Below are 129740 nucleotides of genomic sequence, written 5' to 3' on the forward strand. Positions count from 1 at the left end.
TTTAGTTTACTAACATATCCACACTTGTTGTAGAAAGTAATTCAATGCACAAAAGGTAATTGCTACTACATTTTTGTACACATGAGGTGAATTATCCATCCGTCTATTTCTGCTGTTTCTGCTGTTTATCCATGTTTGTGTCTCGGGTGCACCAGTCTAAGCAGAAGCGCCCAGACCTCCCTCTCTTGGGCCACCTCCTCCAGTTCATCTGTTCATCCCAAGCCAGCTGAGTTAAATCAACTTAAACTTTATAAAACCACATATCACCCATACAGACCCTGTAGTTAAAATGAGATCCTACGCAAGATCTGCTCTTGTAGTATTGAAGTATTCCCACACAGCTGCTAGAAGCCAGCCCAAAGAGCACTTTATAGAAAAATGTGGCTACTGATTCTACCAAATCTACTGGTGATAATGGCAACATTTCTCTTTACTCTATGTGATGGTTTGAACACCACTCTGAGTCTGGTCTTTCTAGCTAGCTTTGTGTTTGGCATGCTTCATTTGGAGGAGCTTGGGGAGATGTGATGTTGTGTTTGCAGCAGTGGATAGCTGTTCCTGTCCTGGCCACACTTTGTGCATTACATTCACATTCTTATGCTTCCATGCAAATAAGGTCAAAGTAATGTAGAATTATCCACTTCTTAGATACTGTAGATGGTGGCACAAGCATGCATGGAAAGGGATGTTTGTCAGTTTTTGTTTCTATCCTTCAGTTATGCAGATGATTGAAGTTGTATAATATTAGTGACAAAATTGTTTGAGTGACCCCAGTCATTACTGAATTTAAAACAGTAATATGTTACAGATGCATGCGTTATGATAGCATTACATTTGCCAAACAATCTGATATTTCTAAAACTAAGTGAAACATGTAATTTGAAAATGCACACTACCTTATATTTTCCTTATCATATTTGTAATACAGTCACAAGTCAACCCAGTTTCAGTGGTCTTTTTGTTTCTCAGTGGGATGTTCATGTGTTTTAGTGAGATGCAATCTATTATTTAGTGCATATTTCAAACTCTGACAACATTTCAAAATGAGTCAGCTTGAAACTCTAGAAAGTGAACAAACTTTCACTAGCAAATTATGGCTTCTAACAACCACAAATTTTGTGTTGTTAAGACACTAATGAGGCTTGTAAGGATTTTCCACTGAAATTGCCGTATTCTGTTTCAAGATTTTGCATTTAGGTGATACAAGACAATGCGATAGTATGACATAACATGACATTCCACACACACTTTGACTCGTTGAAATATCATCTCATTCCTAAATCCCCCTTAATTCAATGGCTTACACACTTCAACCACTGCCATGGTTTGATAATGCTTTAATGCTCTAGAATACGAGACTGTGAGAAGCCCAGTCAGCACTTTGACGGTAGTTTCTTCTGAAATCCAAGTGAAGGGGGGTAAACTGCACATTATTATAATACACAAACAAATATTGCTCATGTGCATCTAATTTTCTGTTATCCAAATGTGTTCTACTTCAAGGCGACTGTCCATTTCCAGAAATTACCAACTTAGGACTTGAACTAGGGATGAGCACGTTGAAGGTCTGTCTTGGCTTCGGTGTAACCAAGTAAAATGTCTGGTCTAGATTGTGAGGTAATCTATGTTTGCATGACACATGCAGACATTTTTCTAAGAAGTTGAGCTGCTCAGTCATGGCAGGTTCAGACATATACAGCCAAATGCTTTTTATCAAGGGGGGGGGGGGGGGGGGGGGGAGGTTTAGGGTGTGGTAGTGAGACAGTGACACACAGGGATGTCTGTGAAATCCTGTCTCTCTTTTCAGTGCCTCTTTTGTTTTATCCTGTCTTTGCTAATTAGCTGTCTGGCTTCTATCCCCCCCCCCCCCCCCCCCCCCCCCCCCCCCAAAACCTTTTTCTACATCTAAGATATTCATTTGGTGGACTGACCTAACTCATCATATACAAGGTTGCATTGGCGGCAGCACCTTTCTAGGTGTGGCTGCCAAACCCCAGAGATGTCATTTTAAACAGTAACAACAACAAAACCTTTGATATTGCCATCTCATGACTGGATGGCTATGCAAGCTCATCAACTTGTAGTTTACGTCCATTTATTCTTCTGTACAAAGTAAATAGGGTGGCAATTATATCATGCTCTACTGCTCTACCTGAGCACTCAGAGCACTTTTTATTGTAAGCTATACATACAATTCTTTTATCATTATTATTCTATGTCTTTTAAGCTCTTTCTGTCACACGCAATCACACCCCAATTGATCCATTTACTAAAAACAAAAACAAACAAACAAAAAAGATTAGCTTCCCTCATAAACATGAAGCAATAATTTTACTAAATATTATAAATACAATTTTTTTAAGTGTTGGGGGAAATGTGTGTCCCTGGGTAAAGATACTGAACCCCTTCCTGCAGACTCAGGAGGCCAGGAATCAAACCGCCAGCTCTATGATTAGCAGAGCTGCAGTGACTCTTAAACAGTACTTAAAATTTTTGAATTGTCATCAATTTATGCTGTATTTTTTGGACGATAAGGCGCACCGGATTATAAGGCACACTGTCGATGAACGGGTATGTTTTCATACATAAGGCGCATTAAGGATTAATGTTGAATTCTTTCGCAGCTGCTCTATTCCCACATTATTGCAGTATATCAATAACAAACCTCGTATTGTGGATGAATTATCTCAGTTGTTCTCCTGACTGAAGTTTTGTCCGTTTACAGCATCTTTCCATGCGATAGCATTTGTCCCTAACCATCGGGAACCCTCACATTAACTTTTATTGAGTGGAAAAAAGTTAGCATTCATCCTCCAGCTTCACTGTTTTTATATTATGCTAACATAAGATAAGATAAGATAACCTTTATTAGTCCCACACGTGGGAAATTTGTTTTGTCACAGCAGGAAGTGGACAGTGCAAAAGTTATGAGGCAAAAATTAGAATACAATAAGAATAAATACAGTACACAACTGTACAGAATAGAATAAAATAAAATACTATATACAGTAGAATAAAATAAAATAAATATACAATAAGATAAAAATAGAATACAAATACAAATACTATATACAACTGAGTAAAAATACAACGATGACAGAAAGGATTATTGCACTTAGTATTATTGCATATGTATGGATGTGTGTGCTTGATCAGTTAAAGTCTTTATTATGGAGTCTAACAGCAGTGGGGAGGAAAGACCTGCGAAATCTCTCCGTCCCACACCGTGGGTGCCGCAGTCTCCCACTGAAGGAGCTGCTCAGTGCTGTCACAGTCTGCTGCATGGGGTGGGAGATGTTGTCCATCAGGGATGACAGCTTAGCCGCCGTTCTCCTGTCACTCACCACCTCCACTGGGTCCAGAGGGCATCCTAGAACAGAGCTGGCCCTTCGGATCACCCTGTTCAGTCTCTTCCTGTCCCCAGCAGAGATGCTGCCGCCCCAGCAGACCACGCCATAAAAGATAGCAGAAGCCACAACAGAGTCATAGAATTTCTTCAGGAGTGGGCCCTCCACTCCAAACGACCTGAGTCTCCGCAGCAGGTACAGCCTGCTCTGCCCTTTCCTGTAGAGGGCGTCTGAGTTATGAGTCCAGTCCAGTCTATTGTTCAGATGAACACCAAGGTACCTGTAGCTGTCCGCAGCCTCAATGTCCATCCCTTGGATGTTCAGTGGTTGCAGTGGAGAATGCTTGTGCCTGCGGAAGTCTACCACCAGTTCCTTGGTTTTACTGGCGTTGATCTGGAGGTAGTTCAGCTGGCACCAGTCCACAAAGTCTTGGGTCAGACCTCTGTACTCCTTGTCGTCCCCATCAGTGATGAGGCCGACTATTGCAGAGTCATCAGAGAACTTCTGCAGGAAGCACTGGGTGGAATTGTGGGAGAAGTCTGCAGTGTAGATGGTGAAGAGGAACGGAGCCAGAACCGTTCCCTGTGGGGCCCCCGTACTGCAGACGACCCTGTCCGACACACAGCCCTGAGTCCTCACATACTGTGGTCGGTCGGTGAGGTAGTCCAGGATCCAGGTAGTGAGGTGATGGTCCACTCCAGAGTTCACCAGCTTGTCCTTTAGAACCGAGGGAAGAATGGTGTTGAAGGCACTGGAGAAATCAAAGAACATGATTCTCACAGTGCTTCCAGCGGTCTCCAGGTGAGCGAGGGAACGATGTAGGAGGTGAATGACGGCATCATCCGCTCCAATGCCAGGCTGGTAGGCAAACTGAAGTGGGTCCAGTGATGAGCTTATTAGGCGCCGAAGCTGAGCCAGGACCAACCGCTCCAGGGTCTTCATCAGGTGGGATGTCAGAGCCACCGGCCTGTAGCTGTTGAGGTCCTTGGGGCGTGAAGTCTTTGGCACTGGTACAACACAGGAGGTTTTCCAGAGCTGTGGGACTCTTCCCAACCTCAGGCTCAGGTTGAAGAGGTGCTCCATCACCCCACACAGTTGGTCCGCGCAGGACCTGACGACCCTCGAGCTGATGCCATCTGGACCCGCTGCCTTCTTGCCATTAATCCTCCTCAGTTCCCTCCTAACCTGGGTGGTTGAGAGAGACAGGCTGGAGCCTTGTGTTGAGTGTGTATTGGATGCTGCAGTTGGGGGTGGGGGGGAGTGAGCAGGGTGAATAGAGGAGGTGTGAAGTGTCTGAGGTGGAACAGCAGCAGTGGGGGTGGGTGAGTCTGCAGCCGATGTTGCAGACTGCCTCATGGCTGAGTCAAATCTGTTGAAGAAATGATTCAGTTCATTTGCCCATCTCACATCCCTCCCAGGCAGAGAGTTCTGCTGTTTGTGGCCCGAGATGGTTCTGAGGCCTCTCCAGACTTCACCAACGTTGTTTTGTTGAAGCTGGTTCTCCATCTTCTGCCTGTAGCTCTCCTTCCCATTCCTTATCAGTCCCCTCAGCTCTCTCTGCACCCTTTTCAACTCCTCTTTGTCTCTGGATTTGAAGGCCCTCCTCTTCTGCTTGAGGACGGTTTTAATTTCTGGGGTAATCCAAGGTTTGTTGTTGGAGAAACACCGTACAGTCCTGGTAGGTACAGTGTTATCCACAACATAGCTGTGTCGCTAGCGATAACGTAGCACATCATTATATACCAGCTGGTCCAACTTCAGTAACCCTACAAAAGTCAATGCTGCTTAGTTTTCTGTCTTCATTTATGTTGGAACTGATATCAGAGCTGTACGTTTAAATTTTTTCAGAAATCTCTGTCAGAACATGGTATCTCGTGTTTAGGTGGAAAGCGAGCTAACTTCCTGCTAACTTATAACTCTGTTAAATTTAATAAATTCTCTTTTCATGGCTGTCTGGATGTTAAACTTACTTGTTAAACCTGGTAAAGCAGCAACACTGATCATTTTATTAAAGATGAAAGAATTTAGACCATTTGTAATTATCGGTGATGCTGCAATGTTCATGTGACTTTGGGACCTGAAGCAGGCAGAGTTTTGGACCCAGATTACTCCGCAAGGCTCCTGACTACGGTAGGCGTAATGCTCCGACAATCCATCAAGCGGTGCGGCTTCGTAGTTACTTCATAGTTACTTTGTAGCGTACTAAAACATTTTTTGACAGATTTTAGATAAAAATGGTTCGAGGTCAGTAAGCACAACCAGAATTCATACATAAGGTGGATTGTAAGGCGCACTGTCAAATTTTGAGAAAATTAAAGGCTTTTAAGTGTATTCTAAAAATTAATCCTTTAGATTTTTTCAGAAATTTGTCCCAGACCAGATAAAAATCCCTCCATGTATGACTGAGCTTCACAAGAATTAGGCCAACATGACTTTGACTACCAAAATCAAATTAGTACATTTGTGAGTCTGGTTGAACTTTTGTGCCAAAGTATTTCTGAGATAATACCTTCACAAGACAAATATAAACTATAAGCCCACAGCTGTCACAGTGTGGAAACATGAAAGCCAATTCTCTTCAGTCTCACTACTATACAGTAACTGGTCAAGGATGATGGCTGTTGCAGATAATTAAAAAAAAAAGAATAGAAAAAAATTGGAACTAACTACCAACACTGAAGTGTGCATACAGTTATGGAAAAAGAAAGTATACTTTCTTTCAATTTTAAGGCTTTACACATCAGGACATAATAAAATGTGTCACAACACAATAAAGGTTTGTGTAGGTTTTCAAAATATTCTAATTCAACCAAAGATGAATAACATAACATGATATGCTACACCATGTCTCTATGTATTTAACAAAAACTAAGCCAAAATGCAGGTAGCAGTGTGTGAAAAACTAAGTGCATCTTTATTGCTTTACAACTTCCACCAGGACCTATGAGGGTAAGTGGTGGGCAAGCACCAAGGTGCCAGTATTGGCAAATTGCTGATCTGGAATATTGAGCCATGTGCAAACATAATGGCAAGGAGAAAAGACATCAGCAGAGATTTTAGAGTTGAAAATGTTGCTGGTTGTCAGTCTGTGAAGGGTTAAAAAGTCTAAGTATACCAGTTTTCCCAAGAGTGGACTTCCCGCCAAGTTCAACCCAAGGTGGGCAGGTGGGCTGGAATCTAGGGATGGTGAAGGAGCCCTTGTTTCCTGAGAAACAAACAGTCAACTCCAGGCAGACCAATGGGGAACAAATGAGGAAAGAGGATTAAAGAAAAAAGTCAAGGAGTATGAGGATAGCAACTAAACCTGGTGAGCTAATTTACCACCATGGTGGAAGCAACAATCTGGTGAAGAATAACAGCCACAGTCGGTTTTCAGATACTTATCTTTATCACTCATCTTACTGTTGCCATCTTGGTATTTTGAAACCAAACATTACGACTGGGGGCCAAATGTGCAAGATTCGCTGAGGGACACTGCATGTTCATGGACTAGTGAATTGTGTGTATTTATTGAAACCATCAGGAAAGAGTCATATGGTACAAAAGCCCTTTATACCATCAGATAGATGAGAACAGGTGCTATGTCCATCATTTATAAACAGTCTAGGGTAAGTACGCAGCTATGTTGGTTGCGGTGACCTTGATCGAACTGTTCTTTTTTCTTTTGTAGGACCAGGCTGTTTACACTTTCCATTGCTCTTGAGTCAGAGATGACTTCAAAATTGAGTCAGTTTCCACCTTACAGCCTCAAGCGGCCACTCCAGCCAGGAACTTCACTCTGCCCCATGAAATCATTTTGCAGGCTTCTTGATCAGATTTGGAAATAGACAACTTTAGTTGTCAGGTAGAAAATAGAGCTCTGCTTTCTCATGTTGCTTTGAGAGCTTTGAGAACTCTTTTAAAACAGACAAAAAAGATTTGTTGTTTTTTCCATGAGGTGTTTCAAGCTTCTGTCATATGCTGAAGCATTGTGTTATTTCATCACGCTGCCAGTACACAGGGGTCTCATTTCAAAAGCTGATATCCATTTAAAAACTGCACAAGCTCCTAGTGAATGGTTTTATGTGATATTTATGTTGTTTATGAGGGATCAAACTTTATCTTCACTTATCTTCACTGTAAAAGGATATTGTCTTCTTCACTTGGAAGTGTTCAATATGTGGGGACGAAGTGGTTGCAAAACAGATGTACAGTGTGTTGCAGTGAAACTGTCCTCCAGCCAAGCAGGCACTCACTCAGTGTTCTCCAACTCACAGTTCTCACCCCTCAGGGACAACAACTGGCAGGATGCCCTGTGTTTTTGTCTTAGACACGCTATGCCTGCAGTGCTCGACCTCCAGCCAATCACAGTATGGCTCAGGCCGCCACAGAGGCCAGACAGGGCGGTGTCCTTTCTGAGCGGATGGAAAAAAAGAGCTCACGTGAGACCTGTTTAGTAGTCAGAGAAGAGATAAAGAACGTGGAAAAAAGAGAAAGAAAACAAGATGGGAGAGAGAGAAAGAGAGCAAAAGACAAACAGAGAGAGGGAGCGAGAGAGAAAGAGAGTGTTTCAGTTGGCGGGAAAGCAGGCGAGGAGGAGGGCAGAGGAGAGTAAAGGGAGGAGGAGGAGGGAGGCAGCACACAGTACTGACTGGACCCTGGATTTATGCTATAGATATTTCCACTCATCAGCTAATAGTCATTGCTTTGGCTCATAAACTGCACACATACTTTACACAGACAGAGGCTTAATTTGATTATAATGGTCGGCCTGCTTCACCTTTAAGGAAAATCTAGGGCTACAGAAGCATTAGTGAGTTTTCCAAAGTAAAGCAGTTGTTGCACCTTTCGGGGGAGCAGAGGGATACAGAGATGTAATCCAGAGTGACACCCAGCAGAAACGAATGCGATGGTGTCTATTTTGAGTGCTTCAAAGGGATTTTAGGATTCCTGTATACAGATTCCAGTGTACATCATTTTCTTCTTTAGTTTGTAACATAAAGCTCAGCTCAAGGTAAGAGGCTCAAATGCAAACGCCTGGCAGGTAGAATGCAACAAAAGCCACCCTGACATTGTTCATTAGTTAGTGGATTCCCGTCTCACTCTTCCCTTTGAAACTAGGAGTCACAAGCAGAGTGAATCTGAGTGAGAAGCCGTGAGGTAGGCACGGCTTTCCTTTAGGGTTTATTTTACCCCAACAAGACTATAATTTACAGAATGAAGATCATTTTGTGTTGAGAAGACTTTAAACTAGAGCTTCAGTGCATGAATTCAATAGTCCCCAGTCATAGCAACCCCACAGCAACCAGTCTGGTTGCTAGGGAAAAATGTGTATTCCCAGACCGGTTGTAAGTGGTTGTTCAAGGTTACTGATTGTTGCTGGGTGACATCAGTCACAAAGGATGTTGCATCAAAAACCTACTTGCAAGCAGATTCTGTGGTTGCTTGTAGTTTGTGGGGAAGACACAGACTTGTCTGCAAACGTTTGAGGCAGTCAAATGTGGAAAAATAGTCATATAAGCTGTAAATTGAGAACAAAGTATAAGTATTTAAATCTTTTTAAATACAATCTTTTTAGCACTCAGTTTTGTAGGAACTAGCGGCAACAACTCAACCAGCCTGGGAATGCTAATTTTCCCCAGCAACTGCTGGTTGTCAGGCAGTTGCCAAGTTTCTGGATTTGTGTAACTGGAGCCTTAGGGAAGTGGTTAAGAGTCCATAAATCAAGCAGGAAGTAGGATCATTATCTTATAGACTTACATAACATCTGACCTGTCTTTACAACTGGAGTAGTCGCCCCCTGGTGGCCAGTTGAAATAAAGTGAGTTTAAGAGGCTACAGTGATCTTAAACCCACTTTATCTACAGTTAGAAGTAAATTAGAAAAAAGGAGACACCATTAGTACACCATTAGAGGCAATTAGGAACAGGTAGGACTAATCAAAGAGTCAAAATGTTGAGATTAGGATAAAGGCATGAACAAAGCAAACATATAACAAACATAAACATATAACCTTTATAGTATGAGTAAAAAATCTTCAATCTGGCGAATGGACTGGCACATGACTGTACTCTATGATGCATAATATTACCACATACAGATAATTCAGATAACACATGTTATATGTTGTGCTCCACCAGAAGAGCAGAGCAGAGCATAATCTATTGTTTTCATTTCCTGCAGAATGGAAAGAGACATCACAAGAAAAAAGAAAAGTAAAAAAGAACTGTGCGTAAAGACTCACACCCAGAAAAAGCTTAGCGCAATCCATATGAACAACTCTGAGGTAGAATACACATTTTTGTTGAGAAATGAAGCTTGATAAACTGCAGGTTGCTGTTATAAATCAGCTGGAGTGTGCATGTTCTGAGTGGATAATATCCCAACTGTCTTTGCAGCAGCTCCCCTGCGCTTGTTTTCTTTGCTCCGTGTCTTGGCCAGCCTCCAACAAAAGCACAGGCCTTCTTCTTGCTGGTTCCTTTTATTTTTCACTATCGCTTCACCATTCAGATCTGACCTGACCCTCATTTCTCTCTGTCCCGTTCAAAAAGGCAAGCTGAGGTTAAAGTCCAAAAATGGGGGAAGAAATTAAGGAAAATCATGTAAATAATGTGAGCGGGAAAGAGAATATGCGGTCGCTGTTGATAGGCTTTTAATAAAGCAGTCAAACTCTTTGGGTTTATTGCACCAGATTCATTGTGCTGTAATTGGTATGACATCACTCATTTTGTAGGCTTTCATAAGCCAACATAGAATCGCACAGGAAAGGGGAAAAAAGACAGCTTTTCTTCACCCATAGGTGACCCAGATCGGATGGTTTTTCCATGTTTAGCCTGTAATGTAAAGATCACATACAGCTCATTATTGCTTCTGTAGAAATCCAGACATCAAGAGCTTAGAACAGTTGTTTCCACTGTTTTTCACTGATTTAATCTTCTAGGTAAAGCCTTGCCGTGACATTATTTTGAGTGCTTTTGGAGTGTAATGTAGTGTTCAGTCTTTAACACTTAACTATTGACTTACCACTAACGTATCTAATCTTTCCATTGTTTTCTTTCATTCTTATTTTCTTTTGAATGAAAGAAACTTGGTGCCTTTTTACTGCAATCACAGGAAAAAGTGCAGTTAGTCTGTCATCTTATGTTAAACCACATAAAGGACCAGAACACACGTAGAGAGTTTGCAGCTTTGTTTAAGCAGCTCCAGGATCTCAGGTAACATATCTAAAGGTGCAGTTTTGAAGTTTTTTTGCTAACCACTGCCACCCACCTATGTTCTGGGACCCGACAAACGGCCGATGCAAAAGATAGCTTGTCTCAATCTTAAGCTTGAATTAAATCAACAAAAAGGAAGTATTTCCTTTTCTTTTGTCAGCACTGAAGTTACGGGTTACGGGTTCTTGTTTTTCTAATTTCTTTCTACTTCTTCTGCACATTACTTACTTAAATATAAGAATGCATGTGCATAATTTTATATTGTGTTCTTTTTTTTTAAGTTGCTTTCTGTGGTTTTGTCATCTAGTATTCATACAACATTTAACACACCACCAACATCACCACCTGATCCAAAAACGGGACCATCCATATCCCTTATATATTCCAAAAATATCACTTAGATCCACAAATGATCACAAATATAAAGTCAAATTCCCCCAAAAAAGGTAATGAAGAAACTGCAACATTACACTGAGTACAAGTTCATCATTCAGTCTGCAATAATAGACTGAATAGAATTATGATTTTGAATGATACGTTTTCACCTATTGGAGGTGCTGGAACATGTTCAGTGTCAAAAACAATTGTAAAGATGCTACATCATGTGCCATGTTAGTAAAGTGCGCTGCCACTGGCTAATCTATCAAATGTATCAAATTGGCGAATCAAACTTTTATGTTTATGCTGGACACAAGCATAAATGGCCCACTTTAAATTCATTCATCAATGTGCTGCTAAACTGTTACTTGACACCTTGGTATATCTGTGTTGAATACTGTGTGCGCTCATTTTAAATTTCTCATTCAGAGAAAGAGGAAATATAGATACTCATAAACTCTGCGACCTTGAACTTCTGATAAAACAGTTCAGGTCCTATTATGTTACCTTATTTATCATAACAGTGGCAGTGCCAAAACACCAAGGCTTGTGCAGACACATGAGCTGGCATTAAGCCTGCAGTGTCAGCTTGCCACCATGACGAAAGCATAAACAAACAAGCCCCATCTACAGGTACCACATGAAATACTGGAAGAGAGCGACCTCTGAATGACAAAAAAGCACATATAAGCCCTTCACTGTGTCTTCATCCATGGCTCTGAATTATGTATTGCACGAGAGATGACAGTAATTCCACAGCAAGTTGTTATCTTGTCAAACAAGACTCTGTTGTACTTGCTTAACAAGGACAGGCTGTCATGCTAGTGTGACATTCCCTCCGTGCGTGCACAAACACACCCATGTCTTCCTGTCACCAGGCGTGCGTTTGCTAAAACTGCAAAAATCAGAGGAGCAAACAGCTTCTATATCTTTAATCCCATAATGGCCTTGTATAAATACTAAGGACACTTACTCACGCAATCTTTCTGCTTGGCAAAACAGAGCGTGCAGCCAGCATTGGAAAAGCCGTCAAACTGAACTATATTAACCACCTGTTCCTGATCCAACAGCATTAATGGACAAGTGGAAGTCGCGTGTGCTGCCTGTGGTGCAGACATGGTAAAGAAATAGACAGAGGGGGACCCCCCCTCCCTTCTCGGGTGCATAAAACAGAGTGTCTTGGCACGAGAGAGAGAGCGTGCTTGGGAGGATTGAGAGAGGGTTGAGGTAAAAGCAGGCGTACAGAGAAAGCACAGATGATGAAAGGTGACGTGAAGGATGAAGCTGCACGCTGAATAAAATTGTTTACCAGACTGGACCTTATTCACACACGTTTAGCTGAGAAGTGAGCTTGGTAAAACACTTAAGCACAGTATCAGCGTTAATGTGAATCAAATCCAATATCCCTGTCCTTCCCTTTCTCCTGTTAGTCAAAACCATCAAAGAAGAAACCCTAAAAATGTTAGTGCAACATGTAATTAGAGCAGAAACAGGTAATAAGAGCTAGAAAGCGACAGATGATGACTGATGAGGCAGTGACTCAGATGTAAGAGCTCAAAATTACTGCTGCAGTAAACGTAACCACCTTAATATATCATTTATACTTTTCACTCTCTGTTTCCTCCCTTCCTTCTTTCATTATACCCAAACCACAGACGGTGAAGACCAGCTGGCTGGCAGGATCAGTTACACAGCTCATTTGGAAAGAGATGACATCAGGTAAATGCATTCTGCAAATATCCATTACTTTCGCCTACTCTTACCTCCCTTATTCTCTGTTCTTGTAGGTGCTTAAAGAGCCAAGAAATTGATTCTTTAATAACACATCTTGATGTGGAAATATGTAGACTTGTAAGCACATTCATATTTAGTATTAAAGCATCATATATGACTTAATCCTCTTGAGGATATTCAAGGCGTGTGGGAGTTTGCCCAAACAGTTACGACTGTGACCGTAATTGTGTGTGGATTTGAGTATCTAGGTGCTCCTCCGGGATTGGTGCATCCAGGGTGGATGGCTCACACCGATTGGCTGAGGACTGGGAGACAGCGGATAAGAAGAGCCCGCCAGGGACTGCCCAGTCATTCATCCTCGGCCCAACCCAGCCGGCAGACCGGTCACTGTATCGACGTATTATGTAATGTAAGAGCATGTAGGGGTGGACCGCCTTTTTGGTTAATCAGTTTTCTCCTGTTTTTGTTAGGTAGGGAGGAAAGTGATTGTCGTTTTGTTTAGTTCCTTTGAGTAGGTAAGTTTCGTTTATTTTTGAGATAGGCTGCTTATGTTTGTTGTTTTGGCCTTGGGTTCACCCTGAAGCTATGATATGCTCCCTTCCTTTGTTTAACCGCACCTATGGTAAATAAATCACTGTCACAAAATAGTAAGTGTGTGACGTGCTGCTTGGGGTTGGACGGGGATGGATCACCCTTTATGTTGTGGTCTGGCCGCGCCTAGACGGGCCATAACATAATTGGGGGCTCGTTCCGTTTCTTTTCTCGCTTGTTGGTTTGTGGGGTTGGCGTGTTTTTTTTTCTGGTTGGCGGTTTTGTTTTTGTGTGGGGGTGTGTGTATGTGAGTATGGAGTTTTCGCTGGACGGTTTTGTGGGGGCACCTTCATGGGAAAAAATTGACAAGTGTAAGAAAGCGGACCTGCTCATTGTGGCTAACTCTTACGATGTGGAAGTGTCTTACAGTGCTCGCAAGGCAGAGTTGAAGGATGCCCTGGCTGAAAGGCTAGTGGAAAAAGGTGTGCTTCTACCACGGGGAGGTGATGCGGAAAACATGCCAGTGACGGGCACAGATGACACTGCGTTTGAAGCGGCTGCTGACGCAGGTGATGCGTCTGCTGCTGGCACGGAGGCTGATCGGATTTTTGAATCCGGTGAAGGTTCGTCCACTGAGGATCTGCGCCTCACGCTCCGCATAAAGGAGGTGGAGACCCGCAACAGGCAGCTGGAAGTGCAGGCTATGCATCTTCGTATCAGGGCTCTTGAGCTCGAACGGGGCTCAGCGGGTGTTTCCCCAACGTTGTCAAGCACAAGTGCTTCTTCTGCTGGGTTTGACATAAGTAAACACATCAAGTTGGTTCCCCCGTTTCGCGAGTCTGAGGTGGACTCCTATTTTAGTGCATTTGAGCGCATAGCTGCTGCTTTGAAGTGGCCGAAGGAGTTTTGGTCCCTCCTACTCCAATGTAAGCTTGTGGGGAAAGCCCAAGAGGTGTGTTCAAGCCTGTCTATGGAGCAGAGTTTAGACTATGAAACTCTTAAGAAAACTGTGCTGCAGGCGTATGAACTTGTCCCTGAAGCATATCGCCAGAAATTTAGGATTCTTAATAAAGCTGCTAACCAGACTTTTGTTGAGTTTGCGCGAGAAAAGAATGTGTTGTTTGAGAAATGGTGTTGTTCATGTAAAGTTAAAACCGTGGAAGAGTTAAAAACTCTTATTTTGCTGGAGGAGTTTAAAAAGTGTCTGCCGGAACGCATCGTGACTTATTTAAATGAACAAAAGGTGTCGTCTCTCACTGACGCGGCTCTCCTGGCTGACGAGTTTGTTTTAACACACAAAAGTGTGTTCTGTGCACAGAATTCGTTTCAGGAAAATTTATCTGAACGAAAATGGTCACCAAGTGCGGTGCGTAAAAACGTACCACAGTTTAGTGCTAAATCAAACGGTCGGGAATGTTTTTATTGTCACGATTCAGGGCATCTGATTGCTGCGTGTCCAGTATTAAAAAGAAAAGAAGCGAGGGGCACTAAATTTCCCGCAGGCGTGGGTTTGATTAAAACCGCTTGCTCGCCAAAAGTGCACGTGGAGGCTGAACAAAACCCGAAAACTGACGTTGATCCGCAGTTTCTACCATTTGTGTCATGTGGCTTTGTTTCGTTGACAGGTGAAGAACATGATAAAGTGCCAGTCACGATTCTTAGAGATACGGGTGCGTACCACTCGTTTCTACTAGAGTCTGTGCTGCCTTTGTCTGAAAAAACATCCTGTGGTTCCGACATACTAGTATGGGGAATAAAAATGAGCGTCACCAAAGCCCCTCTGCATATGGTGCACCTGCACTCGCCGTTAGTGTCGGGCTACGTTAAAGTCGCCGTGCGCCAGCGATTACCAATCGAAGGAGTTTCCTTCATTCTTGGTAATGATCTAGCTGGTGGGCATGTTTTTCCCCCGCCAGAAGTTGTTGATATTCCTGCCCTTGCTGCTGACTCAAGCTCCACTGCTTCAGAGGTGTTTCCTGCGTGTGCAATTACTCGTGCTCAGGCTCGTAAAATGGGTGAGATTGTGGATTTGTCGGGGTCGTTTATGGCTACGCTTGATGAAGACGACTCTTTCGTGTCACCCATTGATTCTGTGAAACTCTCCACATGTGACGTCCCTGAAATGATACCTGAGGACATTAATCAGAGCTTGAATATTACCAGAGAGCTGTTGATCAAGGCACAGCAGGGTGATCCTTCACTGGTGCCTTGTTTTTCCTCTGTTGTGGACAGAGAGGGATCTAAAGCTCCCGTAAAATATTTCATTGAGAATGGTGTACTGTTGCGATCTTGGTCTCCTGATTCAACTGATTTGCATCGGGTAAACCAGGTTTTGGTGCCAAAGGAATATAGACCCCAGATTCTCAGTCTCGCGCATGATGCCTGCTTAGCTGGACATCTTGGGGTCAAAAAGATGTATCATCGTGTATTACGTAACTTCTTTTGGCCTGGTTTAAAATCAGATGTGGTGAAATATTGTCGTTCGTGTCATACATGCCAAGTGGTGGGAAAGCCAAATAAACCGATTCCGCCAGCGCCTCTTCACCCGATTCCAGCGCTGGGTGAGCCGTTTGAGAGAGTTCTATTGGACTGTGTGGGCCCGTTGCCAAGAACAAAATCAGGCCACCAGTACATGTTAACGGTAATGTGCGCTGCCACTCGTTTTCCGGAGGCAATTCCATTACGTACCTTAAAGGCAAAGAACGTTGTGAAAGCCCTCACGAAGTTCTTTTCGACTTTTGGGTTACCCAGGGTTGTTCAAACTGATCAGGGAACAAACTTTATGTCAAAAGTGTTTGCCCAGGTTTTAAAGGAGTTAAAAGTTAAACATCAAACGTCCAGCCCTTATCACCCAGAGAGTCAAGGTGCACTGGAACGATTTCATCAAACCCTAAAGACCATGTTGCGCAAATACTGCCTTGAATCAGGTAAAGACTGGGATGAGGGACTTCCGCTTTTGCTTTTTGCTGTTAGAGAAACCACCCAGGAATCCCTTGGATTTAGTCCGGCTGACCTGGTTTTTGGACACACTGTACGCGGTCCCCTGCGACTGCTTAAAGAAAAGTGGTTATCTGAGTCGCAGCGAGCCGAGCATAACGTGTTAGATTATGTTTGCAGTTTTAGAGAGCGTCTTTTCCGGGCATGTCAGTTGGCCCGTGACAATTTGGAGCAAACACAAGGCAACATGAAAGCCCGGTATGACAAAAAGACAGTGGTCCGACATTTCGCTCCTGGTGAAAAGGTTCTAGTGTTGCTTCCTTTAGTTGGGTCTAGCCTCCATGCGCGGTTTTCTGGTCCCTATGAGGTGGACAAAAGGATAAGTGACACTAGCTATGCAGTAAAAACCCCTGATCGAAAGAGAAAACTGAGGGTTTGCCACGTTAACATGCTTAAACGCTATGTTTCTAGAGAGGACGTGGCAGTTGACAAAACCACACCCATAACGCCTGTCTCTGTGTGTTCGGCACCCCCATTGTATGTTTTGCAAGATGATGACTTGACTGACAAGAGCAGTTGTATGCCGTTGGCCCGTTTGCGAAACTCAGAAGCGTTAGAAAACTTAGACTCTTTCCTGTCGCATCTGTCAGATTCCGCCCGCAAAGATATCCTTGATCTGATTGAAGCTAATTTGCTGCTTTTCTCTGACCATCCGCGGCAGACGTCTGTGCTCTCTCATGATATCGTTGTGGAAGTTGATAAGCCAATAAAGCAACATGCTTATCGAGTAAATCCAACCAAGCGGAATTTAATGCAACAGGAAGTCGAATACCTGGTTAAACATGGGTTAGCTGAGCCCAGTAACAGTGCGTGGAGTTCACCCTGTATTTTGGTGCCTAAACTAGATGACACCCCACGTTTCTGTACCGATTTCAGAAAGGTTAATGCTGTCACAAAACCGGATTCTTTCCCTCTCCCCAGAATGGAGGACTGCATTGATCGTGTCGGCTCAGCTACATACGTCACTAAATTAGACCTGTTAAAAGGATATTGGCAAGTCCCGTTAACCCCCAGAGCTTCTGAAGTCTCCGCGTTTGTAACTCCAGATCATTTCCTCCAATACACGGTAATGCCCTTTGGGTTGCGAAACGCACCCGCAACATTTCAACGTCTAATGCAGAAGGTATTGTTTGGAGTGAGAAACTGTGAGGCATACTTGGATGACATTGTCATTTATTCTCCAACATGGTCAGAACATCTGGAAACGCTCTCTGAGGTGTTCAGACGTTTTTGTGAATCTTCTCTCACACTAAACCTCTCTAAGTGTGAGTTTGGTAAAGCCACCATTACTTATCTAGGGAAACAGGTCGGACAGGGGCAAGTGCGCCCTGTTGCTGCGAAAGTACAGGCCATTGTTGATTTTTCCTGTCCCGCAGACAAAAAGAGCACTGCGTCGTTTTTTAGGAATGGCCGGGTTTTATCGAGGGTTTTGCAGAAATTTTTCTGATGTGGTTAGTCCCCTAACTGATCTTGTTAGCCCCTTAAAACCTTTTATTTGGTCTCCAGCATGTCAGGTGGCATTCGAATCTGCCAAAGCATTGTTGTGCAGTGCACCAGTGCTAGCTGCGCCGAATTTTGAGCGCCCTTTTAAACTAGACGTTGACGCCAGCTCGTGTGGCGCAGGCGCTGTTCTGTTACAGGAAGATGATCACGGCGTAGATCATCCCGTCTGCTACTTTTCAAGAAAGTTTAACAGACACCAGACCCATTATAGCACCATTGAAAAAGAGGCCCTTGCTTTACTCCTTGCGTTACAGCATTTTGAGGTCTATGCTGGGTCAAGTGTGCTGCCTGTGCAGGTGTTTACCGATCACAACCCACTGGTGTTCCTTTCCCAAATGTGCAACTCCAATCAAAGACTTATGCGCTGGTCCTTGTTGTTGCAAGATTTTAACTTGGAGATCAGTTACAAGAAAGGGAAGGATAACGTATTGGCTGACACCCTGTCTAGAGCACTGTCTCCTTGAATTAAACATTTTGGGGTTAATGTTAATTCTTGGGTAAGGGGGTGTTACGACTGTGACCGTAATTGTGTGTGGATTTGAGTATCTAGGTGCTCCTCCGGGATTGGTGCATCCAGGGTGGATGGCTCACACCGATTGGCTGAGGACTGGGAGACAGCGGATAAGAAGAGCCCGCCAGGGACTGCCCAGTCATTCATCCTCGGCCCAACCCAGCCGGCAGACCGGTCACTGTATCGACGTATTATGTAATGTAAGAGCATGTAGGGGTGGACCGCCTTTTTGGTTAATCAGTTTTCTCCTGTTTTTGTTAGGTAGGGAGGAAAGTGATTGTCGTTTTGTTTAGTTCCTTTGAGTAGGTAAGTTTCGTTTATTTTTGAGATAGGCTGCTTATGTTTGTTGTTTTGGCCTTGGGTTCACCCTGAAGCTATGATATGCTCCCTTCCTTTGTTTAACCGCACCTATGGTAAATAAATCACTGTCACAAAATAGTAAGTGTGTGACGTGCTGCTTGGGGTTGGACGGGGATGGATCACCCTTTATGTTGTGGTCTGGCCGCGCCTAGACGGGCCATAACAGTCAACATGAGTCTTTGGACTTGGAGAGGGCATTCGACTGTGCTGCAGGATGTCATGCAGGTCATGTGGGGAGTGCTCATGAGTATAGGTACATCTGGTCTGTTGTTAAGGAGCTTGCTGGCAGTGAGTCAAACCTGTTCCTGGTGGGAGTTTGACTCCACTCGGGCTATTCTTTGTCTCTTTATCTGTTTGTAAAGTTTCTGGACCTCCAGGTGCAGCCAGGCAGCAGAGAGTTTCTGATTTGCTTTCTGTGGATGATGTGGTTCTCATAGCTTTGTCGGCTGATGGTTTCTAGGTTATACTGGGCCAAGCATAAGATCGCTTTGGCCAAGGTTGCAGGTTGACTTTTAAGTCTCTGGGATGAGAATTAGTTCCTCCAAGTCTGAGGCCACGCTTCAGTCGTTAAAGGATGGGGTATCCTCTCTGAGTTCGTGAGGACTTGCTGTCCCACATAGATGAGTTTAATTATCTCGGGGTCTTGATTATGAGTGAGGGAAGGAGGGAATCGACAACTGACAGATGGATTGGTGCGTCACGGGTGGTGATGCGGATGCTGTACCAGTCTGTTGTGGTAAAGACAAAGCTGGGTGTGAAAGCAAAGGGCTCAGTTTACCAGCTGATCTACATTCCTACTCTCATCTATGGCCACGAGTTTTGGGTAACTACTGAAAGAATGAAATCACATATACAAGTAATGAAAAGAGACGGAACATTTGGGAGGGGCTCAGAGTTGAGCCGCTACACGACTGTATTGAATGGAGCCAGATGACATGCTTCGGGCATCTGACTAGGACATCCCTGGGATGCCTCGTAAATGAGGTGTTTCAGGTATGCACTACATACCTGAAACACCTCATCTCGGGAGGAGACTACAGGCCAGACCTACAAAAGCGAAATTAGATCTCTCAGCTGGCTTGGGAAGACTTCAGTGTCTCCCTGGAAGAGTTAAAGGAGATGGCTGTAGAGAAAGTCCCTTTGCTTAGACTGCTGCCCCCAAAACCCAGACCTGGATAAGAAGCAAAAAATTTTAATGGATGATATTCTATTATATGATAATTATATAATATCTTTAAGATATTAGATAGGAGTAGACTGAAACGTAATAGGACAAATGTCATCTCTTTTATTTTAATTCTTTTGTGCACCATGCATTATCTAGATTAAGTAAAAAGGTGAATTCACAGCCCAGAATGTCCGAACAACGTCCAAGTCTTGGTGGATTTAGAGACAAGAGGAAATGGTAAGAAGACGGCTAACCCAGCTGGTCTGATAATCAAGACGAGCCCAACCAGTTCGTTCACACTTTTGTTTTTATCTTTCTTACAGTAAATTAGCGCTCAGATTACAACTGAAAGAACATTTTTCTGTTTCTGCTTTTTCATCATAAGCCAAGTCAGCCCATTTCAACACAGGTTTTGCTGCCAGCTGGACTTCGCCATGGAAACTGAAAATACTTTTTCAGCAAAATAAAGGAAAACCCTAAATCTCTACCCCCACTTCAGTGAGGGCTACCATTTGTCATCTAGAATCCTGCATCTACCACATATGGCCACCATAGGCACTAATGCCACCACTTAGCAAAAATTAGAGTGTTGCATGAAGATTGAAAAGAAATGTATGATTATTGGACAGCTTGATCTATGATCTTGGTCACTCTTTAGATCAGGCGGTGGGGGGTGGGGTGGGGGGGGTCACTCCAGGCCTCAAGGGCCACTGTCCTGCAGGAGATCACCCTGGATCAGCACATGTGAATCAAATGATTAGTTCATTACCAGGGCTCTGGAGAACTTTAAAAGGCAGGTTTTCTTAATGTCAGAAACCACAAAAGTCCAAAACTAACAATGCATTAACCCGTCCCTTAGAAAGTGCAGACTTAAACTTTCCTTTACCACTCCAAGGTTGTTCCTGAAAAAAATGTCCAGTCTTTCCTTAGAAAGGGTAAACTAGTTTTCAAAAACAGCTGGTAGTAATTCTCAACAATGGTGACTCCAGCAATACCTGGACAATTTTTCAGCTGCTAGTTAATACTCATTTGGTGCCTTAGTATTTATGACAGCAGAACAATAGCTGTGGGAATGAATCAAAAATAAACTAGAGGCCCCATGTTTGTTGCAAGAAAAAACTGACCATGTTAAAATGATCAGCGGTGTGGCTTGAGGTATTCGGATTTGTTTTGGGCAACAATCGAGCTCTATGACACAGAGAAATAAGCTTTAGTGGGCTGTGGTTGTGCAGAAAGTAGGCCACGTGTTCCTCTTCAAATTAGTCAAGAGTACAGATTATCATTAGATTTATCTGTGTATATAATGAATTTGAGATTGAATTCATTAGAAGTGACATTTTAATTTCATTTTACATTTTTATTCAATAAACAAATGGTACTGAGGCTCTTTTTGTGTATTACCAGTGTACATAACAGGGAATTTGTGTGGACAGAAACCGAAATGACCAAAAGATTTAATTCAAAATTTTCAACAGTGTTTTCCTATGGAAGCAAAAATGTGCAATTATTTTTAATTGCATATTGATTGCACAAGATTTCTGTGTGGCTCTATTGTATTTTTGACTTTTATGGCTATAACTGATTGGGCTAACTACCCACTGCATCCTTGTTTCGTGACAGACAAACCCCTCTTTTGACCCGAGAGCCTGTGGTTTACTGTGTGTGTGTGTGTGTGTGTGTGTGTGTGTGTGTGTGTGCTTATGACTCCGCACATCGGTGTTTGCTCCCAAGTTTTTGCCCTATCCAAGTTTCGGTGACATCATTTGTCAAATAAGAGTCCTGCTTGCTCAGACTCCAGGAGTCAGACACAGTAGGTCATATGTTTGCTTTCTTTTTCATCCATGCTAGATAATAGATTCCCAGTTGTGAGCTGAATTCTGCAGACAACAAGACGTTTGACTTTGAGAGACTCTGTGAGACAATGTGATTTATACACCTCTGAGCTACATTATGATCACACAATTCTACCAACAGGTGTATTAAGAATCCAATAATCCATAGACTGTATATCAAAGATGGTGATAGCTAGTATAACAGTATCTAGTTGTCTATGAAATGTCATTTTAAACCAGAGTGTTAAAAACATGAGGTTTGTTTTTGCTGTGTTTGTTTGTATTTTTTTGGAGCCATAGCCAATCACATTTGGCTGAGAGGGTGGAGTACAAGATGTTCTGCTATCCCTAGCTAACTTGGTGAGCAAGGTTTACTCACAAGCTGCATCACGCAAACATGGAAGTCTATTGGGAATGATTCATTTTTGCAACCAGCCTCATGTTGCAGTTTGCATAAACTGTAGTTTTGATGTTCCACTGTTGGCATTATTTTTTAACGTGGGAGTTGCCACTTGAAGATAAATCAGCTTGAGCAACTGAACAGAGGTTTTTGGTGCAGCATTGTATTTCTGTTTGCAAACAGTTTCATGCTAGCAAGTACTGAGTGTTTGACGGAGGGATGCTCATATTCTCCTAGCAACCAGTAGTTACCATTTGGTTGCCAACCAGTCTCTATGCCTGTATAAGTGAAGCCTAAAGTAGCACACAATTGCTCTAGGAAAAACTTACACTTACACTTATTGTGTCAATTGAACTGATAGGTGGAATTTGTAGCAAAAACAAAAATCTTTTAAAAAAGTTTATATGCTTAGATTGGTGTATAATCGCTGATTGATGATTAAGCAGGAGATTTGATCTCCTACTTAACTGGTCCAAAAGTAAATACATCATTAAATGCTAGCACATATTTAAATTAAATGATCTCTTTAAGACTCATTCCTGTAATTATACTTTTCACAAGCCTCTAATATTTTCTAATAACAAGCCAAAACAAGCCAACACAGTTATCCTCCCACTGTAGTGCTTATTGACTCACCGCACTACCAAAGAGGCAGAGGTGAGCAAAAAAATACACAGTGCAGAAAACGGCTGCATGCTCTAAACTGCATGCCTACATGAAAATAAACCCCAAAAGATTAGTTTTGAAATGTATGTGTGGATAAGCATCAGTGCTTATCATCAAGCTTCCCTGGGGTAACGTGATAAAAGCAACACTGTGGTGGACTTCTCACTGCACTTCTCTCAACTTTCTTAGCTCGGCTTTGATTGCAGTGTAAACACAAATTACACCATTTACGCGTATCTCGCAACACGAGCCAGCTCTTCTAAAGACCTGTGTTGCAAATAGGTTGGTAAGAAAATTCATATGCTGCATTTGCCAAACTATTTTTAGTGTTCCAAACAAAAGGGAGCAGAGCAGTAAAAAGGTAAAGCCCGTATAGAATTTTATAGAATTTCCTCTTTTTGTTTCCCTACATGCCACACAGTGTGTGTGTGTGTGTGTGTGTGTGTGTGTGTGTGTGTGTGTGTGTGTGTGTGTGTGTGTGTGTGTGCGCAAGCGTGCATGTGTGCAACCTGTCATAAACGCTGATGAGTGATTGAGTGCATAATCCTGTTCGCACGCCACATCCCAAACAACCCCACATGCAAGAGTGAGTGCGTGTGTAAGACGCCATTCATCTTAACTGAGTAATTCTGGTAGACAGCAAACAATGTAGTCCTGCTCACACCCTATTAAGCTGTCACGGTGCAACAATTGGTCTTAACTTATAATGTGTATTATAATCGTAGACCATTTTTATTCTTTGTTTTTTTCTTTTTTTGCAGGTGCATTGCTAACACTCTGGCCCACGCACACAAAGTAAGCAAACAGTTTAAAGCATTTACATACCAGCACATAACGTAAATACACTCACACACGTGCAGATCCTTTGCATACAAACTCCACAATGCCATCCACCAAATGTTCTGTTCTTTCCTGTGACCTTAGCTGTGAGTTCATTCCACCCTCGCACATATGGAGCCCTGGCACGGACTCAGCTCTCGGCTGCTACCCTGCTACTATCAGCACATTTTTAATTGCCTGGCTTTAGAATATAACAGCCTCTGTGATGACAGCACGCTTGTTTATTTTTATAGGAAACCATAAAGGGCCCCAATAGCCCAGACCTTATAAGGCATATGTATGATGTTTTGCTCCCCGAGTCTTTTATTTTTAGCCGAGTGCAAAATAAGTGTAGATGGTGGCAACTAATTTGCTTCTTGCCTCAGGATATGCCATTGTTATTAAGTTTGTCAGTCAAACGCAAGGAAAATCTTTGTACAGCAGCAAATGTGACCTCTGATCACAGAAGCAATATCAGCAGACCGTCGTAGCTAAATAAAGGTTAATGTCTCACTGTGTGCCATGACTTGGGTTTGAGGTCACATTTGTCATAAACAAGCAGAATAAAGTGCATTATTGTTCATATCTCCATGGTAGCAAAGCCTAGTGAGACAAATGGGATGAAATTAATCAACGTCTCAGTCTCACAATGTTATCACTGTTAAAAGCCATCTGGTCAGGATCTCTCCTGAGTTTTAAGCAAAAAATTCTTATTGAAATAGTTCGAGAACCTCACCCAGTTTTTTTCAAACTGCATTGCTTCTTACCGCCCAATCTAGCACATCCGGATAATCCTGCATCTCTTTACAGTAAAACTGTACTGTTCTGAGTAATGTCACAAACCACGCAAGCACAGTTGATGACTAGATATCTAAAAGCACACCCGTATCGTTTACAGCAGTTTTACTTCTTTGTCTGTTCTGTTGAAAAAAGAACACAAACTCTGAAAATCAAACAAAGACAAGCTGGAAAATTGCATTTTTCTAAAAATAAAAACTTATTTTGAATTTAATGCCAGTTGTGACATGAATGTGAACAGAACATGAGCAACCAAACTTAGCACATTGGTACATTTTAGGCTGCTTGAGGTTCTTACCTATATCAGATATTATGACATTATCACGTTGCCTAGCAAGTACCTAGCAAAAGGTTAAATGTTCTTTTCCACCAATATATTCGACATAGTTCTATCACTCTATCACTAGTCATACTGAAAGAAAGAACAATTGATGAGATCAGTTAAGATCAATGCAGACATGAACTCTGTTTCTTATATTCATGAAAACAGTTACCGAAAATAAAAAAGTAGCTTTCAACTCATTGTTTCAGCATCACAACAGCTAACTTTAAAGTTTGTGTTCATTTAAGACTCAGTGCATCCTTGCAGATGATGTGGACGTGAAAATGGAACCAACAAGCCTGAATATTAATCCATTCCACAGATATGAACATGACTTCAAATAACAGGTATTGTTCACAATTACATTTAATACACCTTTCTTAGTAAAACGACTAAAACTTTGGAAGCAATTTGCTTGTGATTCAAGAGACATTCCCCCCTGTCAGTGATAGGATAGATCAGAGACTAACATTTTGCTTAGTAAACACTCGTAGAATTTTTTTTTAAAAAGGAACTGCTGCAGCTTGTGCTTTTGTTACTGTGGTATTGCTATCGTAAAATGGTTTACCAATGGGTACAACATGAGGTTTTGTGCTTTCAAACAATGATTCAGAATTTTAAATACGGGCAGAGTGAAATTTCTGCCCCACCTGGTGTGTGCTGAGAAGTTTTGTGTTGCAATTCAAGCCCATTTCCACTGCCCAGACTGGGTAGTAACTCACCAGAGTTCATGAAGATTAAAGTTCAGTAATCAACTCTGAACTGGACATTGGCCAAGCTGGAAGTGCATTCACCTCTCTTACTTTAATAGAATAGAATAAAATAGAATAGAATTCAACTTCATTGTCATTGCACATGTTACAAGTACAAGGCAACGAAATGCAGTTTGCATCCATCCAGAAAGCGCTTTAGCCATAATATAGTTTATATAGTTATATATTACAAAATGTATATTAGCAATAATATAGATATATAGATATATTACAGAAATAGGTGTGTTATAGGTATGAGGGTACAAAATATGGGTCTATTATGTGTATGTTACAATGTACACGGTATGAAGGTATGTATTAATTTAATATATTAGTTTTAGCAGCTCTCCATGCTGTAAAGTAATGTTGCTTTGGTATGCTTGTATGTAGTCACAATTTACAGCATCATTTATATATTTTGAATATGAATTGAGCTTCAAAGCACTTGCTGACGTCATGTTGATCAGAAGGAAAGTTTCCATGGTGAAAAATCACAAATATCGAGTTTGTCCACTCTTGCCTCACATAACAAAGTCATACTTTATAAATGAAACCTTTAACAGCTCCCAGAGGTGTGGACCAAAGAGGGTGTGACATCACATGTTGTTCATCAAGGGACAAAGCTTATGGAGAAAAAAAAAGAAAAAGAAAAGGAAGATTATGCTTGGCATGCAGTCGATTCTAGTCTGTCTCGTTTTCTTTCTTTCTTTCTTCTTTTTTTTTTTTTTTTTTCGTACGAGATGACACAATCATGTAGGAAATTCCCTGGGAACAGCCCTGAAAAATATCGCTTACTCCTCTACTGTTGATCTTTAAGAAATACTAAATAAATGATGTGTCATCTGTTGCCGTGGAGGAATGCTCATCAAGACCAACCCAGTTATATATATTTTTTAAACTCAGTTTCATAATAAAACCGAGTATCTTTCCAAAAAGATGGAACACTCACACACTAAAGCATCCATGCCACAATTTAAGAGAATGTTCCTTGTACCTTTGAGCAGGAAAGTCCCTTGGCAGCAGCATTTGAATTATGAAATACATATCATATGCTCTAAAAGAAGTGCAACAGTTCACAAGGCTGTGAGTCATGCATGTGTCAGAATATCAAAGTGGAAGTTCAGTGTCATGTTCTTAGATGTGTTCAGGGATATGACCTTGAAGGGAAAACCACCCCCCTATATTTTTTTGGGGGGGCCAACTCAAAGAACTTTTTGATCAGACTTGGTGTGCCTGTTCCAGACTAACCCGGCAAATCGCTGGAGCCAAGGGAAAATGTGAGCAAAGTTCACTCAGCTCTTATCTATAGATGGTTGTGACGCGTTTTCCTCATTATCTCATCATGCGTGTGTTTACAAGTACAGACTGCCGATACTGTGTAACCAGGTCAGCTATTCACGTTGCCAGAGTTGTTCAGCAATCAGGTAGTAGTAAAGGCTAGTATGAACAGTTGAAAAGATCTGCATCCATTTCCTTATAGAAAAATTAAAACTGGTAGGGTGAGATAGTCCAGTGATACTGGTTCAAACTGCTTTCGAGGGGAGTGTCAGAGAGTGTGATAATATATTGGCACAGAAAACAGGTCAAAAATTCATTTCTTGTAAGTTTTCCTTTCACTTCCTTTGGTTTCAGTCATTTCCCAGTAAACCTGCCAGTCGTGTGTATGTGTGTGTTCCTTTTAAAATGATGAAATCTGCTATGCAACAAGAAATAACACAAGATTATTGGATAGAAGATGCAGCTTTATTGTAGCAGTCATGCTCTTTATATACACTTTTCTTTAAACTACATTTAGCAGTTATTGTGTGTGGAAGTATTTCACGATGCGCTGCCATCAATCATACAGGATATTTCTCTGTGAAATAAAAGGGCATGAATGTAAACGCACGTGTTCTGTTCTCAGGTGAGCCCAGGTACAGGCACAGACAGAGGGACAAAGAAACTGGTTAAACTCTTTTTACTATGAATAACAGTTGAAGGGAGAGGGCCAGTGGTTACCAACTGGCAACGGAAGCGATGGCAGGTGGCCGGGCTGGTGGCTGAGTCAAGAGGGCAGGGTGCAGTGGTGAGCATGAGCTTGAGACTATGCTGGAGGCAGAGCAAGCGAAACTGAAGGAAAAAAAATGAAGACAAGACAGGCCAGGGCAAGAGGCACTATTCAGGTGTTTTGCTAAGAAGTAAATGACTAGATCAGTGCGTGAGCAGACTATGAGCTGTAAGGGTGGAGGTATCTCGAGCCAGCCCTCTTTTCTTTCTGTACTTCACAAGAAAAAATTGGAAATATTTGCAGAGGTTTAATAATAATAATAATGGATTACATTTATATAGCGCTTTTCGGGGCCCTCAATGCGTTTTACAATTCTACTATTCATTTACTCTCACATTCACACACTGGTGGAGGCAAGCTACAGTTGTAGCCACAGCTGCCCTGGGGCAGACTGACAGAAGCGAGGCTGCCATATCGAACCATCGGCCCCTCTGGCCAACACCAGTAGGCAGTAGTGAAATGACTAATATGCAAACAGTCCAGTACATAAAATTAAATATGTAAAATTAAAATAAGCTGAAAAGTCAATATTTGGTTTGACAACCTTTATTCTTCAACACAACCTGAACTCTCTTAGGAAAGCTTTCTTGTCATTTGTTTTTAAGTATTGTTGTGGAAGTTTTCCATTTAAATAAAGCCTGCAGACGAGCGGTGAGCGGTAGCTAACATTCTTTAATCCAAACACACAAAGAACAGAAAACCAAGCTTGTGGAGAACCTACATGACCGCGGGGCAGGTCAGCAGAGTCTCACTGAGCCTAGCATGTCTCTCAGTTAAATACCTTCTCCAGGAACAAAAGGCAGTACACAGCTGTTTCACACCTTAAGGTTCACACTCCCTTGTGGAGTGGTCTGCTTCTCCCAACTTCCTTACTACACCCCCACCATTTGTCTTGGGTGTCAGACATGTTAAAATCCAGTGGCACCAAGGCATTATACAATAAAATAATGTGATTAATACATAAATAAAAGAAATTCCTATACAGTATTTTCAGGAATAGTTCTCAAAGTTTCTTGAAGCACATTCAAACCTCTTCTTTGGATGTTGGCTGCCTTTTGTTCTGCTCTCGGTCAAGATGATCCCACGGTCCTTCAAAAAGGTTGAGGTCCAGGCTCCGGGGAGGCTAATTCATTACTGATCTTTTCTTCCGTCCCTAGCTGGCGGTCCACGAAGCCAGGGTTTCCATCTTGGTCAACAATATACTTTGACCTTTGCTTGCTCGATGGTTAGACGTCATTGTTTAAGATCGTCTTCAATTTGCTCGATCCAAGTCTTCTTGGGTGCATCACACTTGATTCTCCAGTGGGCAGGCCGCTCCTTCAGCAGAAGGCGGTATGGCAGGCGATGGTTGCTCATGGTGCAGACATGGCCAGACCATCGCAGTCCTTGCTTCTGGATCAGCCTTTCCATCAAGGGCTGCTGCTGACATTGACTATGTATCGCACTACTGCTGAGAGAGTCATGGAGGGACTGTGTGAGAATCTGACCCAAACAATGCCAACAACAGTACCATGACTGATAATATTCCACTGAGTGTTTTTCTTTCCAGGTATGCTTTTACTGCATTAGCAGTGTGTCTGGGATCACTGTCGTGCTGAAAAATGAAGCTGAAATTTCTGTGTTCACAATTCCATCAGTTTTGAAAAGATTCCCAACATCACTGGCTGAAATGCAGTCCCAAACCATGACAGAGCCTCCACCGTGTTTCACAGATGGTTGTAGACTCTCACTGTTACTGTTACCTTACTCCTGTGTCATCCTCTGTACAATTTGAACTAAAAGTTTCAAATTTAGATTCTCCCTCACTGGTTTTGTTTAATTTTGCATAACTGAGCCTTTTCTTCCTGTTTTCTTTCTTTAAGAAAAGCTTCTTGGCAGCTCCCGTAGATAATTTCTTGGATCTGACACATCTCGGTACTTTTTTAATGCTTGAATTTGCTCAACAAACAAAGTACATTACTCTGATACAAGGGACTGAAAATGTGACGTTTTTAAAGAAAGATCTTGAGAAAGCTCGAAGAACTATTACTCAACACCACTTTATTAAAAATGACAAGCATGTCCGTCTCCTTGAAAGCAATACGTAAAGAAATAAGTAAACCAATTAAAATTGTTCTCATTTTTCTCTGCTGCAGTCACTACGCATAACAGAAAAGACCAGCTCCAGATCAGCACGCATCATCATAACCGTTACGATCTCAATATCAGTGTTGACATTTTGAAAACAAGTCTTGTGAAGTGAGCGTTACCAAAATTGGCCTTTAACATCCCGTAACCCTGACAGTGTAAATATCACCGTGACTTTCATAGTAAATAAAAGTGTAGATTTCATGCTCAGATAGGCTGCTGTTTGTGGCTAAGCTCTGATTTTAAACATGTAACACTGAAATAAAAACTGGTGGTAAGACTGGTGCTTTAAAATGTGCAGTGCACCATAGCTGGGTCAGGACATCCCGCTCCCTAGTGTGGGGAAAACTGCCAACTTTTTCCTCGGCACTGGCTGAAGGTGTTTACCTTTGCTTTGACACTGGATTTTAATCTGTAAGTTAATTAAGAAATGTAATATCATGGGGGTTCAGCTAAGCACAACCTGAGTACTACAGCCCTGTATTTTAGATCGCTCCACTAAATTTTAGGCTTCCTGCTAACTTGACAAATGAACCTGGACTTCATAACCACCACACACTCATAATCACACATTAAGAGCGAAAAGGAGAGAGGGGAACGGCATGCGACCTGAGGATCGCTCCCTATACTTAGTGAACTTCTGGTGTTTTAATGGGCCTGACGTAGTTCCATGCTGCGGTCTGAGGTCTCTCTAACCAGCATCTATTTTCCCTCTGAAACTGAGTTGGAAAAAGCACAGAGCATTTAAACAGGCTAAAAATGTATCTGATGGCAACCACTGCTGGCTGAAAATAGCCTTAAAAGGGTATTATTATCATTAATGAGGGATAAATTTGTCGGCTGACTTGCAGTGGAGTCAGGAGCGCTTAAAATTATTCTGGAATTTGCCCACTTCTTTTTTTTTCTTTTCGTTTTTAGATGTTTTGGCAAAACTGAGGCATCAGTTCTGTCTGAGGAATGGATGGTGTCCCGCTGATTTATTCTCATAAAGTCAGCTTCTCCTGCAGAGCAGAACACATCATACTGTGTAAAGGTAAACTATCAAAATCTTTTTTCAATTTCAGCGCTCGTGCTTTAATAACCGCGCTGACTGCATGCTTTAGCTGACTGACTTAAATAACCTACTCTTCAAATTACATCTGACCTTCTCCCAGTGCAAGCAATATGTTTCACTTTGATTTCCCAGCGTCCAGGCTGCTGTTGATTTAAGCTAATAGGATTACCCCATCGAGGACACCATCACATCTGGTTATGATGCACAGTCATAAACTCTTTTTCTTGGTTTGTTTGGAGGAAATGTCATTTCAGACAGCTGCTCTGCCCTTGCCAACGCTATTGTGACCCTATTTTCTTTCTGGTCATAAACAGCATGTGTCTTTTGAGGAAACTTTAGACTTACATTTAAAAAAAAAAATTCAGGTACATCCCCATCTCGGCTAAATTTGTTGGCCAGTTGTCCAGTAGGTGAAAGGACTGACCCATATTTCAATAATGGTATCCATGGAGATTCTCCGCCACTCTGGCAAGAAAGGATGAGAAAGAAGATTGCCTGAGCCTTAATTTTTCTCCAGATTGGGCATGTTGTAATAAAAAACATACAGAGGAATCAGTGTTTGCTTTTCACTAAGTATATTTTGTTATCTCATTTAATATATTTATATTGAGACAGATTATAGAGTATTTAACTTTTACCTAACATTTCAAGCAAACCTGTTCTTCATAACAAAGCGCTGCATTGTGCATTAGCTAGCTGATAATAACTTAGATTGATGTCACCCATGTTTAGAAGATTACGGTTTGGAGTCCTGCAGTGTGCAACCCTCTTTCATGTACAGTGTTGACTGAATTTCAACAAGATTTTTGCCTAAAATCTTCCTAGATGAATCCACAGCTGCCTGTTTAAGACCATTTAGATTAGAAAACAACACAAAATGCATCTCATTAATTTACACTCACTGGCCACCATAGTCTAAACTACCCGTTAACATAACTTCCTAACCAACCAATCCAATTGTAGCAATTTATTTAGGCTTCTAGACGGATGAGAGGAGACGAGACTGGCCACACAGCTTCAAACTGATACGAAGCCAACAGTAGCTCAAATAACCATTCATTACAACCAAGGTATGCAGAAGAGCATCTCTGAGAACACAACATCTTGAACTTTGAAACAGATGGGCAACAGCGGCAGAAGACCACACCGTGGTCACAAAGATCCAATCATCTGATATCCTGTACAAACAGCCTCCACAGTCATCAGATCTCTGTCCAGCAGAAATGTAACTAAGCAACATCTGAAAAAATTGGAATGTTCCATGTAACAGCAATATCCTGCAAAGTATAAAATGATTTAATAATAAAGGATTGCATTTATATAGCGCTTTTTGAGACCCTCAAAGCGCTTTACGATTCATTCACACACTGGTGGAGGCAAGCTACAGTTGTAGCCACAGCTGCCCTGGGGCACACTGACAGAAGCGAGGCTGCCATATCGCGCCCCTCCGGCCAACACCTGTAGGCAGTGGGTGAAGTGTCTTGCCCAAGGACACAACGACCGAAACTGTCCGAGCCGGGGCTCAAACCGGCAACCTTCCGATCACAAGACGAACTGCCAACTCCTGAGCCACGATCGTCCCGATCGACTTGTGGCAACGACACCTCTTAAATTAACAAATGTGTTATGTAATGAGCTATTTAAGTCCATGTATGCATTTAGTTTGTGGTTCTCCTTAAATGTGGCATATATATTTATTGTAATTCATTTTCGTATAAAAAGCTTTTTCCGGTAATTTGGAGCACTTTGCTTTGACCTTTTACTGAGTTAGAGCAATTTACGATCCTTTACTGTAAAGTAAATGTAAAGGTCTGTCTTTTAACATAAAATCTGGATCGTGAGAAGACAAGCAGATTTCAGATTTGTTGTTTTGGCATTTACAGACCTACTTTTGCCTCCATTTTTTTCCACCTTCCCATTCACTGATTTATTGGCTGACAAAACCAAAACATTTTCACAGACCAAAAGAGACAATGACATCTTGCTGTCAACATTTCCTGTTTGGGATTATTGTTGTTGAACAGTTGTGCGAGCACCTGGTTTGAGGTTGGATAAGACGAGATAGGGAAGCTGTGTCATGTGTGTTCACCAAACAATTTCCTCTAGACATATGTGGCTACAAGCAGCAACACCCAAGGTTTCCATGGCACCCTGACAGATGGTCAACAAACACTCTTCCCTTATTACTCTGTCTTAATTTAAGAAGTTTTCAAACACAGTGATTCCTCGTGCCGCTCAAAAGCCTCTCATAAGACCAGGGGAGGTCAAATCAGTAACCACAGTAAGGCTCTTATTTGTTAATTTCACACATTTTACACATTTGTTGTAGATTCTGCTGCAGACTCTTAGATCTTGAATATACTATAAATGCACACATTGATTATCTGTTAAGAGTTACATAAGTTACTCTTTCTTCTTTTGAGTCTATTAGAAACAGTGATAAACATGTCATGTTCTTTTAATGCTTCATTGTGCTGACACAGTTCTTAGCACACCTTTAAGTCTCTTTTGACAACCAAATTAGGTTAAACATGACATCATTTTACCCAGGATGTCTTTGCTGTTTCAGCCAGTGCCTTACACAGGGATGGTGGGCTCATGATGATGCATTACAGTGTTTGAATCACGCTCTGAAGCAGAGATAAAAGAGGTGTGCAGAACCAAGAGAAAGAGATAAAGAAATACACTCTCAGGCTAATTTATTAGGTACATTTGTTCATCCGCTTATCAAATATCGGTGTATTTAGGCATGTAGAGATCGTCAAAAAAAACCAAAAACTGCTGAAGTTCAAACTGAGCATGAGAATGGTGGGAGAGTTTGACTTAAGCGACTGAACGTGGCATGGTTCTTGCTGCCAGATGGGTTGCTCTGAGTATTTTAGAAAGTGCTGACCTGCTGGGGTTTTCCACACAAACATCTCTAGGGTTTACAGAGAATGGCCTAAAAAAGAGGAAATTGTTGATGTCAGACGTCAGAGAACAATGGCCAAAACTGCTTTGAGCTGATAGAAAGGCATCTTTAATTCAAATAACCTCTCATTACAGCCAATGTGTGCAGAAGAGCATCTCCAAACCTTGAAACAGATGGGCAACAGCGGCAGAAGACCGCTACTGTCTGCTAACAACAAGAAACTGAGGCTACAATTCGCTCACCAAATGTTGCCTGGTTTGATGAGTGTCAAAGTCTCAGCATTTGGCATAAACAACATGGAAATATGGATTTATCTTGCTTTGTATCAACAGCTCAGGCTGCTGCTGGTGGAGTAATGCGTGGGGGATATTTTTCTTGGTCCAACCTAATACTAGGACAGTGTGACTAATGAAGTGCTCAGGCACAAGCTAAAGCTCAAGATAAGACAAGGCAGGCAGGGAGTACTGGAGTATTTGGTAGTTCATTCACATGCAGTGTGTATGATTGCGTGCGTGTAGGAAGAGTTACAGCACACTGAGACAGTTACAGATGAGGTAATAGTCAAGCTAAAGCCTTTACTGTATAATGAATAAGTGAAGAGATATTTATTTAATACTTAATACATTCAGCTATATTTCACCTGTCAGGCCCAAACCTCCAGCAGCTTTGGGTGAACTCTGACCTTGCCATCTATCAGGTGACTATATGTAGGTGTTATATATCAATTACAACAACCAGAACAAGTTGTAAAAGGACATTAAAATATCTCTCAGAGTGCACACTTTCTTATTCTGAGCAGGTTGCAAAATCACACTGCTGGTGTGTGACACAGACTTTCATTCTCGCACTCTCTAGTAGTAGCTGGTACTTTTTTAGTACCTACTTCACCGTGGTTCCAAGTGAATCAAGTCGAAAATGTGACATCAGTAGACTGCGTGCCACTGATTGGTCAGTCAGTGGTGTCACTCGATGAATCATAAGAGCAACCCCTTCTCAAAAATCAAAGCTGCCATTTTTGAAACTCGACAACAAGAGAACTGAACCCCGCAGAAACCAACACCACGGTCCGGCGACGAGGTGGAGACGCTTACCATTGGTTTTGCAGCAGGTATACCATCACCTCCATTTCCTCCATTGTTGCGTTGTGTCACATACAAATGATGTCACGGGACCTTCGGCCACATTGCTGTAACGACCCCAAGCACATAGCGGTGGTACTCGACTGTAATGGAAAACGCTCAAAAGTGAGTAGAGTCGAGTTGAACCAAGTAGGTACTGGTGGAAAAGAGGCATAAGTTATTAATCAGAAGTTATTAAAGAGTTGTGCTCATTTATGTATGTGACTCTAATTAATTGATTTAATGATTTAATAATGATTTCTGATGTAATTAAAATTCAGGATTGGCTTTTTGTTGTTGTCTACACATTAACCTTAAGAACCTCTTAAGTCTGTATACTTTAAATCCAGTGGCCTTTACTGCTAAACCCAGATGCAGAACACAGACCAGGACAGGACTGCAGTTGTTTAAACTGTTTATTAATAAAGACTAATGTTATGCTGCTTTTAATCTGTGCAGTTAAGAGGGATAGATATATATACCAGGTTGAGCTGAGAGGGGAAGTGAGGAGCCAGAGGCAAGTGATCCAGAGTGGTTTGTGGGTCAGAGTGGTTTCCAGAAGAATACTGACTAATGGTCAGCTGAGGCTGGAGTGGTTCAGGGGCAGAGGTCAGGGGGGGTTTGAGAAATTAAAAAAATTATATATATATATATATATATATATAATTTGACCAAATTAGCTACAGTAGCAATATTTAAAAGCTGAAGTTAGACTGAGATCGTTATTGACATGAAATTAACGACCGAGTGAATGAGTTATACGTTTTGGTTGGTTAAATATGTAGTGCACAGTGTCCGTGAATACCTTGAGCACCGTAGCCGCGACAAACTGTAATAAAACCTACGGAACCAGTTACTGTAAGCCACAATAAAAGGAAGTGAATCTGCATTTAAATGCTCATCAAGAGGGAAGTCATGCTTATTAACACCAAGGTAAAAAAAAAAAAAAAAACCAAAGGTGAAGTAATCTGTGCATATTCCTCAGTTGTTATCTGCTGGCATCAGGGTGGAATTATCACTGCAGATTTATCGTGGAACAATAATTTTATTACATATATAAACACTCAAGTACCTGCTGATAATATACAGCACACACCCGGAGTTTTATGGCCTGTAATGCAAATTTAATCGCCACCTGCATGACATGATTTTTGGCCGTGACTGTAAATGTTTTACCCGGGTCTGCACGCACACAAGAGTACATACTGAGCTGCACCTACAAGGTCATAGTGTTCTAACAATTATAAGCACAGACCTGAGTGCAAAGGTAGACAAGTGCACGTGTTTACCAACACATGTACTGCACACACAATTCCTGGAGAGCCCACTTCGAACTCTTCGAAACTAAAACTAGTATTTTATTTCCGCCTCTGTGTCATACCTTTACATTCTCTATACCATATGCTGTGTACTAAAAACATGAGGAAAAATACTGGCACTGATTCCTGTGGTGCTTTACAGATGGAAAACTACCTCTATCTGTTTGGAAATGCCTGCAGAGCAGCAAGGTCAACGTGCCGTTACCCATGCACATGTCTCCACCCAACAGTTTTAAAGGAGGCTGGCTTGCCTGACCGGTTTGGTTAACACAGCTAGTAGTAAAAGCAGTTCTACTATCATGACAGAGTATATCTGTTTGATCTGTTTGTCTTTTGTGTGCAGATTTTAAGTTGCAAAAGGTTGTGATGCCTGAGTACACACAGGAAAATTCTACACTAAAAGACAGAATGTACACTTACTGGTCACTCTATTAACACCTTGCCTTCAGAACTGACTTAAGTCTTCATGGCATAGATTCAACATGTTGCAGGACACATTCCTCAGAGATTTTGATCCATATTGACATGATGGCATCACAAATTTGTCCATTGCGCATCCATGACACAATTCTTTAAACAACCTTCAAGAAAGCATTATCCTGCTGCAAGCACTGTGACCATAAAGCGATGCACATGGTCAGCACCAATGCTCAGGTAGTCTGTGGTGTTCTTAAATGATGCTCAGTTGTTACTAAGTGTGCCAAGAAAATGTCCCCCACATTATTACATTACTACACCACCACCTTCAGCCTGAACCACTGTTACAAGGCAGGATGGATTCAAGCTTTTCTGCATGCCAACAAACACTTATTTCTGAATGTTTAGATTAGAATACTTAAATAAATCTAGACAGAGAAATAAGTTTAAATAATGATCTACATCTTACTGTGAATTTCACCCCTTATTGCCGGCTGCTACACATAGACAAAGAGGAACAAGAGTGAGGATTCTCAGATTTATGACTACACTGGCTCTTTAATGCTGAAAGACAGTTTGTGTGTGTGTGTGTGTGTGTGTGTGTGTGTGTGTGTGTGTGTGTGTGTGTGTGTGTGTGTGTGTGTGTGTGTGTGTGTGTGTGTGTGTGTGTGTGTGTGTGTGTGGTAAAGTTGAGAGCAGCCACACCCTTGTTGTAGTAAAATCACACTCACCATTACGCCGCAAGCCAAACAAAACCCAACCGCTGGTTCAAAACTACAGTGTCAACATGGCGATGTGTGCGACATTATCTGCTTTCCCATCTTAATGCATATTTACTGTCATTTCAGACTTTGAGTTCAATTGTAATATAATAGCTAACATCATGATGACTTGGCATGTTTTGGATATATCACAGTGTAATGTTTTTGTCAGAGTGAGTGGATGTTAAACACATTGTTTACATGTGGGCTGCCAGCTCCATCTCCATTATTAATCAGCTGTATGTGGCTGCTCAGTATGGATCTACTCTGGGGTTTAAATATTAGATTGAAAACAGCAATTAATCTACCAGTATTAATAATCCATTTCATTTTAATCCCTGCTTTAATCTAGAGTTGCTTCTTATCTTTCACTTGTTCCGTGTCCCTAGAGTCAACCTGAGCGTCTGTCTTATACACGCATGCGATTGCCTTGAATGCAGCACTTTTTGGATACAAGAGATAAGCTCTTGTCCTTAAAGGAGCAAACCTGAAAGCAGCAAAGAGATGAGACGTGAAGCAGTGATGATAAGCAAAATCCCTGCTCCTCCCTCAAAACTGGAGATTTTCCAAGCCACAGTTAAAAAAAAAAGCCGTTTTTTCTCGAACTCAGTCCAGATGAGGCTCCACTTTGTCTCTTTAAGCAAACCCTAATTAGATTAGTGGACTTTTAGTGGTTGTCCAAAAAAGAGAGGAGCCAGGTAGAGAGAGATGTCAAACAAAGTGAGACAAAGGGATCCACCAAGCTGTCACTCTTTGATCTGGTCATCTGCGAAATGTGTTCCTTGTCCTGTGTCCCCTCATCATCATCTAATAATCCTTCATTTACCCACACACACACACACACACACACACACACACACACACACACACACACACACACACACACACACACACGCATGCATCTGCCCTGAGCATGCAAACAAGAGCCTGTCTTTCATTTTGCTTTTCCAAAAGGCCGAGGCCAAGAGAGACACAGAGAGAGAAATTATGAGACGCGCTCCCTACATTCCTTTCAATTTAATGGCCACTGTAGTATGTCCTGTTTTGACAAGGAATGAATTTGAGCCTCAGTGTTCTCCATGATTTCCTACCAGGGCATAACTTATGGCTCGGTGGTTGGAGCATACAGTATGTTCGCTTCCAAAAAATTTTTAGGCTGTCAGTTTTGAGGTTGAAACATGATCTGAAACTCCATCAGTCAGCCAAGATTTTTGACTTTCCAATCAGCAGCGTATTCATTTCATCCACCACTCATCAGCATGTGGTAAAGTAGTTTCTGTGTCTTCAAACTATAATTTTGAAAGATGTGTGAAAGACGTTTTTGAAAATAAAGAATGGCAAACCGATGAAAAACGAGTTCTAGTTTGAGTTCTAAAAAGAGGAAACAAAGTGTATCCATGTTTATTCACTGTTTGCTCATGTAGTACACAGGAGGTTCCATCTGTTATTGTTTTTTTTCCTTGTTTGACCTTGAATAAATATTATTGTCAGCTCATGATGAACTGCATCTCATCCCACTTGTTTACCTTGCCTACCCCGCTTACCTTCGCAGAATCACCTAAGAGATGTTGCAAAACAAAAAAGAAAAAAAAAAAAGAAAAAAAAAAAACCTGGACCTATTAAGTACGTAAAATTACATTTATGGACTAACTGTAAGAGGTTACAAGCGTTGACAGACCTAAAGAACAGGGTCAATACATTCAGTTCTCCTAAGGTCTGCACAGCTTTGTAACATCTATTCCGTTTCAGTTCAGTTCAGGATTATTTATATAGCTCCAAATCACAGCAACAGTCAACTCAAGGTGCTTTAGATTATAAGATAAAGAGCCTACAATAATACAGAGAAAAGCCCAACAATCAAACAAACCCCTATTAGTAAGCACTTGGTGACAGTGGTGAAGGAAAAACTCCCTTTTAATGTGTGTATGCACTGCAACTAACAGGAGGCTTTTGGGGCTGTTCAATCAGATATCATCAAGTCAGTGTTGTTTCTGGATTAATATAACTACGGTTCAGGCCCAGGTTTTAACGCTAATAGCTCTTTGGAATCACCTTGCTGGTACAAAAAGGCTCTTGAACTTTGTTATTTGGTATTTGAAATACCTTTTTTTTTTATCCAGACCACGTAAAAACATTAGTCATATTACTGACTTTACTTAACCCTACCCACACCCTTTCATTAATTTGCCCGTACAGATCTGCTTCAAGTGTTTGTCACTGTTATGCAGATAATCAACTTTTCTTGACAGGCAGTTGAAAAGGAGTTTCCTCTTTAACAGAGCGTGCGCAGCCCAGATAAGATCTCCACTTACCTCTTCCCTTCTCCTCGGTCCATTGACTCTACCCCCAGAAAACAAGCTGTTTTACAACCACTGACCTTGTCCTACTCTAATAGCTTTGAAGTTGACCAGCAATTCAGCCAAGGACAGTGGATATTAGAAAGTGCCCTCTGCTTCCTTTCAGAGAAAATGACCCTTAGGTTTAATAACATGATGAAAAGTCAGCATTACAAAAAACACCACAAATGACTGATCATGTTATTCAGCAAAATCCCCATGTTGATATTTCTACCTATTTCTATTTACTTTCACCTTTCAGTTAGTAACTAGATTTCCTTCAACTGTGTGTATGTTTATTAGCTAGCTGCCTTTTAATCCTAGCCTTTAGTGGGCACATTGCCTCATTTCTGTTCTTCAAGCAGGGTAGTGTTGTGAAATGGGCATCACCAGTCTGTAGACAACTGCCAGTTAATTATTTACCCTGACTTGTGTAGTTAACACCCAGGCCTTCCTTGGTTGCACCTGACTAGATGTCCTTACATTACCTTTCCTTGATGGCGTTGTGTGCATTACCACATTTTGTGCTCAACCCCCTCTACAGTTGCCAGCGTGTATGCCTATGTAGGTGTCAGAATATCACAGCGAATTATGTCTACATGTTGATCTGTCCATGGCATTTAAAAACAATTAAAATGGTCCATGCTTTGTTTGCATTTCTAATCCATGCCATTTTGATATTGTACTTTTTGTTGGCACTTCTTTCTGTTTGTACTGAGCTGTGGATCTCTTTGTTGTTCAAGACAGTTTATTGAAAGGGATTTTAACTGTGCATAACATCTGCGTTGCACTGGTTGAGACCTCATAATCCTTTTTTCTGCGTACCCAAAGACCTGTGCAAACTGGCTTATGAGACAAACACATTTGACACCAGCTTACCAAAACGCCTTATAATGCTAACAGTAATTCGTTACACAAATATTAACTGATCTTTTTCCCTATTCAGGAGCAGAGCAAGCTGCATGAAAAAAGAAGACACTATATTACCTTAAAGATATTTCTAATGTCGTAGTTAATAATTACCTGCTTGTAAATCCAGCAGATGCAGAAAATGAACTTTTATTTGAAGGTTTTTTTTTCTCACTACATGACATGCAGCAGTTGCATTGTAAGACCAATGGTGCAGCTGACTAGTCTCTCTGTTGTATTATCACTGAGGCTGGGAAAACCACTTAAGTGTGGATGAAAAGTAATAAAGAGTGAAAATATCTATGTATGGGCAGGGTCTGGGTCATGGTGGATCAAAAGGTCAAAGTCTTTCACCCCTGAACAATGTGACGCATGTGCCATGTTAAACTAAAAGAACAGAGGTTACATATGCAGGATGAGAAGGCACGTTGAAAAAATAAACAAGTGAGCTTGTAATTTAGCTGCTGAAATCCAGAATACACAAAGTCTAAGAGTGAAACAAAAACAGGAATCCAAAACTGTAAGATACATGAGGACACTGCAAGATAAAATCCAACACTGACGTTAAAAACAGAGACAGGGGAAGACAGAAAAAATGTGTAATGAAAGAAGCTAAAAATATAAAGTGGCACTACCCACTCTGATTCCCGTTCCCTGTACTACGAAGCAGGATTTGGTCTTAACCAGGTAACTTTAAGGTTAACCCTGGGATTTCGGTATTGCACAGGCAGTTCGCTTCTTACCAGGCTACACTGCCATTGTAACCTGACCTGCAGACCTGCTCTTCAGCTGCTCCAAATTACAGATCAGCGGGTAAAACTCACCGGCAAATCAGTTCCCTGGAAAACAGCATTTAGCTGTGTGTCTGGGGTAAAATAGTATTATTATACTATTTATGGATCATTGTATTCATAAATAGTGGATTTATTATCCACCGTTAATATGGATCATTAACGGTGCATATTTTGAGTTACAAGCGCAATGTTGCCAAATGCAGTGATTTCATTGGTCAGATCTGTTTATTTGCAGAAATTGGAAAAATCAATCTTGGTTGGATAAAATAAATGAAGCAAATCTGTCCAGCAAAATTACACATTCGGTGTGAACAGCTACATTAAGAATAGGCAGGTCTGAAAAATGCTTTTAAAGCATGAAATATGTGCAGAGCCCCTCTGCGAATCACTACCTAATTGTGGTGGAGGGACTATATTGTCCAGGGGGGTTCTGCCCCCTGGTAGGGTCTCCAATGGCAAATTAGTCCTGGGTGCAGGACCAGACAAAGAGCGATTCAGAAGACCCTTATGAGAAAACCATCAAGGGAACAGTTCACCCTGCCCGGGATAGGGTTACCGGGGCCCCGCCCTAGAACCAGGCCTGGGGAGGGTGCCTGAGGGCGAGCATCTGATGGCATTAGCCCATGGGGCCCGGCCGAGCACAGCCCAAAAAGGGGACATGGGCCCATCGTCCCGCAGGCCCACCACCTGCAGGAGTCGGGTGCATTGTGGGTCGGGCGGTGGTCAGGAACGGAGGCCCTGGCGGACTGATCCCCGGCTTCCAAGACTGGCAATTAGGACATGGAATGCCACCTCTCTGGTGGGGAAGGAGCCTGAGTTAGCGCGTGAGGTTGAGAGGTACTGGCTAGATATAGTCAGGCACACCTCAATGCATGACTTGGGCTCTGGAACCAGTCTCCTGGAGAGGGGCTGGACTCTGTCAGTCTGGAATTGCCCCCGGTGAGAGACAGCAGGCTGGGGTGGGTATTCTAGTATCTCCTTCGCTTGCTGCCGGTAAATTGGGGTTCTCCCCAGAGAATAAGAGAGTCTGTTCCCTGCACCTTTGGGTCGGGGAATGGGTCCTGACTGTCATCTGCGCAGCTCAAACTACCCAACCTTCTTGGAGTCCCTGGGTGGGGTGCTGGAGGGTGCTCTGCCTGGAGACTCTGTTGTCCTACTGGGAGACTTCAATGCTCATGTGTCATGGTGGTAACCCCCGAACCAAATGGTGGACACCAGAGGTGAAGGGAGCCACCAGGCTGAAGAAGGAGTCCTATTGTAACTTTTTGGTTACTTCATTGTAACAAGCAATAATGTTCACTTGACACCAATTTTATTTTATCCTAAAAGTGCAAAAGTCAAATTCTTAAAGACACAGAGGTTTTAATTAAGCCCAAAAACAGCATGATTACAACACCTCATCCTATTTGTGCTAATTTTGGTTTTAATTCCTGCATGAATGTGGTTGAGACTTCAAAGTGTGCCAGCGCAGCTGATAGTTTATTGAAGAGAGGTGCGGCTGCTGCTAAAGCTGTGAATGTGGGGTCTCTTGTGGTGAAAATGATAATACTGCCCTTTTGCTTTTATCTGACTCCACAATAGTATTTAAATGTGATGCACGACGTACAGAAACTCCTGTAGTGGAGCAAAAGATAGGAGGAGTGACGCCGATAAAATCACATTCATGGTTGTGTTTAATTTAGAGGGTGTTGCTGCCAAACACACCAAACTTTCCAGATTTTTTTTTAAACTGATGGTAGATGTGTGTAAAAGCCAAGACATTCCTACATTTGTGTGGCAGGATTATTCTCTTTCAGTCTTTTCTGTATGTAACTCCTTCTCTCTATGAATCTCTTTCTCTTCGAGACCTTTGAAAAGCTTCGGTTTCAGCTAGCTGTTCTCTTCGCCCTCCTTCTGATTGCAGCCCAGAGAGAAAACTCCCAGCATTGTCTGTGTGTGCGTGCATGTGTGTATATTTGTGTTTATATTGCAGCGTGGAGCCCTTGGGATGTGACTCAGTGTGCAATCTAAGACAGCTCCTATCATAATGACTGCTCATTACCTACCATGCTCCCATATAAAGATATATTTTTATATACCCGGGGACATAACCTCACTCCTCATCTACATAACAATTATGGCTCATTTTATTGGCCTCTTTGGAGCCGTAGAGAAAGTTCAGAATGCCTTCAGTTGCAAAAATGGTCTGGGTGACAGACAGGTTGGGAAATTAACAACAGCTGCTCATCATATTTTGCTTACATGTGTGCTGTGGCTTGCAAGTTTGCCTGTCAGTCTCTTTATCATATTCTTACTGTATCAGTGAGTGGCCAGATTGAGTGCTGTGTGGTTAGCTGGTAGAACAGTGGAATAGGTGGTACAACTTTTAGTGGCCTGTATAGATTAAATGTTTCTTATATCCTGGAAAAAAACTGATGATGTTAATGCCCTCAAACACTTTGTTAACTTGATGTTGACCACTAACCTTACTGCATGATGAAGAGCCTCCACAGTGTGACAGTGATCATGTCAGAGGTTCAAACATTTGATTTTGCAATATTTACAGAAAGGTTGAGAGAGGCTAAGTCAAGGTTAAATTCAGCAATACCTATTAATTTGATAAATGTATTACTAAATTAAGCACACTGACATTAATAACAGAGAGAATTTTTGCTACCATCCATCTTCTTCTGCTTTATCTGGGGCCGGGTCGCGGGGGCAGCAGCCTAAGCAGAGAAGCCCAGACCTCCCTCTCCCTAGCCACCTCCTCCAGCTTATCCAGGGGAACACCAAGACGTTCCCAAGCCAGCCGAGAGATATAATCTCTCCAGTGTGTCCTGGGTCTGCCCTGGGGCCTCCTCCCGGTGGGACATGCCCGGAACACCTCACCCAGGAGGCGCCCAAGAGGCATCCTTGTGAGATGCCCAAACCACCTCAGGGCAACCCTGGCGGAGCCCATCACCCACCGGGAACGAGTCCGACTTATTGCCGGCAATGCAAACCAAGCTCTTGCAACGGTTGTATAGGGATCAAATGGCCTGTAGCAATGGGCTGAGATGCTGAACATGGTCCATTCGGACTCAATGTCCCCAGTCTCCCTCGGAATGCTGTTGAAGCTCTGCCGGAGGTGTGCGTTGAAGATCTCGCGGACTGGGGCCTCTGCTCTACTACGCGTTTAGGTGCACCAGGTCTGTCCAACGTCCTCCCCCGCCACCTGATCCAACTCACCACCAGGTGGTGATCAGTTGACAGCTCAGCCCCTCTCTTTACCCGAGTGTCCAGAACATATGGTCGCAGGTCTGGTGATACGATTACAAAATCGATCATCGACCTGCGGCCTAATGCGTCCTGGTGCCACGTGCACTTATGGACACTCTTATGTTCGAACAAGGTGTTTGTTATGGCCAAACTGTGATTTGCACAGAAGTCCAATAACAAAACACCGCTCGGGTTCAGATCAGGGAGGCCATTCCTCCCAATCACGACCCTCCAGGTCTCGCTGTTGGTACCCACGTGAGCATTGAAGTCTCCCAGTAGGACAACAGAGTCTCCAGGCAGAGCACCTTCCAGCACCCCACCCAGGGACTCTAAGAAGGCTGGGTACTCTGAACGGCCACTCGACGCATAAGTGCAGATGACAGTCAGGACCCGTTCCCCAACCCTAAGGCGCAGGGAACAAACCCTCTCATCCACCGGGAAGAACCCCAGCAAGCTGGGGGGGATATTAGAATACCCATCTCAGCCCGCCGCCTCTCACCAGGGGCAACTCCAGACTGAGACAGAGTCCAGTCCCTCTCCAGGAGACTGGTTCCAGAGCCCAAGCCATGCGTAGAGGTGAGCTCGACTATATCTAGCCGGTACCTCTCAACCTCACGTGCTAAGTCAGGCTCCTTCCCCACCAGAGAGGTGACATTCCATGTCCCAATTGGCAGTCTTGGTAGCTGGGGATCAGTCCGCCAGGGCCTCCGCTTCTGGCCGCCGCCCGGCACACAATGCACCCTACCCTTATGGCACCTCCTGCGGGTGGTGGGCCTGAGGGACAATGGGCCCATGTCCCCTTATCGGGCTGTGCCCGACTGGGCCCCATGGACTAAGGCCCGGCCACCAGACGCTCGCCCTCGGGTGCCCCGGTAACCCTATCCCGGGCAGGGTAAACTGTTCCCTCGATGTTTTTCTCATAAGGGTCTTCTGAATCGCTCTTTGTCTGGTCCCTCACTGAGGACCAATTTGCCATGGGAGACCCGACCAGGGGGCAAAAGCCCCCAGACAACATAGCCCCTGGGATCCCTGGGACACACAAACCCCTCCACCACGATAAGGTAGCGATTCACGGAGAGGGAATTTCCGCTACATTTTGCTAAACACCTTTAAATGTCTCTGTTTCTAAATGAACTACTATCTGGTGCAGTGGTTAGCGTAAGATCTGAGGTCTGAATCTGACAGCTGGCCTCCGTGAGCAATTCAGCTTTCAGCAGTCCAAAAACAAGCTTGGTCGGTTAACTGGTGATTCTAGAGTGACTGTATTACAGGTGTGTCAGTGTTACCTGCTGCCGTAGATGGCGGCGTGGGTCATAACTGCTCGCGTGAGACACACTTTGTATGAATTTGACTTCTCATGCATACTTCAATTACCTCATGTTTGCACCATGACCAGATTGTGAACATTACTGTAAGTTTTTACTGCCAGTTTAATCAAATATCAGTACAGGAGCTCAGAGATTTCCAGATTATACATAGAAAGATGCTGCAATGTCTTGAATGAACTAGGCTCTCTTGAGAATTTTTAAAAAAAAATAAATTCAGCAATTTCTTTATTTACCTTTTCAGTTTCTTCCAATTCTATAGCAGAGCTGGTGCAGAGGTTTTATCTGAGCGGCAACACTTCTCATTCAGGAGTCTGACACACCCACCATGCCAGTAATAAATGTTGGCACGGCTGTGGTAACATCACTGTTTACATACAATACAACCAGTGTGGCAACTGTAAATAAGTCTTTAGACATGCAGTAGAACGGTTACCTCTTCAAGATGTACCCTCCTACTCGCCCTGTGACAGCTGGAATGTGTCACGATCTGGTACAGGGATTCAAGCGCAGAGCGGTAAGGTATCTCCAAGGTGTGGTTTATTTACAGTGCAGTGCAATATATGTACAGTGAAGGGATCCAAAACTCCGGGGGGAAATCACAGGGTAACTCGCTCACGTCTTCTTCGCTCACACTCACACACTTTCCCGCAGCAGGGAGGTCGCAGGTCCGGGGGGGGGGGGGAGATCTGAAGCAGACGAGAAGGCAGGTCACCAACTAATCACAAGTCACGGATATGAAGCACAAGAGCTGTGAGAACACTAACGTTAGGGGTACAATCATCCAGCGACGAGAGGATCTGTGTTCCAGCCTCAAATAGTGCTCCCGGTGATGATGGGTGAGTGTTGTCAGGTGTGTGTGTGGGCCAAGGGCGGGAGCCCACAGTGAGCTCCGCCCAGGCAGAGAGGGAGAAAACAGCAACAGCAATTGTAGCCTTGTGGGGCCGACCGGGCAGGCACGGAGACCATGACAGAATGGGCACTTTCAACCTTTAATTGGATAATTAGTTGAGAAACTGGATGGCTCCATGGTCTGTATTTACAATACACCTAAACCATAGTTAGCATTGGCTAACTATGGCTGCGTAGGTGACTAGCTTCCTTATTTTAAGCTAACTTTAACTTAGCAGCAGGCTAGTTGTTATACCTGGTGTATCCTGTAAATGTTGGTCTTAAGACAAGAAAACCTGGCTCACAGTTTTTGCTCTACTTCATCCCAAAAGGGTTCTGTCTGGTTGAGGTCAGGCCAGTCAAGTTTTTCCACACCAAAATTGCTCATTTATGTCTTTGTGGACATTGCTTTGTGCACTGCTGCGCAGTCATGTTGAAAAATGAAGGGGCCATCCCCAAACTTTTCTCACAAAGCTGATGTCTTAGTATGCCAAAGCATTAAGAGTTACTTTGACTATACAGAAATTTGGTAACTTCTGCACACTATGCACCTCAGCAGTGAGTGAATGCTTTTCACAATACAGTGTGAAGGTGTGTATTAAAGTGTGTAAAGGGTGCTGGACATGGCCATGGGGTACAGGGCCAAGGGAACCTGTGGCCACCTAGCTTTACCCCTGTGTCCCACATTCTTTTTACTTTTTCATCTGGTGTATCTGTGTAGGTTCTCAGTCATCTGGGTCGTGGTAATCTAAGGAGCTTGGAAACAAAAGTGTCTGGACAACTTAAAGAACTCCAAGCTCCTTAGATTTCATTTGATAAACCTAAAATATTTAAAATGATAGTTTAGAGAATGGTGGGTTAACATTTGTATAAATGATGCAGTAGATCTGGATGCAAGAAAAAATAAACAAATTGATCAGCTTTTGTTGCTAGCTGTCATGTACCTTAATGTTTATTCTTTCAGTTGATGTCACAAACAGTCACACTTCTGTGAATATTCTTACTAATCAGATCTTTAAGTGAAAGTATCCCAGAGATAGTGCAGTATTTTATTCTGTTGAGCTACATTCAGTATAATCTGCATTTGGAACAGGCCTTATGCGCTATCCTTTGACACAGTGAGAAGAACAAATATAATTTAAAGACCTATAAAACCACAATCTGTAAACATGTAAACTTTTATGTTTGCTCAGATATCATTGCAAACATGCAAGTTTGCATTCACACACACGCACACACACACACACACACACACACACACACACACACACACACACAAAGTCACTGTAATGGAAAACACAGCTATTGGTGTTTTCTTCTACTTGGGTATCAGCTATCACAGTTGATCAACAAATGATGCAAACTAATCTACATAATGTGGCTGAGACTTTTTAAGCAAAACACATACTCAACACATGGCATTTCCTGATTCTTTTTTTTAAAAGCAGAAATATCAAAAATGAACTTTGCATTCATTATAAACAGCACTTATCGCTCATATTGTAGTAAAATTATTGCTAGTTCAGACCAACAAAGTGCTTGGAATATTGTCGATTTTTTTTAAATATACACAAGATTTCATTTAGTTGGATTAAAGGTGGCTGCTGGTAAATACAGAAGCTTGCTTCTGCAGAAACTATGCGTACCTTGGCTGCTGAAAACAGTAAGATAAGCAGATGTGTAATAAATTGCAGAATAAGTCAACATTGCACAAATGTGTGATGCAAACTGAATCAATAGTTCAAGAACGTTGAGGAAATTTATTTAAAAATGAGCCTACAATTGCTTAAAAAATTTCCTTGAATGTTTGGTGGAATATTCTGTTACTTATTATTAAAAAACCAAAAATGTATAAAAGTTGAAAACACAGGAGACTTTGTAGTGACAAACAGCTGAACTTTGACCTCTTCACCTTATCAAAACCAGCACAGAGATGGATTTTTTTTTTTTTATCCCTTTATCAATTACTCGTGTACACTGCCCTTTGCCCGAGTGCACGCAATCATTTGGCTTTCGTGATGGTTGTTGACCTTAATTACAGTTAATAATCGACCAGTGCAGCTTATCGCAAGCTAAATGTATCATCGTCGTCGTCAGTCATAAAAGGGCAGCATGTTTTTTGGATTGGGCCCAAGTGCTCACAGGTGTCTTTTTTTGTGAGTGGACATTTATCATGTCTAAGAGAGAGATAGGTAGCTGGTGCTGACTATGTCTATTTGTTTTCCTGACTAGTAATGTTGACGTAGTTTTTTAAAAAAGCTGACATTTAATGGGTAAAATGTACTTTTTTTTATTAATTTAACTTGGCAAAATCTGCAGTATTTGTTTATTTGTGAAAAAAGAGGCCTCTGCACTGGATGTGACATTTGGCTTGTGGTTTAGGCAACAGACAGACTTGTTGTTGTCTGTTAGAGCTCACTGTTTCCTCTTCTCTTTCACACTCACACATAGAAGTGGTTCACCATGGCGTGGGTGCAGGATTTGCCCTTGTTTGATGTGATCGATGCCAAAAGTCGTCTGATGTCTCTCTGCATGTGTTGCTTGGTTCCAAATGTTAGCCTTTATCTACAAACCAGATAAAAAGAAGCTGCTTCAAGAGTGAAAGTGTGTGGGCAGTGGTAGCTTCGGGCTGTGTGCATGTGTGAGTGCATGAGGGGAAGTGCATGCGTCTGGCAAATGTGTGGGCTATCGGTGACCCTGATACCATTGAAATTCAGAAACAAAATAAAGCCTGCAGGTGTGTGCCTTTGTTGTTTCTCTAGATTTTTCTCTCACACCCCCAAAAACCAAATCCAACATTCATGAGAAAAGCATTGCCTGCCTGTCCATCTCTTGTCATGCAGCATACAGTCAACAAGTAGATTAGGTAGACTAAAATAGGCCCAACAAATTTTATATATATATATATATATATATATATATATATATATATATATATATATATATATATATATATATATATATATATATATGTATATTAGTAAATGCATTTTTCTTTTTAAAAACACTTCTGAAGCCTAGATCTCACCTTCTGCTGTGGTTAGTAACACATCAATAGAACAGCCCCCAGTGCCTACTTTCAATTAAACAGTCACAGTGACGAATGTTCTTTTTTTTTCTCTCTGTAAGATGCTGACACAAATCAACAGCAGCAGATGTGTTATATATTAAAAAAATTTAAAATCCCCTCTCGCCCCTGCGGTCTTTCATTCAAGCTCGGGTCCTCTACCAGAGGCCTGGAAGCTTGTGGGTCCTGCGCAGCTTCTCATGTTCCTTCTTCCTGATGTTGCTGTCATTCGGAACCTCTACATCCATCACTACGGCCGTCTTCTTCTGCTTGTCTACCACCACTATGTCCGGTTGGTTAGCCACCACCATTTTGTCCGTCTGTATCTGGAAGTCCCACAGGGTCTTAGCTTGGTCATTCTCCACCACCCTTGGTGTAGTGCCTCATTAGACATTAGTGCCTCTGTGCTGTCTTTCAGTCCAGCTTTGTCCAGCCACTGGTAGGGTTTCTGGATGTCCTACCTCCTCTATCTGCTGGTGGCGCATACCATGCAGGGGCCTGTCCTTCCATGATGGTTCCTCCTCTTTCTTGGGTTTCTCCTGCCTGGGGTATTCACTGAGCACGTGGCCCATTGGGGCCATCTTCCTGATGCATTCGTGGATGTTTGTTATGTCATCCTAGACCGTAGTGCTGACACTCACCAGTCCCCGGCCTCCATCCTTCCACTTAGCGTACAGCCTCATGGTGCTGGACTTGGGGTGAAACCCTCCATGCATGGTCAGGAACTTCCTGGTCTTGATGTCAGTGGCTTCTATCTCCTCCTTTGGCTTTTTATCCCAGCAGGGTACCTGATCATGGGCAGGGTGTAAGTGCTGATAGCCTGGATCTTGTTCTTACTCTTCAGCTGACTCCTCAGGACTTGACCCTCTGTAGATACTTGGTGGTTGCAGCTTTCCTAGCGGCCTCTTCATGGTTCCCATTTGCCTGTGGGATCCCCAGATACTTGTAACTGTCCCCTCAGTTCTGACTAACCTTTCCTCTCTTTGTTATCATCCGACTACACTTCTCCAGCCCGAACGACATTCCAATCTCATTCCTGTATATCCTGGTGGTGTGGATCAGTGATCCACTCTGCTGTCATAAATTGTGTAACATCACGTTCAAATATTCGCAGATAAGTTACAATAGTCCGAGTTTTTCAGATGCTTAATATGTTAGCCCTGTGGTTTTGATTTTCAAAAATCTTATTTGACATGTCAGGGATCAGTGTCCCTGAAATGTTGTGCTCATGAAAATGTATTTTTATTTGGTGAACAGCAGACACTTTCACAAAAGGAGAATGACTCTAGCGCAATGTCAGTCAGTTCACCACTTTTATTAAAGCAAAATATTTCAAAAACTAGATTTTTGTGGCCACAAAAACACAGTAAAAGGAAGTTGTTCTAGTGTTTTACAGCTGGCCTTTCAAATGAAAATGTCCTAATTATGTAAAGGGAAGGTCAGGGACTTTAGCCTATTCGTGTCTCAAAATTCTGATAAATACAGTTGCACCAAATTTTAATCTAGCACTACAACAGGGGTGTCGAACTCCAGGCCTTGAACGCCAGTTTCCTGCAGGTTTTAGAGATCACCCTGACTCAACACACCTGAATAATGAACTAATGGTAATGAACTAGTTCATTACCAGGCTTCTGGAGAACTCTGGAGAACTTCAGGACATGTTGAGGAGGTAATTTAGGAATTTAAATCAGCTGTGTCGGATCAAGGATACATCTGAAACCTGCAGGAAACCGACCCTTGAGGCCTGGAGTTGCCCACCCCTGGACTACATGTTAAGACCTGCTATGATGTATGTTTTGGAGATAATGGCACTGACAAAAAGACAGAAGGCAGAGCTGGAGATGCCAGAGATACTAAGGGTTGCTGTGACAGAAGAGGATGCTAGAATGAGGTGGAGGCATTTTAATATACCATTACTATCAGGTAAAAATTTCCATTTGTCCATTTGTACTTTGGTTTATGACCAAAGTACTGATGTAATTTTTCTTTCACGTTTACTTTATTTAGCACTCATTGTTGTTGTCGGGGGGGCTGGAAGGTTCAGTTTAAGTTAATTTTTATGAGAACATTTCAAGTCATCTAAGTCACAATATTTTGTTGAAAGACTGGATGCTAAGTTATCAACTAATGCTAGCTAGCTTGGCTAATAAGATGCGTATGGGTGCAACTCACAGACACGCCCTTAATATTTGTTAAAGAATCTATTACAAATGTACCTAAAGGTAACAACTAACGACAGAAACAGCAAAGAGGACCAGGCTGTTGCCAGGTTAAATTGATTGCAGAGAAGGTGCTGCACCAAAAACCTCCCAGTGATTGCTTTCATAGTTATAACATGCCATGGCTGCATTCACTTTTTCATGTTAGTCTGCAATCATAAGGGCGTTTCCCAACTGACTAGTACAGGGAGTGCAGAATTATTAGGCAAATGAGTATTTTGTCCACATCATCCTCTTCATGCATGTTGTCTTACTCCAAGCTGTATAGGCTCGAAAGCCTACTATCAATTAAGCATATTAGGTGATGTGCATCTCTGTAATGAGAAGGGGTGTGGTCTAATGACATCAACACCCTATATCAGGTGTGCATAATTATTAGGCAACGTCCTTTCCTTTGGCAAAATGGGTCAAAAGAAGGACTTGACAGGCTCAGAAAAGTCAAAAATAGTGAGATATCTTGCAGAGGGATGCAGCAGTCTCAAAATTGCAAAGCTTCTGAAGCGTGATCATCGAACAATCAAGCGTTTCATTCAAAATAGTCAACAGGGTCGCAAGAAGCGTGTGGAAAAACCAAGGCGCAAAATAACTGCCCATGAGCTGCCAAGATGCCACTTGCCACCAGTTTGGCCATATTTCAGAGCTGCAACATCACTGGAGTGCCCAAAAGCACAAGGTGTGCAATACTCAGAGACATGGCCAAGGTAAGAAAGGCTGAAAGACGACCACCACTGAACAAGATACACAAGCTGAAACGTCAAGACTGGGCCAAGAAATATCTCAAGACTGGTTTTTCTAAGGTTTTATGGACTGATGAAATGAGAGTGAGTCTTGATGGGCCAGATGGATGGGCCCGTGGCTGGATTGGTAAAGGGCAGAGAGCTCCAGTCCGACTCAGACGCCAGCAAGGTGGAGGTGGAGTACTGGTTTGGGCTGGTATCATCAAAGATGAGCTTGTGGGGCCTTTTTGGGTTGAGGATGGAGTCAAGCTCAACTCCCAGTCCTACTGCCAGTTTCTGGAAGACACCTTCTTCAAGCAGTGGTACAGGAAGAAGTCTGCATCCTTCAAGAAAAACATGATTTTCATGCAGGACAATGCTCCATCACACGCGTCCAAGTACTCCACAGCGTGGCTGGCAAGAAAGGGTATAAACGAAGAAAAACTAATGACATGGCCACCTTGTTCACCTGATCTGAACCCCATTGAGAACCTGTGGTCCATCATCAAATGTGAGATTTACAAGGAGGGAGAAAAGTACACCTCTCTGAACAGTGTCTGGGAGGCTGTGGTTGCTGCTGCACGCAATGTTGATGGTGAACAGATCAAAACACTGACAGAATCCATGGATGGCAGGCTTTTGAGTGTCCTTGCAAAGAAAGGTGGCTATATTGGTCGCTGATGTGTTTTTGTTTTGTTTTTGAATGTCAGAAATGTATATTTGTGAATGTGGAGATGTTATATTGGTTTCACTGGTAAAAATAAATAATTGAAATGGGTATATATTTGTTTTTTGTTAAGTTGCCTAATAATTATGCACAGTAATAGTCACCTGCACACACAGATATCCCCCTAAAATAGCTCAAACTAAAAACAAACTGAAAACTACTTCCAAAAACATTCAGCTTTGATATTAATGAGTTTTTTGGGTTCATTGAGAACATGGTTGTTGTTCAATAATAACATTATTCCTCAAAAATACAACTTGCCTAATAATTCTGCACTCCCTGTATATGCATGTTTCACTACCTATACATGGTAGCTAGGGGGTCACTGAGCAGTCTGTAGATGTGTTTGACTGGGACTTCAACTGCAATTTCACCAGCAACTGCTATTAGCGTAGAGCAGGGGTGTCGAACTCCAGGCCCCGAGGGCCGGTGTCCTGCAGGTTTTAGATAACATCCTGGGTAAACACACCTGAATCAAATGATAAGTTCGTTGACAGGCCTCTGGAGAACTTCATGACATGTTGAGGACGTAATTTAGCCTTTAAATCAGCTGTGTTGGATCAAGGACACATCTAAAACCTGCAGGACACCGGCCCTCGAGGCCTGGAGTTTGACACCTGTGGCGTAGAGTAACCCATTGCAACCCCTCAGGAAATACTCACATTGTTCTCCTATGAAAGGTGGTTGCCATACCAGTCTCTCGGCCTGTGTGACCAGGGTCTTATTCACACAGTTAGTCATGTACTTTTTAGAGCTGGAAGCTACACCATGAACATACCTCATAGGAAATTTTTTTCCAACTCCATGTTGGCTCCTTTTTTTCAAGTTGTCCTTTGTTACAGTGTCAGTATTTGTGTCCCCCCAGCTGGATTGGGTGATTACTTAGTAAGTTTAGGCCCTTTTATCCAGTCAAATCACACAGACTCAGTTTGTCCTCTTTGAAAGGGATGTTATCTTGCTCATTGTATGAATGCTTGTTTATAATTATAATGAATCTTGGAGGATGGAATGTCCTTGAACTCACCAGCAGCAGCAACTGCAACAGATGTAATAGGAAAGCTCTAAAAAAAGAATTTAATATTTGCCCTCTAAGTGGGTTATGACTCAAACTCACCCAATCACAGCACCAATCAGACAAATTAGAGGAGTTTGATGTGAACTCAGTTTGACCTGTAAGTGCTGATACGTCTGTCCTCAGGTCAAACTCACTGCTAAAAACCTTATCAGTTCAGTTTTCTTTTAAAATTTGTTTTCTACTAGTTGCAAACACTTTGTTGTTTAGGTGTAATGCTGACAGAATCATCCACAGATTTACCCCAGCAGCACAGAGAAGCTCTTGTAATGCATCACTACACAAGTCAAAAATTAAGCAGCAGGCAGTCAGTGCACGTGTCACAGACACTCACATTAATCAATCTATAGAGTTGCACGAAACATTGTGAAAACACACGCACAGTCACATAAACCTTCGGTGATTGAACAAAAGTGACTGCTGCTGAACTGCTATGACTTTTAGGACAAATCCTTAGCAGATTGATATTACTATGCTTGTATATTTGGAAACTCACACACATAATGAGTTTTGCATGCCATCGCCTGATCCGTCTGAACACGAGTTATCTCTGCATTTGACGCTTGCCTTATTTCAACTAACCCACTGCTCTCTTGTTCTTTCTCTGTCATGTCACTGAACCCTCAGGGTCAGAGAGAAGCGATCAAAGCCGAAGCGTTGATGAGGCCTTGATGGGGTGTGTCTGTGTCAACGTGAGTGTGCGTGACTATCATTAATGATTTTTATTATTTTTGTCCATTTAAAAGGTTTTAATTTTAAATTAAATTAATGTAAACCCAAAGCCATATGTTTTCAGTTTTATTACTTTGCCATGCTAAATCAAAATAAAAATCCAATAATGTAATAACAATAATGTTTTAATGCCACACTCAAATATGGCAAAATGCATAAAATAGCAGATTAATGTTATATCCAATCATTATTCTTTTAATTTAGGATGACATGAAGGAGTTGCATTTTCTACTACTATTACCTTTAAAATAAAAAATAAATCATCTACCACTCGGACAAATAAAACAACAACAATCATTGGGAGAACATAAGGAAATATGAGAACCTTGCAGTGCATATTCAGTGAGTGTTTATTTAACCAGAGCTTTATCATTCCCAACGCGTAACTAGATACAGTTTGTGGGAGTGGGAGGCATCAGTTAAGCTCACGGGTTGAGCAGGAGACCACATACAGCAGACAGAGTTTGTTGTCAACCCAAGGCCCTTTGCTGTGTGTCTTTTCCTGCTTCCCTGTCTGCACTTAACTTTACTAATAAAGGTAAAAACCCATCGCAACCGTTCAGGAAATACTCACATTTTTCTCATATGACAGGTGGTTACCATACCGGTCTCTAGGCCTGTGTGACCAGGGTCTTATTTACTTGACGTTACACAGTTAGTCGTCATGTTTTTTGTGGGACCATGAATTGTTCTCTGGTGGTTTATAAAAGAATGCAGGCTTAAGGTACTGTACATTGGCTTTACTTCACTTTTTAGAGTTGGAAGCTACACCCACCTTTGCATCTTTGGGGGCTGACCCAGTTTAACATATGTGGGACTCATTTCATGGGTGGACACAGATGAATGTATTGTAATAGATAACTGACCCCCCCCCCCCCCCTAATTTTATGTGTTTGGTGTGCTTATCATTGTTACGTTATGCATTCAGTTCTTTATTACTGTATTTCTGACACATACTGTTCTCACTGGCAATCCAGCTAAAATATTTTGGTCAATGATGATTCCCATGGGTTACGCTCATGCAGGCACTGAATCGGGCAGCTTTGGGGTCCTGTGTGCTTTACTGCACAGACAGCCTGCAGAGTGCAGTTACGCTAAACTGAAGTGCTTGTGTTTTGTATTTGCAGGTGAGGACAAGTGATTTGATGATGTATAAACAGAATGATGTTGACGTAAGAAATGTATTAGAGTAAGCTACTGTCATTAATGTAACACAATGCTAATGTCGGAGTTTGTGATTTACACGATGTACCTGAACTTGTGTGAAACTGGATATCATGTCGCAAATGGTTAATAAGAGGATCGAGAGAGTAGCCTCCAGTTGCTACATTACTACTTGGATGAGCATGCGGGTGTGCAGAATATTGTAATATGAACATTGGTAGGAAAATACTGATTAAATGAGTCCTTTGTTAGCACATGTTCAGTAGTTGAAAAGTTATTCTGTGTGTTTTACTGCACAGACAGCCTGCAGAGTTCAGCTACGCTAAACTGAAGTGCTTGTGTTTTGCAGTTGCAAATGAGCGAGTAAAGAGAATGATTCTGAACTCATGCACGCCTGGAAGTGTCTTTTTTCCAAGTGTGCAACACATACCTCAGGAAAATTTTTGGCACCTCCATGTTGGCTCCTTTTTTTCAAGTTGTCCTTTGTTACAGTGTCAGTATTTGTGTTGTTTCCCCCCCCCGCTGGATTGGGTGATTTGTAAATTCAGGCCCTTTTATCCAAGGTCAGATCACACACACTCAGTTTGTCCTCTTTGGAAGGGATGTTATCTTGCTCACTGTGTGCATGCTTGGCTCATTGTTTTTGTGTTTATAATTATAATGAATCTTGGAGGATGGAATTTCCTCAAGCTAACATCTGCACTTTACCATGCTACCTTCTAGAGTGACACACAGTTAATCCAGCGGCAAGTGCTAAAACAAAAAAAAGGTGCATACATAGGAAAAGCGTGACAAAAGCAGAAAGAACTTTGTAACAAGTATGAAGTACATTGGTAGTAAGTGTATATTCACTAGCTCTGCTAGTTTCTCTCCTCTGCTCTCTGTTTTCATTGTGTGTGGGCATGTGTTTGCTTGCTTCACCGCCCACACAAGGTACAAAATGCGTACCTTACTCTTGCAATCTGTCTAAAGGCCATCAGAGGGTAATAGTTGTGGCTCCAAGAAGGCTCCTAGTCCTATTGAGGTATCTCACATGATATCACACATTGCTTGAGTTGCTGTCCATATTGGATGTGATATGATCACCGTTTGCTTGGAAAATGTGTCTGTTTTTTCATTTCATTCGTTAGCTGTGGTTGCTTGGAGAATGCCACGGCTACCTGTAGTATTCACTTTTGAATGCAAATACTTGCTACCTACTAGCTGAGTGGTACTACAACTTGCAACTCAAACTGAAAATGGAGAAGGCTCATGTTTAAGATAAAAGCTGTGTCACTGGACTGCAGCCAACATATTTCAAAAAGCACAAGTTTTACTTTTTTGGATTTTCGAAAAATTTCCAGGGTAGTCTCATCGGCTAATGACTTGTGATTAAAACGTCTATACCTGATGAGCATCAAGGCATCACACCAGACTTTACAAACCAAAGGGTGGCATCCTGGTGGCTACAGCCATCTTTCATACTATATATGTTTAAAATTAAACAACACTAACAAGAGGAGAAGCTGACAGAATAAGCACAGAGAGACACACTGTCTTTTTTTCTGTTATCCTTTTCCCTCTTATAAAACGACCTACCCAGCTAAATCACCTACATATAGAGCTAAAATACCAATTTTCTGAATCCGATTTTTACCCCACACGAATTTTACAAAAATCCACCATATGGTGACAGTGAAGGAATGTGATGTGAATGTTATGGTGAGAGCCAGTCAGAAGCAGAGGAGAAGGTCTTTGCAGAATACCGATGGAATGAATGTCTGGTAGGTGACATAATCTGATCTCAAAACAGCAAATTTTACAGAAAGTGAGGAGTTTGTATCTGTGTTTATATCAAAATTGGTGTATTTGCTGCACATTGTCTTCAGTGCAAACAGTCTTTGCTATGGTAACAGGACAGGACTGAAATCTCGAGGACAATACATTTAAAAGCTTGCCTGTCTTTGCATAGAAACCAGGAGCTTTAGTTTTGGAAATCCATAACTTTTTTTCTGTCCACTTCATTGAAGACTATTTGTATGCATATTTAAGGAACACAGCAGGCCTGCATAGTCTTGGTGACCCCTGCTGCAAGGCAAACTAAACACTCCAGGACTGTAGAAGGCAGGGCAGTCAGGCTGCATGAGTCACAGAGCCCAGAAAAAACCCAAATGTGTAAAGACTTCGCATTGGCAGATTAGTTTGTTTACATCCTGCACTGGACGTGATTTGGCCAGGATGTAGCAAGACACAGCCAAAGACCCCATCTTTGCTTCCCTCTCTTTAACTACCCATTCTTTCCCTCATTTTTCCTTTTTCTTTCTTTCTACCTTCTCTCCTTTCTTCCCGTCTATCTCTACTTTATCTCTCCAGATCTCACCGCTGCCAATAGCATGGACCATAACACAACGGGGAAGTGACGCAGCTCTGCCCTTGTAAAAAAAAAACCCAAAAAAACCCCAGAGGTTTTAAAAAATTGACAAATGAATAATTTGAAACAGATGGGGGAAGTTGTATTTCTAGATTAAAACAAGACAAGACTGTTCAAAACACACACACCTCCATTCCCCAGTGGAGTTTGCCAAGCTATGAGCTCATACTTTTGTAGGGCCTCTGCTGAATATCTCCTAATAGCGTCAGCTCCAAAGATGTCAGACTTTTATGACCCATTTCTCCTCTCGTTATCTGCAGCAATAATAAGGGGCCTGCTAAAATTTAACATTGGGAGTATGGTAGTATTTTCCTGACTTAGAAGCAAATGCAGGACTGCTCACGGTGAACCCGATATGTACTGGGACTCATTAAACTCTTCATACATCTTGAAGGGTATAAGAGACTGTTAAAATTCAAGGCTTTAACTTTGTGTGCATGTGGGTATCTTTTTCACCACCCCGGCTGGAGTGTATTGATTATAAAAGGTCAGTGTGGGTTAACACAGAGACTCACAGACAAGCTTACCCTCCAGTGTGGTTTTGAGGTCATGCCGAGTACAGCTCTGTACAATGCTTCACAGTGGTTGATGTTTTATTTGTTAAACTGTGAGCTTGAAATTGAAACCCATGAAAAAATGCTTATTTACAAATCAGAGGGTTAAAGGAGGCTTACAGCGGGACTAACAGTGCTAAATAGAGCAGCATACTGCACTTTAAAGGCCTTGGAGCAATTGGTTACTGCCTGGCAACCACCGGGAAAGGTGAGGGGAAAAATGTGGATTTCCTGAATGTTTGCTAAGTATTTGCATGAGGTTGCTGTGAAATCGATTGCAGCAAGACTATTGACAGGGAATACAAAGAGAGAGCACATTTGTCCTGTACTGGCTTTTCTTCACTGGCTCTCTGTTAAAACTAGCTTTATATTGTAAGGTAAAAACCCTTCAAATATAAAGAAGCCTTTCTTCTGTGGAACCAGCTCTCAGGGTGGATTCGGGAGACTGACACTCTGTACTTTTAAGATTCGGCTTAAAACTCTTCATTTTGGCAAAGCATATAGTTAGGGCTGGATCAGGTGACCCTAAACCCTCGCTTAGTTATGCTCTAATAGGTCTAGGCTTCTGGGAGAGAGGAGTGTTTTCTTCTTCACTCACCTTTTTTCATCATTGTTTATGCGCCACCTTGCTTCTAATCATTTGTTGTTATTAATCTCTGGCTCTCTTCCACAGTGTATTTTTTTTGTCCTATCTCCCTGCACTCACCCCTAACTGGTTGCGGTAGATGGCTGCCCTTCCCTGAGCCTAGTCCTGCCAGAGGTTTCCTCCTGTTAAAAGGGAGTTTTTCCTTTCCCCTGTTGCCAAGTGCTTGCTAAGAGTGTTGTGTGATTGTTGGGGTTCTCTCTGTGTTGTTGTAGGGTCTTTATCTACCACGTCTTGAGGTGACTGTTGTTGTGATTTGGCACTATTTAAATAAAGTTGAACATTATTGAAGCCCCAGTCATGTAGGCCTAGACCATTGGAAACCACTAGGGAAATATATGCACTCCGTGACTGGCTGGCGACTAGTTGTGAATTTATTCTCCTGAGACCCAGCCTATTCAGAAAGTTAAACTGAAAGCTGAGCCTCACGGCTAACCCAGTTGTTTTCAATGCCTAAACCTAATAATGTATTTATAAAAGGTACAAATGATGGGTGAGCATGCAACTTGTTTGACTCAAACTTAGGTCTTTGGCATGAAAGGTACCACCATCACCCCTCTAAACGCACATTGTAGACGGATATAAATCACTACACGAGAAGGAGATCAAAAGTTGTGTTCAGGGACTTGGAAAAATGTTGGGAAATGTTGTGACTGGAAGCAAGAAAAGGAAACGAGCTCCTTTGTGTTTGGAAGAGCTTAAAAAAAGGAAACATGGTTTGTCTATCCATTCAGGGTTGATGCAAGTAAAGATGCAGATGGAAGATTTGATGTTAGATCCTACGCCTCTTAATCTTCCACTGCAACAAAAGTAATAGCCGAGTGAGGAACATCTAATTTTTAAGAGATCTAATCTTGCAAAAGTAAATTTTAGAGATAAAGTCATGTGAAAAACAAAGAGCATGTGGAAAAAGTAAGTCGATCCCCTGGCACCACAAGGTTTATTGAAATATTTCTTCTTGTGGATCCATATAGCAACTTGTGCTCTTAGGGTGATCATCCTGTTGAAAGATCCATTTCCATTTAATTGTTTGTTCTTCAGTCTTAACATCTTAATGTGACTTCCACGCTTCTGTCTTCAGTAACATCTACAGAGCTCTGACTCTGTTGATATGACTAAATGCTTGACATTTGCTGCCACTGCTGGCCAGGAAGTTGACAGCATGCAAATATAACATTAACCATTTATAGGTTCTGGTTCTCATTAGGGTTCAAACAGCCATATGTGAATCTGAGAAGCTGGTCTTTTATGGTCGCAATAGGTGCTGTGCTCTATTTAGAAATATCACTTACTGCAAACATATTATGTTTGTGATAATAACACCAATGAAGACACAGCAGAGGTCGTGATGTTACCCCTGGTAGCTAACTATAGTAGAGGTCACACTTAGCCTTTACTTGTCTTTGGTTTTTTTGAACCTCTGTCTCCTTCATTGGTCAGTGTCTCATTGAACAGAATTTAGCTTAGCTAGACTTAGCTGGATAAAAGAGGGTAATGATTTGTTCATTTGTGCACTCTGTATGTGATAATCTTTGTATAAATACTGACCGGAAAGGCTTTGGTTTTAGTCTTTGGTTTGCACGGTCTGCATGTTTCCACGAATGACGTTACAGTCATATGGGGAAAAAAAGTCTTATAGGAGTCTTTGCAGTCCTGTGAAAAATTAAGTACACCCTTAGTGCTTCCGTAGCGATTAAGAGGATAACTAGCAGCCATGAGCAGTCATTCAGTCAGACTTTGATTGATACTAATATATCATCAGCAAGTGTCACCACCTTTCTAAAAAGCAGAGGTTTTGGCTTTGTGGTGGTTTGGAGCATTCAGGTGTGTGTTAATACAATGCCACAGTCTTCCCAGCAAATACGCCCTTGGGTCAGACAATGCTCAGACAAATTCCTAAACAGCAAAGAGCGAGATCACAGACTCTGCACACATTAGTAAGCATGTTAAATGTTAAAGGTCATGACAGCACGATTAGGAAAAAAAGACTTCTCTCTAAAGACTTCTCTCTACTTCTCTCTTCTCTCTAAAAAGAACATGGCAGGTTTGCACAGTTGCATCTGAGTAAACCACAAGTGTTCTGGAACAATGTTCTTTAGACAGAAGAGACCAAAGTGGAGATGTTTGGCCATCATGCACAGCATCACTTTGTCAAAAACACAAACACAGCTTGTCAGCACAAACACTTCATACCAACTGTCAAGCATGGTGGGGATTTTGGCTTATTTTGCAGCCACAGGACATGATAACCTTGCAGTCACTGAACTGACCATGAACTCCACTGTATTACCAGTGTGAGTATTCTAGAGTCAAATGTGAGGCCATATGTCTAACAGCTAAAGCTTGGCTGAAACTGCATCATGCAACAGGACAATGATTCTAAGCACAGCAGGAATTCTACTACAGAATGGCTGAAAAAGAAAGAAAAATCAAGGTGTCTCAGTCAAAGCCAAGACCTCAAACCTGATTCAAATACTGTGGCAGGATCTTAAGAAAGATGTGCATAAACGAATACCCACAAACCTCAGTGAACTGAAGCAAAGCGGGACAGAAATCCTCCGCTGATAAAGACTGATAAAGTCGTGCAGAAAGCAATGACTTAAAGTTATTGTGGCTAAAGTTGATTCTACAAGCTGCTGAATCAGGGGGCTTATTTAATGTTTCACACAATCCTGTGAAAACTTCCCTTTTTTAACATGACTGTAGTTTGGGTTTAAACGGGTGAAAAATAAGTTCGTAAGCAGCACAAAACCTACTTTCAGGAACCGGAAAAGGCTGTTCTTTAAAGTGAGCGATTATGGCAGAAGTGTTAAGAGCTTATTAAACAGTTAATAGTTAATATACACATAAAGTACACCGAACCAGAGGAAAGACAATTGAAAACTTCCCCTGAGTGGATAAATGTCAGATTAATGCTGATGCAATTTATTATTGTAGTGCAAATTGACACTTATGGTTAAAAGCATGTGAATTTTTTTTTATAATTCTGTAAAAGTTAACAGAAGGGGCATGAGCTAGCTCAAAATGACTGCAGACACTCACAGCCAGTATATCATAGGGAAAGCTGTCTCGCTCACTCACTCTGTTTAACTCCTAGACACTGGTATCAACGGGAAAGAGTCAGCCAATGAAACTAATTGGGTGGTTTGTGTCTTATGAAAGGAATAGCCTGTTCTGTCCAAAGCTCCCTCCCACAGCTATCTGACTGGCTGGCTCCTAAGTGGTCTGCTTTTCTTCTCTCTGCTGTGATTGGAGACAGGGAAGGGCAATAACTAAAAAAAAAAAAAAAAGTTTTTTTCTCTCTCTCTCCCTCTCTTTTCCTCAGGACATACCCTTGTTGTTTTCAACTTTAGAGGCAGAGCTTAGCTGAAAAAGCTCGAGCACAGTCGCAGTCTGCACTCTGCTGCGGCATAAGGGATTTAGTCCTGCAGCATACAAGATATGTAAGATTACTGAGCAGTAGCTTCATAGGAAGCAGAGTTCATTTTGCACATTATTTAATAGTAAAGTGTCTTAAAAAAGTGTGACAAATACTTCTTCACTGAGTGATTTGACTGTTTCTTATTGTGTAGCTAGAGCTGCTTTGTCATTCCACATGCTGAAAGGAACAATTATTCTCCAATGTGGTAATACCCCAGGTCTTTGCCTAAGACTTGATAATTACTATGATCAGTCTTGTAGTTTACATGGGCGGATCACTAAACTTAGGGCATTTGTGAAGGGTGGAGCGGCTTTTGTTTCTAGTATACAAGCGATGCTCTTTTAATTAATCAAGCTGCATTTTAAAGAAAATAGGGGGGAAAAAAACACAAGCACAGGGTATAAAATCAATTATTAGGCTCAGTTTTGCTATTTTATTTATTTATCTTAAAAACAATAATGAAAATATATATTTACAAAAAATGCAAAAAATTATGCTTTGGGAAGCTATACATACATCCACGAAAAAAAAAAAAAGATAGAAAAAGAAAAAAAAAAAGCTCAACATAAATAAGTTAGTATAATTTTTCAGTGTTTTTCAAAAAAAAGAAAAAAAAAAAGAAAAGAAAGACAGAAAAAAAATGAGGCACACAGGTACACTTCAAAGTTTTACACCGAGTGAGGTGGTGTCACTTTGTTTTTCTGCCCTCACTTAAAATGAGAAATGAATAGTGCAATTGCATGTTCCACATGAATTCCACACCACAAAGACAAATCTTTGATTCACATATTTGCATAAAAGAAAAAGGCCCAGTGATTTTTTTTTTAAAACATAGTTTATCTATGTTGACCTGGACAACATGCATTACTTACTAAGGGGAAGGATATGTGGCCTAAAAGTAAATAGAATATGAACTTACCTAATTTCAAAATAAAAGCTAAATCTTAGGATTATTAGCAAATACTGTTAAAAAAATTTGGTTGGATATTGCTCAGCAGTTTAGCCATCCTCCCCTCCCACCCCTCACCCAGAGAATTTCTTTTTTTTAAAGGCACAAACTTTGGGCCTCCCCCATCCTTAAAAGAAATATTATAATAAAATAATGACATAAAACTGGGAAACAGGGAGACATGATCTGTGTGTAAACTTTATCTGTCATGGCTATTCCCAGTTAGATGGACCTTCAACTTACAGTGTGGCCATCTGGACCTTCAAAATAAAGATATTTAACACTGGGAGAATAAAGCCATAGAAAAAGTGAAGACATTTTGTTTCCACATAACCCTGACTTTTTTTTTTTTTTTATCTGCATTTATTTATTTTTCTTTTTTTTTTACTTATATCAATTACCTGAATAATGATTTTTTTTTTTAAATGACCACTATAACAAAAATAATATTTCTCTGTTGGAAATTGCACTGCAACTTCCCATGTCAAATTCACACACTTACACTTAAAACACAATTAACAAAAAAAGTATGAAAAGCATAATATGCTTTTTTATGTGCTACATCTGAAACATAGGTAGTAGATACAAAACAAATGAGCAAAAATCAATTTGCACAATGCTACATTGTCTGCTGCTTCTGAGGCAAATTAATTCATATGAGTGCCAAAACTTGATAGTGTACATGTTCAGTGCTTGTGCAGCCTCTCCCTCCTCTCTTCTGCAGGAAAAGGTTGCTTTAAAAAAATAAAATAAAAATAATAATAATTTAAAAAAAATCTCTCCCCTCTGTCAGATGATGAGAAAAAAGCTACAGTATTCCATCAGCAACAGGTCTCTCCTCTCTGCTCTGTGGGACATAAAGAGGAAACGAGGCTGTTGAATGGTACAATGGAAAAAGGCAGTTATTCACACACACACACACAATAAAGGGTTGACCAGTCATACTCAGAAACACTGTGTTTACATGACATGACGCATAAATAACATGCTGGGTTATTTGTGCAGACACTGACTCCTAACCTGGCGCTGTTTGCCCGCTGAAGCACCGCTCAGACCTCGAGTCTGCCGGGTCTCTCCTCCGCGGCTCTTATCGTCTGACTTCCTGCACCGTCCGACTTGTCATCGTCGTCGCCACCATCTCTACTACGCGACCTTTTAGTCAAACACTCGGTGGAGCAAGAGTCTGTAGTGAAGGGGCGGGGGGGGGGAGCACACGCAGAAAAAGTTATCAGGATGTTGTCGCGTGGAGTACATTTTTAAAAGCCACCAGACGCATTTGTGCGATCAGCTGCCCGAGGAGGAAACGGTGTGCATCAGTAATATGGCGTGTTTTTGGTTCTCAGAACTTCCCGCAAAGTTTCACCTTCAGTAACAACTCAAAATAAGACGGTGGTTGAACCACACACACACACACAACTGCTGCACCTCCGAGACGCCCAAATAAAACCAATCAAAACTAAAAAGATGACAGCTCTCACCTGCATCTTCTGCACTCCTTTTCTTCGAACCGTTTTTGCCTGGTTGGAGACCCGACGGCCTGTCACCGCCGTCGTTATCCAGCCGGTCGCTGTCTCCGGGAGAGCCTCTCGGTCTGCTGTGAGGCTGCCTGCTATAAAATTCCGGTGCGTCGTCGTCTTGCACCCAGTCGTAACTGCGCGGAGCGAGCGGCCTGCCTTCCACCAGATCGAAATCGTAAGTCTCCCTGAAACGCTGCACCTCCTCTCGCGCCGAATTCTCCGCATCCCTGCGGATCTCTTCTGGGTTCGGTCTACCGAAAAGATTTCTGCGAACCGAAGTTCTGACGTTGTCCTGCTGCCGAGCATCCACCCTCTCCACCGGGCTCGCGTTAGAAAGGCGAACATCTGACATTTTGTTGCACATACAACGACGAAAAACAACACACGCGTGCTTCAAATCGCTGCTTCCGAAATAGTATTCCTTTCAAACGGACAGTCACGGGAATGATGCATGCATGCTCCGCGCGTATCATCCAAAAAATAATAATTTCAGAGGTGGGGGAAAAAGCGTCTCCGAAGGCGCACGGGAGGCTGGCTGGGTGTGTGTGTGGAGGAAGAGGAGGGGGATTTAACACAGCCACTCCTGTCAACTCCGTAGTAAGGCAGATGAAAACACATCAAGTCATAAGAGCCAACATGGCGTTAGAGGCAGCTCCGAGTGTAGAAGAAAAGTTGACATCAAGGACTATTTAAACAGAGAAGGCGATTCATTGGTCTGAACTAAGAACCGCCCAGAAACTCTTACACAGAGCGGAGCTGGAATAACTGTGCACATGAATATGGCCTAATTACTGCGTTTCGTTACACACGGGAGTCAGGAGACAGGGAAGGAAGGGTGTAGTTACAAATTTAAGGTGTTGTTTTATCTCTCTCATTAGCACGATCGCTAAAAATAAAAGAGAGAGAGCGCGCAGCGGGGTGAAGATCAGACCTCACGTGTTAACACCTGACACCGGGATTACCGGGCAGAGAGAGCGCTCCGAGTACGGGACCGCGGCGGCAATCGGTCACCAAACGATTGTGCGAGTGCTGACAGATACTGCTGCATGATTTGATTTGGCGTCACGTAAGCAGATTGGACACGCTTAATGCGATCACTGTAGCTCTGTTCAGTTACAGCTCCAAGGTCACTGAAGGACACCTGGGGGCTCCAATGCGAGAAAAGTGCGAGAAAAAGGGGGGGGCGAAAAAAAGAAACGAGGCACCCACTCACCCTCCAGTGACATCAGCGAAGGGCTTCGTCATCGTTGGCTCGGTGCCTATCGCTGTCAGACTTCGCCACTGGTGCCACAGGGCTGGTTTGTGTGCTTCACTGGCTGTAATTGCTCGTGTGCGTGCTCAGAATTTAAACAGAAAATAGAAACCACTTAAAAAAAAATCACTTTCAGTTTCACACCAATTTCCCCCCTAAGAGTTCTCATTTTGTACTTGTTAAAAAAAAGGCATTATTTAACTAGTGATCATCAACTTTATTGGCATTCTGTGGGCTTTGTAGGAATCCTGTAATAATCAAAGGGAAACTTAAACTCAGTGTCATCTGCATTCCTCTGCAAGCATATGCCAGTAAAAAAACAAAAAAAAAACCCTCTGGGGCCTGCCTGCAAGACCATGCTGCTTCAATTAGCCCTCGAGAAGCCTCTGAACATGTAGGGATAAACACAGCGAGTGTGTGCGTTATATCGATGTTATCGCTGTTTAATCCATAATGTGTTTATGCTGCTGTAAACGGTGCGTGGTGCTGTAGGGAACAATCCTTGAAGTGAATGCTGGACTCAGGACAGGTAAACTGGAATAATAAGTGAAAAAGTCAGACAGCCGATGCAAAAGGCGATGTTTTTATTTTAATGGTGCTTCACAGACACTGCTCAAGTTTATGCAGATGGAAGCAGAGATGCGGATTCAATGCTGTGTATGCTTCAAGTAAAAAAAATAAAATAAAATGGGAGTAAATGCTTAACGCAACAGCTAAATGTAACTAATAGGGGATGATGCAACTGTGCCACATTCTGCCACTAAAACAGTTACATGGTAGCTATACTTGTTTGTGGAATCGCACAGTGCATATAGTTCACATTCTTTCCCAGAATAGTTGCCAAACTGGCCTCCACAAGCAACTGGCTGGGAAGGCCCATCAACCTAATAAGATGTCACCCTTATCGATCTCTTTTAAGATAAATAAATAACATCCAGCAGGAAAGTCGATCAGTCTGATTCACAGTGTAAACCACTGTTTTCCTGGTTGGTCCAGCGTGGTCATCTTTACACACACGTGTTGTGGACTCCTTTCCCGATCTCATGACACTGCAGCCTTTGCACTCTGCTTCTTCTTAGCCAGCTCGACCTGAATTTGATGGGGAAACTGGTCCAAGTGCTTGTTCACACATGGCACGCAGAACCTCTTGGTGTAGAAAAGGCTGCAGTCCTAACAAAGTGAGAAGGAAACAGAAATGACAAAAGTTCAGCATTTGGCTCTCCATGTTTGCATAAGTAAAGTCCAAAAGGTAGTGGGTGCCACTACTCTTTGGACTTGATTTATTTTCACCATCCACTTGTAAGACTGAATATTGATTGCAAGAGATTTAGAACCATGAAGCCCACTCAGCATTTCAGCCACATGATCGGAGAGTCATCTGAGCAAAATATCAAAACCACAGACATGCATCTGCAAGTGGAAAATTATGACAAAAGCACAGGGTTTAAAATCCAAAAAGGACGTTCGGCCCACAGCTGAGGACAGTCCTCCTGGTTGAGTTTGTTCAAGGTTCTTTATTTGTCACCTTGAACCCTGTCTGCAGCTTAGCAACACGGTTTAATATGGGTGAGATTAAATGATAGGAAAATATTCTGACCATATGATGAGACATCTTACCGATCCAACACAGACACAAGTGCCACAAAGGCTGCAAATGGACCCCAAAACTAGAAACTTCTCCCTGTCCGGACTGAAGGGGTCCTTGGTGATAAAACACTCCTCAAGCAGCCTGACGAACGACAGACAACAACACACATGCTTAACTCTGGCCCATCTTTAAGTCATGAAGGGCACATGTACATAGTTCAAGCCTTATTCTGCTGCAAGTGCAGTCTAGTCACCGCTGGGCACTTTATTTCTCTCCGTGTTCAACGCAGCATGCAGTTAGTTACATAGCGGCTAACAACATTAGCGTTAGCCTTGCTAACACCAGAGCTCTAAAAATGGTACGGGTTGTTTTTTTTTTTTTTTTTTTTTTTTGCTTCATTTTCACTTACACGATAGCTCTGGTGTTAGGCGGTTTCTGTCCGTAGTAAGTAAAGGGGCTAGTTAAACTGCACAACTGGCACGTAAATGTTTTTTGAGGGTTATCACTAGCAGCCTTTTCCTCCATCGCTCACAGCAGAAAGTCAGTTCCTGGTTTTCTCTTCCAGTCCGTCAGTGTTGTTTCGTGAAGCTTTACCGCCACCGACTGGACTGGAGCGGTAAGACAACCAAAAGTATTACAATATGATGGCGCTGTAAAGCGATAATAATGTGGTTACAACGATTATAACAGCGTCACTTGTATTTTAAAAATGACATAGAGAGAGCTGTAAAATATGTGACTTTAAATACTGTACTATGTTAAGCAGTTCAATTTAATAATATTTGAATGACTAATTGATAGCATGAATAGCAAAAAGTACTTTTCCTACAGTCAAAATGTAAGTCCAGTAGGTAAAAGTTTCTATTTTATTTATGTATTTCTTTTTTATTTTTATTTCTAGCCAATGAAATAATAATTTAATCATAATTTATTTCAGACAAACGAAATGTGAAAGCTTGTTTTCACCACTGAAAGGGGAAAAATGGCAGGAAGAGCTAAGTCAAAATATCAAGTTAATATCTCAGATTTTTGACTTGTTGACTTAAAATTCTGAGTAAGCACAGGGTGGGCCATTTATATGGATACACCGTAATAAAACGGGAATGGTTGGTGATATTAAAGTCCTGTTTGTGGCACATTAGTATATGTGAGGGGCAAACTCCTCAAGATGGGTGGTGACCATGGTGGCCATTTAGAAGTCGGCCATCTTGGATACAACTTTTGTTTTTTCAATAGGAAGAGGGTCATGTGACAGATCAAACATATTGGTAATGTCACAAGAAAAACAATGGTGTGCTTGGTTTCAACGTAACTTTATTCTTTCATGAGTTATTTACAAGTTTCTGACCACTTATAAAATGTGTTCAATGTGCTGCCCATTGTGTTGGATTGTCAATGCAACCCTCTTCTCCCACTCTTCACACACTGATAGCAACACCGCAAGAGAAATGCCAGCACAGGCATCCAGTATCCGTAGTTTCAGGTGCTGCACATCTCGTATCTTCACACCATAGACAATTACCTTCAGATGACCCCAAAGATAAAAGTCTAAGGGGGTCAGATCGGGAGACCTTGGGGGCCATTCAACTGGCCCACGACGACCAATCCACTTTCCAGGAAACTGTTCATCTAGGAATGCTCGGACCTGGCACCCATAATGTGGTGGTGCACCATCTTGCTGGAAAAACTCAGGGAACGTGCCAGCTTCAGTGCATAAAGAGGGAAACACATAATCATGTAGCAATTTCAAATATCCAGCAGCCTTGAGGTTTCCATTGATGAAGAATGGACCCACTATCGTTGTACCCCATATACCACACCAAACCATCACTTTTGTTGTTCCAACAGTCTTGGAGGGATCCATCCAATGTGGGTTAGTGTCAAACCAATAGCGGTGGTTTTGTTTGTTAACTTCACCATTCACATAAAAGTTTGCCTCATCACTGAACAAAATCTTCTGCGTGAACTGAGGGTCCTGTTCCAATTTTTGTTTTGCCCATTCTGCAAATTCTGTGCGCCGATCTGGAGTTTGTCCCCTCACATATACTAATGTGCCACAAACAGGACTTTAATATCACCAACCATTCCCGTTTTATTACGGTGTATCCATATAAATGGCCCACCCTGTGCTTACTCACTTTACTTTAAGCACGTCTTTTATCCTGTCTTCCTCTTCTCACCCTAACCGGGCCTGGCAGTTCTGGAGGTTTCTTCCTGTTAAAAGGGAGTTTTTCCTTCCCACTGTTGCCAAAGTACTTGTTCATATGATTGTTGGGTTTTTCTCTGTATGTATTATTGTAGGGTCTACCTTACAATATAAAGCACCTCGAGGCGACTGTTGTTGTGATTTGGCGCTGTATAAATAAAATTGAATTGAATTAAAAGTCAAAATTTATACATAATACCTCAGAATTTGATTTACCAACAATGAAGAAAAAATGAAATAAGTCACAGAAACAACCTTCCACCATAAAGAGTTTGGTGTATGTTCTGAAGTGCTCATGGCTTCATTTAGAAAGTGATGTTAAATAGATTAGTTTATTTCAGACTACAACACATTTAACATCAACAGCATGTTTACACATATATATTAAAGATAAAATGTTTCATTATGACCCACAGCAACTTCGCAATGCTACATCGCGGTTCAGAGTCCAAGTACAGAAAAATAAGGTGATCAGCTCCTCTTTTTGAGGCCTGCAAATACACACGTCCCTTACACCGAGGTTAAGGCAGTCTTGTTATATTTCCAAAACACAACACAAGCTAATTAACAGATTATTTTGTTTGTATTGGAAATATAAAGTACTGGCTGTTAGCACATTTTTCTCCTTGAGATTTAGTTTTACATAATGGCAGGATTTGTACATAAACATGTACTCTGTAACACTGAAAATCTGAATTAAAAGGAAAAAAAAGTGAGCTATCACGCTGTGTTGGCTTTTAACAGCAGGGCAGAGGATGAATAAAAAAATGACACATCAAATAACAGATTATTGCCTGCGGGAGAAGTAAGGCTAATTATCTGTTATGTGTTGGAGGCAGAAGCTGTGCCCAAAACAGGAGAAACCTGAACTCGTGCAGCAAGTAACGATGACACTTGATCAGTTCTCTGCGAGTTGTCAAGGTAGTCAAAGCAAACGTGCCACAAGTACGCAGTAACAGAACAAGAAAATGACATAAACCACATCCAGAGGGCCCTAATCTGTTATGTTCACAGGCATAGTTATCCTCAGTGCACACATGAGGTCAGCAGTCATACCCAGGTATATTTTTGATATGTGTACATAAATAATATGCACAGCCTGCTTCAGATTCACTTTTCTTCACATGTGTAAAAGCTGGCATCCAAGGCACTCAGCTCCAAGACATTCTGGTGCTGCTGGTCAACCAAATTAACCCTTTAATGATACCTCTGCACATCTATGGTTAAAAAAAAACGCTCCCTTTCCACTGTGCGACCTCTTAATGAAGTGGAAGCAGTCACTTTCCCAACAAAAGCTGCCTCCCCCCTCCTTAAAAAAAGATTTTTGTTTTGCTCCGGTTTGTGCAGCAGCCTCAGAAGCTGCATTGCTGTTCCTTCCTGTACATTCATATGCATTTCTCAGTTCATATACTCAGTACATGTCTCTGTATATTTCTTGCAGCAGCGGGTGCAGGGAAGTATCCTCTGTCGTCTTGATTTCTTGCACCAGCTGAGCATGCTCAGTGACCAGCTCCCGGAGGTCAGCCAACTTCTGCAGCAGCCTGGGGAAAAGGAAGGTGTCATCTGGGTGATTGGCCAGCAGGTGGAGCCGCAGCGCCTGAACAATGCTTTCCTGCAACTGCTCTACTACAGGTACGTCTACCAGGCCTGGACGATCTTTGGGAGCAGTGGGGGAGGACAAGATAATGAAGAAGGAAAATTCAAATATGTCTTTTTCTCTTTTAAATTATTATTCTACCACCTATTATCGGCCTTTTACCTCCACAGCAGATAATAGCAGCCACAAAAAGAGCTAGGTCGCTGTCGTCCAGCTCCAGAGAGTTGAAGCGTGTGGCAAACTGGAATTTGGGCTCCATCATGTCACTGAATGGTCGGCGGAGACTCTTGAGGAACTCACGGGTGATAAAGCCTCCACCACGGGCCACCAGGAGGCCGTCCTTGTTCATGCACGAGGCCAAGAGTGTGAAGAGGGCTTCGTAAACACCGTACTTCAAGAGAGTCACCTAAAAGGTAAATAGAAAAGCAATAGCATGTGAACACTCATCTGCTCTTCCTTCCACTTCTTACCATAGAAGGCAACCTGAAACCCACCTGATCATTCAAATCCAGACTCTGGAAACCCGGCATAGCCTTGGCAAATTCCGTTAGCTCTGTGACAGTCTCCACTGAGGTGCTCTGGCAGCAGTGGAAGAGCCTGGCTTCGGCCTCCCTCTGCCGAAGCTCCCCGCACGACACAGCCGGACTCACTTGTCCGAGGACGCTGTCAGACTCCGGATAGTTGCTGTTTGTCATATGGACCGCTAACGTTCTCTCCGCCAGCTGGAACGTCTCCATGTCGTGGATGATGAGAGGCTGCTGGGAAATACAGAATCTGTCGGTGAGGCAGAGGGCAGAGATATAGAGCAGAGAATATTCTCAAACTTTATTTTCCACTTTACCGGCTTGCTAGTTTTTCCAGTGAGTATGAGCCGTGCTTTTGCCTTGTTCATGTTGAAGTTCTTCATGTAGGCATCATGGATCTGCCTGACCAGAAACTTGTGGTCAGACATTAAGGGACTTTCCACATCTTTCTCAACCATCTTGCTTTCCTCCTTCAGCTTCAGTTTTTCTGCCTGGGGCATACGACCAAACCGGATGGCTGGTACATAAAACACTGGTCATTAGAAATTGCCACAGGACTTTCTTTTTTTTTCCCCCCCTCACATTGCACAATAAATTGACATATGGAGCCATAAGGCTTATGCTGCCTCAGCAAATATTCAAGGATTCAAGGATTCAAATATGCACTAGTACCCTAAAAAAGAAAGAAAGAAAGAAAGAAAGAAAGAAAGAAAGAAAGAAAGAAAGAAAGAAAATCACGTACAACAGATCTGGTACATCCTGTTCTATTTCTATTCTTCTGAGGCATGCCATGTTCCTCTCATGTTTCTGATGCTGCTAGTGGGAGGTCATCACAACAAACTCAGTGACCCTCCAGCATTCACTGCAGACGACGGGCCAGATGTCACAGCAAAAGCATTTTGACTGAAGTAGAGCTAAATTACCGAGGAACGACAACCTGCTGATGTTTTAAAGAGCACATGTTGAGACTGAGGATGTTTAGACTCTTATTGGCAGTTCACGGTGCATCGGGCTAATCACCCTCAAGTTCTTTCACTGCGATGTTTCAGCAGTGCTTTGATCAGAGTAATTTGTTACATACTTGCAACCTTAGTTCCACATATGGGGAAAAGATGTATGATACCAGTTTTTCCATATCAACAGATGTCGGAGAGGTAGAATCACAATTTTACCCTTTTGGTTAGCTTATAATAGCTAGCTTATGGTAGCTAATGCTCGCAAACTTAGCCTGACCTTTAAGTTTATCACTGGTTGCTTGAGCTTGTTCTCAGATTATATGTTTTACTGTTTACTCTAATCCTGTAACTGTGACTACACTGGCTGATATTTTGCAAACTTTCAACTTTTTCCATTACCGTTGTGGGACATGCCCACAGAGAGGCACTTGTGGAATCTGCAGTACTGGCACTTGTTTCGGTTCTTCTTTTGGATTTTGCAGTTCCGCTCACACTTATCATACTCCAGCTTCAGCCTGATGGTCCTCCTAAAGAAACCCTGATGTGACAGACAGAACAAAAAGACGTTATCACTTAGCTTTCTCAGTGGTCGTCGTTCAACCACACTGCATAAGCAAAAAATGCACAATATATCCATATTTTCTTACCAGATTTCATTTGTACTCTGCAAACACATTTTGCACCACCTTTGTACAAACTCTGTTTTTGTCTTATATACTCTATTTCCATGTATGCTTGCACACGTTTCATTATACTGCAGCAGTCTGTTTCCCACTTTACAAGAAAGATTTAAAGAAATATGGCTCAAGACTTGCATAGTATTGCATGTGCAAAGTACATTAATACGCACATATTAGTGAATGGGATCCAGTGCCTTTGCATTAGCACCCTGCTCAGAGTCATGAACAAAACAGTTAACAGTTTGCATATTTTATGCATTTTTGTATTAAATGTGCACCTTTTAAGCTCTGGCAAGATCAATGTTAATATCTTTGGATTGCATTTGAGGGAAATTACACCTGTTCTTAAAGGAAAGGATCTCTAAAGATGTGCAGTAGATTTGACCTTTTTTTTGAAGAACATCTCTTTTTGGAGGAGACGTTATAGCCCTCAGATAAGGCAAGGCGCGTGATATTCTAATGCATACTCCACTTACATCAGTAAAATTTCCAACAGGCCAAATGGTCATTAAAGACATCATCTTACACCTGGCTGAATTTATGCTGAATAGCAGCTATTTTATAATTTTATTAGTTTTATTATGCGTCATACGCCACTTTTGTGTCAATTTTAAGCAAAAGAATCTCTTTTGTGTGGGTGGAATCAGCCAATAGAAAGCACTGAAGGCCATATTACAGTCATCAGAAATGCATTACATAACATTACAGAGCTGCAGAAGGAGGAAAAACAGATGTGTGTGTTTATGCCATACATGTCCCTGCATGTTTGTGTTTGGAAAAACAGACACAACCAGAGGCCAGTACTGTGCTGCGATATCTTAGCCGGGAGGCGAGCAGCAAGGCTGACAACATAAACAAAGAGAACGATTGTGCAACGCTTAGGAGCAAAAGTCTCTCTCATTTTTTCAATTTTCTATCACTAAAGGCTTTTCCTGACTCTAATAATATCTCCTTTGCTCTAATGTTTCAGGCCCATTATCACCACAGACTTAAACCCTGGTAGGGCAACATCACAGCGCGTTCACAGTCCCACTGCTCGGTGCGCCTCTCTTTGAAGCGAGGTGCTGAAAATACTCCACAGAGCCCATCCAGCATGGTAACCGCGAACTGTGACTGTGACATATCAGAAGCAAGATTACTGCAGTCAGAGAGTTTAGAAGCAGTGCCGTCAGAGCACGCCCCGTCACATATGCAGTGTCCAACAGTTCAAGGTCATCAAGTCCCTGCTTCAGCAGCTGCTGTGTGACACGGTGATAGGTGTCATGCCAACGCTGGCAGCCGCTCTGACAGCAAGACTGTGGTGATGAATGAGACGTGTGTCGTAAAACAGAGCCCCCGTGGGCAGCTACAGAGTTAGACAGCAATAGATTATCCACCAGATGCACTTTTTTAGCATTAGAGCCAGCACAGTGATCAACCGTCATTGGTTTTTATCAGAAAACCCCCCCAACCTATGTGCAGATGCAGAAGTAGAGACATGTTTATCGCATTTCCAATCAGTGGCAATGTCGTGGAAAAGCGAAAGATCTTTATTAAAGAGAAGCAAAGCATGAGACGTCAACAGGGAGAAAGGGTCAGAGTTTAAAAACTCATGCAAAAGTAGCAAATAAATCTCAGATTAGCAGCAACAACCTGCGGCCAGCTGTGAGGGTGCAATGATCTCATGTGACTGCACAAACAACGCAGCGACCGTCCTCTATGGTTTTTAACACGTGCGCTGGTTACTGAGGCCAGCGGTCTCACTTACCCAATGTCCAAAAACATAGATAAAGGAAAAATGAAAGCAGCAAAAACTACATTTTACTAATCATCAAATCCCAAAAGGGAATATTTAGCAAAGTAGAGCAGTCCACTGTGTCAGTAGCTGCTCTGTGTGTTTATAAATGTGCGTGTGTGTATTAATGTCATTGACTTTGGCTCTGTGCCAACCAGGACAGAGGTGACAGGCTGTGTGTCTCAGAAAGTTTCCACTGGTCTCCAGGTCAGGCGCCTCTGCGCTGCCAGGCTTCTGTATGTGTTTTGGTGCTGCGTGCGTTCAGGCATGCACGTCATCTTTTTTTAAACTTTTAGCTGTGCCATTCAAAAGAACCGTGAGGTGAACTGTGTTTTCATTAAGTTAATATCTTTGCGCTCCTTTAATCGCCTTTCTCGCGCCAAAGTACGCCTGCATGATGCAGTCGATGTGCTCCAGCTGGCTACACGATCCCTGTTTAAGTCCCATGTTTCTTACCTTGCAGCCTTCGCATGCGTGCACCCCGTAGTGGAAGCCCGAAGCTTTGTCAGAGCACACCCGGCACTCGAGGTTGAGGGTGCTGCCGCTCTCATCTTGGCCAGCCGCTGCTCCGCACACTCCTGATGATGGACTCGAGGCTGGGGTCAAGGTCTCTACAGCAGAAAAGATAAAAAAGACAAGAGGTTACAAGTTTTAACATTTGGCATGATTAAGGATCCTGCCCCTGATTCTTTCCACCAAGTTTCTTACCTGTCTCTCTGTACACCAGTGGCACCGATGGGTTGAAGTTGGGGTAGCACTTATGTGAGTAAATATATGTTTTTAAAATTGGGGTCTTTGGGTCAAGCCAGATCTAATAATGAGCTTCTAATATTGTCATTTAAAGCCATATTAGGCTCCAAATCTTGACCAAAACAGCAAGGTAGACCAGAGCCCTACAGAAGGTGTTAGATAGCTTTTTAATTCTCTGAGGCATATGTTCTTGGAAACCAATCTCAACTGGTGATGAAGCTACCCCTCATACTCACCCAGTGCGACAGAGCTGTTGGACCCCGAACCAGTGCTCTGGTACTCTGGAAAATCAAACCCCAGAGCATCATCTCCTATAGACTGGGAGATATCACGAAGATCCTCCATCAGGTCTCCACATAGTGGACTTCCCAGGAGGGAATCCCCCAGTGGGGATGGGGGGCTGTAGTGATCCCCTGCCATGGTAGAGACCAGGGATTCAAACCCTCACTCACCAGACTGTAAAAAAAAAAAAAAAGAGAGAGAGATTTTGGATGAGGAAAATGAAGTCTGTGAGTGTGAAAGCACACCTCTGCTAATGTTTGGACAAACTCCTTTTAAACATCAAACTGATCGTATTGACCATCTCCATCATGTTTATTTTGAAACTTGATGTGATGAGCAAAGGTTGGATGGAACTAGGAAATTAAGAGCCACTGCACATTTATAAGGTATAAGCTATATGATAAAGTTTAGCGTACTTTGCAAGAGTCTATCAGGACTATAATGTACAAAATTAATATCATATTGTATTAAATAAGACATGCAACTAGTGACTGAGAACATTAGCAGATCAGGAAAGTGTTTATTAAGGTCACAGAACAAGTGAGCAGTATGGTAGTTTTCTCATTAACTTCTATGCAACTTGACATCTTTGTGCAGCTAGAAGTCCCCATCCCCTTTCTGGCCATCAGATTTTATGCATTGGCTTAACTTTTCATACAGTTATGCAATTTGCTAGATAAGCGATGGATGACTGGTTGGTTGATGGACAGATGGACAAGTTCAGGCAGTGTGTTTTCACATGAAGACTACTAAAGCGCTGATATATGAAGCATTTCTCATCTCATCTTACAATACACAAACAGCGGTGAGTGCATCCCGAGGTTTATCCACTGGACACCCTCTCAGGGACTCAACAGTGGGTCACAAATGAAACATTTACCACATTCTTACAAAACATCATAATATGACTCCACAGGAGGCACCAAGCAAGCAGCAAATATTAAAACAGAAAATGAAATGCATGTTTATTGTCAAACATGTGAGACGACCGTCTGAAAAATGCAAATGAAGCACTGTCTTTCACTCCACCGGGGTCCTAATGCCATAAGAAAAATTCTATTAAGTTAGTATTGTGAGGACTATGTTCGTAAGTGAACCGTGCCTTGTGAATCAACAGCAGCACATTATCCTAAATGACTTATTTTCACACGTTTAATCCCGATCTGTTCAGCCAAAGTATTCACACATACAGCTAAATTCAAAGCCTTTCACTCTGATATATGAACCTGCACGGAGCATATAGTGTCTATTATATACACTGTTTACACTATGTGAATAGCTTTTAGGTCTACGGCACACAATTTAAAGTCACTTTTGTCTCTTGAGAATTAAAATCAAGACAGAAGTAAACAGTCGACCTGTCTCTTCTTCTGCACGTCTGCTTTCAAGAGTGGATCTCGCTGCGTGTTGTGTGGGTGGGTGTTTGCTGGAGCTCCCAGCTGCTCACAGCGGGGTAAAGGACATCTGTTTGAACCATCACGCAACACAACAGCACCACGGCCAATGTTCGTGTTCTGTAAGGTGCTCTCTCCAACCTCCAGTAATTTATAACAGCAGATGTTACTGCAGACTTTCTTGATAAGCAGATTAGAACCATCCAAAGCATTTTTTGGATGCGAAACCTAATAAGGAGGTGACCACAGACGCACAGTTTGTAGGATAAAGGCAGAAAAACAAGTCTTCCCTGCAGACAGGCGTTTCAGATTGATGGTCTGCTTTCCTAACCCTCTTAAAATGCAACTCATTCATTTTTTACAGTATTGCGTTACCATTTTACCTGTGTTTTAATTACATTAAATCTGCCGAAATTGCGATGCACAATCTCAGCTTGCACAGTTGCACACATCTGTAAAACACGCATGAAAAAAACCCAAGTGTGACTGTACAACTTTCGCTGTCTAAGCTACTTTAAACTTAAAGCATGCACTATGACAAAAAAGGGGTTGAAAAAAGTTGATAAAATCCTGTCTGTGTTAGGAAACATGCCCTCTGTGAACTCCTGAGCACCATCAGCAAGGATTATATTGATCCGAGCATGCGTCTGTATGTTTATCTAGTCTTTGTGTTTCAGCATTTAGGGGACAGGTCGTGACAGGACTCTGACACCATGCAGGTAAATAAGTACGAGTGTGCAAACAGATGTGTGCCGGCACCTGCAGCACGCCATCAACTGCACCATACAGAGTGTATTATACCTGTGTCTAAAGACTTTTTTAACAAAACACAGCAAACTTTTTGGGCAGTCATTGACAAACTTGCTGACCAACTGGTTTGTTAAACTGCTTTGATGCAGAGCGTGTGCCCGCTGATAAATTTGTTGCCCCTGGGTGCTCAAAGAGATTTCTTCATCAAAGGGTCGATTGAGCAACTCCTGTACATTCTGCAACAATACACAGCAGATAAACCACAGATCAACGAGTTAAAGTCCAGCCATGATACTCATTTCCACATATTGTTATTTTTCTTGGAGTCTAGAGTCCAACACACACACACACACACACACACACACACACACACACACACACACACACACACACACACACACACACACACGTATAAAATTCACAGTTTGAAATAGTAGTTAATAATATTACACTAGGTGTTCATGCAAGCCCTCAGTTCACCCAGTGATTGGTTTTGCTCCTCTCCTTTTCTAATCACCCCCACGCTTTTTTTGATTGGCTGCCCCTCACAAACAGGAGGTTATGTGCTAACACTGACATCAGACTGAATTTAAAAAAAAAATGAAGCTACCCTTCCATGCCACCTCCATATCCACCACTGTAACAGTGGATAAGAGATAAATTAAAAAGGCATACTACACGCTGCTTAATGAATTGTTAAATCGAAGGGATGTTGCAGAGGGTATGGCGATTTGTTGGTGAAGTCTTGGAATTTGGAGAAAGGTGAAACTTTAAGGCTGTAGTTTCTAAAATGTGAGAGCTTAAATACAGCTTATTAAAAAATTTTGAACTTTATTATCATTTGTTATGGATTAGTTGGATGTCACAGTATTTTGATGGTTTCATCATGCCTGTAACTCTGGCCTGTCTCATTCATGTATTAAAGCCAGTACAAGGTGACAGCAAAGTTAATTGACTATATTTCCGTTTGAGTCCAGCCCATGCTTCCCCTCTACCTCAGAGGACATTGTGTTTTAACTCCCAGAGGAACTTTGATCCCAGACCTTAGGGCTCTATCTTTAGGTTAAAGGAGAAGAGGAAACAGGAGCTGCAGCCAGAGACGTCGGCTGGACTCAGGAGAGAGCACGTCAGACGATACAAAGGAGCCAAAATCAAAACACAAGGCATCATATTTCTAGTCACCTGGAAAGTTGCACATCCTTTCTTAGCCTTTGTTAATTAAAAAAAAAAAAAAAGCAACAGCTCACATTTGTCAGTGCTGAATCTGGATCGGCTGTTTGGACTTTTCGAAAACAAGGTCATCCACTGGCCACAGATTGAAAAAATAAATTTAAAAATCAGGCACAGAGTAAACGTAAAAGCCACATCAGTCTTGCATCATCAAAGTATCTCTTTGCATTGCTGCACAGAGTGTGACATAGAAGCATATCTGGGGCTGCAGGGGGAAGCGTGCCTTCCAGTGTGCGTCTGCGGTTTAGTCACAACAGATGAAGACATGACTTAAAGGAAGTTTATCTAGAGCTCACTCGCAATACAGCTCACTAAAGACAAGTGTGTGTTTGTGTGTCTGTGTGTGTGCTTTAAGAGAAAAGAGATACAAAGTTAGCCACAGTGTCCACTTCACTTATACTTTCTGCGCGATTGAATAACAAAGTTTGTTGAATCAACAGGCAACTGCACAGAGAGCTTCTTACACAGTTACATAACATTATAGAAATAAATGTTGGTAAATACCTCAGCTCGGAGTCTGCTATCCGGAGCATTTCAAGCAGAGAGCTGCTTCGGGCCTGGGACGCTCACGGATGCGCCTGCTGATCGGCTCTGCTGCCTCCCTCCCTGCCGTCAAAAACGTCATCCTCAGCAGGAAATAACGTAGAGAGGGACCGCAACATGGCGCACACACCTCCTGACACACCTATGGTTTCAACCAATCGGAACACGAGAATTGTGTGCGGGAGGGGGGGGGGGGGGTTGTTCGGTAAGACACAATCCCTTCTTGGTGGCTCGGTGCAGGATGAACCGGTGTGGAGGCGCATTATCTCCTTTATCTGTACCCGGTGAAGGGCGACTGGATCTCTCTGCCTGGGCCTGTAAGATTAATGCCATCCGATCGCCTCCAAAACCACTTCCTGTAATTAAAACGTCAGCAGCGTCATACTATCGAGTAATAATTACGTGAATGCTCAATAAAACGACAGCTTTTCCAGTGACCTGCCCGCTGGCAGGCAGTCTGGTGATAATCTCGCTGTAAGCAGTGTGTGCTTTTCAAATATCCTGCAAGTATCAAATGGATATTTTTGTGACACTATTATGACGTATTGTACTGCAGTTAACAGTGGTCACTTTTCATCTTTAAGGACCTTACAAAATACTCAAGATGGTTGTAATTTAGTTAGTAAATATTTATATTTGCAGGCTAATTACTGTATCAGTGAGTGTGTCAAACATGAGGTTCAGGGGCCAAACTCGGCCCGCCAAAAACTCCAACCTGGCCCACTGGACAGCAGTGAAAAATGTGAAGGGACTTCTAACAGTATTTTTCTGTTTTTTCTATGTTTTCTATTTTTAATGAACAAATATCAGAATGAATTAAATGACAGAAACGTTCCTGTTTTGTTTATTATCCATAATAGGAAGATTTTTTTTTATAGTGGATCCACTGCATATATATATTTTTGAAGTATTATTACTATAGTACAGTGTGTGCAACGAGCCATTTTCAACTGTAATTTTACCAGTCTGTTACTGACAGAGTCGTGCTGACAGATTTCTTCCATTTTCAGCAGCATTTCTTTATTGTGTAGAAAAACTGAGACGTACTGTTGAAATCTGTGGCATTTAGTTCATGGTTTAACTTCTTTACACTGGCATGGAGTTCCACTGGTCTGACCCACTTACCCTCTAAAGTGGGATATATGTGGCCTACAGTGTAAAATGATTTTTGACACCCATGACTTAACCTTACAAACCCTTTAAGGCCAAGTATATAATATTTGATACATGACATGCTCGATGTAGCAAAACACATATATACCATACCATACCATACCAACTTTATTTCTAAAGCACTTTAACATAAAACCAGAGTTTCACAAAGTGCTGTACATGTTAATAGCATACGTAAAGAAAATTAAAATGAGATACGATAAAATAAATAGATACAATAAATATATGCAAATTGATGACTCATTGCTTTTTTTGGTAATTTGTCTAAAGGTTCACCCCACCCACCACCAATTTAAAACAATCAAACTAGCTGAATGAACTTTTGCTTCTAATTCCAAACCTTCTCTTTCACAGCTTTTTGTTCATTAGTGTAAAACTTGCTCTATTGTAGCATTTGTGTGAAGCCACACATTTCAGGTGACAATCAGAGATATGTGTTGTGTCCAAGTATTGCTGGGAAATGACAAATAAGTCTGTCTCTTGGTGTTATGCTGCTCACAGTTAAGCAGTAAGAAAGTGAAGGTCATTTTAGTGTCAGCCTAATTTGCAGTTGCAATCCAAATAACAACTGTCTGAGTGTTTGAATGGCATTCTACCTACTAAGCCACACACTGGGATACAAATCACGGGCATCTTTCAGGTGTTTGCCTTTTATTTACACCTTAAAAAATCCCCATCTTCTTTAAAACACATTTAATAGCATGAATAAGGTAGGCGTGTGTACTTGCTTTTAAAACGGTTGCTCCAAAAAGCCTCCCTTCACAATTTAGTGCTAATGGCACTTCATACTGTGGCTACCAGCTGGTGTTTTTTATTTGATGGTGTACACTTGGAAGATTTTTGATATTTAACTGTGACCCTATGGAACACATACTTGACCTGTGGCAAAATTAACTTTATTTCAACCATAAGCACGATGTTGTGTCAGTGCTGCTGTAAGGTTACTTTAGTTGGCAGAAAGCAGCCCTCCTTTCCTGCCTGGACCTCCTACATGTAGGTCAGCAGGACACCCTCATTCTGTACCAACTCCTTAGAAATTTATAGCCCGTCTTAAAGTACATCTAACAAATTAGTGTAGACTGCGATTGTCTCCAGCAAAGCAACAACACCGCATTTAATATCTGGCACCATCTACTGTGAAATGACGCATGACAATAGGATATTTTGGCTGTCATATTTTCCTGTGGACCTGCACAGTAAGTGTAGACGATAAAAACCCCTCATGGTGGCTCAGCGTGTTCTCCCACAAACAAATGGCAGGGTGATAATTTATGATTTTCTTTGGTTTTACCTCGGCACCTGGTCTCCCGTTCCATCTGGGATGGAAACACAAGCTCATTTTTTCTGAATACGAAATGGTTTTTAAGCAGCGAGCTACAGAATCAGCTTTGGTCAGGGATGTCGCTTGAAAACTCAAAGCAAAAGCTGCACTCCTACGTGTGGTTTCATAAAACAGCATGACTCTTGGCTGTTTGCTCTACCTTCAATTGTTTTCTGGAGTTTTACTTGCCTTTAATCTTGCACAGTATTAACATCTTAATTGGAAGAAATCCCATGCAATTGATTTTTGTTTTAAAGAACAAAAGAGAAATGATGCATGCTTTTTAGGAGACTTTTCTAGACAGATAAAAAGATACATGTTCCTCAGACACAGAGGCTTTGGGGATTAGAATTTCAGGGCATTATGAGCTCCTTAAAGGGATTAGAGACTAAAGTAGCATTTCGAAGAAAATATCCCATCTAGGGAGACTCTACTGTTGCACAGTTGTTATCAGCACAAAGATCAGACTTCAGCCATTATTTGCTCAGCAATTATTTCTTGTCCAGTCTTTATTTAATTACTGGGGGAAAAGTACAAGCAGTATTAAAACATGAATGCTAATAAAATTAAATAAATGCCTTTTTTATGCCATCTTCCCAGTGCGAGTTACAAATGTGTAAAGTGATTGTCTCTCTGAAATGCGTCGTGTGAGTGAGCGCCACTCACCCATACACGTGAACCCTTGAGATCGAATGGCAGTCTTTTGTGGGCCTTTGTAAAAGAGACTGTCCCATTTTTCAGAGGCAGGGAAAATGACAAAGATGCGCGCGCTCCTGTGATGTATTGCTGCCCTCCAGGGAAGGCAGTAGGTTGTATAGTTAGCTCCTGATGGGGTAAAATCACAACCCTGAAACCACACAACCTACTACCTCACCCTGTACGAACATCATAAAGCACCCAGGCGGGTACGGAGAGGATTTGTGCGCGAGCCGCATCGCTGCATAAATGAAACTGAAAGCAACTTTGTTATTTATTATTGCAATGAGGATTGCCATGATAATGTCAGTTGAAATGTTACATGCTGCACATAAAAGGATGCACTTGCAGGAAAAGTTACATGAAAAAGCTGCAAAAGTAAAAGTGGCTAGATTTCACATTACTTCGCTAAATTTACTACACGCTGTGAGAACAAGCTTCACTGGTTACAACTTCAGACTAGCAGAACTTACCTTTTTTTAAAAAATAATAAAAAACAACAACAACAGGCATCAATAAAAAGAGAACAATTTCCCACAAAAATCTGCATATTATTTTAGGTTAAACAAACAAACGAGTCCAAATTCAAAAGTCATGCTTCTTATCCTCTTGTGGGTACGATGATGAAGATGATGTTATTACAGCCGCTTCAGGAAAGACAGTAAGTTGTATAGTCATCTGACAGCTTGGGAATGACCCTAAAACTATACAACCTACTACCTCACCCCAAAGGACAGTTTAACTCTCGCACGGCTCTCCAGTCGCACCCAGTCGACCTGTGGGAACAGAAACTCAACGACAACTGACCTTTGTGAAATTAGGACAATACTTTTAAAAAAAACAAAACTAACTACAGATAAGCTGTAATGGCTGGAGTTAAGTGTGTAAAATTCAACCACAATTCAATGTAATAAAACAACAGCATCACAAATGTGCCGATAAAAACCATAGCATCCAATTAAAGGCAGAAAAAACAGGTGGATCTTCATAAAGTTGATTTTGTCATTGTTCCAAAGGTCAAAGCTGAACTTCTGTGTGCTTGTACTGTTAGTGTATTGTACTGTGTGTAATGTAGGCAGCTATATTCAATGTCATGTGAAAACGGTAACGTAATTAAATGTTTAAAATTTTAAATAAAGCCAGTTCTGTAGTCTTAGCAAAACATCATCATGAAGCAGCACTTAAACTTACTTAATTCACAGATAAAACACTGCATGTCCAAAAAAGTGCTTGTTTTACATTTTAAGAAATGAAACATATATTTATTTCTGTTTTGTTCAATCCGTTTGTTTTTTTTCTAAACTTGTTAAATCCTGACCCAGCTGCCAATCTATCAGAGGTTTAACACACGCAGACACACAACAACATCTCACAATCACATCCACAGACACATTTATAATCACTATTTACCCAACTTAAGATGCACTGTGGGAGGAAAGTACCCAGAAAAACCCACACAGGCACATGGAGGACATCCATGCAGAAAGGCCCCAGCTGATCATGAGGTTCCTTATTTTTTTTTTATACATTTAAAGGAGAGGCTTAATATGCGAAATGTGTGGTAATTAAAAAACAAAACAAAATACACTCAAAACACTTCCTCTGCATGTCACTTGAGCTTGGCAGGTCATCTTCCCTGAGCAGGTCTGTGCGGTCTGTCAACTCGCCTCCTCTCAGGTTTCCTCGTCTCGATGCTGACAAACGAGAGGAGAGAGTGAGCTGCGCTTCTCTGTTCAAAGGTCAGACTTTCACTTCTTGTCTAACACAGGAGCATCAGAAAACAACAGAGCACCTATATCAGCGGGTTCACACATGTCATCCACGATGGATACAGAGAGCAATACGTGGGCCTCCTTCAGTGCCAGTGTGCAAACACACGACTGCAGGTGCTTGCATGTCTGCATGTGAATGTGTAGAGAGTGCAAGTATCCTGTGGCTGTATTATTCATGACTATCCTGTTGCATCTCTCTGTATTGCTACCTGGCAGTTTATTAGAGGAACACACACACAGTCACACCATTAAAAGTGACTCCAAAACTCTGAAGTCGTGTGTTGTGCTTCATGGTAAACCCATCTGTGTGTGTGTCGCAGGAAACCTCGCTGCAAATGAGCAGATTTGTATGTCAGAGTGTGTGTTGGCCTGAAAGGTCGAGCAGACGAGGTTGTGGTTGTTTCAGGGAGTTTCCTGAGTGAGACAGGAGAGGCTGCGGCTCTGCTGCGGTTTCCCCCTCGAATTGGGGAGTGACGGAGGGGAGGGGAGAGGCGTGAGGGCGCGAGGTGGGGGTCAAACTTATAAAAGTGAGTCACTGCCTTAACTCTTCACGTGCACGCACCAGTTTGTGGCTGTTTTATTGCAGGTCGTTTATCCCATAAATGCCACACAAATCTCTATATGAGCTACTTACTGTCCAACCCTGTGAGGTATAAGCAGGCCTGACTGTGTGTGCAGCTCTGTTTCACTTGCACTGCTAATGCGTGTATGCAGGGTATCGGGTTTACACAAGAGAGGCCCTTTTACTTAAAGGGTCATTCCAGGTAAATTATGACAAATGTATTTTCCAGTTTACTTCTGCTGAACCAACGTTTTTATGCATGTGTCACTGAGATTTCTAACCACAGTTAAATGTCTTTTGATTTTACTCAGAAATGTTACGTAAAAAAAAAATTATTAAATTATCCAGAGTGAAAAGGACGACTTTTTTTGGAATACATAGGACTGCTTTTATTAAAAGTTATTAAATACTATAAACAAGCAGAATTTTATTAATCTCTACTGGAAGTGGGTGGAGACAGAAAGCAAAGCACAAAAACGTTAACCCTAAAAACACAAGGTCAGTCAAAAATCTTCGTTTCTTTTGTAATTTTGGGTCAAAAAGCTTTTAACATTGCCCAAAAGCATTACATTAACACTTTTCTTTAGTTAATGCATTTAATTAAAATATAATTGTCTGTTAAATGTGATTAAAACATTTTTGATAACACAACTGTTTTACAGTTTGTCAAAAAAAAAAAAAAATTAAAACGACTAAAGAGAGGCGCAAGTGAGATCCTCGATCTAGGCATGAACTTGCAAACAACTTTCCAAAAATACATTCATCCAACATTTTGAATACACAGTGCCATAAACTGTAAAACTGTCAGGACTGAGCTTCACAATTATTTGAGATTAACCAATTCACCCTTTGAAGTGAGTGGAGCCGGTGTGTCTGGAGGGTTACAATAATCAGCAAATATAAATCAAGAGTAATTGCTTTTTTCACCGCTTGCTGTTTTTTCATTTGTCGTTTTGATTTAACGGCACGCGGTCAGCCGTGCCGCCGGAAAGCCTGAAACTGAGGTGAGATAAAAAGTCGAGCCTGAACCAAACCCATGAGTGTGTTTGTGCAGAAGAGCGCCGATCCGAAAATGTTCTAGACGTGTATGCGACTCAAAGTCGTCTTTTAATATCAGAAAAATCTTAAGTGTGAGGTGTCCTGTCGCTCTGCATGCAGTTGATCAAAACCACCAACAGGTGTCATGTCTCCCTAAGTATGCTGGGAGAGAGTGCGCAGACCCGAGGGCTCCTGTGACAATGAGGCCTTTGTGTAATTCCGGGGTGCCAGCCGGTGTGCCCTCGTGTACTGTTTCTCTCTAATCTTCATTTGACCTTTAGGCTGACGGCTCTTCTGTCCCATTTTTCCTGACTAATTTCCTTTGAGGAGATTATCTTTGAGCTGCAGCACAGACTTACCGTTTCAGATGACACGACAGACACAACGCACCGATACGAGTTTTGACAAAACGCATCACACGATGCTACGGCCACTGGTGTGTGCTGGAGACGGTTGTGTTTGATAAACTAACAACAAACCGCGGTCGCTGAGCTGTGTGCTTATATCATGGAAAGCAGTCCCGAATGATTTTTGACTGTCCGGGCATGTACACACACAAAATATAGGTGCTGCTATATACACCAAAAGTGCTACAAAAACATACACGGATTCAATAACAAGAATATAATTTTAAAGAAAATTAATAAAAATGTTAGACTAACCTTGATATCAATGTCTGGCACGGAAAAATAAAGTCACTCCCAAGTAATGACTCTGCAAATGAAAGCGAAAAACAGATAATTATAGTTACACATGTCTGTGCGTGTAGCATTGTTAAAATTTATTCACAAAACACACACATGTGCACACACACTCGGCAAGGTGTCCATGTATCGCTCAGGTCATAAACCTGCCAAGCAGTTACTTAAGTGTATCATTAAGGCTGATGTAGCATATGTTAGAGTGATCATAGCTCAGAATACTGTAGCTGAATTTAGACGGGATAACTGCATTACCATTCACTGCCAGTGCAGCTTAGATTCATCTCTCAAAAAGGTACTAACTCCAGGAAATTACTACAGGAACTTAGATTACTGTAGGTCCAGAGAAAGACAAATTAGCCTTTAGCCTTTTTTTTGGTTTGTTTTCGGCATTTCTTTTAGGCATTCGTACGTCTTTATTTTGGTCCAATATTACTTTTTATTAAACAAAATGTGGAATTTTTTAAAGTGCTTATATTAATATTTAAATATAAACGACAGTAACTGAACAATTAGAAACAAAAACAAAAAGCAGAAAATTAAATATTATAGCTAAAATATTTTTTTATGTTAACAATTAATTTTAAATCTACATTTTAAGCTTGAAATAAATAAATAATATGGACACCATCCTCTGTTTCACTCTCTCTCTCTCTCTCTCTATCACACACACACACACACACACACACACACACACACACACACACACACACACACACACACACACACACACAGTATCCTTAAAACATATTAGAGAAATAATAAACGCCAACTGTAAAGTACATTTACAAAAATGTAAAGCAATTACATATTTAAATGTTTATATACATCAGTGAATTACAAATGTATTTCTCATAAGAAAACGAAAACACCAAAAAAAATTCTCAAGTCTTTTAAAAACTACACTAGAGTTATCCAACGATTAAAAAAAACAAATACAACAAAATAATTATTTTTCACTTAATAAACTAAATTGTGTACTAATATAGTAAACACACACACACACACACACACACACACACACACACACACACACACACACACACACATACACACACACACACACACACACTCTTTCTCAAGGACTGTTTTGCTACACCTTCAGAAAATAAAAAGCTGGAATCTCCCATGAAAATCAAATTCATCTAAAACCTTCCCTGAAATAAAAACAGTTCATGAACAACATACTCTCACACACACATACACACAAACAGGGATTGAAACAAAAAGAAGTGTAACTGAAACTAAAAACAATCTGTGTGTTCTCACGTCTCATTTCTGCTTTGCTGCTATACAAATTAAGTCGTCTTCATACCAAAATGACTCCATCTATAAAACTGACACTTCCATCATATTATTTATTTATTTTTACACCACAAAGTAAGTAATTAAAGTATGTATACTTGTAGTTTTTAAAAATGGGTCATTATGCTATTTTACTATGTGTGTGCCTTTGTATTTTACTGAAATGCACCTGTGTGTATGTTTGAGGGAGACTGTGTGGCCAACTGTAGTGCATTGTGTGTGTGTGTGTGTGTGTGTGTGTGTGTGTGTGTGTGTGTGTGTGTGTGTGTGTGTGTGTGTGTGTGTGTGTGTGTGAATGCTCAGAGGAGGAGGCTGTGCCCTGCACTCCTTGGGAGAGGCGTGGGAACCCCATTCATCTTAGGAGCCAGGGTTCATTGTGGGGTACACAGCATCAAATGTGTCTGGTTGTTTGCCTGTGTGTGTGTGTGTGTGTGTGTGTGTGTGTGTGTGTGTGTGTGTGTGTGTGTGTGTGTACGCGCGCGCACGCAAGATGTTGTGTGATGGTCTTTATATTCGCTTTCTGAATGTCGTTTACTTTTCTAATGTTTTGTAATGACAACATTTCGATTACAAGCTTTCGATGTTATATTCACATTTACAGTAAATATTTAAACAAAAAATATTTACTTGCTTATAGGAATCACGGCAGGAACAATTAATGGCTCTTCAAACATAGGAAAACAATGTGCGCTGCATTAAATCGCTCAAAAAACTACAATTTACTGCCAGATTTGCAAGGGAAAAAAGTAACGCTTATCAATTTCAAAAGCTGGCCAGGATTGCTTCCTTCATTTTCCCCAGATGAAATATTATTTACAGACTTGGCAATATCTTGTGGACATGTACTGTACAACGTACGATGTGCGATGAAATAAAAAGACCTAATAAATGAGGAGTTTTGCGTATACAAAAAGTGAAAGAAAATCGCTAGAAAAATATTTTGATATGTTTCCAAACGGTGATCGATAGTTTTCAAGGCGCTAAAAACATTCTGAAGCGGGCTTCTCTCTATTTAGACAGGACAGCGGATTCCACTGCTTCCTCACACAAATATATTGGATTGTACTGTGTTTCTAGGAAATGTGTGTTCATTAGAGTTAAACAGATAATGTAGGAAGGTAAAAACAAACAAAAAGTCAGAGCAGAAATGAGAAGACAGCCATATCCTGTATCTGACTCCTGCAGTTTTCACTGCTACACCTAAAGAGTAAATGTGTCTAAATGCTGCTATATAACTCCTAATTTCACCTGACTGAGGGTCTGAAGAACAGGGATTGGATGCACTAAAGCGACGTCAGGATTTCCTGTCAGTGTGACAGTGATGGAGGAGTTTAAGCCAGGCTCAGTAGTGTGAGAGTGGCGGTTGAATAGGCCTGTCAAACGTAGGATGTAGGTGGGATGACTAGAGCTATCTGTGATGACTCACGCTGCCTCCACTCCTACCTTTTGGTCATGGTCGACTCTGATGTGCTGAGGTGTTCAACGTGGAGTGATATCGATTTAAAATAAAAAATAAAATTTTAAAAAGCAAGATTTTCAATTAGCGAGCTTTTCAAAAACTGATTTATGGATGATAATTAAAAGATGCCAAGTTGAATGGCACTGCTGAGGGGTGTGGCGCACTCAGTGTTTTAATTATGTGGAAATTTTAATATAATACGGACAAAATTAGAGCCGATATTCATCGTCATGGATGAAGTAGCAGTTGTAATCAGGTAATAATAATATAACCTTTTTAATTTCCTTTAAAAAGCAGAGCACTCGACTACAGTCAACATGTACCTCTCAAACCGTGTGCGTTTACAGTTTAATCAAACCATAGTCTGTAACCGAGCGAACGCGGGCAAGCTTTAAATCTTAAGACCTTAATGGAGTTCTTTTTAGGAAAAAGTTTTCGTTTTAATAAAGCATCATAAACGATGTGTCCAAAAAGGCCTGTTTGAGCCATATTAAAGAGACGTGGGGCCACGTGTCAGAACTGACCCATTTTCAAATATTTAACCTTTACTTCCAGGGAATAAACTAGGCACATATTCATTAAGATGAGGTTTTAATAGCAGAGCTCAATACGAGTGGTGTTTAATCATTTTCTGATAGACCTGAGAAGAGGGGGAGAGAGAGAGAGAGACAGACAGACAGAGGGGGAGAGGTAGAGATAGAGAGAGCATTGTGGTGGGGCTCGGCCTTGTGTAGCAGGCCTTCCCTGGCCATCAGCCCAACATTACAGCACTATTCCTTCTCTGCTCCCTCCAAAAAAGCATTTCTCTCTCTGAAACACACGAAAGGCCGATCCGGAGTGCTAAAGTACAGGTAGGAATGCACTAGAGAAGAGATTTGCTCAGTTTCGTCGAAATTTCAAAGCCAATGCCACGTTTCTAACCAGTTTGACTATATTTAGTTAAGCCTGCTCTCACTGGATAGTCATGTAGCCCTGGAGGAAACAACACCCAGGCACAATGTTCATACACACAAACGTGGTGATCAGGTCACACGATGCGGCTCTCCACATTTGTTATGTCTTCATCTTTTGACAAAAAAGAAAACCACTGCATGTGTGCAAGCACCACACACCTAAGTATACACACACACACTTACCTCCACACCCACACACTCTCTCTCTGACTTACCCACTGAGACTTTGAAGTAACTGTCCCACACCACAGCAATGAGCTATCCTGGATGAAGCGGCTGTGCTGGACCCATCCGCGGCTGCACACAGTATGTCCACATATCCTCTCTGTAGAGAAGGGCAGAGAGGGAGCTTGGATTCAGTCACACAGCTTTGCACTCCCTGCAAGAAGTAGGCGGGCACGCCAACGACAGACCCATTCAGAGTCCCAGAAAGTACCAGCCTCCGTGTCTGCCTCAGCGCCTTTCCTACAATGTCTGTCTGCGCCTCTGCCCGGGATTTGCCCACGATAATCTGCCCACTTCACCCCAAACCCATCTCTGAGTGTTGGGTAACCTCCCCAACCTGAGCTAACTGCTTTCTAATATTTACAAACCAGCTCCTCTCGCTCTCCCCTGTCTGCCAGCTCCTTGTCTGAGACTGTCAGGGCCGCCACAATGGAGAGGCCATGTGGGTTTCCCATGGAGTCGCGTGTTCCTCCCGTCTGGCAGTTAACAAGGCTTTGAATGAGGAATGTTAGCAAACAGAGCTGCTGAATGTCGGATGAATGCTAAGCCAGGCAGCCAGTCAGATCGCAGCGCTGGCCCGGGCATATGAATAATGCAGAAAACTCGGCAGGGAGGAGAGGAGACAAGGCTCCACCTCCCTGTGCCCCTTCCCAACTCCACCCACCCCTCCTTCTTTTCCCCGCTCGAAACTCAAATGCCTTCACGGGAGCAAGAGAGCCGAGAGAGGGGGGAAAGAGAGAATTCAAGATCTCTGCTGCTATTCACTCATGCAATAAAAAAAAACCTGCAAGAGAAGAATAGTTACACATGCACACACATCTAATTACTACAAATCAGTTCTTTAAATACACCACTTTTCCCTCTGTCGTTGGGATCTATCACACTCTTTTTTCTTTTTTTTTTGTTTTTTGTGCCTTTTGTTTGGAATTGGCACCTGTCCCAGAAAAAGCCCCGCTGCTGCTCCGCCCTCCTGCTCTCCTTTCACTGGAGACTGCCCACGAGATCGAGAGAGAGCGAGAGCGAGAGAGAGAGAACGTGAGGAAGAGAGGGTGGGGCAGAAAAAAACCAAAAAAGAGGGACAGGTTTAGAGATGGAAAGGGTTAGGAAGGTAGAGGGCAAAGCAGATAAGAGCACAGGAAAACAATAAGGAATTCAATTTAAGACCCATGCGCGAGACACATGAAATCGAACAGCACACAAAACAAACTGCAGCCTTCATACTCAGATTCATCCAGGAAAAAAAAATCTGACATGTTGAGCAATCAAGAAACGTGCTGAAGGAAAAAAAAAAAAAAAAAACCCCTTTGCACCAACGCTATGGCACGGCGCAAAACTCCCAGGTCCAGTTTATCTCTACTAGCAACAACCCAGGCGAGGCAAAAACGTGATAAAACTAAAAGCGCGTGAAAACAAGGATCTGAAAAATGCCCTTGCAAATGGCGCAGCAATGTCGAAGTAGGAGTAAAGCAAAGCCACTTGTTGCATGATATTGAGGAACAGATCTTGCAGGGAGAAGTGAGAGCAGGCAGAGGGTTAAAATCCTGGGACTGGGAGTAGTAAAAAATCCCTCCCTCTTTTGGCACAGACTAGCTAAAGGGGAGGGCCTGCCTGTAGAAATAGCAGCAGAGCGTTTTTCCCCTCTTTTTTTTCAGAGCTGCAGCGTCCTAGTCTACCCTTTCGCATGTGGCCGGGACCCAGGGAGAGAGGAGGAGGAGGAGAGCGATGGATAGAAAAAGAAGCAAGAGCAAAGAGAGAGAGAGAGAGGGGAGGGGGTAAGAGAGGAAGGGGAGAAGAGCTGTGAGTGGAGGAGAAAGAGCTCAGCTGATGATGAAACAGGGACGTGTGGGAGTGCGTGCGCACTACGCGTTTTCATCACAGACCCAGTATGACGTGCGCATGCACGAGGCAGGGTGGGGAGGGCGCTGAGCTGGGCTACGGGGGGGGGGGGGGGGGGGGGGGGGTGCACTTCTGCTTAGGACGAGAGTCACAGCAAACACTCACAAATGATTAAAGGATACTAGGACAACTTGCAACACCTAACTTTGAGACTGGAGGGAAAGATTAATAGTGTATCTTTTCTTTGCAGAGCTGCTGGGCCTTTCAGTTTAATATCAGCCATTTGGCTTTGACCCACACGTCTTTATCACTAAACTCCCAGCTGGCACTGAAGCAATGGCGTTCCCCTAGCGAAGGCCAAAAGTGTAGGGTATGATCAGTGATGAATATCCTTTTGATTACTGCTTGTTTTTTTGGGCTTTTTTAATGCTTAATCATTAATACGTAGGAAAGCTACATCAACTGTTCTGGCACGCAATCAAAGCCAGATAAGCACCTGGATGCGACTGCCCCACCATGATTGCGGCATTGAACCACGCTGTAAAAATCCTGTAATATTTACCGCAGTGCGCCCGCCATGTGCCATTACTAGGCCACCCTCGCCTTGCAGCGAACTGCAGCAACAGCAGCCGGTTCTGCGTGCGACTAAGGAGAGGAGAAATGTCGGGCAGTAACCGAACGATAAAATGGACTCTGTTGATGACTCTGCTCATGTCCAACACCCTCCTTCCCCCTCCGCATCGAGTCTATTCTGTCTCCCACCCTTTCTTGTCCTTTCGGTAGCACTGTTCTAGCCTACAGTAATAAACAGCCCTGTTCTGAACAGCTAGTGTTAATTTAAGCCTGCATGAGAAGGATCTTTTTTTTAACATTTTTGTGCCAGATACTACCCCTGTTGTCTTCCTCTCTCCCCTCTTCTCATGCACACCTACCAACCTCTGGATCAGCATGCTGAAGGTTATTCACACCCGTCCGGTTTCCACCCGACTTCCCTCCTCAAAAACTTTTCTGGGCAGCCAAATTGTTGTAATGCCCCGTAACTGTTTGCAACAGATTCCCCCGTGGCAAAGAAACAACTTCCTCCTTTTTGGACACCATTCCCCTCCCCTCTAGTCTTCGCTTTCCCAAAAGAAACCCAGAACTCAGCACAGACAAATTTTTTCCCCTTTTTCTCTCCTCATAGCAGCAGCCATACAAAAGAGAGAGGGGGGGGGGACTGTCCAACAAAACGACGAATCTCACATCATGAAACACAGCTAGCTAGACTCCATGTCAATCTGTGTTTATGCTCGCAGAGTCTAAAGAGGACTAACATGAATTTAAACAAATGAAAGCTGGGAAAACATCAGTATTTCCAGAGTTTTTCAATACGTGTGGTGTTTTGGTTGTTTGTTTGTTTTTTCATTTTAAACAGGCGACAAGTAGATGAAAAACAGCGAGTATGAGCAACACAAGAGCAAACTAATATGGCTGCTTGCTTACTTGTACCGACCCTGCACTCTTAGTCCTGGAGACTGAAAGAAAAGGCGTTACGCTGCTGTGTGTGCACCTTTTCTACCTCGCAGGACGGGCTTGGAGAGAGAAAGAGTGGGAGAAAGGAGGCGAACGGGTGCACTTGCCTTGCCTAGCTCTCTCCTCACCTTTCCACACAGTCAAATAAAAACTCGGCTTCCCTGTGTTGTGTGTACTACTGCTGCACCATCCGCATTTCAATGACGCACAATGCGCAAACTCGTGAAAAATGAGGAGTGAGATTACTCCCGAGGTTCAACGTGAGGCAACTGGTGATTTAAATGCACTTTATCAAAAAAGCAATAAATTCCCTCGTGGGCATTGATGAGCAAAACCCCGGTCGAGCACCAAACAGTGATCAGACTGAACCCTGTGACGTCACATCTCGCCACGTCTTTGAACCAATTGCTCTCGCTGAAATCATTAAACGCTGTTACGAGTGCCTGCTGAATATATATCAAGCACTATTGTAGACAAATTCGTGTTTCATCTGGAATCAGAAGAGTCCCTTTGCTCTTTATCTTCTATCTAAGATACTGTTACTGCAAGTCAGTTGTTTACCATCTAACATGTGGCAGGAATTCAAAAAACTTGGCAGAGCCTGTTGCACCGTACGTCGCGGAGAGTTCATTTGAGGATACAGCTCTGGTTTTGGCTCAGCTGCCAACTTCTGACACTGTAGCCCTCTGCACAGCCTCGCCCCTGCAGGAGTGGCCTGCGTAATGCTGCCATTGATGAAACTCCAATATTAACAACCTCCTTTATGACATTTCCACGAGTCTACAACCGCTTTTTTCCCCCCTTATCAGCTCCCTTCATCTCTTCGTTAAAACTGAGCTGCACTCTGCCTTACAGCACACGTAACGCCAGGGTGTAAAAGCATTGTTAACATTTCATATGCATGTAAATGCAAGAGAACAGAAGCTTTACCGCACAGTCTTACATATTCACAAAAAATCAAATAGATGCAAAAGGAAAACCGAATACAAACATTATCAAATAACCCAACCATAAAAAAGTGACAATACATGTGTCATGGTTGCAACACAGAGCTCAAGTCTCAGTGAAAATGACTTATAACTCTTGAGGAGCTCAAGCAATTAAGTCGCTGACTTATCAGCCCCCGAATGCCTTCACATCTTTATGAATCATCCCACAAATTTACTGCAACAAAGCAGCCGATCAGCACACACACAGTATAAAATTTACAGCACGCTGACACTGCTCGATGCTGCACTGCCCCAGGGCAAGCAACACACACATGCACAAAGTGAAATTAACTCAACCACAATATTTTTGATAATCACTGCTGGCAGCTTTACAGGACCATATAAATACAAACAAATCGCAACATGAACTGCAATTAAACAGCCAACAAGTAGTTGAGAGAAATCACATCAGATCGGCTATCAAACTGAAATTCATCATTAAGCACAGCAATAACTAAAATAAATAAATCTATTATCCACTTTTTAACCAAAAATGTTTTTTCTTCAGTGTATTATGTTTCGCTGTTAGTTAGCGAAGAATTAATGGGGTTAAGTAGAACCACCTGGGATTGCCAGTAAAAAGACATATGACCCTCTGAGGGATCTACTTCTGTGACTGCACTGATTTTGCGCTGAAAAAGACCAACATTTGGGTATTTTTTGCACGTCAAAGATGTTCTTCTGAAGGGTGAAAAAGTCGCACAGGAGATCTATGTTTTACTGTGAACCTGAGAGTTATAGCTGTCTACACAAACTTTCCCTCTTTCTTCGGTGGCCGGCGCGGCGGGCCCGCTCCCTCTACAAGGTGGTCCGTCGAGGGGCCCCTCAGCAGCACGTGCCTCAACAACTTCTCTATTACACCCGTGACCCTAAGGTCAGGTTCTTGAGGGTTCTGAACAAAGGCCACGACCCTAGGGTCAGAAGTGTAACGCCAGGGGCAGGTCAGGGCCCCACAGCAAAGAGAGCGTGCTGTTTGCTTTGAAAGGTAAGGATCACTAACACACAGGCCTAATAAGGATTAAGGGGCCATCCCCTTTGGGATGTCACTTTGGGGCCTCAAACATCAGTCTCTATTAACCTATGTGACCCCCGGTGGCCATTATAAGGCTATAGGTCACAGTCACTTACGCTGCACATCTGTAAAACCTAAATCACATGCAACCTTTAACTTGAGTGCTGCTCATTATATGTACAAATTGTTCTGAGAGATTAACACCTTGTCAACAGGACTCAGTCCTCGTTGTGAGGAGCTGTGCCTGTGCAGGTAACTTGTTGCATCAGCTGGCAGATTTCAGTCTTCAGAAAAGGTCCTTTAAGGTGAAAAGCAGTAATTCAGCATCAGGTCAGCAAACAGAAAAAACAACAACAACAACCTGACAGGTCATCCCAAAATGTAATGTATAACTGAAAATCATGTGAGTACAGCTGATTTTTCTTTTTTCACCTCACGCAAAGCAGGCTCAGAGCACTCAGGAAAACTTTAATAAAAGCAGGTAGGCCAGAACTGAGGGAGAAAAATTACAAAATGGAGGACAGGAGGAGACAAGATGGCGGCCCGAGTGATGCAGCCACCCGCACACTCCTTGTAACGTGTCAAATCGCCATAAAAACGTTGTATTTTGTGCGATCTCTCTCGATGTGTTATTTTTTCATTTTTTAAAACCAATTTAAACATTTGTCAAAACAGAGACGACTTAAGATGCTTCAAAAGATCTGAATTCATTTTAGTCACTTTGGGAACTAAAAGTCACAGGATTAAATCCGGTGATGTCCAGAACAGCAAAGGCGGAGAGGAGACATAACGTACGCTTTTTCATTAAGATTCATTCGTTTATGTCGGATTTAAAGATTGCCTTCTTAACGCTCAAATCACACGAAAGTATTTCAGTTACTTTGAAATTTATATAATATAAATTAACTATAATTTTTTTACCGTTATAATGAAGAAAAGAGGAAACTACTGAATTATTTATTTTTTCATAATATATTTAATAAACAGTGTTTGTAAAACAGGAAAAGATAAACGAACATAGGGGTAAACACACACACGTTCACATCATTTATGCAAAACTACTAGTTTTAATATATTATATTATTCAGTATTGTTAAGAGTAAAAACATAAAACACATTGTGGGCAATTTCTAATTTAATGCGAACCAATACAAGCAGAAATCACTCCAGATTCAAATAAAAAAAAGAAGCTAAATTCATTCAGGGGTCTTTTTTTTCACTCCCAGATTTTTTTAATGCAATTTTAATAATTAACTCAATTTATGGATCAACTTGAAATGTGACAACCGCTCAAATTTAAATTCTACATTTACAGGTTGCATGATGACACTTCTTCCCCAAATTGAAGCCTGGAAAAGGACAAACTTTTATTGTGAAAAGGTTAGATACACTTCATTCATAAATGAATGATAATTTCAGTTGTTAAACATTCTGCTGAAACTCATTTTATTGTAACTTTATCTCTGACCTCTTTCATAAAATCATCTCTGCACAGAGATGTATGGAAAAGCTTAAAATGCGGTGTATTTCCTCTCCCTTTGTTTTTTTAAAAGAGTCATTTAAATAAAGAGTATAAACATCACAGTTTAAAAAAGAAACTGTCGATTTTGTTAACTATTAGAGGTTGACTTTTAGTTAACCCTTGAAATGAATGAAGATTCTAAACCTGTGTAATTACAAGTAGAGGAAACACTTGAAACATTAAATCCTTCTACATATTTGCACTAAACTGGAAAAATTTGTAATTATTCGGAAAATAAGAAGCAAAATTTGTGCTCAGTATCATTTGAGTTTTGAATGTGTGATTAGAAAATGTTCTTTCAAAAGCACATTATTCAAATTTCCTCAGATCTCAACAGCAATGTGTTTTAATTATTTCCCATGAGAACTATAAGGAGTAAATAAATGTACACATTTCTGTATTTCTTTACTTTAAAAAATGTTTTGTTTTTTTAAAACTCGTACTTAATAAAAACACAAGAGGGTAAAGCAACTGACAGAAGCTCTGAACAAATAAGAAGCCAGCAAGGATAAAATAACATGTCCTCAAGCGTTCTTCGTACGTAGTTCACACTTCTCAGGGGCACAAACTGAGCACTTTGTTTCAGATGTATTTCTTTTCAATCATTAAGCCACTCACCTCTGAAAAACGAGCTTCTCTGTGTGGAGGGAGCCTATTCGGCCACATGGCAGAGCAAAGGTTGGAAAAGAGGAGAGAGGGAACGGACCTGCGCTCGCTAAAGACAAGTGTCCTAAACAGCTTTTAAAACGGCCAAACAGACAATAAATCGCAAGCAGGCAGCACTTTGACAGCTTCTCCTTTTTTGCAGCTCTTCTTCATTAAAGTAAGGACAGAGCTTTGGGAGAATCATTGTCCTACTTTCAGTTAACCATGAGACTCTCCTCTCTAGGTCATTCTGCAACTGTCTGGTTTATTGGAAAACTTTGGTTTCTAATTTAGCTAACACTGCCCATCTTGAGAGGGTTTTAAAAAAATCTAATTAATGATGTTTTTTCAGGGAAAATAGAAATGTCAAAGTGATTTTTGGTTAAAAAAAATTAAAGCTTTTTTCTACTGTGCAGAGCATGGCAAAATGACATTTACAACAAAACTAAGTTGAAATAAGTTCAAGCATGCCCTTGGTAGTGTGTACTTATTTTAACTTGCATTAAATAGCTTTTCTCAGTGAGTTATTCAAACATTTTGTAGTGCTAGCTGTCAAGGGGAAAAAACTGTTCTGAATGCAAAGTCGAGTGCTCTCAAGGTTATGACATTTTCGGCTCGAACAATTGTCTTTTTAGATCACACGTGGCTCTAAGTCATTACTAAAAATGTAAGAATGACAGCAAATCACGAAACTGCAGAAAGGCACAAATATTAAATAAATAAAGCATATTTTAAGATGCATTCTTCACATTTAAAACTTACCGCTCATCTCATCTCCTCACAGAAAAACACACACATCCCACCCACACACACACACACACACACACACACCTACACACGCCTCTCCTGATTCCTTACTGCTCACATTTCGGGTCCATCCCACATTAATAAATGATCAATTTTGCAGCTCTTATCATCAGCTCACATGCAGCTCCCTGGTGTTCTCTGGGAGTGGTACCACCTTTTAAAGCATTCGGACCTGCCACGTCACAGGGCTGCACTGCAGCCTGGATGGGCCTGCGTGACCTAGCTCGGTCCAAACAGGAACCCTTCGCACCACAACCCCCATCGGGACCCGTGTTTCATACAAGCAAGATGGTGGCGGTGGGAAGCTGTGTTTTATTTGAACTGAGCAATTCCATTAGCCTCCTGCTCCGTGTTTCATTTCTCATCTCTAAAAATCAGACACTTGTCTGACTGAACTGACAGCACCCTCCTTTTAGTCGCCCGTATCCAATTCAGCTGACTAAGGGTTCAAAAATGTTCCAAACGCAGTGTTTTGGTTGATTTCATATCGGGAACGAGTTTACATGCACATCCTCTCAGCTTCACACACACATGAACATACACACACACGTCTGGATTTGTCTGGGTTACAGAAGGTAACACAAGGCACACATGAAACCAACAGTAAGCAGTATCTGAGCAGGGATTTCACACGTTTATGAATTAAAAATATATTTTTTTGTTTTTGCTGGTTCACTGACATTTTCAATGCTTATAAAGAGAAAGAGTGTGTGAATGTGTGTGTGTGTGAGAAACTTAATGATCACATCAGGACAACCTTATATCACACTAAACGTGAAAAATTAAGAGTGCTAATAGGCTGAAGTTTCTCTGAACTATTGCAGCTGTTAAATGTTGATGGTAGTGATTTTACAGACACCCCTCCCATTTGGGGATGTCAGTCTCATTCCTGAATTCTCTATGAAACCTTACAAAAAAAAACTACAGATAAACAGAAAAAAATGACATATCAATGTTAAAAGTGCTCTGATTTGTATTGTATTTTTTAAGCTATGCACAAGCACAGAATATGTTAATCTGCGTATTTTTACATGTATTTCATGTCAAAACACTTTTTCTTGTTTTGTTTTGTGGTCTTTTATTCATGGCTGACCTCAACATTAAATGATTTTCCTAAAAAAATGTATAGCATTCAGTTCACTTTGGCAAAGTTGTGCCCGAACATTAAGAGAATGATCAGAGCATTTCAACTATCTGTCCACCAATATTAACCCTAAACCTATACTCACACATATGTATTTTTTCTTTTTAAATTCAATCTCTGGCCAGAAACAGCAGCCACATAATAACTATCAAGCTGACTCCTGCTTAAAATCCAGTGTTGTTTTTTGCTAAAAGTATTGACTCATTGTGGTGTCTACTGCAGTGTGCAGTCTAGTAAAAGGGGAAAAGAGACGCTGGCTCTCAGGGGTTAAGATGCTAGCAGTCATGTGCCTGTCGGCTGCAACAAAAGCCTGCCTATGTAGGGTGCATACAGATGGAGTGAGCTCCTTTGTGTGCAGCCTGTGTGCAGCGTTTCACACGTCGCAGCCTCGGAGCTGCCAGGTCTGGCTCTCTGGGCCTGGCTACAGGCCTAGCTAGCAGCTTATAGCACCTGACGCTGGGCTCTCACTTTGCTTTTCTTTGCGTGAGACCCAAGTGCAGCGAGTTTTTGAAAGATAATGGAACAGAAGTCCAAATAGTGGGTCACACGGCTCAACACAAACAATTCCAACGAAACACGGCACAGCAGAGCACAGCCAGGCAGGCAAGACAGAAGCACTGTAAGCATGGCTCCCACTTATCTCTGCCGCAAAATATTTGACTTTTCCCTCCTCTGCTGTCTGTCAAGTGTCCCTGAAAAGTGCTGTCCAAGACTACTTGAAATATGCTAACATACACACAGCCAATAAACTTTTAATCACGAGTACTGTTGTGCATGAAGTGTAAACAGTTTTTATCTTACTATCTTCTATATCATGTCCACCAAGTGACAACGGGAAGTTCCTTATGGTGTTGCTTTACAATGGTGTATAAACTATTTAAAGCCTGTGCGCAGGGCATTGCTACATATCCTATCAGTTGTCGAGCATAAAGTCCACTTTAAGCTAACAGCTTTTTTTCTTAAGCTGCACAAAGTCAAGCTAATGCTTTTCAGTGAAAAATAATGCTCTTTATTTCGTTGTTGGGGAAAACACAAACCAGGATTCTCACACAGATGCAAAAGAATCTAAGAGTATATCATTCAAGTAAGAGTTACAAGATAAACTTCTTACCCAAATGCCACACACACACACACACATGCACACACACACTTGACCTTGAATGGAGCATTAAGACTTATTATATATTATGCATACACTAAATAAAAACATTTCAGGACAGTGTAACTGCTGTAAATACCAGTTCTGTGCATTTGCCATTTGGAAGGTTATTATATTTTTATGAATAAAAATAAAAGCATTGCAGTTTTAAGCCTCCAACAACCAGTCAGGTTGTTTTTAGGCTCGTGCCTATACACACTCACAGGTAGAAGATTTAATTTAATTTTGACTATTAATATTTACCACTACAACTACTACTACTACTAATAAAAATAATAATAATAGAGCTGTTACTGCAAAAGAAAAATGTTATAAATTCTAAAACACAAATGCTTTACACACCTTCAACGACAGCAATAAAGATCTACTGTATATAATCGAAACTGTTTGAATGTGGGAACTCAAAAAGAGTAACCAGTTCAGTATCTGAACCCCTGTCTCTCCCTTACATATAATGTTGACTAATGTGCAGAAAGATAAACATTATATCATAGTGAACTTGACCTTTGACCCAGTGGAAATAAAATGCCACCACCTTATTTATCCCAGTCAACATCTGTGAGAAATTCTGTACATTTGTAATTTATTATTGAATAAATTACACATGAAAAAAGAATAAGTTTTTGAGATCACGATGACATCGACCGTCTGTGCCTCTGGCCACGTCTTTGAGACTAAGGCAGGGATTACATTCCCCTGCACACACCACAGACACCTTGTTCTTATATGATTTTTTTTATTGTTGTAGAGTCTGTGTGTAGGACATAGCTGGTGTCCTTATAGTTTCATAGCAGTGGGGACTAATCTACGTGATCACAGAAAATTGCAGATATTCACACGGAGCCTTGTATGCAATCTCCGATGATGATGTTCAACTCATCCAGATTCTTGAAGCTTAGCTAATTCAGGATCTATAAAACCGGCATAAGGAGACTGCCGTGCTATCAGGAGGCTGCTGGCTTGTCTGCTGTCTTAAAGCAGGACCCTTGGCTGGTACGAGGAATGAAGCTTTTGACATTTTAAATGCATAACAATATTTTTGAGGACTGGGACACACTGCTGCTTTGACTGCACTTAAAACCCACATAAAGTGGATGGAAATTCTGCGGTGGACCAGCATTAGTCTATTATTTCAAGCGCACAGCCCACTATTTGTACAAAAATAACTTTTTTTTTTTAAAGCTTTTCGTTTTAGTACATGTAAGCTTGTAGTCAATAAAAAAAAATACTGTTTCACTGTGCTGTTGATTTTGGATTGTCAAAGACCCAAGCGACAGAGGCTACACTGGGAAGAAAATAGAGCCATAAAAAGTCACTTCTGCTATCCTTCCAAAAATAACAATTAATCTTTAATGAGAAATACTCTGTTCTCTCTAGATCTTCTCCCAAAATAGGATTACTGGCACAAAAAAAAAGCATTTTTACCTTGTTAGAGCCAATACGAGAACCTCTGTGCAAATATTAAGATAAATGAAAATATTTTAATATGAAGTCATTGGGGCTGCCACAAACGATTATTCTGATAGTCGACTAGTCACCGATTATTTTTGCGATTAGTCGACTAATCAGATCATGCATCCATTGGACATGAAACGTACAGCTTATTGCACCAGCAGCATCTACTCTTATATAACTATCATTAGCTTACAGCTTTAAGTGTTTAAGGTATGTGCGAACTAAAAATAAAGACAAGATGAGAGTTTATTAAATTTTAATGACATTTGCAGATTGTTTCGGTGGAGTTTAATAAACTCCTTGCTATCTAAAATATAAAAGGACATTCTCGAGCATCTCACACTTCTGATAATCAGTTGTCTGCTTGACGTTTATTCAGCTGTGTAAAAACTATAACTTTAATCTCAGCCAAACCGATTTACTCAGGAACAAATAAAATACAAAAAAGAAGTTATCTAAGTGACTTATATCATGTTTAACCTGAGTAGCGAAAGACCGCAGTGGGTAACAGACGTCTCCGAAAACGTCGGAGCGCTTTTGAAAATATGTGGTGTCTTGATAAACTGAGCAGATATTTGAGGTTTACACAGCTACATTCTCGCCTGAAAACATGTTAAATGTTTATTTTGTGACCCAGAAAGAAGAATAAGAGTAATATTAAAACTAACTAGCTGCCACCATTGTTGGAAACTGAGCAGTGCCACGCTATGAATTCTGGTATAGGTTGGGCCACGAAGTACACACCCGGACCCATCCTTCAAATCTGGGGAAAAGGAGGACGCATTTGTCGGCCGCTTTTGTCGGAGTCTTCGAATTTGGACAGTCTTTGTCGTGTCGCTGTAACGCAATCGGCTTACAAATGCGGGCACAGTAGGATGCAGTTCCTGAATTTGGACACAGCTACGATACTGGACACTGCTTATTCTTCTTCGGGGTTTAACGGCAGCTGGCATCCTTGTACCAGTGTTGCCAACTCCTCAGTAAGGAAAATCGCTATTGGTTGTCCTAAAAGTCGCTAGAAGTCGCTAAATGATGTCATTGCCTAATTTGCATAATTGGTCATGCTAATCTAATTGTAACCTATGTTGTTGGAGAGAGAAATAACATTGTGGAAGAGACATAATGTGAGTAAAAAACGTCCTAAATGCATTAAGAGTTTATTTAGAACTACAAATTAAATTTCTTTTAGCAATTATTGTTTTTTTTAATGTCACAATTCCAACCCTGCTCCTTTACCCGGGCTTGGACCAGCAAGTGACCCGAAATAGGCACTCTGGTGGAGTTACTTTGTGTGTGTGTGTTTATAAGTAGTTTTAAACCTTGTGATCCACAAAACAGCATAAGAGTCAAAGAGTAAAAGAAGAACTGACTGCGTTACAGCACCCGCTGCTTGTTGAGAGTAAAAGCGATACGCGCTTTAACGTTTTTTTTTTTTTAGAAAAACAGTCGCTAAGGGGTCTGAAAACTAGCTAAATACAGCGACAAAGTCGCTAAGTTGGCAACACTGCCTTGTACATGCAGTGCTGCCATCTTCTGTTTCAGTCCGTTATTACACTCTTAAATCCTACTACTTATTCCTGCGTCTTTTGGGATCTTACAAAGCATCAAACGATGCGTCGACTATTAAATTAGTCGTCGACGATTTTGATAGTCGACGTAATCGTGACTAGTCGACTAATCGTGGCAGCCCTAGAAGACATTGAACGTTTGCATCACTTGTATTATAAGAACAATTACTAGCTGCTTTCCTGTACAACCATTTTCAACACAGAAAATGACTCCATGTTAGCCCCCATTACTTTCCATTATGAATGCTACCGACATGACAGAGATTTCTGGTTTTGGACATACAGGAGCACTTTTTTCTATAATGTGTTGTGTTCCCAGTAGGGCTGCCACAAACGATTATTTTGATAGTCGACTAGTCAGCGATTACTTTTGCGATTAGTCGACTAATCAGATCATCATCCATTGAACATACAGCATACAGCTTATTGCACCAGCAGCATCTGCTCTTATATAACTATCATTAGCTTTCAGCTTTAAGTGTTTAAGGTATGTGCGAACTAAAAATAAAGACAAGATGATAGTTTATTAAATTTTAATGACATTTGCAGAGTGTTTCAGTGGAGTTTAATAAACTCCTTGCTATCTAAAATATAACAGGACACCGGAGTAAATTCTCCAGCATCTCACACTTCTGATGATCAGCTGTCTGCTTGACGTTTATTCAGCTGTGTAAAAACTATAACTTTAATCTCATCCAAACCGATTTACTCAGGAACAAATAAAACACTGAAAAAAGCCAAACAACATTTTGAAGTTATCTAAGTGACTTATATATCATGTTTAACCTGAGTAGTGAAAGACGGCGGTGGGTTTGAAAACGATCTGCCGGGAGTCCGGTGTTCTCACGGCTCTAGTTAGCCTAGCCCCCGGCTAGCTATCGAGCTAGTGGGTAACAGATGCCTCCGAAAACGTCGGAGCGCTTTTGAAAATATGTGGTGTCCTGATAAACTGAGCAGATATTTGAGGTTTACACAGCTACATTCTCGCCTGAAAATATGTTAAACGTTTATTTTGTGACCCAGAAAGAATAATAAGAATAATATTAAAACTAACCAGCTGCCGCCATTGTTGGAAACTAAGCAGGGCCGCGATGGGCCGCGCTATGAATTCTGGGACACAGTTTCTTCTTCTTCGGGGTTTAACGGCAGCTGGCATCCTTGGACATGCAGTGCTGCCATCTTCTGTTTCAGTCCATTATTACACTCTTAAATCCTACTACTGATTCCTGCGTCTTTTGTGATCTTACAAAGCTTCAAACGACGCGTCGACTATTAAATTAGTCGTCGACGATTTTGATAGTCGACGTAATCGTGACTAGTCGACTAATCGTGGCAGCCCTAGTTCCCAGAGAAGACAAGTACCAAACTGAGAGCCCCTTTAAAAGAAGGTGTTACTTTATCTCCTTAGAAGTGACACAATGGTCACTTATGCTGCCATCACACTTATAATGAGCTAGTGAGGTGCAATTAGCTCCCACATATTGTTCCACACCATGTTAAAATTTTAGAGTCTAAATACTCCAGGACCGGGAAATAAAACTGCAGGGCTTCAGACAGAAATGTGCTGGTGTCTGTCACACTTACACACACACAGAAACAAAACAGCCCTCCTCAAACAAGTTGCCTCTATAAGTTGTATGTTAATTAAACTTTTGTCAGAGTATTAGCTTCTATTTTCCGACCCTGCGCCCTCCATTCAGCAGTCACGTCTTAAAATACATATACAAATACACGAGCAGACACACACAGACTTTCAAATGTATAGCCACCACATGTTTCAGTTACATGTTTCAGAACAAGATGACTAGGTGCCTGACAACCTCAGTGATGGAGGAGATGTGAGGGTGGGAGGAAAAAAAAACGTTACCCTAGCGTGTTAGTTTTCTGCCAGGGAGTCCCTATTGACCTGTTAAACCTTTGTGACTGGAACAAATGCAAATGGCGCTGACTTGTTCACACAACATACTAAAGGCTCATTCAAATGAGGCCCCGGGCCACAATGAAGCAGTGGCCGAGCACTCTGTGGAGGCTGGGCAGCCCCCAGTCTGAGAGAGAGAGAGACAGACAGAGATTCATTTTGCCATTGCACAGTTCATTCCAGTTGTCTGGTAGAGAGCAGTCATCCACTCTGATTACTTCTCCTTCATGAACACAGACACACACACACTCACAAGATGAAATTACCTTACACCTCTCCTGTAATTCTGTGCTTACTAAATCACACTGTTACACTGCACTGAACTTTACCCTGTAATTACCTTGTCTGTAATACTTTGTAACTGGATGCTAGCGGACGTGAACTGCTCCTGTTATCAAGTATGACACCACTCATCCTTGATAATGACACACTGGTTAATACACTCTAGCTTTCGCAAAGATACTGACTGTGCCCCAATGACTAATCACTTTTTAAGTCTGTCCAGCCAGCACAGAACAGGAAATTAAGTTGTAAAGAAATGAATAGAGACTGGAAGAAAGTGGCAGAGCAATACAACTCAAAGGCTAAATAACAGATAAATTATATGAATAAACAGAAAAAAAAATAACTCTATCAGTAACAGCAATAATGACTACAATCAAGTCTATCACAGTTCATGTCAAAAATGAAAGTATGAGTAAGATATTTACAGCCTCAGAAATGGAAAAGAGCCAGACAATCCAATTGAGGTTTTTCATAATAAGAGCATGAGCTGAGGTATTCAAACTGAGATACAATATTTGTATGAGTCAGTCCACAACTGGGTTATGAAAACAAAAATCTACAGTATGTAAACAACGTTAAAATGCTAAAAAGGAATGCAGCCAAAACACTGCGGGGAAGCCTAGGATTAAAAAATGATTTTTAAAAAAGACCATGTCTCTGCGATTCCCCCCGGTCTGTACACATCTATTGTGTTTATTTCTTGTGCACAGTGTGTAAGAATGTTTAAAAAAAACAAAAAACAAATTAGAAGCTCAGCTTCACTATAATGTTTTAAGAAGCAACTATTAAAAACAATTAAATTAAAATTGTTTTATGCGTAACACACAGCAACAAAATACCTCATTGTGATATTGGAGTATTAGCCTTTTAACAGAATACAACATGCTAGGGTGGAAATAAAGTAGAGCTCTTTTGCTCCATCCCCTTTCTTCAAGCAGGAGATTAGTGGGAGCCTGAGGATGACTCTCACGCGCACATATGGACAACACCTGACCTGAGAGAAGCTGCCTACTGGACCTCCACTAAACTGGATTTATCAAATGAAGGGTTTTATACCAAAGAAGGGATGTAGTGGGATGTAGACCAACTACTGCAATTCAGTGTAGCGACCTAGATCCAATACTCTGTGAACATGTAGAAGTTCAATTTTGATGGTTAATTTGATGTACAGATGTTGTTTTATTTAAAGAATTTACAGCTACAGAACTCACTCTCTCTCTTTCATATATATATATATATATGCTTGGAAACAAGCGTTAAAACTTGGGATTTATTTCAATGTGTAAACATGAAGCTGAGATGTGCTGCCCATGCTGTATAAGGAGTGACATCTGCAGAGGTCACACATGAGCTAAAACTTTGCAGAAAAAGAGCAGAGGAAATTTAGAGAGAGGAGAAACCGAGGAGACAGATCAGACGTCTAACCCCATTTACAAGTACTTTTTATTTTTATTTCTGTCCTTGGATAAATGAAAGTATTCGAAATTTTAGGAGATATTGTCGCAAATTAGAACGTTTATGGAAGGCTTCCAAGCTTGAGGTCCATAGGGTACATCTCAAGGAATCAATTTTCTCACTTAACAACATGATAAAAAATGCCAGAACGGAATATTTTGCTAATTTAATAGCTTCAAAAAAGAAAAATCCCAGAGTATTGTTTGATACAATTAAAAACATTGTCTCTCCTGATATTCCTCATGTACCAGTCTATACTAAATCTGACTGTAATGACTTTTTAAACTATTTTGTTAATAAGGTCGCTGCTGTCAGGTCTAATATTTCTCCATCATCCTCTCAGTATCACATTGACACGTTGTTTACCTCTGATACCTGGTCCTCTTTTACTCCTGTTACCTTACAGGACATCAGTGCTCTGCTTGGTCGAATGAAACTGACTTCAAGCCACCTTGATGTACTTCCTCCATCATTTTTCATTAGTGTGTTTGACTCTATTGGCCCCTGTATTCTGGAAATAATTAATACTTCTCTTTATACTGGCTCAGTTCCCAGCTATTTTAAACAAGCTATTGTTGAACCAATATTAAAGAAACCAAATTTGGACCCATCTCTTCCAAGCAGTTACAGGCCAATATCAAAACTTCCATTGGTGTCAAAGATTTTGGAAAAAATAGTTGCAGAACAACTTATAAACTTTTTGGAAAAGAACAATGTTCTGGACATTTTCCAGTCTGGTTTCCGCAAATTGCACTCCACTGAAACCGCTTTGCTTAAAGTGTCTAGTGACATTCTGATGGCAGCAGACTCTGGAGAGTACACTGTTCTGGTTATGTTGGATCTCAGCTCTGCTTTTGATACTGTTGATCACAGCATCATGATAAATAGGCTGAAGGACTTGTTTGGGATTACTGGCGTTGTTTTAAAATGGTTTATGTCATATCTATCTGAGAGATCCTTTACTGTCTGTATAAATCATGTGCTGTCGGAAACATCAGTTCTGTCTTCTGGGGTACCTCAAGGATCTGTTTTAGGTCCTATTCTCTTTTTGCTGTATATCCTCCCTCTAGGCCACATTATCAGACGTTACAATAATATTTCTTATCATCTCTATGCTGATGACATTCAGTTGTACTGTTCTTTCAAAGCTTCTGAGTTGTATAAATTGTCTTGTTTAAATAATTGTCTGTCAGAAATCAAACAATGGTTAAATGACAATTTCCTTCAGTTAAATGCAGATAAAACAGAAACTTTGATTATTGCACCTGATCACATGCTCTCAGAAATTAGGCAGCATATCAGTTTTTTAGACCCTTCATTTCAGTCGAGTCTCAGAAACTTAGGTGTTATATTTGACAGTTCAATGTCTCTTGAGAAACACTCTAAACAACTTGTCCGGAACTGTTTTTATCATCTAAGAAACATTTCTAAACTCAGGCTACTGGTGTCAAAGGCAGAACTTGAGATGATTATTCATGCTTTTATCTCTTCTCGTTTGGATTATTGTAACGGTCTTTTTACGTGTCTTAACAAATCAGCTCTGGATCGCCTTCAGTCTGTACAGAATGCAGCGGCAAGACTTTTAACTGGTACAAACAAGAGGTCACACATTACTCCAGTTTTGGCTTCTCTTCATTGGTTGCCTGTAAATTTTAGGGTTCATTTTAAAATTTTAGTTGTAACTTTTAGAGCTCTGCATGGTGAAGCTCCCCAGTATATCTCTGACCTGTTGAAACCTCATGCTTCATCCCGAGCACTTAGGTCTTCAGGTCAGAGGCTACTGGTGGTCCCACGTACTAGATTTAAAACACGTGGGGATCGGGCTTTTCAGGCACTGGCACCTAGGCTGTGGAACTCTCTGCCGTTGTCTTTACGCTGTCTAGACTCTACTGACTCCTTTAAAAAGCAGCTGAAGACATTTTTATACAAACGGGCTTTTAACTAATTTAATTAATTTTAACTTGTATGTCTGATCTTACTGTAAAGCACTTTGTGATTTTTATCTGTGAAATGTGCTATATAAATAAATTTTACTTACTTACTTACTTATTGCTCTGTTAAAGTTTGTTTTGCAGGCCTGAAAAGCTCGCTACATAACACAACACAATGACTGCAGTAGGTTAAATAATTAGTGATTTTCTATTTAAATATTCATATAAATTGTACTTACTACTTTTTATTCTTTGACTCCTCCCAAAACATGTTTTTATACTTTCTACTTGTCTTTTTTTAACATTAACATTTCTCTCTACATGTCTTTGTACCAGATTTTTACACAAAACACGAAGCTTACATAAGACACATGGATACACTTTTAATTTCCATCGCCGGACACCTGGAGCAGCTCCAACATTAAACCACTGCTTTAATCAATAGTCTACATTATAAAGTTATTATTATACTGTAGAGGACTACTTCCTATTGAGTTCATTAAGTTCTTAATTTTTGGAATACTTTGCTTCCAATTCATTTTAATTTTTTACACAAGATTTTAACTTTAAACTTAAGTGGATTAGTTCCACTCATCACAGAAAAAGGACACAGGTCACACGCAGAAGCAAACTGAGCTTTCACAACTAAACTACACAACTATTATTATTATTATTATTATTATTATTATTATTATTATTAAACGAAAATTATAATGAACTCTTTTGGCCGACTCCAGTCAAAAGCATATCCTGCAGCCAAGCACTGTTCAAAAGCACAGAACTTTATTTCATGTTCTAGTGAAGCTCCAGATGCTTCCAAACATGCTAAACATGTCATGTTGAATTATGAGAAAGTGCTGGAAAACCGATGTGTGAAACATGCAAATATTTTGCAGTTAATCTAACCATGGGGCTGGAAAACAAGAGCACTTTAGGGTTCGATACTTTGTTCAATACAGTCAGTAAGTACTGTGGCATCTATGCCGAGTACTGCATGAGAAATACACAGTAGTGTTTGGAGGACGTTTTTTTCTTACTTAAAAAGAAGCACAAAACAAGATTAAGAGGAACATCACATTACCAGTGGTCCGAGTAAACTCAGTGAACTTTTGTGAGCTTGATATTGATCTCATGGCAATGAATCAGCCAACTCCACCCATGTGGTATTCTATGCAAGTCAAAACAAACATAATTCCAGTAATCCCTTGTGTTTTCGTCAAGAATGTTATTCATTCAGGTGCCTTCAAAGTTTACCCACATTCATTTGGCACAAAAGAAGTCTTGAATCGTCTCCTTCTAATTTCTATTTCAGCACTTTATGCCCAAGGATAACCATAGGTGCCCTTATTAACTAAAAAACCTCTCCTTCCTTGCACAGATCATGGAAAACTCAGTTTTGCAACAAATGCATGACAACGTCATTTGTTCTGATTTACAAGGAATCAAATACTTCACAGAACAGAACCAAAATGATGTTATCACACATAACCACCCCTATAGGCAGGCCCATGTGGCTTTCAGTGGGAATCTCCAAGTTCGGCAGTCCTGTTGGACAAACTGTGACTCATCACTCAAATCTGATTATGCAGTTTGACTCTTAATCATCCCATTTTATGTCACTCTGCCACTTTGACTTTCACAAAAGATGAGGAAAGATGCCTCGAGTGTGCATACATCTTGAGCAAACTCTACTTGAAAACCCTCAATGACATTACGAAGTACAGATTTCACAGTGACTAAATTTCAGTTCCCATTTCAGCCTTCAAACTTTCGTCCCTTTTATAATTAAAAAATTATAAAGAGATGATGGACAAAGACAGAAAAGTTATATAGGTTTGAATTGATGTTTTTGATTTTCATTTATTATAATACAAAAAATATATATGCTACCCTTTCAGCAGGCATAAGAGTGTTGAATAAATTAGCATGGCTCTCTGTGCCCTTCAAACAAATGTATGCTCACCTGCTTTACAATGTCTGAGGCCCTGTGGGTTCTCGTTCTCCTCGATGTGCTGCCCTGCACCTTAAAAAGAGAGAGAGAGAGAGAAAAGGGTCAGTTTACAAATTAGCATTGGGGATGATCGCCACTCTGTTGCTTCAACCTGCACTGTGAAAAAATGATCGAGATCTGTGATTGATTAGGATTTGTGGTGCACCGTTTTGTTGCGTGCTGTTCTCTCACAGTGTGCCAGCAGAAGCTGGGAATGACACATCGATACTGGAACATTTCTGCTGCTACATATCGTCGCTGTATGGCAGAAGACCAGAACAATAATATTTACACTTTGTTTCAACCATAAGTTTTCGTTTTCATGAAATAATCGTGTTTAACTGCAATCATAAAGAATAAATATTAAATATATCTGTTAACATATATTTTCATATACAAAAAAGGACATTGATATACCTCATGAAGTACAGATTGAGTTGTTCAAATCAGCATAAAAACTATAACTTTTACCCATTATGGGGCGTCATATTTGTCTATCAAGAATTCAAAAGCAAACTAAAATAATTTGTGATAGATAGATAGATAGATAGATAGATAGATAGATAGATAGATAGATAGATAGATAGATAGATAGATAGATAGATAGATAGATAGATAGATAGATAGAAATATGTAATATGTAAGTAGTATCAAATATTAGCCACAATTTTAATGTAATTGTTATTGCACTTTAATGCAACTTTACAGAGCAAACTTAAATATAATTTTATTTAAAAAGGTGCAATATGCACAACACCTTGCTATAGGAGGAGGACACTCTTTAGCATCTAGAGCACAAGCACATCAGAGCTAAGGGTCTCCTTTTCTTGCATCGCCAGACACTGCTGCAGCTTAGAAGTGATCTATCCCACAACCCCACCCTCATTCAGTCTTTTCCCCTGACCTCAGCATCACCTGATGCCTGCTGTTGGGTTAGGGACACTGAACGCACCACAAACAAGGAGTCATTCCTGTTAAACTTCTTTAAAGTGTAACTGGAGCCTCACGCTCAGTCTGATTATGAAGTTTACAGTGGGACTCAAGCAGACACTTGGATACTTGTGGAAATTAAGTCTGGCAAGAAGCCTTGTTACGTTTACTGTTTCTGCACTAGGGCTGCCACGATTAGTCGACTAGTCACGATTACGTCGACTATCAAAATCGTCGACGACTGATTTAATAGTCGACGCGTCGTTTGAAGCTTTGTAAGATCACAAAAGACGCAGGAATAAGTAGCAGGATTTAAGAGTGTAATAACAGACTGAAACAGAAGATGGCAGCACTGCATGTACAAGGATGCCAGCTGCCGTTAAACCCCGAAGAAGAAGAAGTAGCTCCGTCCCAGAATTCATAGCGCAGCCCAGCTCTGTTGTCAACAATGGCGGCAGCTAGTTAGTTTTTATATTACTCTTATTATTCTTTCCGGGTCACAAAATAAACGTTTAACATATTTTCAGGCGAGAATGTAGCTGTGTAAACCTCAAATATCTGCTCAGTTTATCAAGACACCACATATTTTCAAAAGCGCTCCGACGTTTTTCGGAGATGTCTGTTACCCACTAGCTCGATAGCTAGCCGGGGGCTAGGCTAACTAGAGCCGTGAGAACACCGGACTCCCGGCAAATCGTTTTCAAACCCACTGCCGTCACTTAGCTTAAAATGTTATTGTTTGGCTTTTTTTTAGTATTTTATTTGTTCCTGAGTAAATCGGTTTGGCTGAGATTAAAGTTATAGTTTTTACACAGCTGAATAAACGTCAAGCAGACAGCTGATTATCAGAAGTGTGAGATGCTCGAGAATTTACTCCGGTGTCCTGTTATATTTTAGATAGCAAGGAGTTTATTAAACTTCACCGAAACAATCTGCAAACTTCATTAAACTTTAATAAACTATCATCTTGTCTTTATTTTTAATTAGCACTTAACTTAAACACTTAAAGCTGTAAGCTAATGATAGTTATATAAGAGCAGATGCTGCTGGTGCAATAAGCTGTACGCTGTATGTCCAATGGATGATGATGTGATTAGTCGACTAATCGCAAAAATAATCGGTGACTAGTCGACTATCAAAATAATCGTTTGTGGCAGCCCTATTCTGCACTGTAAAAGAGTTGCATGTACATTAACAATAAAACAGGGCTGCCACCAAGTTACTGTTAGTTTAACAGTTTTCCTACTGTTATCTACATTACAGCATGCTACTACAATGATAGCGTGTCCTGAAGTGCTCCGCGTTCCTTTATTTCTTCCTTATACCACGTCAGCTATAAAAACCTGCACAATGTAAGTCTTCCTCTCTCTCTCTTTACCACTGAGGGCATAGCCTGCTTGTTTGTAAAAGATTTACTGGAATTGTGACCAAGGTATGGAGGCATTTACATTTAGTATTAGCTCTCAATGGTGGCTCATGTGTTTCATCAAACAGGATTGGTGATTAAAATGAAATATCGACCTCTAATGTCAGTTAACATAATGTGAAAGTTTAAAAAAAAAAAGGGGCAACAGTGTCTGTCCAGCTTTCAGTGCTAAGGCTAATCCTGCTAGCATTCTATAGACAGACAATAAATAATGCATTATCAAAAAAAGTTTTATTTTTTACATAAATAGACTTGATTGGAAATGACTCGGAGTGTACAAAATCAAGCATACCTCATATTGAAATTATATAATTTGCACTCAACATTTTGAGAAGACCACTTTCTATATAGACTATGTACTAACCAATAATAATAATAATAATAATAATAATAATAATAATAACAACAATAATAAATTGCTGACTCAACATATTTATTCAAGACTTCAGCTTTTTTTTTTTCTGTCCACGAAGTTACAGCCTCAGGGCTAATGCTGCAAAGTCCAATTAAGGGTTAAAGACACCCGGCCAAGGCTTGCTTACTGAGCAAGTCAAACCCCTCTGCTGTAGTCACACAAACAAGATATTAAAACACAAGGAAAAAATGGTTCCTTGACTACTCCTTGAGCAGACTAGACTATTCATTAATGAATAGAATGAATAGAATGTTTCGTAACCCATATGGAAAAGATATACATAAATCTTATAAAGTTTGTATCTGTCGTTGTATTTTTACTCAGTTGTATATAGCATTCGTATTCTATTTTTATCTTATTGTATATTTTTATTCTATTTTATTCTACTGTATATAGTATATTATTTTATTCTATTCTGTACAGTTGTGTACTGTATTTATTCTTATTGTATTCTAATTTTTGCGTCATAACTTTTGCACTGTCCACTTCCTGCTGTGACAAAACAAATTTCCCACGTGTGGGACTAATAAAGGTTATCTTATCTTATCTTATCTGTCTTGTGTGAAACTTGTATGAAAAGCATATAAGTGTGAAAACAGATATAAGATCCCTTGAAAAATTATATAATGAAACTTGTATGTTTTGGATACTTACTAAAACAATGTATGAAAGTAATGCGAAAGTGGCCACTTTCATGAGTAATCACATATAAGTTTTTACTATTTCTTTTCCGTATGGGAAGGACCGATACAGTCCTTACGAAACAGGTATTCTGGAATATTTCTGTCTCTCGGCAGCTGCTGGGTGTGTGACGATGTTTCTAGAATAGTCTGTAGATAGTTCAAAAGGTATTGAAAAAAAACATGAAAGAGGCTGAGTAGGTGTTTTTAGTTAGAGTATCTGGCCTTATTTAATTCCTACCACCCCCACCCCTCCACACTAAAATATGTACATGAAACCTTGAAGATGAGATTAGGTCATGCTGTTTCAACATTTCTAGCATTTGCCTTGGTCTGCATGTAGTTCTTGGAATAAGTGTCATCACACGTGAAATATGTCTAAGAACAAATTTAAACTCAGTGACCTTCAAACCAAATGAATCAATCTCACGTTTATTCCACAAAATTATTACATTTTTGGGATGCCAACGAGTTGATCTATAACGCCGGCTTCCAGTCATTCTTTTTCTGTGGTACAGTACCATTTATCACTCCGCAGATCACTCAGAAGATTCATTGGCTACTTTTATCTTTTGTTCTTTACTTTTTAGCTTTCAGCAATACAAAGGGCAAATGCTTTGTAGTGTCTCGACACTGGCCTTGATAAACCCGGTTTGTGTGTGTATGGTAAATACTTAAAAATACTTTAAATGCTTTCCAAGTATTTAATGGACCTCCCCTTTTTGCTGCACTTAGTTTATAACTGAACCGGAAGAATATGCACTCCTACCCACAAAGCAACCCCCTCACCCAGTCTTCTCACAGGACTTGTGAACTCTCCATAAACCCCTGAGTCCCTCCAGAACACTGCTGTTCATCTGGAATCAGAAAAACTCCACACACACACACAAAAAAAAAAAACTTAAATAGACACTAAAGTACAGAGAGTGAAAAGAGAGAGGGACAGAAAGAGAGGCAGGCCAGATTGCAGAGGGCTGAATCAATGCAGCAGCCTGGTCTCTTTTTTTCCCTCTCCACTCTTTTTTCATTTTTTTCTCTCTCTCTCTCTCTCTCAAATGATTCACAGTGGAAAGAAAAGGCCTTTTCCCTGTCCTCAGTTGAACTCCACATCAGCTTCCTGTTAGAAAGGCAAGGAGGAAACACCCAGAGCAACACGCGCGTGCGCACATACACACACACACAAACACACACAGAAGAAGGCCTTCACGAGTGGATTCTTCGCTGCCAGAGAAATTAGGTCAAGCACTTAAATGCCCTGTGCTGAGATGCACAGAGACTTCAAATGTGAAGTGTTTGGTGGGGACAGCAAAAGCACAGCAGAGCAACAAACACACATGCAAACAAACGCCTGTTGCACTCGGGATATACACACACTAGTGACACACTTTACATCTCATGGTTTTCCACATTATTAATACCAGAGAAAACTTAAATAATCAGTGACAGACGCCCACCTACTGTTAACACACCATCCATCTGTGCAGATTAGAACATGACAAGGTGGCTTTGTCACACACGATAAAATAAATGACGAATTAAAAAGGGGGTAAGGAGAAAAAAACAAACACATTTTAAAGCCCTTCTCAGGCAAAAAGCTAAAGGAGTATGTGTGAGTTCTCAAAACGCCAGATGACCTGATTAGGGAGCGACAGGACTCTGCACGCCTATACGAAACAGCTAAAGATGGGGTGGGCGAGCACAAGACGCCACACTGCAGCATCGGCCGTGCACGCCGAAAATCCCCCTCGCCAAACCCCACCGCCCCCCGCCCTCTGACCTGAAATGGCCTTAAAGTAACAACACACCACATCGCCATCACGTCCAATCAACTATTCATAGAAAGGCTGGATTGCGCTCCGTCCTGATCTTGCCGTTTAGGGTTTCAATCAATTGCGTGAGATATGAGAGTGTGGCAGGGAGTGTGGGAGGGAGGATGAAGCTGCTCTGAAAGCAAATGAGAGGAATTTTTTTTTTTTTTTTTTGCTGAATCCAAGCCTTCTTCTTTCCTACCATATTGGCCACTGCCAGTATGGCCCACAACGGAGCTCAGAGCTACAGGGTGGCGGACTGAATCTGAAAATAATCACGTCAATTTTCACTCCACAGCCATGTCCTTTCTTCTGTCCCACTGCCTCACTGTAGAGAAATGAACCCCGGCCCATTGTCTAAAGGCCACCTGTGTTTCTGCTGCATTCTCTCAAAGGCACATTTTCCTGTTTATAACCATGATTGTGCCTTATAAACATAAATCTCATAAGACACAGAGGGGAAAAAAATTGTGTTTGTGACCAAGCTATTGCAGCCAAGAGGTCGTTCTGACCCCGCTCAAATTTTTGGCTCCTGACAGTTGTGTTCCTCTTTCATGGTGAGAATGTGGCAATAGCACAACACGCCGTGTTTTGTCAGCTAACACAGATCTTTTCCTGGGAAACGCTGCTGCTTCTTTGCAAATTTGACCGACACTCCAGAATGAACAGAATCTTACCCGACCGGCCAACCAGGCTGCACACAAAGCCTTGAGAGCACACAGGCACACATACACTCACAAAGCAAAAAAGAAAAAAATGTAGCCAGATGAGCAGAGATGAACTGGAAAGGAGAGGCAATTCTCTAAGGTGTGCGTGGGCCACTTTTTAACCTTTAACCTGCGATGCGTTTCCGTGCCGGTGAAGTGTGGCCTGAGTGATATATCCAAGATAAACTGACAGCAGTAAATTTGAGTATGAAGCTAACAAAAAAGGAGACTTGTGCTTTAAATCAATAGAGTCAAATTTAATAAATTTACACCCAGTGCAAATTACAAAGCAACCATGCTTTTATGACTTTATGTGCAGGCTGCATTTTTGCTTTAGTTGCTTTTAGAAGAGGACGATGATTTCCCCACTTTATTTATTATTTAGCAGGAATCTGTGTGATTATCTTCAGCCAAAAACAATCAAAGAACGAGGCTGTAAAAAGAACTTTGTGTGCTGCTACCTGGCCAGTGTAAAGCACCTGTTATTACTGCCCACATCCACGTGTAACATCAAACGCATCACAAATCTAATATCTCACGGGGAATTTAAGCATGTGTCTTTTTAGAGAAGCTCAGTGTACACCTGAGACACAGCCAGGAAGCACCAAACGGGCCTTTAGAGCATTAAAAATACATTCAGCTACTGCTGAGTTAGCTGCTCTCGGATTTCAATGAATTAATTTCATCAAAAAACTTCTCTTGAGGGGAAACCACAGTGACACATCAGGGGGAAACCGCACAGTTCTACCATATGTTCTCGGGTCTTACATACGCTCATCATCTCGGGGCGCACAGCTCCGGGAGACGCAGTTTTTACTAATTAAACGCACATTTTTCCTTTTCCCCCATCAAATCCTTCAAACTGATCACTTGGAGAGCGGTGATGTTTTCCGCTGGATTGACGCGATCCGCCCGGCTGCCTATCTGTGTTTGCATCGGGGACAACAAAGGGGGGAAGATTATGCCTCTCAGCTAGCAGAAACTAGGGCACGGGAAGGCGACCTCTTTTCTCGTATTGCGACGGAGAATTTACAGCCTGGCGACCATTTCCATCACCGCGTATAGACTATAAGGTGTCTGCGACTTGTTCTCAATTTTAAAGACTTTAAGCTATTAAACAGTTTCGGGCACGCTGGAAACTTCCCCTAAGGACTGTTTCAGTCATAACAGTGTCAATATCCACTGACTCAGTCTGGGGAGGGTGTTGGTGGAGGGGAGACGCACCGCCACAATTCACACACGCTGTATTGCTTTTGCTTTTAAAACAAAACCTTTGATGTAATTTTACGCAATTGGCGCAAATTTAAAACTAAAAATAAACGTATAGAGCGGCATTTTAATACGCACCGATTCGTCTCAAGTTCAAGTTGGATGGTCTGCTCCGGCGTGTCCAAGTCGGCCGGCTTTATATTTCCTTTAGCCCACGGTGACTCGTCTTCCTTTTTGTGTCTGGAGCCACGAAACAGCAGGAAATTAAAAAAGCAAGAAAGGGACGATATTTGCAGACTGAGATGTGGAGGAGTCATCCCGTGACTCGGTCTCCGAGAGCCGCTGCTATGTCACGAAAGTGTTGCGTTTCCCCCCTTTCTTTCTCCGCGTCTCTCTCGGCCGGCCATGCAGCTCGGTTCAGTGGGGACACACAGCAGACTGCGCCGTGCGACTCGCGCCGCCGGTGAACCAGATGCGTCAAGTTCAGCTGAGGTGAAACACGAGTTATACAACCACACCGCTGTGCGGTGCAGGCTGCTCTGCCGTGCTGCTTATTTAAAGACTCCAAAATACGAAGGGAAAGGGGGGGAAAAACAAAAGCCACCACTCTGAAATATCAGCAAAAACGAGCCTGCGTTCAGATGATTATTAAGGGCTGCCTCACTCCCTCCCCTCCTGCCCCCTCCGCGGACCTAAAAAGCACTATTTGCTGGCGTGAACTTTTGTCAGCCTCGTGAAAAAGACTATTTTAATTCCGCCGTCAACTTTTACTGGTGCTGAAAATAGCACAAATTACTGCCGCGAAATTATTTACAACAGTAAAAGAATATTAAAGAATTAAAAACAAAAATGCTATAAAACAACCACCAAGGTCACTGTAAAGTCACATATTTTCCATGGCACACAGGTTTTATGCCCCACCTTGAATTATTACACACATACCATGCCTTTTTCCCCACTTGCACCACCCCTGCTTTTGTAATTAACAATTACTCTGGTAAGTAGCTTTGCTGTAAAGTATTATTCATAAAAGTGTGTGCTTTTAAAACAAACTGCAAGTGTGAAGCTAAAGAAAAATAGCCACAAAACAAGCAAAATGTGCTGCGTCACCATCCGTCCGGGCTAACGGCGCTCTATTAACAGCACATTAACTTAAATGTAATTCTCATGTTAGCTTAGACCTTAACCTCCACAGCTAGGCTACTTCATTTTCTTCATCTGCTAGCTTTTAAAACACACTCCCCGAAAGCGGGACTTCACACACCTGTTCCCTCCCTGCAGTTAATGAGCTTCATTCAGTTTTGTCCTCTCTGCAAGTTAATGAAGACCTCCTTATTCATTCGACGCCACAGGTGACTCGCAGACAAGCCCGGACTTGTTGAGGTAGCCAGTTTGCCTCACAGACACTTTATTGATTAATCAGCTGTGGTGATGAGTCAAACCAGAGCTGCTGGAGCACGTCCCCGACATTTTGAAAAGTTGCTAAAAATAAATAAATAAATTAAAAAAAAAAACCCAAGTGGCAAAAGCGAGGGGACGTGGGAGATATTTTAATAGCTAATAATTTGATTTTTCATGCTGGGTCATACTAGTTTAATGTAAGGAAATGAAACTGTAATAGAGTCCGTGTACTAGGGGGGAAATGTTTTCCGAGAGAGTTTGTAGGGGAATTTTATGATTGGACTAAAAATAAATAGTGCGCATCTTTAGGTCTAAATCTTTTTTTTAATCTAAAATTATTTATAATAACATGGAAAGTTCATTAAACGTTATACTCCTTACACAGAGCTCTGCACAGTCACTCTTTAATAATGTAAACACACACAAAAGTGGCTTCCCTGTAAGATTTAACCTTTTCCTCAGGTATGTTACTGAGAAATGAGATTCTCTGAAGGCAAGGATAAAAAATTAACTTTTAATATTCCTCTGGAATGTGTAAGAACACACTCCCTCACCATCAACTGCTCAATGTAAATTAATAAAGGGGGACCAAAAAGTCAATTATTAAGGGAGCTAATTAATTAAAATCCTCCCTTAAAAATCATGGTAATAATATTAATAGGAAGAAAAACATTAAAAACACAGGTGGAAATATGTCAATGTGATTATTTTGTGGGAAAAAACTTAACACTAGTAACAGAAGTTGAACAGAAGCATGTTTGTCCCTCAGTTCGTGATCAAACCACTGCTTGTGTTAGTTGTTTTTTCTAAGCTCTGTGCACATTAGCACTGGAGCATCACACTGTGAACTAGCAGAGTGTGCAATGAGTGCACGTAAACCTGTATTTACAAGCGTACAGAACACCTATATTCACGAGCATGGAGCCATACTATAGGATTAGGAGTGTGTGTGTGTGAGAGAGAGAGAGATGTTACAGCTCAGCTGCCTATGGCCTGAGAATGTAGGCTATAGCTTACTGGGATTAGAAGGTGACACGAGTTCATATTATTAAGACAAACACACACATATTTAAAGCTGCAATAGTTCATGAAAAAAGGCTGTGTGTAAACTTTTATTAACTAAAGCCAATTATAAAAAAAAATAGGGTAATGTTTTTACTTACAGTTGTGATGTTTATAACTAATATATATATATATATATATATATTATAGAGATGATAATATTTTATTAACACACATAGGCGATAGTAATTGCTTAATATATTATTTTATGTAAGCGAAGAAACATCAAATTCTTATGTAGGGCTCAGGCTCATATTTGTTCTCACACACACACATACAACCCTGTTATTTAAATTTCTTAGATATTAATAAACATATTCATTGTAATATAATATATTAGTAATTGTGGTCAGCACAGAAGTGTGAAGTTATTGTGTAATGTAAGTATTCTGTATTTTATTATTTCACCATGTCCTTTCTTTGTAGAAAAGCATTTTTCATAAGGCACTTTTGAACTTTTTTTTCTTTGTAATCACCTTTAGAAATGTTTTCACAGTTCCTTAAATTTTGTAAATGAACATGCTCAAATTATAAAATACCTTCAACAGGAAATATATTTAATTATTAATGATCTTTTTTGTCTGTTTTCCCTCAAAAGTGGACCTGAAACTATAAAATCCCCACGTTTCCTTTGCCTGGGAAGAAAAAAAAATGCTCCAATAATAATAAAGTGAGCTTCAGGTAAAACAAATATTAGGAGATGTTAATGTCACTGGTGGATTTGCTGCAGATGTCGTATTTGGCACTTATCATCCAAAATTTTACACCCAAATTGACTTTTGCACTCAGTACTCATCAATGTTTCATTTGACTGAATTTGAACACTCACTCGCATCAATTACGTGAAAAGTATTGACGAGAGAAAAGCACCGAGTCCCGCCATTAACCTTCTTTTACGGGACTTTTTCATAAAATCGAACCGGCAAAGTGTCCGAGGAGGACGGGCGAGGAGACGAGATGGCGTAAACAGTGTTGAATCTAGTGGAGTTGGCCAGGGTGCTCTATTCGGCACTTCTAATTTGCAATCAGACCCTCTCTTTGAGCCCACGTCTCCAGACAGTGTGGATGGCAGCTGAGACAAAGCTAGCATTCTCCACCGCCCAAGGCCCCTCTTAGTTTTATTTCAGGCCACTGCTCTCAGACACAGACCATTCTGCATGGAGTACCCAAAGACAGCAGCCACAGAGAGGGAAGAGGAGGAAGGAGCAAGTTTGGAGGAGGTGTGGAAAAAAAGTGGGAGGAGGCTTTGTCAAGGACCAAACTGCTGTCTGTCTCTGTCTCTCCCTCCTCCACCTACCCTCCTCTCACTGCTCCTTCCTCTCCTTGGATGGTACCCCTGGCCTGGCCCCCACCCCCGCCCTCAAACTTACTGCAGTGCAGTGCCACGCCCCACCTAGTACCACGAAAAACACTTGAGACATGATCGATCACACCACTCAAACCGGGGCACGCCAATCATGACCTCCTTCCCCTTCACCATCTCTAGTTTTTTTAGCTCACGGGAGCAAAAAAGCTCTTTTGAGATTAGCATGCCGAGTGTAAGAAGTTTGATAAACTCCTCAACAGCTCACTTCGGCACGCGCACCAAATGGGTAATACATGGCACATCATCTCATGGTGCAGTTGTAAAAGTGAAAATTGAGTCACTCTGGTGGCAGACTTTAGTGCCACAGCAACCCAACTCTTTGAATACTTTAACTCTTTGAGTGCGACAGATTTTAATTTGGCAGGGAAGCTGGTGTCCGATCGGCAGTTGGCACAAGTTCAAAGATTGGAGTCAGAATCAAGGGTCAAAAAGTCTCCGCTGCCTTTGTGCTTGGTATTCACAAAGTATAAAGTTTTGTGTATGCAGTAAAGCTTGGATGAGCATACTTGTTTTTACAGTAACGCCCTGTTTAAGGAGATAATGAACAGGAGTTAGGGATTTTCTGGGGCTTACAGGGATAACCGTGACGCTGATAATTCAGCCCAATATATATAAATACGTAATCTAACTCCTTTAGAAAAAAAAGCGTGAGCACGCATGCCTGCGCTGTTATCCACACGCCGACGTTATCGCCTCGCTATCAGCAGTCCTGTGGTCGTACGGTTCGTTGTGGCTTAGTTGCCACAGGTAACAGGTCAATGATTACCAAGAGGGCCGAGGGTGTCCTCAAGCTCAGGTCATAGTCAGTTCCCCGAGAGAGAGAGCAGGACAGCAGTGCGCCGCAGCTGCCGTGTGTAACTCTAGGCCTGAGTGTTGAAAAGCGGCACTGTGTTCACATTGGGCATGTGGCCTGTGTCAGGGGGCAGGGGCCACACTCCAGTAGCCGGTGCTACTTTATGAGGAGAGGATGGGATCTTTTTATTTGGCTTTCAAGCAGTCGCTTCTAAAACCAGGAGGCACTAAAACTTTCACATGATGTCGCTTTAAATCCACAGCTGTACCTTCCCTCCTCATCAATAACGTCTCCAAAAACGGAGAAAAGATCTGCCTCAGTCCTCTTTTTTGGTTTGAGCTGATTCCCACAGATTGTGTCACTTATTAGCTGCTTTTCCTGCACTGGACCGAGGAGCACAATCCCTCTCAGTCTCACTCGAACACATAACAATGCCAGGAATGGCTGCATTTGTGCAGTACGACCATTAGGCAACATCCAACTGCCTAATTCATTCAATTTCTCCCTCTGCCGTGCCAGCACAATTGGCCTGAAAGGGCACAGGTGGGGGGCAGAGGAGGCTGGTAGGCTTGCTGCTAAAGTCGCTCACACAGTTCTAACTGTTCTAGGGGGCTTGGATGGGTTAAAGCACGGGAGCTGGTTGGGAAAATCGTGTCCTTGAGGCGATCCCAGCCGGGCTCGGCAGTCACCCTGACCCTTCTCTCTCTCTGAGCTTGACCCTGACTATATCTTTAGCAGTGAACGGTACAAATTACTCGATCGCACGGTTCTGCTTTCTCCCCTCTTGAATCCCTTTCTCTTTCTCACTTTTCTTTTTCTCCGGATGACCACAAATAGCCATTGTCGCTGCAGACCACGAGAACAATTGGGTTCTTATGCTGTGGCTGGTCAGGGGATGGGAGGGTAAACTTCGGCAATGACTGCACTAAGTAAATTATAGCTCCAATGGCCTGTGTGGTTTGGAGAGGCTGCGCTTTGTGAGAGGTCCTGCAAGTAAAACCACCGGTTCAGCACATTCGCTGCACTCTGCAGCGAAAAACTGACGATAGCATGGCAGACTTTTTTGCATTTTTTTTTGTTTCGCTGGTTTCTTCTCGATCTACCAGAGCGGTTCATAGTCGTGTAAGCACTTTGAGCTAACACTGAGAGCTGTTAAGAAGCAGTTTGAGTTTTTGTTTGGAGTCTCTCTGTAAACTACATCTTGTGAAATGAATAATTGCATGACTGCGGGGCAATGCAAGATTGCCACAGTCCGGCTCCTTCTCCCCCACCCCCCTCACCCTTCCCTTTCTCTCAGATCGAGGCTCCGCCTGTCGACTGTCCTCCCGCGCCTCCATCGCTCCACCCTCCCACCCTATCCCCTTTCTACATGACATCATCCGCACATCTGTCGTCCCAACAGGGTGCTAGTGACACAGACAGGCCACAAAATTAGTAGAGTTCCTCCCTCTGCCTTTGTCACCATCTCTTTCTTCCCCTCTGGTTTTCTCTTTCTTGCTGTTGCTTTTTGCTTTCTCTCAGCGCTCCTCGGTATTCCTTTCTTTCCTCTCTTTATACTTTCTAACCCCCACAACCATCACCATGCCCCCACCCCTTTCTGCATTATGTCCTGTAAATAATATAGCTGCATGCTGCATTACATTCTGCCTGTTTCCTACAATATGGTACGTACATTTGAGCAGGCAGGAAACAGCCATTAAACTAAATGATCCGTGAGCTTCACCCCAGCCTTGACCCATGTGATTGTGAGCAAACTCAATCAGCAAGGTCAGCACTAACACGATGTGACTCTTACAAAAGACTTTTTTTTCTTGACTTTCTCTGATTTGAGCTAATAGGGCCTGCTAAAACCGGTTAAGAGGTTGCGGTTGTGTCAATTTGTGCGTTGTTTTTTTTGTGTGTGTTTGTGTGTGTGTTTGTGTGTGCGCCCGAGAGAGAGTGCAAGAGGAAGAGAAAGAGAGTGGGAGCGATTTCTAGTGTGTTTCAACAGTCAGACCCAACCCATTAAGGGCCAAGTATTTTCAAGGGAATAGAGACTTACAGAAGTATAACACATGTTTGATTCCCAGAGCCCCAGTGCAATAATTCTTCACACATGAATTACTCACAGATCAAATCAAGTTGTACTGGATCACACAGCTGCGCTGGATTTACAGGTCTGCTGATGTGTTAGTGAGCGTTCACATCACCATTCACGCTGTTAATACCATCATTAACCAAGTTTCCTTTTAAAAAAATTACACTTCTCATATATTTCCTCCTTTATAGGCGTATACGTGGTAACACTTTAAGTAAAGGTCATCAGTACAGGTGTTCATCATTAACTACTTGATTATTAACATCCATATTAGTTGGCTCTTAATAAAGAACTCTGAATTATGGATTTTTACTTTTTTGGGGGGCCAGAGCTTTTACATCGACTATATATAAAAGATGGACCTACCCACTATGACATCACCCAGTGGTTACTGAGGTCCTGTTGTGAAGCCTCAAGCTGAGAGTTTGCTCTGCCATCACATCTTCTTTCAAAATACCATTTTAGTGTTTAGTTTGAAACAACCTGTGACGAGTGAAGGGAGAATCTGGTTGAGAAACACACAGTAGACAATGTGGACCTTGCTTTATCCTCCTTTGGACTATAATGAGACCATAATATACAATTTTTTAAAAAAAAATTGGATGTATTCAGTAAGGTTTAAAAGTAATGATTAAAACCACAAACTTATCAGGAAAGTGATTTGTAGAGGTTGTAGAACAAGGAAGCTGAGGGCTGTTTTTGCAATTCTACACAATCAATCATTTAGAAAGAATGCACATGTAAAGCACCTCTGAAGACTTGGAAGCTGTTCATCTATGAACTGCCGTCTACGGACGTTGACCGTTTTCTTTTAAGCTATTTTAGTGCTCTGCTTCTTTAAGAAATCAGCATGGTTACAAATTACATTTCAAAGTCATATTTTTTAGTAGAGCTGCATGGTGATGCCTTCCTTTTTTATTTTTAGCTAGAGTGTGACAAGTGAAAGTAGTGCCATAAAGACCTGGGATTGTATGGCCGAACTCTTAGATTCCATGTCCAACAACAGCTAGCAATCAATCCCACAGCCCACACTAGACAAGCTATTGGCATTTTGCTAGCTCTGCTCTGCCAAGGTTACACACACTCTGATCGTTAACTGAAAAAATCTAATCAGCCAGTCACTTGGCAGCAACTCATTGCATTTAGGTATGTAGACGTGGTCAAGATGGAATACTGAAAAACTGATCATCAGAATGAGAAAGAAAGGTATTTTAAGTGGCTTTGAATGGTTGTTGGTGTGTTGGTGGTAGATGGGCTGGTGTGGATGGGTTACTGTCCCACACAACCCTCCAGGGTTTGGAGAGAGTGGTCCGAAAATAGAGATAATATCGTCTGGGAGAAAATAGCTGGTTAATGGAAGAGGTTAGAGGAGAATGACCAGACTGCTTCAAGCTGATAAGAAGGTAACAGTCACTCAGATAACCACCTGTTACTACCAAGGTGTGCAGAAGAGCATTTCTGAGCACACAACATATCAAACCTTAAAGCAGATGGGCTACAGCAGCAGAGGACCACAGCGGATGCCACTCCTGTCAGCTAACAACATGAAACTGAGGCAATAGTTTGCCTGAGCTCACCAATAATGGACAAACTTTGCATGGTGAGTGTCGATTTTTGCTGCAGGATTCAGACAGTAGTGTCAGAATTTGACATTAACAGCATGAAAGCACGGCTCCATCCTGCCTTGTAGCAGCATTTCAAGCTCATGCTGATGATGTTTTAATGGTGTGGGAAATAATTTAGTAGTAGTACTGAAATGAACAATAACTACTGAATGAACATATTCTGAATTAAAAACAATCTGGACTCATTTGAATAATGTTAACACATGCAGTTTTGTGTTTTGTTACACAAAATACCCCACCCACCAAGGGAAAATTTCGACACTTGTAGCAGACCCACCCTTTTAAGTGGAAAATGAACAAAGCATATTAGAATATTCCAGCTATACAACAACTTTCTAATCCATTATATTAAAAAAGCAATGATTAGCCGGATATTGAGGAAAACTCTTACTTGATGCCCTGCTAGCAGCGTATTGATCATGCAGAATTAATCTTAAAACGTGCTCTATAATCACACAAAAAAATCATGAAAATAATAAGCTATTAATATGCCTCCTCCCAGGCCACTCGTGACTGCCGAATCTTGTCGAAATA

General features: G+C 41.5%; 3 protein-coding genes and 1 long non-coding RNA gene across 7 annotated transcripts; all 4 read right to left on the bottom strand.

Annotated features, from left to right (window-relative positions):
- Positions 1–63678: 63678 nt before the first annotated feature.
- On the bottom strand, positions 63679–67424 carry LOC146650114 (cyclin-dependent kinase inhibitor 1B-like). The gene is made up of 3 exons (XM_085387548.1): positions 65710–67424; positions 65252–65414; positions 63679–65078 (listed from the first exon to the last, which is right to left on the bottom strand). Exons 1-2 carry the CDS (start codon positions 66110–66112, stop codon positions 65281–65283), a joined length of 537 nt encoding a protein of 178 aa, XP_085243674.1. The 5' UTR covers positions 66113–67424; the 3' UTR covers positions 63679–65078; positions 65252–65280.
- A 143-nt stretch (positions 67425–67567) lies between these two features.
- Positions 67568–69154, bottom strand: cdpf1 (cysteine rich DPF motif domain containing 1). Its single transcript, XM_085387549.1, has 3 exons — positions 68998–69154; positions 68618–68729; positions 67568–68170 (listed from the first exon to the last, which is right to left on the bottom strand). The coding sequence occupies exons 1-3, from the start codon at positions 69111–69113 to the stop codon at positions 68042–68044; spliced, it is 357 nt and encodes a 118-aa protein (XP_085243675.1). The 5' UTR covers positions 69114–69154; the 3' UTR covers positions 67568–68041.
- A 1953-nt stretch (positions 69155–71107) lies between these two features.
- On the bottom strand, positions 71108–81407 carry pparaa (peroxisome proliferator-activated receptor alpha a). 4 transcript variants are annotated; one of them, XM_085387547.1, is made up of 8 exons: positions 81236–81407; positions 77312–77531; positions 76782–76936; positions 74271–74409; positions 73233–73432; positions 72886–73149; positions 72554–72797; positions 71108–72335 (listed from the first exon to the last, which is right to left on the bottom strand). In XM_085387547.1, the coding sequence occupies exons 2-8, from the start codon at positions 77493–77495 to the stop codon at positions 72193–72195; spliced, it is 1329 nt and encodes a 442-aa protein (XP_085243673.1). In that variant the 5' UTR covers positions 77496–77531; positions 81236–81407; the 3' UTR covers positions 71108–72192. The 4 variants fall into 4 exon arrangements, with proteins under 4 accessions (XP_085243673.1, XP_085243672.1, XP_085243670.1 ...); XM_085387546.1 differs by lacking the exon at positions 81236–81407 and adding an exon at positions 77034–77082 and having other exon boundaries at positions 71108–72450; positions 77312–77524; XM_085387544.1 differs by having other exon boundaries at positions 71109–72450; positions 81236–81386.
- Positions 81408–85221: 3814 nt separating this feature from the next.
- LOC146650117 (uncharacterized) lies at positions 85222–121534 on the bottom strand. The gene is made up of 5 exons (XR_014908280.1): positions 121021–121534; positions 113681–113740; positions 92470–92579; positions 88499–88550; positions 85222–86158 (listed from the first exon to the last, which is right to left on the bottom strand). It is a non-coding gene; the product is annotated as an uncharacterized LOC146650117 (long non-coding RNA).
- Between the last annotated feature and the right edge of the window lie 8206 nt (positions 121535–129740).

The sequence above is a fragment of the Rhamphochromis longiceps genome, linkage group LG17 (genome assembly GCF_057381845.1).
Source record: "Rhamphochromis longiceps isolate RC_006_pf linkage group LG17, R_longiceps_female_GT1.1, whole genome shotgun sequence".
Classification (NCBI taxonomy): Eukaryota; Metazoa; Chordata; class Actinopteri; order Cichliformes; family Cichlidae; genus Rhamphochromis; species Rhamphochromis longiceps.

Excerpts from the sequence above, each read along its gene's own strand:
- LOC146650114 (XM_085387548.1), bottom strand. The coding sequence starts at position 66,112 with ATGTGCAACAAAATGTCAGATGTTCGCCTTTCTAACGCGAGCCCGGTG. Across the intron at positions 65,415-65,709 it reads AAGGAGTGCAGAAGATGCAG|ACTCTTGCTCCACCGAGTGT; the intron begins GTGAGAGCTGTC and ends CCTTCACTACAG.
- cdpf1 (XM_085387549.1), bottom strand. The coding sequence starts at position 69,113 with ATGGAGGAAAAGGCTGCTAGTGATAACCCTCAAAAAACATTTACGTGC. Across the intron at positions 68,730-68,997 it reads CCTAACACCAGAGCTATCGT|GCTGCTTGAGGAGTGTTTTA; the intron begins GTAAGTGAAAAT and ends GTCGTTCGTCAG. Across the intron at positions 68,171-68,617 it reads CTTGTGTCTGTGTTGGATCG|GACTGCAGCCTTTTCTACAC; the intron begins GTAAGATGTCTC and ends TCACTTTGTTAG.
- pparaa (XM_085387544.1), bottom strand. The coding sequence starts at position 77,495 with ATGGCAGGGGATCACTACAGCCCCCCATCCCCACTGGGGGATTCCCTC. Across the intron at positions 74,410-76,781 it reads ACGCATGCGAAGGCTGCAAG|GGTTTCTTTAGGAGGACCAT; the intron begins GTAAGAAACATG and ends CTGTCACATCAG. Across the intron at positions 73,433-74,270 it reads TGTGGGCATGTCCCACAACG|CCATCCGGTTTGGTCGTATG; the intron begins GTAATGGAAAAA and ends TTTATGTACCAG.